Below are 137,841 nucleotides of genomic sequence, written 5' to 3' on the forward strand. Positions count from 1 at the left end.
TATATATACTGGATATGAGTCCTCTGTCAGATAAAGGGTTGGTGAAGATTCTTTCCCAATCTGTAGGTGGTCACTTTGTTTTGATGACGGTGTCCTTTGCTTTACAGAAGCTTTTCAGTTTCATGAGGTCCCATTTATTGGTTGTTGCTCTTAGAGCCTGTGCTGTTGGTGTTCTGTTCAGGAAGTTTTCCCCTGTACCAATGAGTTCTAGGGTATTTCCCACTTTTTTTCAAGCCGATTTAATGTGTCTGGTTTTATGTTGAGGTCTTTGATCCACTTGGACTTCAGTTTTGTGCAGGGTGATAAGTATGGATCTATTTTCATTTTTCTACATGTAGACATCCAGTTAGACCAGCACCATTTGTTGAAGATGCTATCTTTTTTCATTGTATGGTTTTGGCGTCTTTGTCAAAGATCAGGTGTCCATAAGTGTGTGGGTTTATTTCTGGGTCCTCTGTTCGGTTCCATTGATCCACCATTCTGTTTCTATGCCAGTACCATGCAGTTTTTAAAACTGTTGCTCTATAGTACAACTTAAGATCAGGGATGGAGATACCTCCGTAAGATCTTTTATTGTAGAGGATTGTTTTAGCAATTCTGGGTTTCTTGTTATTCCATATGAAGTTGAGAATTTTTCTTTCCAGGTCTGTAAAGAATTGTGTTGGTAATTTGATGGGCATTGCATTGAATCTGTAGATTGCTTTTGGTAAGATGGCCATTTTTACTATGTTAATCCTACCAAGCCATGAGCATGGGAGATCTTTCCATCTTCTCATATCTTCTTCTAATTCTTTCTTCAGAGATTTGAAATTTTTTCCATACAAGTGTTTGACTTCCTTGGTTAGGGTTACTCCAAGGTACCTTATGTCATTTGTGGCTATTGTGAAGGGTGTTGTTTCCTTAATTTCTTTCTCAGCCCTTTTGTCCTTTGTATATAGGAGGGCTACTAATTTTTTTGAGTTAATTTTGTATCCTGCCACTTTGCTGAAGGTGTTTATCAGCTGTAGGAGTTCCCTGGTAGAGTTTTTGGGGTCACTCACGTATACTATCATATCATCTGCAAATAGTGATAATTTGACTTCTTCCTTTCCAATTTGTATCCCCTTGATCTCCTTCAACTGTCTTATTGCTCTAGCAAGGACTTCCAGCACTATGTTGAAGAGATATGGAGAGAGTGGGCAGCCTTGTCTTGTCCCTGATTTCAGGGGGATTGCTTTAAGTTTCTCTCCGTTCAGTTTGATGTTGGCTATAGGCTTGCTGTATATCGCCTTTACTATGTTTAGATATGTGCCTTGTATCCCTGATCTCTCCAATACTTTGAACATGAATGGATGTTGGATTTTGTCGAAGGCTTTTTCAGCATCTAGGAAGATTATCATGTGGTTTTTTTTCTTTCAGTTTGTTAATATGGTGGATCACATTGATGGATTTCCGTATATTGAACCACCCCTGCATACCTGGGATGAAGCCTACTTGGTCATAGTGGATAATATCTTTGATGTTTTCTTGGATTCAGTTTGCAAGTATTTTATTAAGTATTTTTGCATCAATGTTTATAAGGGAGATTGGCCGGAAATTCTCTTTCTTTGTTGAGTCTTTGTGAGGTTTAGGTACCAAGGTGACTGTGGCTTCATAGAATGAATTTGGTAATATTCCTTCTGTTTCTATTTTGTGGAATAGTTTGAAGAGAATTGGTGTTAGCTCTTCTTTGAAGGTCTGGTAGAATTCTGCGCTGAAGCCATCTGGTCCTGGGCTTTTTTTGGATGGGAGACTTTTGATGACCGCTTCTATTTCTTTGGGGGATATAGGTCTATTTAGTTGATTTACCTGGTCCTGGTTCAGCTTTGGTAAGTCAAATCGATCAAGAAAATTGTCCATTTCATTTAGATTTTCAAATTTTGTGGCATATAGACTTTTGAAGTAAGTCCTAATGATTGTTTGGATTTCCTCAGTGTCTGTAGTTATATCCCCCTTTTCATTTCTGATTTTGTTGATTTGGGTTGTGTCTCTCTGCCTTTTAGTTAGCCTGGCTAAGGGTTTGTCGATCTTGTTGATTTTCTCAAAGAACCAGCTCTTGGTTTCATTGATTCTTTGAATTGTTTTATTTGTTTCCAATTGATTGATTTCAGCCCTGAGTTTGATTATTTCCAGCCGTCTACTCCTTCTTGGTGTGTCTGCTTCTTCTTTTTCTAGGGTTTCTAAGTGAGCCATTAGGGTGCTTGAATGAGCTGTCTCAAATTTCTTCTTGAAGGCACTTAGTGCTATGAACTTTCCTCTTAGCACTGCTTTCATTGTATCCCACAAGTTCAGGTATGTTGTTTCTTCATTTTCATTGATTTCTAGAAAGACTTTAATTTCTTTCTTTATTTCTTCCCTGACCCAGCTGTCATTTAGTAACAAGTTGTTCAGTTTCCATGTGTGTGTAGGCTTTTTGTTATTTCTGTTATTGTTGAGGTCCAGCTTTATTCCATGGTGATCAGACAAGATACATGGGATTATTTCAATCTTCTTGTATCTGTTGAGGCTTGCTTTGTGACCCACTATGTGGTCTATTTTGGAGAAGGTTCCATGAGGTGCTGAGAAGAAGGTAAATTCTTTTGTGTTTGGGTGTAAAGTTCTGTAAATGTCTGTTAGGTCCATTTGATTCATGACCTCTGTCAGAGACATTGTTTCTTTGTTTAATTTCTGTTTAGTTGACCTGTCCTTTGTTGAGAGTGGGGTGTTGAAGTCTCCCACTATTAATGTGTGTGGATCTATATGTGCTTTAAATTTTATCAATGTTTCTTTCACAAATGTGGGTGCCCTTGTATTTGGGGCATAGATGTTCAGGATTGTGATGTCTTCCTGGTGGAATTTTCCCTTGATGAGTATGAAGTGTCCTTCCCCATCTCTTTTGATTAATTTTGGTTGAAAGTCTATTTTATCAGATATTAGAATGGCTACTCCTGCTTGCTTCTTGGGTCCGTTTGCTTGGAAAGTCGTCTTCCAACCCTTTACCCTCAGGTAATGTCTATCTTTGTGTCTTAGGTGTGTTTCTTGTATGCAACAGATTGCTGGGTTTTGTTTATGTATCCATTCTGTTAATCTGTGTCTTTTTATTGGAGAGTTGAGTCCATTGATGTTGAGAGAGATTAATGACCAGTGGCTGTTAGATCTCTTGATTTTGATGTTGGCTGTGGTCATCAGGTTGTGTGCTTGGTTGCTTTTTGTTTTACTGAAGTGAGGTTATTTATTTCCTGTGTTTTCTTGAATGTAGCTAGCTTTCTTGGGTTGTATTTTCCCTTCCAGTGTCTTCTGTAATGCTGGATTTGTTTGTAGATATTGTTGAAATTTGTTTTTGTCATTGAATATCTTGTTTTCTCCATTTATGAGGACTGAGAGTTTTGCTGGGTATAGTAGCCTGGGCTGACATCTGTGTTCTCTTAGGGTCTGCATGATATCAGTCCAGGCCCTTCTGGCTTTCATAGTCTCTGTTGAAAAGTCAGGTGTGATTCTAATGGGTTTGCCATTATATGTTACTTGGCCTTTTTCCCTTGCAGCTTTTAGTATTTTTTCTTTGTTCTGTATACTTATGGTTTTGATTATTATGTGGCGGGAGGATTTTCTTTTCTGGTCAAATTTGTTGGGTGTTCTGTAGGCCTCATGTATTCTAATTGGCCTCTCCTTTAGCTTGGGGAAATTTTCTTCAATGATTTTGTTGAAAATATTTTCTGGGCCTTGGAGAAGTGAGTCTTCTTTTTCCTCTATACCTATTATTCTTAGGTTTTGTCTTTTCATATTGTCTTGCATTTCTTGGACGGTCTGTGTCAGGAATTTTTTTCGGATTTAACATTTTCTTTGACAGATACATCGATTTCTTCCATTGTATCTTCTACACCTGAGATTCTTTCTTCCATCTCTTGTAGTCTGTTGGTTATGCTTACCTCTGTAGTTCCTGTTTTCTTCCCTAGATTCTTCCTTTCCTTATTTCTTCCATTTGTGTTTTCTTTAATTTTTCCAATTCTATCTTCAGGTCTTGAGTTGTTTTGTTTACTTCCTTCACCTGTCTGATTGTACTTTCCTGTTTTTCTTTTAGTTCCTTCAACTCTGTTTCTATCATTTCATTCAGTGTTTTAAGCATTTCCTTTCTAAAGGCCATAAACTGTTTGGCTGCAGCTTCCTCTATTTCTTTACGGATGGCAATATTCTGTTTGAGTTTATCTTCCTCTATGTCTTTACGAATCTTATTTGTTTCCTCTGTTATCATTTTCATGAGCATACTTGTTAGGTCATCTTCTTGGATTTCAGTTATGGTGGGGTGTCCAGGGCTACTTGCCCCTGGGTAACTGGGTTCTGGAGATGCCATATTGCTCTGTCTTTTGTTGCTTGAGCTTTTATGCTGGCTTCTACCCATTGTGTTATCTTAGGTGTTTGGGGTTATTTTCTGGTGGTTCCTGGGGATCCTGTGGTGGAGAGAATCCCCTTTGCAGAAAGCTGGTTTTTCCTGAAGGATGTCTTCTCAGCTTTTTGGGTATAGTCCCTGGATGGCTGGTGCTTTTTCAGGAGTTGCTCACCTCAGGGATATAGACCTGAGTGGTAACTGTGGTCTTTGTTAGTCAAGAGGGTTCTCCTCTTACCCAGGGAAGTCCTGAGGGCAGCTGCCCTGTTTCTGGGTTTCTTGTTGCAAATTTAATGATCAGCTGCTGTGACCCAGTTGGACATCAGGCACGCCTCAACTGTTTGTGCTTATGTCTGGAGCACAGCTGAGTGCTGGCGCCTCGGCCCCACTAGACTGCTAGACTTTTTCTAGGGAAGGATTGGGTGATTTAGATCAGTACAGTTTCCTTCCTTCCCCGTGGATTCTCTGGAGACACGGACTCCTAGTGTCTTTTTTTGCGCTGGTGCACACTGCTCAGTGTCCGCCAGCTGGCTGGCCGCAGAAATTGCCTGTGCCTGGAGCACAGCTGTGTGATGGCGGCTCAGTCTCTGCCAGCTGTCTGGTGTGCAAAAACTGCCTGTGTCTGCCTTTGCGGCTTTTGGGAACCTGAGTGGCTCCCTAAGCTGGGTAATTTTTCGGGGACCTTTTCAGGTTGGGGGTGAGCTGAGTGCTCTGAGATCAGACCCGCCATTTCTATCTCCGGCAGCGAATCAGGCGCGCAGGCAGGCAGGGCTCTGTGCTGGAACCTGGGTTCCCGGCTCTGGCTCCGGGCTGGCTCCTGGGGTGCCCGTGGAACCCGCCCGCCCGAGTCTTTTCCAGGGGATGTCTGGGTGACCTAAGGCTGGTCCCAATCGTTTCCTGTACCCTGGGGTTATCTCTCGACTGAAAATTCCAGTCTCTGATAGTGTGGTGCCCAGGGTTCAGTCTGGGACTGTGACCAGAGACACTGGCTTGTGGCTCTGGGATGGGGCTGGCGCTGGCGGCCAGCAGCCAAGCATCTGGCGGAACCGGGATCTCTTCCGCGGTTTAGCCAGGTGAGTTAAAAGCTGATTGAATCCCCCACCATGGGGTATCCTCTCACCTGGGAAACACAATGACTGTGTTTTATGGCTGAGAGTTCTGATTGCTGGTCACTGTGCTGATCCTGCTGTGCTGCTGCTCAGAATGAGAGTCCTCCCGGCTCTGCCATCTTGCTCCTCGAGCGCTAACTTGTTCTTAACAGGAAAAATTTTCCAAAGAAAGAACATAAACACAAAGCACTACTTTGTAAACTAAATCACGTGTGTGTCACTCGCTCAATTAGGAATACAGGAAAACTGAAAAGTGATATATCGCACTGTACTGCACCGAAACAAGTTTCCATCGAAAGAACAGAAAGGCAAAGCATAACTTTGTAAAATAATTCACATATTTGTTGCCCGTTCAATTATTATAACAGGAAAACTGAAAAGTGATATATCGTACTGTACAGCACAGAAACAAGTTTCCATCGAAAGAACAGAAACTCAAAACACAACTTTGTAAACTAATTCACATACGTGTCGCCTGTTCTATTATTATAACAGGTGAACTGCAAAGTGATATTACCCTAACCCTAACCCTAACCCTAACCCTAACCCTAAAATTACCCTAACCCTAACCCTAACCCTAACCCTAACTCTGACCCTAACTTGTTCCTAACAGGAAAAAGTTTCCAATGAAAGAACATAAAAATAAAGCACTACTTTGTAAACTAAATCACATGTGTGGTGCTCGCTCAATTAGGAATAAAGGAAAACTGAAAAGTGATATATCGCACTGTACAGCACAGGAACAAGTTTCCATCGAAAGAACAGAAACTCAAAACACAACTTTGTAAACTAATTCACATACGTGTCGCCTGTTCTATTATTATAACAGGTGAACTGCAAAGTGATATTACCCTAACCCTAACCCTAACCCTAAACCTACTCTAACCCTAACCCTAACCCTAACCCTAACCCTAACCCTAACCCTAACCCTAACTTGTTCCTAACAGGAAAAAGTTTCCAACGAAAGAACATAAACATAAAGCACTACTTTGTAAACTAAATCACATGTGTGTTGCTCGCTCAATTAGGAATAAAGGAAAACTGAAAAGTGATATATCGCACTGTACAGCACAGGAACAAGTTTCCAACGAAAGAACAGAAAAGCAAAGCACTACTTTGTAAACTAATTCACATACGTGTCGCCTGTTCAATTATTATAACAAGAAAACTGAAAAGTGATATAACCCTAACCCTAACTCTACCCTAACCCTAACCCTAACCCAAAACCCTAACCCTAACCCTAACCCTAACCCTACCCTATCCCTAACCAAACACTAACCCTTACCCTAACCCTAAATTGTTCCTACCCAAAACAAGTTTCCCACAAAAGAACAGAAACGCAAAGCACAACTTTGTAAACTAATGAACATACGTGTCGCCTTTTTAAATATTATAACAGGAAAACTGAAAAGTGATATAATCCTAACCCTAACCCTAACCCTAACCCTACCCTAACCCTAACCCTAACCCTAACCCTAACTTGATCCTAACAGGAAAAAGTTTCCAATGAAAGAACATAAACGCAAAGCACTACATTGTACACTAAATCACATGTGTGTCCCTCGCTCAATTAGGAATACAGGAAAACTGAAATGTGATATATCGCACTGTACTGCACAGGAACAAGTTTTGAACGAAAGAACAGAAAAGCAAAGCACTACTTTGTAAATTAATTCACATACATGTCGCCTGTTCAATTATTATAACAGGAAAACTGAAAAGTGATATAACCCTAACCCTAACCCTAACACTAACCCTACCCTAATCTTAACCGTAACCCTAACCCTAACCCTAACCCTAACTTGTTCCTAACAGGAACAAGTGTCCAACGAAAGAACAGAAAAGCAAAGCACTACTTTTAAACGGAATCACATGTGTGTTGCTCGCTCAATTAGGATTACAGGAAAACTGAAAAGTGTTATCTCCCACTGTAGGTCACAGAAACAAGTTTTCATCGAAAGAACAGAAACGCCGTAGCCAAGATGGCGACTAGTACACACATTTTCTGAGTGGTGGGATACCTGATCTTCTGATTTGGAGAATGGAAGGACCCCCAACCCAGGAAAACCACAGCGAGACTTTCTGAACACCAGGGAACATCGCAGGAGGTGAAAACTTTGGCCTCTGGTCACCCGGAGACTTGCTTGGGGAAGAAGAGAAACAATCCTTTGTTCTTGCGGCACTCCCTTCCCCCAGACCTCCTTCCTCCTCGGCAGAGTGGCACAGCAGACTCATCTTTCTCAGCGCAGACCTAACTGCCTGGGTATACAGCTGCTGAGACGGAGCCCCAAGCACTTTAGCGGCAGACAAAAGCCAGCAGTACGTGCCCTGGAGTCCCAGATTCGTGCAGCGGCTGCACCATCCTCCCAGGGCGCGAATCTGCTAGACACCATACTAGCTCTGCAGGATTGCCATCACTGACGGTACGGCCCGCCCAATCCCACAGTGACAGAGAATACACTATATACTCACCAAAACCAGGCAGAAACGTCATACAACCTGGACACACCAGGCACTGGGCCTCCCAAGCTTGGAGAGCACAACGAAGAGATCCCAGAACTTCTCAGAAAGCATTGGGACTAGCAACCCAGTCTCGAGTTACAGCGGGACGTGGAGGCTGAGCAGCACTGAACTGGTGGGGCACCACAGCCCTCCAGTTTAAGACTAACCAGGGCCAAACCAGAGAACAGAGAGCCTGGTTACCCCATCCCTGCTGAAATGACCACCCTGAAATCTCCAGCTGCAGCAAGACATCAGAACCTGGCAGTGACAGCAGCACAGAACTGGCGGAACACATCAAAGAAGCAGGGCCAAACCAGAGAGCAGAGAGCCCAGGATACCACGATCTCTGCCAAGAGACCTGCCTGTAAGACCACCCTTGAGAATCTGCAGTTCCCCAGATCCTGGGTCCTTCTAAATCAGAAGCCAGGCATCGAACCCCCCCTCCCACCCACATACCCACTTTGGGAAACAGAGGGGCACTAGGGACATTGAAGTTCCTGCCCTGTGGGCCTGACTGAGGAGTTAAGACAATTAATGCCAGAAATTGCACTGCGATCATCATTAGTGCCTGCGACATATACAGTGCAGAGCCCCTCCCACACACTCAAGGGTTCAACATTAGCCATCACTCAGTCCCTCGAGAAACTCATCCACCCACACTTACACACACAGACACACACACGCGTGCGCACACACGCTTGCATTTGCCCCGTTTGCGCCTGCGTACTTTCCTCCCACAGGTACAGCTAGTCCTCAGCACACGCTGAGAGTGCTCAGCTTCCTGAAGAACTCTCCAGACACCAGAGAGAGACAGCACCAGTCTGATCTTCAGAATCCAAAAACAAACAGGGAAGGTTTCAGATAAGCCAATGGCCAGGGGTAGGCGAAAGAACACTTCCAACATAAATCAGGACATCATGACTTCACCAGCAAACCCCAAAATCGATGGATACTCCAATTCAGCAGAAGCACAGGAAAATGATTTTAAAGCCATGCTTGCCCAATTATTTGAGGCTCATAAGGAGGAAATGAACAAGTCTTTCAAAGAGATGACCAATCAATTGGAGGCAAAGAAAGAAGAAATAGACAATATCCTTAAAGAAACACAGGCAAACATAGCCAAACAAATAGATACACAAGTAGAGGAAAAATTAGTGGCATATAAGAAGGAAATGAAAAAAGAAATAGAGGCCATCGTAGAGAGTCAGGAATCCAAATTCAAACACATGAAAGAAATGGTGCAAGGCATAAAAACAGAATTAGAATCAATAAAGAAAACACAAAATGAGAAAACCCTTGAGCTGGAGAACTTGGAGAAAAGATCAGGAACCACAAAAGTAAGCATCACCAACAGAATACAAGAGATGGAAGAGAGAATCTCTGGAGCTGAAGACACACTTGCAGAAATGGATACTTCTCTCAAAGAAAAAGTAAAATCAGAAAAGTTCCAATCACAAAATATCCAAGAAATCAAGGATGCTATGAAAAGACAAAATCTAAGAATAATAGGAATTCACGAAAAAGAAGACTCCAGACTCCAAGGACCAGAAAATATTTTCAAGAAAATCATAGAAGAAAATTTTCCCAACTTAAAGAAAGAGATGTCCATAAATATACAAGAGGCCTACAGAACTCCAAATAGACTAGACCAGAAAAGAAACACACCACGTCACATCATAGTCAAAACACTAAATCTAGAGAACAAAGAAAAGATATTAAAAGCAGCAAGGGAAAAAGGCCAAGTAACATATGAAAGTAGACCTATCAGAATCACACCGGACTTCTCATCAGAAACTATGAAAGCCAGAAGGGCCTGGGCAAGTATCATGGAGACTCTAAGAGATCACAAATGTCAACCCAGACTATTATACCCTACAAAGCTTTCAATCAACATAGATGGAGAAAACAAAATATTCCATGACAAAACTAAATTTACACAATATCTACACAGCAAACCATCCCTACAGAAGATACTAGAAGGAAAACTCCAATCCAATGAAAACAAATTCACCCAAGAAAACAGGGCATACAGATTATGTCCCAACAAAAATGAAAAGAAAACAAGCAATGAAACAGGGTTAGATCATCGACTCCATTACAAAAGGAACTAACATGCATTGGTCACTATTATCTATCAATATCAATGGACTCAACTCACCAATAAAAAGACACAGGCTAACAGAATGGTTAAGGAAACAGGATCCAACATTCTGTTGCATCCAAGAAACACACCTATGCAACAAAGACAAACACTACCTCAGAGTAAAGGGCTGGAAAACTGTTTTTCAAGCAAATGGTTCCAGAAAACAAGCTGGAGTAGCCATCCTAATATCTACTAAAATAGACTTTCAACCCAAGTTAATCAAAAAAGATAAGGAGGGCCACTATATTCTCATCAAAGGAAAAATCCACCAAGAGGACATCACAATCTTGAATATCTATGCCCCAAATACAAGAGCACCGACATTCATAAATGAAACATTATTAAAGCTTAAATCATACATTGATCCTAATACCTTAATAGTGGGAGACTTCAACACTCCACTCTCACCAAGGGACAGATCAACTAGACAGACACCAAATAGGGAAATAAAAGCACTCACAGAATCCCTAAATCAAATGGACCTAATAGACGTCTACAGATCGTTTCACCCAAACTCAAAAGAGTACACCTTCTTTTCAGCACCGCATGGAACCTTTTCCAAAATAGACCATATAGTGGGTCACAAAGCAAGCCTCAACAGATACAAAAGGATCGAAATAATCCCTTGTATACTATCTGACCACCAAGGACTAAAGCTAGACATCAACAACAACAGAAACAACAAAAAGCCGACATGCACATGGAAACTGAACAACTTACTACTCAATGACAGCTGGATTAAGGAAGAAATAAAGAAAGAAATTAAAGACTTCCTAGAATTCAATAAAAAGGAAGGCACAACATACCCAAATTTATGGGACACATTGAAAGCAGTGCTCAGAGGAAAATTTATAGCACTAAGTGCCTGCAAGAAGAAATTCGTAACATCACATACAAAAAATTTAATGGCCCAACTGAAAACCCTGGAAAAAAAAGAAGCAGATACACCCAAGAGGAGCAGACGGCTGGAAATAATCAAACTAAGGGCTGAAATCAATCAACTAGAAACAAATAAAACTATCCAAAGAATCAATGAAACAAAAAGCTGGTTCTTTGAGAAAATCAACAAGATAGACAAACCCTTAGCCAAACTAACTAAAAAGCAGAAAGAAACTATCCAGATCAGCAAAATCAGAAATGAAAAGGGGGACATAACCACAGACATTGAGGAAATCCAAACAATTATTAGGTCATACTACAAAAGCCTATATGCCACAAAATTTGAGAATCTAAATGAAATGGATAATTTTCTTGATAGATTCCATCTACCAAAACTAAGTCAAGATCAGGTAGAAAGACTGAATAGCCCTATATCTCCCAAGGAAATCGAAGCAGTCATTAAGAGTCTCCCCTCCAAAGAAAGCCCTGGACCAGATGCCTTCAGCGCAGAATTCTACAAGACTTTCAAAGAAGTGCTAACTCCAATTCTCCTCAAGCTATTCCACAAAATAGAAACAGAAGGAACACTACCAAACTCATTCTATGAAGCCACAGTCACCTTAATACCTAAACCACACAAAGACCCAACAAAAAAAGAGAACTTCAGGCCTATCTCTCTTATGAACATTGACGCAAAAATACTCAATAAAATACTTGCAAACCGAATCCAAGAACACATCAAAGATATCATCCACCATGATCAAGTAGGCTTCATCCCAGGCATGCAAGGGTGGTTCAACATACGGAAATCCATCAATGTAATCCACTACATAAACAAACTGAAGGAGAAAAACCACATGATCATCTCCTTAGATGCCGAAAAAGCATTTGACAAAGTCCAACACCCATTCATGTTTAAAGTCTTGGAGAGATCAGGGATACAAGCACATACCTAAACATAGTAAAGGCAATATATAGCAAGCCTATAGCTAACATCAAACTCAATGGAGAGAAACTTAAATCAATCCCACTGAAATCAGGGACAAGACAAGGCTGTCCATTGTCTCCATATCTCTTCAACATAGTACTTGAAGTCCTAGCCAGAGCAATAAGACAACTAAAGGAGATCAAGGGGATACAAATCAGAAAGGAAGAGGTCAAAGTGTCACTATTTGCAGATGATATGATAGTATACATGAGCGACCCCAAAAATTCAACCAGAGAACTCCTTCAGCTGATAAACACCTTTAGCAAAGTGGCAGGATACAAAATCAACTCAAAAAATCAAAAGCCCTCCTATATACCAAAGACAAAAAGGCTGAGAAAGAAATTAGGGAAACAACACCCTTCACAATAGCCACTAATAACATAAAGTACCTTGGTGTGACTCTAACCAAGCAAGTGAAAGACCTGTTTGAGAAAAACTTCAAGTCTCTGAAGAAAGAAATCGAAGAAGATATCAGAAGATGGAAAGATCTCCCGTGCTCATGGATTGGTAGGATTAACATTGTGAAAATGGCCATACTGCCAAAAGCAATCTACAGATTCAATGCAATTCCCATCAAAATACCAATTCAATTCTTTACAGACCTCGAAAAAAAGATTCTCAGCTTCATATGGAGAAACAAAAAACCCAGAATCTCCAAAACGATCCTGTACAACAACAGATCATCTGGAGGTATCTCCATTCCTGATCTCAAGCTGTACTACAGGGCAACAGTAATAAAAACTGCATGGTATTGGCATAGAAACAGAAAGGAGGATCAATGGAACCACATAGAAGACCCAGAAATAAATCCACACACCTATGAATACTCGATATTTGACAAAGAAGCCAAATCCATTCAATGGAAAAAAGACAGCATCTTCAACAAATGGTGCTGGACCAACTAGATGTCTACATGCAGAAAAATGAAAATAGATCCATATTTATCACCCTGCACAAAACTAAAGTCAAAGTGGATCAAGGACCTCAACATAAAACCAGATACCCTCAGTCAATTGGAAAAAAAAGTGGGGAACAGCCTAGAACTCATTGGCACAGGAGACAACTTCCTGAACAGAACACCAACAGCACAGGCTCTAAGAGCAACAATCAATAAATGGGACCTCATGAAACTGAAAAGTTTCTGTAAAGCAAAGGATACCGTCATCAAAACAAAACGACTGCCTACAGATTGGGAAAGAATCTTCACTAACCCTTTATCTGACAGAGGACTAATATCCAGTATATACAAAGAACTAAAGAAGCTGAAAAGCAGCAATCCAAGTAATCCAATTAAAAAATGGGGAACAGAGCTAAACAGAGAATTCTCCACAGAGGAATATCGAATGGCAGAAAAACACTTAAAGAAATGCTCATCCTCATTAGCCATCAGGGAAATGCAAATCAAAATGACCCTGAGATATCACCTTACACCCATCAGAATGGCCAAGATTAAAAACTCAAGCGATAACACATGCTGGAGAGGTTGTGGAGAAAGGGGAACCCTCCTCCACTGCTGGTGGGAATGTAAACTTGTACAACCACTCTGGAAAGCTATCTGGCGCTTTCTAAGACAAATAGGAATAGTGCTTCCTCCAGACCCAGCTATACCACTGCTAGGTATATACCCAAAGTTTGTTCAAGTACACAAAAAGGACACTTGCTCAACCATGTTTATAGCAGCTCTATTTGTAACAGCCAGAACCTGGAAACAACCCAGATGTCCATCAACGGTGGAATGAGTACAGAAATTGTGGTATTTTTATACAATGGAATACTACTCAGCAATCAAAAAGGAGGAAATCATGAAATTTGCAGGCAAATGGTAGGATCTAGAAAAGATCATTCTGAGTGAAATATCCCAGAAGGAGAAAGACAAACATGGGATATACTCACATATATAGACCTATAAGATATGATAAACATAATGAAATCTATACACCTAAAAAAGATAATCAATTGAGCGGACATGGGATAAGATGATCAATCCTCGTTTAGAAAGACAGATGGGATGTGCATTGAACGTATGACAGGAGTCTACTGAGCGCATCTGAAAGACTCTAACTAGCAGTGTTTTCAAAGCAAAGACTCATGACCAAACTTTTGGCAGAGTACAGGGAATCATAAGAAAGAAGGGGAGTTAGTCTGATGGGGAAAGGATAGGAGCTCCACAAGGACCAAATATATCTGGGCACAGGGTCTTTTCTGAGACTGACATTCAACCAAGGACCATGTATGGATATAACCTAGAACCTCCGCTCAGATGTAGCCTGTGGTAGCTCAGTAACCAATTGGTTTCCCAAAGTGAGGGGAACAGGGAATATTTCTAACAGGAACTCAATGACTGGCTCTTTGGTCTCCCCACCCCCAAAGGGAGGAGCAGTCCTGTTAGGCCACAGAGGAGGGCTTTGCAGCCAGTCCTGAAGATACCTGATAAAACAGGATCAGGGGAGGAGGTCCCCCCTATCAGTGGACTTGGAAAGGGGCATGGTGGAGATGAGGGAGGGAGGGAGGGACTGGAAGGGAATGAGGGATCGGGACACGGCTGGGATACAGAGTTAATAAAATGTAACTGATAAAAAAAATTAAAAAAAAATAAAAAAAATTAAAAAAAGAAATATAACTTGCAAGAAATGAGTAAAGAAAGCGAATATGTGGGCATACTCATCATTTTCCACAGCACCAGTGCCTTTGGTTTTCTTAGATGGGCTAGCTTGACCTTCTCACTCAGCCTTCTCATGCTAGCAAGTTCTAAAAATATTTTCTTGTTGAAGAAAACATTTCAGCATTCCCTGCCAAAGTACCCTATTCCTGCCTTCCTTTGTAAGTAACTTCCCACAGTCCCCAAATGCCCAGTTTCCTTTCCTCCTTCACCATACATTCCCTCAGCACCTCATAAAGCAGTTGCCATTGAAGTATGTGCTTCAATATCTGCTGATGATTTATGTTTGAAATTGCAGTTAAAAATGCGGCTGTTGGTATCAGACAGAACTGAATTCAAATCATAGTTAATTAGTTATCAGAATTTTTGACTTCTATAAACAGTTTGGCTTCTCCCTATGAGAAAACATGCTGATTGCTACCTCAGGAATTATTCCAAAAACAGACCTCATCATTGGCACAAGGCCTGTCCAGCATGAACATGTATGTTCTTAACTAGACCACAGTTATCATTCCAGGAGTCTTTGGGTCTGACTGCCAAGAGATGAGAGTGGTTTTATCAGAAAGAAACAATATCTTTGAGTCCACTCTAGGTACAAGGATAGACCTCTTGGAGTGAGTCTAAGTGTTCCTGGTTAGATAAGTCCTCCGCCATTGTATAGCCTTGTGTCTGTTCATCAAGAAAAAAAGTTTGTTTTTTTTTTGTTTTTTGTTTTTTTTTTTTGGTGGGGAAGAATAGACCATTACATGGACCTCATAAATAAAGACTAATGTATATATATTTTTTTCTTTTTACTTTTTCCCAAACAGGGTTTTTCTGTGTATCGTTGGCTGTCCTGGACTCTTTGTAGACCAGGCTGGGCTTGATCGCCTAGAGATCCACCTGCTTCTGTCTCCCTGAGTGCTGGGATTATAGGCGTGCACCACCAACTAATGTGCTTTCTAAGATCATGGTGGTGAAAACCAGAAGTACCCAAAAGATCCATTCCATTTTACAACAGAGTCAAGACTTCTCAAATGTAGGAACCCCACCAGCCCCACATGAGAGTTGGCAGAAATGTAGTATTGGCTTCACTCCATGCTCATGACTGAGAATATCTGGCACTGGCCTATGTCTCACCAAAGCCCTATGCTGGCCTCCAACATTTGAAAATGTGCTTCTCAGATAGTCTTTAAACCCCGAGAATCCATGAATTACCATACTGCTCTGGGGCATCCTGACACACCCTGGATGATGTCTGTGGCTGTGTATTTCCATACTACTTGGCCTGACTTGGAAGTTCAGGACATGATAACCTCAGACTGGAGATGTGGCTTTATGGCTGGCACCATGGCATCAATGGGATCAGTTTCATTAGAATTACTCCTCCCCGTGATTCCACTTATTTCAACATGACTTACTAGCTGAGCATTTAGTGATTGTCCTTTTGAGTGTAAATTATCATAATTAATAAGAACTGCCTTCATCCTATTTTTCTGTTTTTGTTGGGTAAGAAACAGAGAAAAGAACATTCAAGACTTCTTTGAAAAATCAGGCAGATTTAGAATAATTATCTTGTTTGTTTATGTTTATGTATTTAGTTGTGTTCTATTTTCTATATTGCAAGAGCTATAAGACTAGGGGCCTACTGAGGACATTTCCTGGCACAGAATGAGCATTTTGGTTGCCATATTTATTGGTTGAGTGCCATATTAGAAGACTCTGGTGTGTTTCTATATGACAAGTGGTATGAAATTCTTTTTCTTTTTTTCAGCCCTTTTTGGGGGAAATTAAAACTGGAAAAATGAAGCCTTGTGATGTAGGACTCCACAGTGTCCATCTAAGCACCTTTCTTGTCTTAACTTCTAGATGTGACATTTCTTCTTCACAGCTGATCTTACCTGCTCTTCACTCAAACAGCTATAAGATTATCTTGCAAGGGATTAGTGAAGAATCATGGAATTCAAATTTAAATTTGGCTTTCTTCTCTCTCTCATAGAGGAAGCCTGCAGAAAGCACAGGTGTGCATTCATGATCGTCCCAAACATAAAGCCTTTTTAGAAACTGTAAGGGGTAATGTTCTTTTCTTTTGATTTTCCCCCTCATTTACCTTTGAGTATTTATTTTAAAATCATGACTACCCTAAGAGAAAAGTGGATCAAGAATAAAATTAGAAAAGCCAAAATAAATGAATGAACTTACAAAAATAAAAATAATAAGAAGAAATGCAAATAGCCAGAGAACAAGAATGACTATTCAACGCCTTTAGCAATCAAGGAATTTCAGATTAAAATAATGTTTTGAATATTAGTTTGGAAAAAAGACAATCTGAGAAGAAAAGACATAATTGCCCTAAGTGTAAATTGTTCCTCCCTGGACCAGTGTGGCAATATTAATCAGCCTTAAAATTATAGCTGGGTCTAGTGGCTCAGATCCCTAACCTCAGCACTTGAGAGGTAGCAGCAGGCAATCTCTGTGAGTTCCAGGCTAGCCAGGAATACACAGTGAGACCTTGTTTCAACAGAACAAAACAAAGTAAGAAACAAAAAACTTATTTCTGGAAATATGCTTTTTTAAAATGTCTTTTGTTTTAATGCTAGCTGTTGAACCCAACTTCTCCTAGCCCTTGCTCTACCAGCAAGCTATACTTCTGCCCCTGAAAATTTACTTTAATAAAATATAATTAAATTTAAATGAAATTTAGCTGTACAAAGAAGTGAAACACTGGGGTAGGGCAGCAGACTGTCAGCTGTCAGCTGAGTGACCAATAAGAATAAAGCCATGACACATGGTCTGATACAATCGTATAATTTTACAGAAGGTTTTACATATGGAAGACACCAGAGATGAGCCAAGCAAAACAATATAGCAATGAAAAAGATGTTTATTAATCACGGTATAAAAATATCTACATGTTTGGAGAAAAGGAGCTAGATGAGAGATAAGAGCACATAGATAAAGTTTAAAGGCAGTTAATTGTGGGTTAGTAGACTGTGGTTGTCCTTAAATTTTTTTATTTATTCATGGTCTCTGACTTTCCTATGTTGAATATACATACTTTTATGCTAAAAGTTTATGTGCTTTGTTTAAAATATAAAGGTTTGGAGTTGGATATGACAGCTCAAACCTGTAATCTCAGCATTCAGGACAAGTTTAACCAGCTTGGGTTATACTTGTGGAACTGTGTCTCAAGGCACAGAGAAACAAAACAATGCCAAAAAAGAAAAGAAACATTATCTTGCTTTGAGGTTTCTCTAGGCAAGACCACTGGAGTGAGTGAAAAGGAAATAAGTTAGCACTCTCCACAAGAAGAGTCTAGGCTGGCTAGGTGCATATGGGCAGATATTTGCATGTAGGGTAGATGAAATGAAGACACAGCATTCAGCAAACTGCTTTGAACTCCTCAGGGATCATAGAAAGCAGAGGTGATCCGAGAAAGAGGGGGAAATAGAATTCAGCCTGAGGCTAGACCAGCCAGCCTATCCCAGGGAGTCTGGAGAGCATGAGGTGGGTTTTCCTGCACCATTCTGCTCCCAGCAATAAGGAATCTTCCTGCAGTGCTGAGGTACCAGTTTCATCATTGGAGATAAGCAAATTGGGTTTTTCTGTGTAGCCCAACATGCCCATAACAGTACACAGCACCCATGCTGATCTCTATTGACTCCATGGGGAGTCTAATGGGATGACAGGGAATAGCTACATACCATAAGGAAATAGATACCTACTCTGTAAGGGAATCACTACATACTGTATGAGGGAATAGACGCATACTATAAGGGAATAGATAACATATTGTGTAAGGAGTGACCATAGGACAGAGCCCAAAGTGGTCAGGTGATGACAGCCGAGTGAGATTAATGCAACGCTCTGGAGTACTAAGATAAGTTTTAGAAATGTCCTTCTTTGGCATGGGGGTGCCTCAGTGTAGTATGTGCTTAGTGTGTGTTTGATCTCTATCACCATCACTGCTCATGGAAAGCCTTCACTCTACTGCAGTTCCTTTAGTGACATCGCCTGACTGGCAGAATATTTTGCTTCTAAAAATTGTCCCTGTGTGTGTATGGGGGAGGCGGGGGATGGCTGTCAAAAAAGTGGGAAGTAGGAAGGTGAACAGAAAAAAAGACCTAATAATCAAATCAGATAAAGACATGGTTCACATAGATTTACTCTTAATAAAAAGACGTGAGTAAATTTTTTTTCAGCCGTAGAATTCTGTAAGCAGAAATATGTAGCTTGTCACATTGCAAAATAGGCAAATTCAAAACTTTACCATTGACAAATAATGTGTCATCGAGGGACTCTTACTTTAGTGTACAATCATGTGTGCGTGCATGGGTGCATATGTATGTGTGTGGCGTGTGAGTGTTTTGAGCCAGGGTCTCATGTACTGGCCAAGGCTGGTCTCTGTTACAAGGATGACCCGGAACTCTAGATCCTCTTGTCTTTACCTCCCAAGTGCAGGGATTAGAGGCCTGTGCCTCTCCTCTTGGCTACCACCCTGCTAAGCCCTTTTTCTCTTTCACTGTCATAGCTGACTACAAGGAGAGCTTCAACACCATTGGAAACATTGAAGAGATCGCGTACAATGCTGTTTCCTTTACCTGGGATGTGAATGAAGAGGCAAAGGTTAGTGAAACCTACCATGACTCTTAATGAATGAAGACTCTTGTTCAAAACCCTGTGTAGTGTTTTCCTAGAAACTTGAGTCAAAAAGAAGAAAATGAGCGTGGTCCCTTTCTTATTTTATTTATTTATTTAGTTATTTGTTTATCTATCATCTCTGTATCTATCTATGTATCTGTATGCATGTATGTATCTGTCTGTCTATTTTGGTTTTTAAAGACTGAGTTTCTTTGTGTAACAGCCTTGGTTCTCCTGGAACTCTCTTTGTAGACCAGGCCAGCCTTGAATTCACAAAGATTCAACTGCCTCTTCCTCCCAAGCACTGGGGCGCTGCTATATTCCCTTTTAGAGGATTCATGCCTTTCTCCTTTTGTTGTGGGGTGTGAGCTTCTGCTCTGAAAAAATGTGATGAGCCGCCATGTTGCCCCTCCTCAGTTCTTCAGGCCACATGTTCCAGTCTAGAACTTGCATCTAACACTTGGATTCTTGTAAGCCCCCCAGCTTCTCTATGCCACCATCAGGAAGCTTGTATCTTCACAGTGAGCGACATACAGCTTCAGTAGGTGAAGGAGCAGAGCTCCAGAAGTAGGGCTTCCAATCACCTTCACCACGATGACTTTGAAACACTTCTTTGTTGACTGACCCTCTTCTGTTTCTTTGGGTGTAAGTGTAGCTGAGACGTGCAGGGGTAAGTAATGTCTCTGACAAACAGGCATCAAGGACAGATGCCTGCCCTACCTTGGTTTGGATAAGGAAGTGTTTCCACAGATAGCCCTGTTTGCTCACAGGTCTGTTTTGAAGGCCCCAAAGCTCATTCTGGGTCTCAGTGTCTTATTCTTCAGCCTCATTTTGCACTTAAAGGATGTTTCAGATAAAACCTAAGCTTGTTTTCTGCTTCAGTTGTGTACCTGTGTACCGGCTGGAGAGTGTTAGAAGACTTTGTCTTTCATCTCAGGAGGAGGTCAATGTAAACAAGGCTGTCAATGCTTCATTGTCCTCAGCGGGAAGGCTGGGTGAGAGAGGAAACTGGCTGGGAGTTTGCAAGCAGGCTTTCCAGAAGAAAATGAATTGCTCAGTGTCTCATTCCACTCATGTATAAAACAATGTAGGTGAAACTGGCTTTAGGCCCAAGAAAGCTGACCCAAATGGGCATTCAGTGACAAGTCAGCAGTGCAGCCTGGAGAATGTTCCAGAGAAGGGAACAGGCCCTACTACAAGATGCTTCACACAGAACTTCAGGCAAAATGTGTCTCTAGCATGCCTGCACACAGCATGTGCTCTTGGTTGCCTGAGACCTCTCCAACTCTCTCCTCACTCCTGAGACTGTCACAGCTTACTGAGGTTGTCTGCGCCATTCCACGGCTCCTGCCGCCTATCTTTCTTTAGCCTGTGCTGGCCCCTGCTCTTTCTGTTTCTCTTTGGGGCTAGACTATTGCACAAAGGGGGTTTGTGTTAGGGCACAGTACTGGGATGTGCTGGAATCTCTGGCAGTCAAAACAAATGTCTCTACAGGCATCTTACTAGGCTTTGGGGGATATTGATCCAGCAAGGGATCCAGTAACCAATCAGCAGTGTGACCAGGGGGAGGCCATATCCACTTCATGGTTACTGAGAAGAAAAATGGGATTTTGCCACAGAAGATGTCCTAGAGTGTTAAAGCTAGCTCTAAACATGCACCACAGTCCTCTCTGTATTTTCAGTATTACAGTCTGCTATAATGGATGGTAGAGACAAGTGAGTTAAGGGCTGTTTCAGTAGGGACCTTTGAAAGAGAAGTGGACATCCCAAGAGACAGGTTCCATGGAAGCTGATGGAATAGTTGATTTGGGGCTACACTAGCTGATCTTGCAGCCAGTTCATTCTACACCACTCACTTGCCATATACAAGTGCTCACTTTATGTATGCATGGATGGATACATGTATGTCTGTGTGCATGAGTGTGCACATGTGTGCCTGTCTGTATGTGAGTTTGCACATATGTGCACAGGTATACTTCTAGGCACACATACTGGTTTTCTGTACACATTGGCAAATGGTCTTGGGCAATATTTTATGATACTTCCTGCAGCAGTGTTTGTTTTATTTCCTTAATACCTATTTTTAGTGAATGTCTTTTGTTTTAAGTGATAAGTAAGCTTTTTAATGTTACAAATGGTTATTACTGATTTTATAGTAAGTAGACTGCAAAAGAAACACTAGGATAGCAGTTGTGGGAAAGACTGTCAGCTAAACAGGGAGGATTGGTGATATCATACAGAAAATGTTTTCTTTTCGGGGGTTGCTGTTACGTTTATACCCAACAGATATCTGCAGGCTTCAGGAGGGGGTCTCAGCAGCTCAGTCTATATCACAGGATGTTTGGGATTTTTTTTTTGGTGGCCAGAAAACACAGACCAATGGTCCACAAAGCACATGTGTTAATATTGTGCATTTATGAATTATTCTAAATTTTAACATTTTCACCCATGTTTAAAAATAAAGAGTTTTTAGTTTGTTTGTAGCATTTTTTTTGGAGATAGGGTCTCCCTGTGCTGCCTTCTGGGGTGTGGGATTATAGGCCTAAACTATAATACCAGGCTTCATCATTATCATCATCATCACTATTGTTGTTGTTATCACTATTGTTGTTGTTATTATTATTATTATTATTATTATTATTATTATTAGATGCAGGTTTTTTAATTATTTTGATAATTAAGAATTCTAGAGGCACTGGGCCTAAGTTTTCAAGGTTGTAAGTGGCTTTCATGATCAGTGACATTATCCTAGTGCTACTCTGTTCTGGAACTTTCTCTGCCCAGCCCTGGGTATACATTTGAATTTTTATGCACTATGGCATCCACCCGAGGTTCAGGTCTTTGCTAGCTTCCACTGTTGGGAGGTAGCAACACAATGAGATTTAAAATGTTTCTCATGTGTACGTGCCAAGTACTTTACCCACTGGGCCTTCTCCTTAGCCCCTCTTCTAATGTTGTGTTTATTGTTTGTGTGTGCGCACACTCCTGTGTGGTCCTTAAAATTGACCCCAGGACTTCCCATGTGCTAGGCAAGTGCTCTGCTTCTGAGGACCTTACGCAGCCCTGCCTCTTAGCCCTGCATCTGTCTTTCCTCTGGAGCAAGCAGGAGAAAGGAGAGGACACCAACACTGAGTCATTTAGCTTCCTTTAGTAATGGGAACAACATTTGGCCAGGAATGTGCTCAAGTTCTGTGGTGGTCCCAGGCTCTGGCCATGGTCCCAAGCTGGCTGCCTGCTTCAGGCCTAGTGGCTGCAAGGTTCCACCTCTCAGAGCCGGTTTTTCTGGTTGTGCCACAGTGGCTTTCTGGTAGGTGACTCAAGCAGGCTAAACAGTCTTGGACAGGACCTGTTCCCTTCGGGGTCTGTGCAGTCTGGAGGACCATGCACTGTGCATTGTCTCAGGTTCTTGGTGTGTAGATGGTGGAGTTCTGAGTGTCCCCACTGTCCCCACAGGTGGGCATGGGTCCTGGCCAGTGCAGCAGAAGGCACCTGCAGTGAGGTACAGCTGTGGCCTAGACCTGGCACCAGAGTTTCCAGCATTTGTGTTTATTTTTTCTGGGGACAGGGGTGGTTTTTAAGCCAAGCTGTGTGGCCCAGACTGGCTCAGAACTCACAGCAATCCTCTTGTCTCAGCCTTCCAAATGCTGGTATTACAGGCATTGCCGGCTTCCAGCATCTCATGTCCCCTTCCTCAGTTTTATTTGCCGAGCTGTGGAATGGTGGGGAGTCAGGGTAAACACTCCACAGATGCCTGAGGTCCCACCCAGAGGGTTATGATGGGACAGCTTCTGAGCCTTACTTTCTCACATGACTCTCACCTGCAGGGCATTCCGATTTTAAGTTTTAAGTCAAACACTGGTACTAGAAAGCAGGTTTGCCAAGCACAAATCTCCAAGATGGTGATTTTTCACACAAGACTGTTGAGTCATTCAAGAGTAGTGAGCTTGGAGTACTGGTTCAGAGCATCTCTGCGACGGTGACATCACCCACACGGTGCAGCCCTAACTGCAGCTCTTTCTCAGGTTTCCAGGGAGAGTTCAAATGCCCCCTGCCTCTTCAGTGTTGCTCTCTCTTCCATACTGATTCCAAGGTTAACCTAGTCCCTGAGTGCTAGGATGTCTGTCATGGAGACCATACAGGAGACCAGCGTGAGCGTTAGAGTGCTGCAGAATTCCTTGCACTCTTTGCCTTGTTACCATATTAGGAGACCAGCACACTACACCCTTTGTTTTGTGTTTGCGCCTTCCTACTCTAGCAAATGCTAGGATGAGGGAGGTCACCCCTTCCCCAGTCTTTAAAAAAAAATCCCTCTGCAGCCAATATTTTGGAAGAATCTTAATTCAGTAAAAATATTTCTCAATAGGGATCGAGCATAGCAAAAGTCCTCCCTCTTGATTAGTTTCTTTAGGTGTACAGATTTTAGTAGGTTTATCCTATATTATATGTCTATATGAGTGCAATCCCTATCCAGAAAAGCAAAGAGGATGAACATCAGAAGAAGGAGAAAAAGAGACCTCTGAAAGGCTCTGCCCTGTACACTATCAAAGCAGATACTGAGACTTATTGCCAACCTTTGGGCAGAGTGCAGGGAATCTTATGAAGGAAGTGGGAGACAGTAAGATCTGGAGAGGACAGGAGCTCCACAAGGAGAGCAACATAACCAAAAAATCTGAGCACAGAGGTCTTTCCTGAGATATACTCCAACCAAGGACCATGCATGGAGATAACCTAAGACCCCTACACAGATAATACCCCATGGCAGTTCAGTGTCCAAGTGGGGTTCCATAGTAATAGGAACAGGGACTGTCTCTGACATGAACTGATTGGCCTGCTCTTTGATCATCTCCTCCTGAGTGGGGAGCAGCCTTACCAGGCCACAGAAGAAGACAATGCAGTCACTCCTGATGAGACCTAATAGAATAGGATCAGAAGGAAGGAAAAGAAGACCTCCCCTAAGAGTGGACTTGGGGAGGGGCATGCATGCAGAGGGGGGAGGAAGGGAGGGATTGGGACGGGAGGAGGGAGGGAACCACAGGAAGGATACAAAATAAATAAAGTGTAATTAATAAAGAATTAAAAAATATTTCTCCTTCACCACCACTAAAGACGAGTCTATTACATCTTTCTTTAGAAAAATTTTTGTTTACTGTCTATTATTATTATTAATGTGTCTCTCTGTGTGAGCCTGGGTGCACAGGAGTGAGGACATGCATGTAGAGCTTAGAGGACACTTTCCCAGAGTTGTATCTCTCTTTGTACCTTGTTCTGAGTCAGGGTCTCTTGTCTCTGTCACCCTCCACAGTCCAGGCAGGAGGACATAAACTTCCTGTCTCTGCATCCCATCTCTCAGGAGGACTGTGGGATTACAGACACACCAGCATCCCTAACTCCCTATCTAGGTTGTGGGAACAGGTCTCAGATTGCCAAGCTTGTGTGGCAAGTAGTTTTGCCCACTAAGACATCTTGTTGGCCTTTCTTTTGACAAGTTTTAAAGAAAAACCTGCCAGGCTGTGGTGGTACATGCCTTTAATCCCAGTACTGGGGAGGTAGAGGCAGACTGATGTATTTATGAGTTTGAGGACATCCTGGTTTACAGAGCTAGTTCCAGGAGAGCCAGGGCTAAATGGTGAAACCCCATCTTGAAACAAACAAACAAAAGCAACCTAAAATAATTCAGTAATATTAAGCTGGCATAGTAGGGTATTCTTTGCTGCCTTTGGATTTAGCGTCTCTGCCTGTCAGGGTAGAACAAGGCTTCCTGTTTGATGCTGTCTGTCCTGTTTGCCTGAATACCTTCCACTAGCTGCACTTAAGGACTTGATGTGTCCCACTCATCCCTTTATTATTAGATTACCAGTGAATGTTCTTCCAGTCTCAGGAAGAGAGTTTCAGAAACACGTCTGTATCAACAGATGTTTAGGATGCAACTGGATGTACAGGGCTAAGAGATGTCATGGAGGACATTTCTTTGCATCTCAACTTCCAATTTGCATCCCAGTCCTGCAAGATTAGGTAGATGGAAGGGTGGATGCTACCCTCAGGCTCCTGTCCTACCCATCTTCATGGAAGCAAATCATCCATTACAATGAGACCAAAAAAAAGTGCTATAATTTTCCTTTTCCAATAATTGCAGAGTGCAACTTACATGGGCCCAGGAGGGAAGATGGGCATCAGCTTCACCTCCTCAGCAAAGCGGATTAAATGACTCTTCCTGCTTGGCCACAGGCCCCATGTTTAACATCCTCAGCCCCACAGCAGCCGGCCCCCAGAAAAGCTGGTGTGCTGTTTTAACACTTCAGAGCCCAGAGCTTTCCTTATCCTTATGCCCTGGAGCATTACTTGTTTGTATCATAAAAACCATTGTTAATCCCATCACTCAGGAGGCAGAGGCCAGGTGGATCTCTGTGGTTTGAGTCCAGCCTGGTCCACATAGTGAGTTTCAGGATAGCCAGGACTACACAGAGAAACCCTGTCTTGAAAAACCAAAAAGAACTACCACCACCAACAATAACAAAAGCCCAAACCATTGACCAGAATGGACGTAGCTACTACTTCAGATATTTTGCTCTCTTCAGCTGAGTGCTTGTATGTGTGTAGACTAACTTGACATCAACAATCTCTGCTGAATGTGTGTGTATGTGCCCACTCACACATGCGTGCTCTGAATAGCCTAACATTAGTGGGTCTTTCTACTCTGTACATACTAAAGAGCAGCATTTCCCAAGACTGCAGTTCTGAGGTATTTAACTGGGTTCTTTCTACCTTTACACATTTATTCTCTATCTACTCACCTCTCTAGTTCTTTCTCTGGTATCCTGAAATTTATTTTCACATTTATGGGCTTGTGTTTTTCTTTTATACTTTTTTCCTGTCATGAATAGTAGAGACTTTTTGTTCTTTTCCTTTTGTTCAAAACCATGCAAGAGGCCCAGCATCTAACACACAAACAAAACTAAGATGGAGATTATTTTCAGAGAAGATGAAGGTATGTGCAACTTAAGCAATCAAATAAGCAAACACACTGCAAGTTGTTCTGACCTTCACACACACCCCACAGGAGAGAGAGGAGGAGGAGGAATGGAGAGAGAGAGAGAGGATTTAGAATAAAAAGTTGTCTGTAAGCTTGTACCTGTAGAAACCCATCAGGTGATTGTGGCCATGGCGTGCTGACATTTCCCCTGAGCCCTGCTTCCTTACTAGTCTACTTCTAATTAATGTTAAGTATCTGAGTTTGCTCTAATATTTAAAAGATGTCATCTAAAGCTGAGGCTGTTTTTTGAGGAGTGGTTGTTGAGATGGCTGGCTGATGACAACTGAAGATAAGAGGTCTCCATCCATCTGTAAATCTGTCTCTGAGGAAGACAAAAGCCAATGGGAAGCAGTGCCTAGCAGCACCTGTACTATAGGGCAAGTAGGCAGAGTCAGTGTGTAGAGATCTGAGGACCTGTGTCCTGTAGAGCAACTTCCCTTGTCTCTCCTCCTGTGTGTTGGTTTCTTCCTTCAGGTGCTCCTCTCTCAAGGTGCAGCTAGTGGTGAGCAAGCCCCACCCAGTCCCTGCATGTGAGCCAGGAGTGGACAGTACAGTCCCTCTGAGTTTAAGAGACAACTTGTTAACAGAGCAGGTCTGTGATGGCAGTGACATTTCACTACAAGAAAGCAGTGAAATGGGGAGAACAGAATTTTTTAATCTTGTACAACTTTATAGTTACTTTAGGTGAGTGAGATTATGCTAATTAAAAGCTATCCTTAAACTCAGTACCTATCATGTCTCAGGTTTGCTATTTCTTTTCTTCCTCCTCCTCTTTCATTTTTTCATTTTAATTTTTATTTGGGTGTGTGTGTGTTTGTATGCATTTCCCGTAGAGGCCAAAAGAGGCTGTCAGATTCCCCTTGAACTGGAGTTATAGGCAGTTGTAAACTTCCAAATGAAAGACTCCCAGGAGCCTATCTAGACGGGGAGACCCCGCTTCCCAAGGAACAGCGAGACCAGCCTTCGGATGCAAGCCGCAAGAGGTTTATTTTGATACACGGGTACCCGGGGTGACCAAGCCTATCGGAGGACTTGCGCGCCTCTCGGTTGGGGTGACGGGTTTTTATAGGGCTCGGGAGCAGGAGGCGCGGTTACAGAAGCGAGAAGCATAGTTACAGGGGTCTGATTGGGTGGTTTGAACAAAGCCGTAGTTAAGTCACGTACCCAGAACAGGGAAGGCGGGAAGGCAGATTGTGAGCCGAGTCACGTACCCACCCGGAACCGGGAAGGTGGGAAAGAATGCAGCGAGGTAGCTCTTCCCTCAGGGAACTTACTGCTATACCGCACCTACTCTACATAGTGTTAACAATCGCTGCTCATCTTTTGGTCTCTCATTTCCCCCTTTCCTACGATCATTTGAAGACCCAATCTTGGGTCTTCCAGATATGACCCCTTGTATCTTATAGATTATTTTTTATAATGGGATCTGGGGTCCCTTCAGGGTGGATATAGGGGTAGTAAGCCAAGGAGAACTATTACAGGATCTCTCTAGGCTTTTAGCCCAGTTGCTGCAATATTAGTGTCCATTTCAGCTAAGCAGATGTCCAAGACAATAGCTAATGCCAGGGAGCCCCTTTTGACTTAGCATTTCAGCCTGCTAGGGGGAATTTGGGCGTAGATCCGTCTTCTGGAGCTTCTTCGAGCTGACCGTTGGACCGTAGGCATCAGGGGCTAGGAAGGCTGAAATGCCAGTCAAAGGCTGGGCAATGGGGAAGTCCCAAGCATCTGGTTCATTGATCCACCCGAAGAGGCAGGGAGCAATCATGTCAGTTTCCAGGAAGTCCAGATCTCAGCTTGCAGTCCACAGCTGATCCCGGACAGAGTTAAACAGGTGAAGATCTGCTGAGACAAATTCAGACTGGAGAGAGAAGTTAAAATTTGTCTATTAAATGGGAAAGATCAGGGAAAATCTCATCTGCGATCCTTTTGAGCTATGCCAGATCCAGGTCACATCCTGAAACTCACATGAAATTTTAGTACACAAAAGGAAATATACATAATTTTAAATACTCAGAAAAGTAACATCTCAGCAAATCAAACATTTTGAGAGTAACAGGTAAAACTGCATCCCACTGAATGAGTATCAGTTAGCTGTTTGTTTTATAACCTTTATACACAACCTAAGTGTGTCCACAGTAACATTTTTTTTGTGGGCATAGCTGTTTGTAATTAGTCACGAATGAAGCTTGGCCATTCTTATACACTCAGCATATACTTTTAGTTTTCACTTTTACTTTTATGTTTACACTGGAAAGTTAGGCAGAAATACATTACTGGCTTTTAGTGCTAAACCCTGGATGCTTGGACTTTCCTTAACAAAGCAACTAGAAGGAATAGGTTTAGGATATTTCTGTGTCAAAATCTACCCCAGAAATGGCAGATATTAAGAATACCATACTAAAAGCTATGACTTTTGGGTCAGATACACACATTAAACAGATGTTTTTAAAATAACAAGAAGCACCTTTAGTCTATCTTCAGAAGCCAACAAAGGAAATTAAAATCTTAACCTGGTGACTGAATAATAAGCAGTTATTGCTCCATCAACTTATCAGAACTCTATTGATCAATGTCAACACTCTGAACTTTTAAAATTTTATAACATAAGCACAACAGTAGCAAAGGGGGGAGAAATTTAAAATATTTCCCATTTTTAATCTGCTTTAATTATATCTTAAAAAAAACTACTTAGACTCTCCAATCTTTTGAATTTATCAACCCTGAAACATTTTTTTAAACTAAATAATAACACTCTAGATTTTTACAACCTAAACTCCTATATTCTCAGACTCTATATAAGCTCCACTTATTTATCATAAGACATGAGTCCTGTGAGCAAGGCAAACCTGTCTTTTTTTCTAAATAAGGTATCTAGTACTCTGTGGTTCTAGCTAATGAGTTGATCAATGAGCTAACAGTCGATCTAATTGTCTTTTCTCTAGCTGCAAAGCTACCGTAAGCTTAGCATAGCCGTCAAGGTGTTCAGAGACCTGAGAAGGATAAATTATAAGCTAAATAAATACCAATCCACGTGCCAATCAAAATGACAGGGATGACTAGTTAGCCCATTACCTAGGCAGTGTCCCTGGCTCCTGTGTTTCAGCATCCTGAACAGACGCAGTTCTGCCAGGCACATAAGATGAGAGACTGTTTCTGTGGAGAAAGAAACGAGAGAATGGCCTCACCTCGCCCTTAGCAATGTGAAACATTGACTCCAGGTGTCCACAGTTTTGGCTGGGCCCTAACAGTAGGCCAGTTGAGGCAGTATTGCCCAGTGGTTAGCATACCACAATCCAGAGTAGCATTCATCTGTCGTTGTGCCCAAATCTTCTCAGAGACCTTGGGGGACCTACTGCCAGGATTGCGGGACTTCCTGTCACAATAAGCTTACACATGTTAAAATGCCTAATTCAGATTTCTGACAAGCTTGAGGGCCAGCATATCCGAGTTACTCTGTTTTTATCATCTGCTCTAAACTGTGTCCTATAAAACAGAATGCTATGATCTCAAATTCTAGCATATTTTCGAGATGCATGTCCTAGAAGTATATATTTTAAGACAAATAGACAAGAGACTAGGTAAGGCTCAACTGCAGTATTTAGCATGACTTTAAATCTGTTCTTTCTGAACTAAAATCAAAGCAAACCTTTTAATCGGATACAGTTTATAGAGAGGCTAGCTAATCTTGATGCTCCTACCACTTGCATTAAAATTGAACATTAAAAAGCTTTGCATTTAGCACTAATGACTAAACATATCTCCGGACCAGCATGGCGGCTGGCCACGTGTAACCGAACTGAGCTGGAATCCTTAAACAAACATGGCAGCCAAACTACAGCTTTACGAGCTCTCCATTGCTGAACCATCATGGCGGCTGGCCATGTGCTAGCATTAGCACAGGCTGTGACTGACAATACCAAACATGGCCATTAGGTGCTGATGATACAGCAAACACTTCGGAGCTTCCATAATCCCCCACAATCAAAAGTTCCCAGTAATCGAACAAGCTTTAGAACCAACTACATAACAGAACAATTTTAAACTGTAATTATTTTAGCCATACCAAACCTATCAGCTAAAATTTTTTCCTTAAAAGAGCATAAAAAAACATTTTGTAATGAGGAATCACCAGCCTTTTAAATGAAGTATAACATTTTAAAATACAGTTTTTCTTTAAATCATATTAACTCTCTGGCTTTTTATAACACATCCACTAACCTTCTGCAACATGCTATATACATTTAGATTTCTAGCTTTTCTTTTCTGGCTTAACCAGACATGCTTACTTTTTTGCTCTCTTTCTTGCTTTTTAGACAACATAAAAACTCTCACTAAAATCCTTTCCATTCTGACATGATCCTGCCGAAGCCCAGAGTCTACGTACGATTTGCTTTTTATAGGCAAAGCAAAAGCAAGTTACATTACTATAAAGAGGAGTTCTGAAACTGCCAAATTTTTTTTTAAAATAACTTTCCTGCATCTGATAACATAAAGGTAACAACCAAACTCTAAGGAACTTAGAACAAGCTTTAAGGAACTTGGTGAAACTTCCCCTTTTCTTTGTCTCAAGATAAAGAACAGGGTGTAAACATGTTTTTTTTATAAACAAAGCAGCTTATCAAACAAACAGCTCTCCATAAGATACATTTCAAAAACTGCAATTTTCTCAGTCATAGTCATACCCAAATGTCTGATAAACTTTAAACAATTTTTTAAAACCCGTTTTTGCAATATTAAAACAAAGTGCCCCTTTTGTAGAAGTCACAAGGCATAAACATAATCTTTAAAATTAAAACCAGATTTTAAAACCAGAATTTACCAGTGCAAGCAATTTAATTTTTAAAACCAATACCAATTTAAAATAAGCTATCCTTTTAACCTAGAAGGAAATGAGAATTATTTGACCAAGGTTTTTCTTTTTTTTTTTTTTTTTATCCATACCAAGATGGTGGTTACATTATAAAATCACATGGTGAAGTCAAGATGGCGGCGAGACACTGAGACACTTTAGACCACGTGGCAGCCTATACAATATGCGCTTATGGATCTAATAAGGTGCATAGGCACACATTTTAAACAAATTTCGTGAGGCCTTTCAGAACAGAAAACAAAAGGTAGACAGACAAACAACACTCACTACACTTATGACAAAAATCAGGCAGACAGAAGACAACACAAACCGCGCGGTACGAGATCGGTGCCAAAGCGAACACAAAAATTCAGATGGAGACCTTGTCGGAGGTCCGGTTCCTCCGTCTCCCAGATGAAGCACGTAGCCTTCTCTCAGGGGCGTCGCCCCAAAGAGTCCCACTCGGCTCGTGTTTCCAGACAGGAGGGAACCCAAGAAGGGTTACCTTTCAGACGGGGAAGCAAATGATTCCCCTACCAGGCACTCCTGAGACGTCTCCCAGGAGGCACGGAAAAGAAGTCCAAGCCCGTCGGCTCCTTCTAGTTTCCGTCTGATACAGATGACCTGGCCAAGTCCAGACCACAGGGGGACTCGAACCCCCTGGAAATGAACTCACACAAAGACAGACCGTTCTGTGAGACACAAGACTCACAGAACAAGAAGCCGGCAGGTCTTACCTCCCGACGCTGGGTCGGTGGTCCCTGGGCGGGGGTCTCAGATCTTGGTGGGACCTCCAAATGAAAGACTCCCAGGAGCCTATCTAGACGGGGAGACCCCGCTTCCCAAGGAACAGCGAGACCAGCCTTCGGATGCAAGCCGCAAGAGGTTTATTTTGATACACGGGTACCCGGGGTGACCAAGCCTATCGGAGGACTTGCGCGCCTCTCGGTTGGGGTGACGGGTTTTTATAGGGCTCGGGAGCATGAGGCGCGGTTACAGAAGCGAGAAGCATAGTTACAGGGGTCTGATTGGGTGGTTTGAACAAAGCCGTAGTTAAGTCACGTACCCAGAACAGGGAAGGCGGGAAGGTAGATTGTGAGTCGAGTCACGTACCCGGAACAGGGAAGGCGGGAAGGCAGATTGTGAGTCGAGTCACGTACCCAGAACAGGGAAGGCGGGAAGGCAGATTGTGAGCCGAGTCACGTACCCACCCGGAACCGGGAAGGCGGGAAAGAATGCAGCGAGGTAGCTCTTCCCTCAGGGAACTTACTGCTATACCGCGCCTACTCTACATAGTGTTAACAATCGCTGCTTATCTTTTGGTCTCTCACAAACATGGGTGCTAGGAACCAAGTTTGGATCCTCTGGAAGAGCACTGAATGCACTTAATTGCTGAATCATTTTTCCAGCCTCATCTAGCTGTCTCTTTTCCAGTATTTCTTTTTTCATCTGAGATGTCTAACAGGTGCTGTTGTTGAGTCAAGCTTTCATGTAGCAGAGGCTGGCTGTGATCTCTTGATAATCCTGCCACCATTGCCCAGTGCTGGAATTACAGGCTTGTGCAATCACACCCTGCTTTATTGGTGCTCTGTGCCAAGTACAGGGCTCTTAGAAAGCTAAACTTCTGAGTCTGGAGATGACTTAGTGGTTAAGAGCACTAGTCTTGTAGAGGACCCAAGTTCTATTTCCAGCACTCACATGGTGGCTCACAACCATCTGTGACTCCAGCTTTGAAGGGTCTGATGCTTCTAAACTCATAGAGCCTGGGCCATGCAAATGGTATACATACATACATACATACATACACACACACACCACGCACACACACGCAAAACACTTCTGTTCATAGAATAAAATGCATAAATCTGAAAAGTAATTTACAAAAATCTAAATTTGGTAGTCATGGTGTACCTTCCTAGGGCATGCTTCTAAATGGACTCTCCCTTGAACTCTTCCTTGAACTCCTGGACACCAGAGGAGGGGACAAGATGTGCAAACATTGGTTTTCAGAATGCACAGAGAGAAAGAATGGACTGCCTAAAGGATGCCATAGTTCCGGGTGAGCAAGGTTCATAACTTTGCTGGTTCCCTACCCCACAGCATCAACAGGAAGTTGATGCCTTTTCTTAGGGAGCTTCTATGGCAGTTAAAAGATAAAGCCGTTTGTGCAGAAGTTACCATTCACTTAGACTAAGTTAGTATTTTGCTTAACTTAGGCCGATTTTAAGCAGGTTATCTGATAGAGAATATTATAGGGCATCCCATGGTCTCAAAAGTAAAGAGAGCACTGGGAGAGGCTCCTGGGAGAGGTCTCAGAAGGATTGAGTTACACACAGCCGAGCAGGGCAAATGGCGTTTTTATGGGTTTGCTGGGGCGTGGTGTGGGCGGAGGGAGCTTTAAAAGGGAAAGACAAACATTTGCTGGAATCTGTGGTATTGAACTTAAACAAAGCCTTGCCTTCGTTCCTCTTTTATAAGGTAAGGGCTGACAGGAAAACTGGAGCTAATGCTTGTGAACAAGGAGTAATCTTTGGATGGCATCTCACCGAAGATATCAGTTGATCTTTTGTTAGTGTGGAGCAGCCATGGTCTCTGCCCTGCATTCTACTTACAGCTCTGAACTTCACAGCTATAAACTATTGTGTTGTGCAGAGAATTGGATTACACACTTGGATTTCATGACATAATGGTGTGTGCCTGTGTGCACAATGACTAATATTTGTTCAGCAATTACTATATATCAGGCACCCTGCTAGGCCTTTATACGTATTATCCAATTATTCGTGATTCTAACCAGGTGACAGCTTTCATCTGAGGAGTGAGTTGAAGTTAGTAGCTTACCTCAGTAACACAGCAAATTCACAACAGAGCCAAGCAAGTCTAGGCTGAGCACAGTCCTTCCATAGTGCTGGTCTATGTTGGGAGGACTGTGAAGGGACATCTCCACTCTCATGGCCAGGGAGACAAGGGTGTATTTGAGGCAGCAGATGAGATACCAGTTTTGAGAGATGGGATTCCTGGCCAGGCACAGGTCCTGCTCTCAGAGAAGCTAAGACAGGCCTGGAACTAAGGTGAACTTCCAAGACTCTTGCCTCCACCTCCCAGCACTGGTATCACAGGCAGGAACCACTGAGGCATGGCTTTTTCTTCTCCACTTTCAGCTGGAGAAAACAACTTAAGCAGCAAATTTATGTTCCTGTGTACAGTTGTATACAAAAACCACACAGACATTCACACTGGCATTGGTTATAAACTAAAAGCTGGAAACAGCCTAATTGGGGGGGGGATTTCTCATGCTATATGTAAGCATTTTTAAAGAGACACAGCTATCAGATTTCATCATTATGTGGGAAAAGTGAGAATTGGGAATATGTGTTCTCTTCTGCCCTTTGAGAATAGGACAGAACTCACATTTGCATAGTACACTGAGGTACTTGACTGGGGAGCAAGGGCGGGAGAGTGTTTGCAGTTTTGCTTTTGGTGCCTTTTGAGTTTTGTATTGGATTGGAGCATTACAAAGTTTTTAGATCTGGGGATGTGGCTAAGTTGCTAGGTTGCTCACCTGGTATGTGCAAAGCCCAGGTTTTGATCACCAGCCACACACATACCAGGGATATATGAGGCCCTATCCAGAGAGGGTGTGATAGAGAGAAAGAGAGGACAAGAAAGCAAAACCACCAAAAAGTTGACTGAATTTACACTTAAATTCCCACAACAGGGAGCTTGTCAATGTGTGAAGCAGTCACTGTTAGGCAGTGTCCAAGGCCCTCCTCATCCTAGTATGCTGCTGTGTAAGATCCAATGGGGTGGCAGAGCTGAACAGTGAAAATTGGAGATGAATGGAGTCTCTGGCCTAGACATCCCTCCTGCTAAGTTCTGTGGAGAAGTAGACTTAATGATTTTTTTTTGAGACAGGGTTTCTCTGTGTTGTTCTGGCTGTCTTGGAATTCACTATTTAGACTGGGATGTCCTTGAACTAAAAATCCCACCTTCCTCTGCGTCCCAGTGCTGGGATTAAAGGCATGCACCACCAGTCAGCCGATTTGATATTTTAAAAATAAATTTACCTTGATTTAATGTTTGTTTAATCATTGAGGCTTAGAAACTGGAGTCATCTGAGGTTGGCTTTACAAACTCCCTGAGGAAAAATCTGGCCAGGATAGGGTAGTGTCCCCCTGAAAGAGCAGGGTTGGGGGCCCCTGTGGTGCAGTAGAGCTACCTGAGCAGTGCACAGGGGTGGTCTGCTTGACTGCTCTGGCTCTGAGGAAGAACAGTTACAAAGATGAGCATCATGGAGGTTGGCTGTGGGCTGTGTGGTGGGTGGCGAGGTTGGGGAAGCTCCTTACTTTTGCTTGCATGGTTCCTTTCCGGTTGAAAAGTATGGCCTCATTTAAATACCATAGCACCAAAGTGGGGATTATTAGAGCTTCTCAAAAGACAGGGTCTGCAAGAAGGAGGGCTGGCTGAAGGAGCTTCCTTCTGCTCCTTCCTTCCTTCCTTCCTTCCTTCCTTCCTTCCTTCCTTCCCTCCCTCTCCCCTTCTCTTTCTTTCTTTTTTCATTCTTTCGTTCTCTCTCTCTCTCTGTTTTTGTTCAAGACTTTCACCCTGCTCTCAGCTGTAGAGAAAGCTGGCATCTTCTAACCCCCTCACTGCAGGTGACACCACTTACCACTTGCTTTGGAGGCTGTAGCCGAAGCCTCTGGCTCCCTGGGGAGCCCTGTGCCCTTTCACTACCAGCCTGCCTGGCCCAGGTTTGTCTTACATTTTTAATGTTTCACCTACTCTGGAAGGGTGTGAACCCTGCCACTCCGGAGCCCCACTGCTTTTCTCAGGTCTCACTGGGCCTCTTACTGGGTACTGTGGCCCACACCTACTTGTCCCACTTGACCCATGACACACGGGCCCCAGGGCAGCTTCGGCGCTGATTCCAGGGATCTCCGCATCCTGCAGCCTTTGTTCTCACCCCTGATTCCTACAGGGAGCCTTCCCAGTTAAGCTCTTTACTTCTTTGCAAGTTCTCATAGCAAGTATGGTTTGTATTGTTCAACTAATTATGCTTGTTCCACAACACTGACTAGAACTGGGCATGAGCAGTGCTCTTGTCCCGGGAGCAGGGCCTGCTGTTAGAGAGCCTCTGTGCTTCTCATCTGTAGCCCTTCCAAGGGTGTGAGCATGTGTGGATAGGGAGGTGGTTTGCTGGACGGACAGACAGACAATCATGCTGACTATGTTGTTGGTCTTATCGTAGCTATACTGCTACCTCAGTCACTAGGTAGGTAAATGGGCACGCAGACGCGCTGTCAGGTAGCTTCAGAGGGTATATCCGGTCAGCAGTGACCCACTGTGTGGTCTTGACAACTTCAGCTACTCTGTCAGTCTCAGCTTCTAGGTACTATTATGAAAGCACGATTGTGCATAAAGGAAAAATGCATATTTGGAAAAAAAATTATGTTTCTTAACTCATTGAGTAAATACTTGATGAGGAACCTAAGCCTGGCAGAATGAAGCTGACCTGAGACAGAGAAATGGCCTTTTGGGCTTTTGCCCTCATGGAACAGGTAACTAAACACATTAAATTCAAATACTTCTTCAGTGTATGAAGAAAACAGAAAAGAGAAATGCAGTCAAGTATGCCTCTGGATGGGAAGGAGAGAAAAGTAACTCTGGCTTGTGTGTCTGAAGAGTTAGTATTGAACTGAAGTCTCAAAGGGGGCGGGGTAGTCGTCCAGTCGTCCAGTGTGGATCTGCAGAGACAGCAGACCAAAGTGCCCTGAAATGGACCAGATTTGACGTGCTCTGAAAACAACAACAGAAAACACACTGGTGGTGGAAAAACAGAAAAACCATGGCAGGGTAGAATGTGAGAGCAACTCAAATGTTCATCTGTGTATTCAGACGCACTTGTAGCATGTGTAAAAAATAAAATACATTGTAAGAATGAAAGATAAAACAAACAAAAAAAAGAAATACAGTAATCATATCTACAAGTGCTGTATAATCGGAGGCTTCAGGAAATCCTGAACAAAACAGCAAAGGGGCCTGAGAGCAGGTGTGGGGGCTGGTCTTGCCTTGCTATCCTCACCTCTGAGCACACTGCCAGCACAGGAGGATGCTTGTCACTGCTGGGTGAGTCACAGCGTGAAGTGAGCGATAGCTCACATTTTATTATGTTCTTGCTTGGCTAGAGTTTACTCTTACTTTTTTGCCTGTTTCATTTGTCATTCCATCTGCACTCATGTGGAAGAAAAATGACAAAATGTAAGGAAACTATCTAAAGGTCTTTAATAAGAACCAAGAACTAATCCCAGCACCTGGGAGGCAGAGGCAGAGGCAGAGGAAGAGGCAGGAGGATCTCTGAGTTCAGGACAGAGAACTATCTATCTAGTGTGTTCCAGGACAGCTAGAGCCACATAGTGAGATCCTGCCTAAGGAAGGAGAAGGGGAGAGAAGAAGGAGGAGGGGTGGGAGAAGGAGAGAGGGAAAAAGGGAAAGAAGGAGGGGGAGGAGAGGGAGAAAGAAGAAAAAAGAGGAGAGAAATTGGCACCAACACACTTACTTATTTATATAATATTCATGAAGGGAGAATGGGTTCTAGTGTTAAACTTATTTCTGGGTGCACACCCTACCTGTGGTTATTGCAATAAACCTGTGTGATTCTTTAGATGAGTTCTTTAGGATCCTGAGTATTAGGAAATACATTAATATATAAATAGCCTTTAGCCAGAAAGATAGTACAAGTACAAAATTCAATTTGTATGAAGTCAAATAAATCCATGACACTGAATCATGGTTGTGAGGATTTAGTTTTAAATCTTAAATTGCTTTCTAAATTAAATCAATTAAAGATAGGGTTGACTGTTTCTATTGGAAAGCCCAAGAAACAGTGGAAATTAATAATGAGATCATGGGATCAATGGAACCGAACAGAGGACCCAGAAATAAACCCACACACTTATGGACACCTGATCTTTGACAAAGACGCCAAAACCATACAATGGAAAAAAGATAGCATCTTCAACAAATGGTGCTGGTCTAACTGGATGTCTACATGTAGAAAAATGAAAATAGATCCATACTTGTCACCCTGCACAAAACTGAAGTCCAAGTGGATCAAAGACCTCAACATAAAACCAGACACATTAAATCAGCTTGAAAAAAAAGTGGGAAATACCCTAGAACTCATTGGTACAGGGGAAAACTTCCTGAACAGAACACCAACAGCACAGGCTCTAAGAGCAACAACCAATAAATGGGACCTCATGAAACTGAAAATCTTCTGTAAAGCAAAGGACACCGTCATCAAAACAAAGCGACCACCTACAGATTGGGAAAGAATCTTCACCAACCCTTTATCTGACAGAGGACTCATATCCAGTATATATAAAGAACTAAAGAAGCTGAAAAGCAGCAAACCAAGTAATCCACTTAAAAAATGGGGAACAGAGCTAAACAGAGAATTCTCTGTAGAGGAATACCGAATGGCAGAGAAGCACTTAAAGAAATGCTCAACCTCATTAGCCATTAGGGAAATGCAAATCAAAACAACCCTGAGATTTCACCTTACACCCATGAGAATGGCCAAGATCAAAAACTCAAGTGACAACACATGCTGGAGAGGTTGTGGAGAAAGGGGAACCCTTCTCCACTGCTGGTGGGAATGTAAACTTGTACAACCACTCTGGAAATCAATCTGGCGCTTTCTCAGACAAGTAGGAATAGCGCTTCCTCAAGATCCAGCCATACCACTACTGGGCATATATCCAAAAGAGGCTCAAGTACACAAAAAGGACATTTGCTCAACCATGTTTGTAGCAGCTTTATTTGTAATAGCCAGAAGCTGGAAACAACCCAGATGCCCCTCAACTGAAGAATGGATGCAGAAATTGTGGTACATCTACACAATGGAATATTACTCAGCAATGAAAAATAAGGAAATTATGAAATTTGCAGGTAAATGGTGGGATCTGGAAAGGATCATCCTGAGTGAGTTGTCTCAGAAGCAAAAAGACACACATGGTATATACTCACTCATATAGACATACAACATAGGACAAACCCACTAAAACCTGTGCATCTAAAGAAACTAAGCAAGAGAGAGGACCCTAACTAAAACGTCCAAACCCCATCCAGAAAGGCAAAGAGGATGGACATCAGAAGAAGAAGAAAACAGGAAACAACCTAGGAACCTACCACAGAGGGCCTCTGAAAACCTCTGCCCTTCGGACTATCAAAGCAGATGCTGAGCCTGATGGGCAACTGTTGAGCAGAGTGAACGGAATTTTAGGTAAGAACTGGGAAATAGTAAGAGCTGGAGAGGACAGGGTCTCCACAAGGAGAGCAACAGAACAAGAAAATTTGAACATAGGGAACTTCCCAGAGACTCATACTCCAACCAAGGACTATTCATGGAGATAACCTAGAACCCCTGCACAGATGTAGCCCAGGGCAGTTCAGAGTCCAATTGGGTTACATAGTAATGTGAAGAGGGACTGCCTCTGACATAATCTGATTGGCCTGCTCTTTGATCACCTCCCTCTGGGGGGGGAGCAGCCTTACCAGGCCACAGTAGAGGACAATACAGCCACTTTTGATGTGAACTGACAGACTAAGATCAGAAAGGAAAGGAGAACCTCCCCTATTAGTGGACTTGGGGAGTGGCATGCAAGCAGAGGGAGGAGGGAGGGTGGGATTGGGATGGGAGGAGGGAGGGGCTTATGGGGGGATGCAGAATGAATAAAGTGTAATTGATGAAAAATTTAAGAAAAAAGGGAAAAAATAATTTAAGAACCTTAAATGACTTTCAAAATTGGAGGAAAACATGGAGTTAGTCAATTGGCATGGAGCACATCTCGCCCCTGGGGGCAATGGTCTCCTGAACCTACTCAGACCTCAGACACCACCACTGCTAGTTGTAGAACTGACACAGGATGTTCCAACGAGGGGTTAAGGCTTCTCATAATATTTCCTATAAGCCCACACCTGTTTGTCTATATCCCCCATTTTTATTCATTATTAGCCAGATAGAGCCAAGTAATTGTGGTAATCATACTTGCTTTTTTGCCCAATGCTGGAATGCTAGGAAAGTTAGGTATGCCCTGGTTACTCGCATGCCTCACTGGGTGCCTATGCCCATTGATGCCCCTCACGCTATGACTCTCTTCAGACAGAAAAGGGATCTTGGAACTACAGCCACCATTGTTACTACCATCTCATTGGCGGCTGTTGGAGCTACCACCAGGGCATTAGCCATGAGTCATACTGGGCAGACTGCTCAGACCCTGAATAATCATTTAGCCAATGTAGCTCATGCCTTAGTTGTACATAAAGGAATTAATGCTAAACTAAAAGGAAGCTTGATGGTGTTCAATCAGAGGATTGACCTCTTGCAGGAGCAAATTGATACCCTATGGCAAATTGCTCAACCTGGCTGTCAATGAAAGTATGCTGGACTTTGTGTCACTAGCATACAACATGAGAATTTTTCCTGCGCTGCAAATCTGTCTAAACAATTGTCGAGCTATATTTTAGGTAATTGGACTGGAGAATTCGATACTACGATGGAGCAGCTGAGAGTGGCCATTGTCACAGTAAATTCTACCGGAGTGGACGCAGGACTAGCCACAGGATTATCAACATGGATTGCTGCAGCCATGAATCATCTGAAGGAATGGGCGGGCATGGGAGTGTTAGCAGGCCTTCTGGTGTTGGTCTCCTTGGTTTGCCTGTGGTATATATGCAAGATTAGAGTCTCACAACAGTGTGATGCAGCCATGATCATTCAGGCCTTTACAGCCATTGAAGCAGGACATTCTCCCCAAGCATGGTTGGATACCATAAAAAGCTAAAATGATACGCTCAGGATGCGAGGCTAAGCACTGCACTCAGGGTCAGCCGCTTCGGACCCAGAGAAGAGCATGTCTGATTGCATGCGGGTTGATGCCCCAGGTCCCGCCTCTGAGAAAAAGGTATCGGACGGTCTGATGCTCTTTGGGTGGATGACACCTAAATGAACATCTGTACAAAGTCCCAATTTATTTCTAATATCAGAGATCAGACCTCTACTCTTGCCTGATGCGTCTAAAACAAAAAGGGGGAACTGTAGAGAGCTTCGGAATGCTATGCCTTAAAGATGGAGCTGGTTTCCGCCTTCCACCTTCCCGATGGTGAGTGCTCTCTGTCACGAACAACTCCACATTTGGCTAAGGCCGAGGATCTGGCTTGCTTCCATGTATGTGGACCTATCTGCATTGCCCCCGTGGCACGCCTGGGTTGGCTACCCAGAGGCTATTTAAGCTGTGGGCTGGCTTTCCCCGGGGTCCGAGGATTGTTCAATGTTCCTGAATAAACTGCATTGAAAAAAAAAAAATAATGAGATCATGGGTTGGCTCTGAAGCTCCCTGCTGTGTTTATTTTAATAAACTGTCTTATTTGCCTGGTGTGTAGCTGGGGTTGAGACCTCAGCAAAGTCACTTTTATGTTCGAAGCCACAAAAGGGGAATTGTCACTCACATGTAACAAATGATTTTATTTTTAAAAAAGTCACATGCTTTAGACTGCTTTTTCTGGGGAAGGTGTCTAAAAAATTATCTGCTTCACTCTGAACATGTGAGGAAATTGAAATGGTGTCTATTATTTGCCTGACTGCACAAGATTTAATTAGTCTTCCTGAAGAAGGAAAAGTGTGCTTCTAGAATTAGAGGAATCCACCTGAGGTTTGGGAAGGATGTAAGCAGAGGCCGCACAATTGTGTGTAACTCAGGGACAGGTCAGCTATGTACCGGGTCCATCTGCTCTTTGCATAGCCTGAGCTCCTGTTGAAGCTAGAAATAACTTTCTGTGCTTGACATTTAGATGAACATTCAGGGGGTGAAATCATGCTTTGTCTTCAGCTCTGCAACACATTTACATTGGGTTCTTTGTAGGTCAACTTAGGGGAAAGTTGCTCTTGTGTTTGCCTGCTGCTGGTGGAGCTGTGGGACATGGTTGGGTTTGCCAAAAGAAGCAAATGCTTATCAGCTCCTCCGCCAAGGTTTCAGTTAACAGCCTTCTGTGCAGCCCCACCCCCACTTCCGTTAAAGTTCAACCATTTGGATTTTGAGTGTGGCACAGCCAGGCTGTGATTGATGCCATCAGACCCTGAAACTGCTTTCCAGGAGGTGGCCAGGAGAAGGAAGCGCTGCTGAGCCCAGCACAGCACCCTGCATGCTGGGCTGACCCGAGAGATGCCAGCACAGAAGGCAGGCTCCTGAGGTTTACCTTTTATGGGATCAGGCTGCCTTGAGTCTGAGCCACTCTGGGCCTTCTGTGGAGACCTTTCTCTTTTAAGAGCATTAAATCTAAATATCTCCCTGTTGAACTCTATTGGCTCTTAAGGACCTTGTGTAAAGGGTGATTGACTTTTATGGCTTCTCCAAGGATGACTGAGTCTATTTATTGCCAGTGAGCATCCGTTATCTCATTGGCTCTAGATGACTAGGCTACTTAAGTGGTCCTTGTAAATAGTCATGATCTGTTGCTCTAGCTCTCTTAGGTCAGACTTGGAGATGACAGACCATAATTAGTTTTTCTTCCTAGCTATCATTGACCCTCAGTGAATGACATGCAAATTAGCAAGCCAGTCATGTAGGAAATATCCACCAGAACATTGTCTTCTCTTCTACTAGGCAGACCTATAGATGGAGTCTGGAGTGATGGTGGATTACATCAGGGAGATCTTTGTGAAATGCAGGGCCAGAATTAGGGACAACCACTAATTCAGCAGAGTGAGCATTTTGTTTGCTGATACAAAACTGCATTCTGGCCTAGATCATCCCATTGGCAGCAATAGAACAAGTCAAGTGTGCCTAGAAAAGGATGCCTCCTTCCTGACCATCACATCAGTGGTCACGTTGCTACTGTAATCTTTAAGACACCAGCACGTATCTCTCACCCCATCTCACCCCTGCCTTCTGTGGTTGCAGGGCACAGAGCTTGCATATTTGTGTTGCTGCAGCCTCAGGAAACTTAAGATATTTGAAAACATTTGCTGCTTAAGTGAATGTTAAATAAAATTTCTCTGTCATTTAGGGACTCTCCAAGGTAGCATTTTCTGTTACTGTGACTGTTATGGACAGAATATTTCTACCCTGGAAGTTTGGAAGATGCATCCTGCCTGCCATAGTCTTCATTACTCAGGCATTTGCATCTTCAGTGGATCTCACCCCCCTGCCCCCAGGCTTCTTTAGATTCTGTGAGGCCCCTGCTCAAATCTAGAGTATCTGTGGCTTATGTTTCACTAGTTTCCTCCAGGCTGAGGACTTTGTTCTGCGGGACCTCTGCTCACACCTCTCTTGTACTCGACCACTGTATGATGGTCATTGCTGAGCACTGGTTGCATTCTCCTCGAATTGTTAGCTTCTGTCTCTTTCTAAGATCCTACACCATTTAATGCATTGTGTGCTTCACTGTGTGCTTCCATGGATACTTATAGACTGAATAAATGAATGAAAAGAATGAATGAGTGAAATGAATGTATATATTTAAAAGTATCTTTTCTTTATTTTTATAATATATAACATGATATTACAGGGTATATAAAGAGCAAAGTAGGGAAATTAAACTATGTATTATACAGTTATTCTTTCCCTTCCTGTGCGCACGCACCTATGCCTGTGTCTGTGTACAAAGCCGCTAAAATTTATTGTACACCATGCCTGTAATTCCAGCTCTAGAGAGCCTTCATCAGGAGGATCACCACAAGTTTAATACTAGCCTGGGCTAAAGAGGGAGCTTCAAGTTTCAGGTGACCTTGAGCTGCCAAGGGGACCCTGTCTCAAAGACAAACAGATGGGAAAACATTTCTTTAACACAAATCCAATGTCTCTCAGAGTACCCACACATTAGATCTCTAGACGTACAGTGAGACAGAGTACCTTTAGTATTTGTTTTCGGGTTTTGGCTAGAAAGGTGGGAGCTAGTGGCACAGCTGGCAAAGTTGTTGTAATTAGCACATCATTGAAACTTGTCAAATGTCCTTAGACACCCCTGATGGGCATAAGGAGGAGCTCACAGGTAAAAGGATGTGTGAAGAGGTGAAGCACTGACAATTAGATGCCTGGTGGTGTAAATTACTAAAAGTCTACAGGGTATCAAACAGATCAGCCCGGTACCTAGGAAGAACTCTGTGGCCTTCATTTTCCTTCAGGGCAACTCTAGGCACTTTCACAGAGGCACAAAGGTTTTGACATCCATCAAAAGCCCACTTTTGATGGGATAACACTTTTGAAACTTTGTGTTACACATAATAATATATGTCCCGGTCCACCCCTGTCCCTGCTACCCTTCCTCCTAGTTCTTGTCAGTGTTCTTTGCTCATTCCAATAAAAATCGCTATTACATAGTGTCTATATTAGTTTGTGTCACAATGACCAGAGCACCTGTTAGAAACAGCTTAGTGGAAGAAAGGTGTTTTGTTTTTCTTTCTTTTCCCAGAGTTTCAGAAGGTCCCAGTGCATTGTGGGTGGGAGGCATCATGGTAGGAGTGTGTGGCAGAGGCTGTTCAGATCAAGGTGGACCAGAAGGCAGAGAGCATGCCAAGAGCCAGGGGCTGGCTATATAACATAGGACCCAGAGACAGAGTTCCCAGCCAGGCCACTTCCTAAAGCTTTCATAGCCTCTAACAGTACTCATCTCTAGGGGAATTGTAGATGCAAACTATGAAAATGCCATCTTTTGGCTGTGACCCACCATTATGTAGAACAGGGTCATTTTTAGCTCATTTACACTCATCCTCTGTCTTTACCAATCCTTTACAGTGAAACTTGTTTTTTATTCTGTTAATCAAATAGAACTCTCAAAAACTGATTAGAGTTTCTGTCCTGTTGGCATCATGTCATTTCTATTGTATATTTTTTGTTTGTTTGTTTGTTTGTTTTTTAGCTTGAAGGTTTTAAAAGTTTTTCTATTGCATTTCCTGATGCCACATGTTATAAGATGAGGATTTAGTTTGTTCAGAATCTTGCTATAATTCCGAGGTTGCACTGGTCCTCATGATCCTCCTGACTCAGCTCCCTGACTGCTGGATTACAGGTGTGTGCCACCACTTCCTGTTAACAGGAGGAGGTTTATGCTGTTATTTAATCCCTCCTGTTTCGTTTCTTGCCTTTGCCAGCTCCTCTTCTTCACTAACGTGGAGTAGGTTAGCATTTAGATTTTCTTTTTCAGGGAGAGGGCTTGCAGGCACTTTAATGGGACCATTGAACATGGCAAGTATTGAGTGACATGTATGAGGCCCCTTAGCTGGTTAATGCTACCAGAGGCTGAAGTCGGGGCTTTTGCCTTGCAATCTAGTGGGATTCCTGTAAATTCAGTTATCTAATGCTTAGTGAGTTCTTTTCTAGGCATTGTATTAGGTGCCAGGTCATATTAAATAATAAGAAATTATTCCAGACAGACCTCACGCTCCACAGTCAAGGAAGGAAGTTTTACAAAACATAACTGGGTTTCAATGCTATTCTATTAAAAAAGAATAGTTATCTCATTATTATTATTTTTTATCCTGCAGGTCAGAGGTTAGGGAAAGTTATAACTAGAAGTGTCAACTTCTTAGATTAATTGACTAATTTAGTATGTGGCTGTGCCTGAGTGTATGTATGTGTGCCACGTGCATCCAGGAGCATAGAGAAGCCAGAAGATGGTGTCAGATCCCCTGGAACTGGAGTTACAACAGTTGTGCACCACCGTGTGGGTCCTGGAAATCAAACCCTAGTCCTCTGCAAGAGTAGCAAGTGCTCTTAACTGCTGACACATTTCTGTAGCCCCAGAAGTGGCGATTTTAATATACCAAGAAAATAACATAGTTAACTCATTTATAGTGATGTTCTTTCTAGACAGTCATTTAAATTGTCTATTTCAAGTTCAAATATCAAAGCAAATTGTTTAGAAGTTTACAGCCATATAATGTTTTGTGCATCTGGCAGGATTCTATGGGAGAGTATTGAACAGTTATCAGTTGTCCTTATAGGTTTGTGTAGGATTTTCACTTCACATGCCTGCCTGCCTCCCTCTTTGAAGGTCCTCTGCATGGCAGTTTGTGAACTTTCTTCTTTTGCTGCCTCCTTCAGCTTTTCATCACAGTGAATTGCTTGAGTACAGATTTCTCCTCCCAGAAGGGCGTGAAAGGACTTCCTTTGATGATTCAGATTGACACATACAGTTACAATAACCGCAGCAATAAACCCGTCCACAGAGTGTACCGCCAGATCAAGGTCTTCTGTGACAAGGTGAGTAAAGACAAATTTGTCAGAAAGGTTCTGTTATGGCTAGATGTTCTTTTTAATGACATTTCTCCCTTGTCGCTGTTCTCGGCCAACCACAGAGACATGGCAGTCTTTTATTCTCAAGTCCTGTTAGATATTTAGGGAGTCACCAATCCATCCACTGTACTTTGTCTTGGCTCTTGCTGTTTTCAGTATTTTTACCATTAATTTAATGACTGGCATTGCCCTGGGGCTTAGTTCTTTCAGGCTGATAAAACAAAATACCTGAGGCTAGGTGGTGTGAGCAATAGAAATGTACTCTCTACGGAAACCTCAGCGCTATGAGTTCTGTCCCTGTGAGCGACTTCCTGGCTGCCGGTAGGCATGTTCTTTCCTTGTGCTCACATGGAAGAAAAAGAGAAGAGCTCTCCTGTGTCTTTTCACGGGACACTGTCACATCAGGGATCAGCCTCATCACCTCACCAGCGTTAAGGGCTTCGCTTCAGCACATGGCGGGTGAAGTGTGGGAACCTTCAGTTTGTAGCATACTGTGCTTTGGTCCGAGCGTGCAGCTGAGATGACAGATCTGGAATATCCGCTGGGTGTAGACACTACTGTAGAACACACATTGCAATCTTGGCCATTTGTTGAGTTGCATGGGGCCTCACCTAGAACTTTCAGGACTAGAAACCTTGCCTACAAAATAAGTTCATCATTTTTACACAGCACACAGTGCTTTCGTCTCCATGATTGCTACTATAAACTTTAACAGAATAGTTAGAATAAGAAAGCTTCAACCCTGAAGGTCAGGTACAAGAGATGGTCACAGGTGTGAGCACGTGTCCTGATCATTTGACAGCCTGTGTGAGGTCAGCCTCTGTGAGGGCAAGTAACGGAGCCTAAGGCACTCATTGGAAAGCACCAAGGGGCCTTCTGAGGACAGGGTGTGAGGTGGGCTGGGGGAAAAAATTCTAAAGACCCTAGCTGGCTGGTGTGTGCAAAGGGACTGACATTGCTATGTTGTTTTTCATGAGAAGTTACAATGTAAAGCCCTGATCTAGGGGGAAAACCCTGTTCTGGGCAAAACTGGTAAGAGTAAAATCAGCTGCTGGAATGGGCAAACAGGTGGCCAGGAAAGAAAAGCACAAAAGAAAATTAAGATAGGAAGGGACACTCTCCTGGTTAGTTTTTGCCACACAGCTGGAGAGTTTTCTCGTAAGAGAAGGGCCACCGAGAAAATTCCTCTAGCAGATTGGCATGTGTGTAAGTCTATGGAGCATTTTCTTGATTGATGGGTGATGTGGAAGGGCTTATCTTACTAAGGGCTTAGCTTGCTAGCCCTGGGCAGGAGATCCTGGGTATATAAGAAAGCAAACTGAGCAAATCTTGAAGAGCAAGCCAGTACGAGACATTTCTTCATGGTCTCTGATTCTGTTCCTGCCTCCAGGTTCCTGCCTTGAGTTTTTCTCCCTCAGTGATGGCCTGCACCTGTAAGAAGAAGTAAGCCCTTTGCTCTCCAGGTTGCTTTTGCCGTGGTCTTTATTGTAACAATAGAAAGCACACAGAAATATCTTTATTTTCTCCTGATATAGTATTACTGTTGAAATTTTTGATGATAAAAATATCCCTATTCACTTCTAATTATTTATTTTCCTTTAATTAAATGCCCAAAGAATAGTTTTCATCTTTTCAAAGTCTATACTCTGTATTTATATACAGAGTAGGCCATCTTATAAAACAAAAGACTAGGGGCTGGCTCAGTCCTAAAGAACACTTGCTGCTCTTGAAAAGGACTCGGATTCAGTTTCCAGTAACTGACAGCTTTACAGCCATTGGCAACTCCAGTTCCAAGGGATCTGGTACCCTCTTCTGGCCTCTGTGGGCACCAGGCACTCATGTGGTGCATGTACACACATGCAAACAAAACACTCCCCAAAATAAAATGAATACACCTTAAAGCAACAATAACAGTGCGCTTCTTTGTATTACTGTGTGAACATTTAAGAAGAGGGATTGTAGGTTACAAGCCTCAGGGGAGAACTGTCCTGGCTTCTCATGTTGCCCAACGTGACTCAGAAAATAGCCCCCCCCAAAAAAAAACTGCATTTCATTAAAAACAAGATTAAGGTCAGACCAACTTCCTTATGAACAGTGAATGAACATCATGAAGCTACTACCACCCAGCAGATGAAAAATAGCCCAATATCTCAAAGTGAGTAACAGGAAGCTTGAAAACCATGTATATGAAGAATAGACCTATGCTTGAGCTCAGGCAAGAACTTGCAATAGAAGCAGAAGTATTCCATAATGTACGAGAAGCAGCTAGCAGCTAGGCCAGTCATAAGGAGGTGCAGGTGGGAAAACAGCGCAGAATAGAAGGAAATTATGAAAGAGAGGAGTGAACATACCACAGACAAGAGCTAGAGATGGCCGAATATTTGTAGAACAGTGGTCATTGAGAAGAACAAACCAAGAAAAAAAAAACAACAAACTCCCAAGCAACAGAATACAACAAATGCAAAAATGGTACATCAGAACCATGGGAGAGTGTTTATACCGTGCTGGGGGAACTGGCTCAGGAAAACAATATGAAGCAACAGCTATCAGATGGGCAGAGTGGCACACACCTTTTAACCCAGCACTAGGGAGGCAGAGGCAGGTGTGTGTCTGTAAGTTTGACCAGCCGTGTCTATGTAGTGTGTTCCAAGACAGCCAGTGAGACTCTGTCTCAGGGGGTTAAAAAAAGAAAGCATAGCTATCAGACTTTGAAAAGATGAAAACTATTCTTTGGGCATTTAATTAAAGGAAAATACATAATTAGAAGTGAATAGGGATATTTTTATCATCAAAAATTTCAACAGTAATACTATATCAGGAGAAAATAGTTATCTGAATAGAATAAAGTAAACCAAGGACTTTTTTTCGACCCAATTAACTCCAATGTAAAGAATATAGAAAAACAGAAACTTCAAATAAAACCTAAACTACAATATAACATCCCAATTCTGGTGAATATTGCTTCTCCGTAAATCTAGTAGAGAATAAACTCTAGACATGGAATGTGAAAGCACAGGTGATATGCTGATGGAGGGCACACAGTTATCTGTAAATTGGTGAGTGATGGGGGAGAGTGCAGACATGTAGCCATCAGTGTGGCCATAGGATGACTACTGAAAAGCTCAATAAACTGCAGGGAAATGGCTCAGTGGATAAGAGTACTTTTCATGTAAGCACAAGGCCCTAAATTTGAATCCTTACCACTAGTATAAAAATCTGGGTGTATTGCATGTTCCTGTAACATTGGGATTGTTTCTGAGGCATGTGGGTGTCCAGCCACTCACTGTAGCTTAAATGGCAAACTTTACGTTCAATGAGAGACCTGTCTCAAGGCAATAAGTCAGGGCATAATAGAGGAGGACATTCCAAATGCTTCTCTGGCCTCAGAACACACTGAAGGACACTTGCACACAACACACATACATACAAGTGAGGTAACAAAGACGGTGTAATCTCACTGGCTGCTTATAGGTATGCACTGGTGACTACTTCAGATTAGATGATGGAGAAGAGAAATGAAAAGAGGCCCGTAGCTAATTCCATGCTACCCTTCATTCTTAAAGCTACACCAGTCTGTTTTAAATTGCCTGTTATAGCAATGAAATAGCACAGGGAGGAATGCGTCCCTGTGAGCCGAGAGAAGTGACAGCAGAGAGGAAATGGTTAAGAGAAGATAATAAAAGCCACTGGAATTGCACTGTAGGCACAGCTGTATAGCCCTTATAGAACCGAGGGACAGTTAGGTAGCCTCCAGAGCCCAGAGGCCATTTGACGCAACACTCAGTGAGTACATACACATGGGTCAAAGGCACTTGGCTGGACTCACGCAGCAGAGGAGCTGGGTCCAGACATAGATCTGTCTCAGTTCAGACTCCTTGAATCAATAACTAACTTTATACACTGAATGTGAGAGTGACTACTGATCATTCAAAAAACCCAAAACTAAACAAACACACACACAAAACCCCAAACTTGTAGGGAGGAGAGTATTGCACTGTGGCTGTGAGCCTATGTCCTAGAGGAAAAGAGGCTTTAAGGGATAAAATGGGCTCATTATACCAGTTGTTTGCCAATTGAAAAAAAAAACAAACCTATTTTCATTCAGTTATTTTTCCTTTCAGTGAGAAAGGATGAGAAGGGGAATGTGTACGTTCCCTACCTGCCCCAAAGCTTTGTTGTTGAAGTCACATGGCGGGGCCTTAGGCTAGGAAAAGGTGGTTGGAAAAACCATTTACTTGTATGGCTATGATTTTAAACATTGAAAACCCAGAATGGATCACTCTCGTGTACGCTTTGCCAATAAGAAAGGTCACATTCCTAATAGTTCCTGTTTTAAATGCCCTAATGAAGCATGATGGATTGGCATTTTTTTCAAGCAGTGAGTGATGACATAGGTTTCTGTATATTGCAGTGTTAAGGAGTGGGGAATGTCAAGAAACTCACATGAAGAAGAGTCTTAGGACCTTGCGGATGGGTTAACTGTAATTGCATCAGCTGCATCAAATTTGCCCTCTTAAATGAAATGGACTTCTTCCCTAAGTGTAGAAGTAATGTTTTCTGGAAGTTTTGGCGACAAGTACTCCTAGGAAATAAAGTGATGCAAGATCTTGGTGGAGGCAGATCTGTCTGTACTGAATGTGTAGTGCTTTTTTGGGTCTTACTGAAATCACAGCTTTATTTAGAAATGAGAATGACAGTTCCCCAAGAGTGTATAATGTGTTTCTAGTTCCTGAAAACTATACTGCACATATATAATTTTTTTCCAAAAATACGCTTAATTCATTTTATGATCTTGTATAAAACCCCATATGTGGTAGCCACAGCTGGAGCCTAGGTCCTCTGAACTCTGGTGAGGGTTTTCTCAAGGTGGTCCATGAATTCCTGATGAGGTTATTTGATGAACACAGTCTTTCCCAGAGGTTCCAGGATCAAGAAGCTGTAGGACTTGGAGATGGCATGAAAGGTGGCCTTGATGGAGTTGCCCAGGGTGGCAGTGCAGCCCTGTCTGATGTTGGCGGTCATTAATACTGGCCATACTTAGCAGCTTTCTGGACACAGGAGCAGAGATGATGCTAGTGCCTCTCGGTTGGGGGGGACTCAGCAGTGTGGAACCACAGCTTCCTGTCACTCTGCATGGAACAATGTGGGGCTTGCCAATCTTGTTCCCCAACTAGCCTTTCCATACAGAAAGAGTGGAAAGCTTGTCCAAGATGATAGCCCCTCGGGTTTTGATTGGCTATATCCTTGGACCACTTAATACCAGGGCCAACATAACTATTCTAGTCCCCAATAGCAACTAAAGCCTTGAACTGGGTCCTCATTGCAGCATCTACCCTGGCACGATCTTCAGAATCTCATCTTTTGGGGATGCTCTCAGGAAAAAGCTGATGGTCTAGGATTCCTTAATGGGTGGGGAATTGTCTCCAGGAACTCGATTTTCAAGTCCTTGACCAGGTGGCCCAGCTTGGTGACAGGGATCCACTCCTTGTCTTTGGCTTTACCTCCAGAAGCCTCACAGCATCTATTATAACCTCAGTCCCCAAGGCTACTGCCAAGTCCTCTGCAGAAGCTGTTGTGGCCTTCCAAGCCTGGACCAGAGGTATTCTGCACCATCCGCTGTTTGCTGTTTTCCTGAAGAGGAGGATGATATAGATAATTCTTAAACAATTCTTTCTTGGCTATTCTCAGAAATAGCACAAATAAAACCATTCTTTAAAAGTAAAATTTCTTGGGCTGTACCCATTTTTATTGGTTACTTTTCTCGTGCTAAGATAAAATGCCATATGGGTCCAGAGGGTTGAGTTTATCATGGCAGGTGAGGCATAGCAGTGTGAAAGTGAGCATGAAAGTAGGAGCAAGAAGATGAGATGCAGGCATAGTGCAGAGAGAGAAAGTGGAGTAAGGTTTTAAACTCTCTTAAGCCCTCCCCCAGTGATGCACTTTCTCCAATGAGCCTGCCACCTTCCCAGGCATCACCACCAACTGGGGACCAAGTGTTTGCATACCAGGCTCTGGAGAATGTTCTCATTCAGGTCATTGCACTATCTGTCTGAGTTAGCCGTCTAGCACTGGGATAAAGCCCATGACCAAAAGCAGCAGGTGGGAGAGTGGGCTTGTTTCGTCTTATTCTTCCAGGGCACATCACAGAGTGAAGGCAGGGAAGGAGCTCACAGCAGGAACCTGGAGGCAGGAACTGAGGCAGTGGTTATGGAGGAGAGCTGCTTACTGACTTGCCCTGCTCCTGCACACCCCCTCTCCCCGGCTTGCTCAGCTTGCTTTCTTAGATCCAGGAGCCTGTGCCACGGCCAACACCACTGCCAGCAGGCTGGGCCTTTTCTCATCCATCAAGAAAATGCTCCACAGGCATTTTCTCAGTTGAGATTCTCTCCTATGACCTTAGCTTGTGTCAAGTTGATCAACAAACAAATAAAACAAAACAAAAACACAACAAACTAACCAGGGCAATATTCAGCATGATGAGTGTTTTTCACATGACACTAATACTTAAAAAGAACACAAAATTTGACAATGAAAAAATAATTTGTATAATTTGGGATGTGTCTTGAGTGAACTATAATTTATAGGGGTAGATAATACATATTTGTATGGAATACTGAATTACACATAGCTTCCAACACATGGCAAAGTGCTCTGTATGCATCTAAGAAAAAATGTTGCCATTTCCCACTCCAAACTTGAAGTTGGTTTGAGCAAGGTGTTATTGGGGGCATTTAGAATTGATTTCTCTTTGTTTAAACACAAAGGCTCTACAAAAATCTGGGTTTTTGATGAGTTTTTTTGTAGCCGGTGTATCTATATTTCTCTATGTTGTCCCTCTTGCTGTGGATTTCCATGACCTGTAAGTATCAATGACACCTCAAAATTTAATGTAAAATAGCATAAGAACTGCTAGTTCTTTGGTAGTTTTTGGTATGAAAGGTGCATTGTGATTGTCTGAGTCTCATCTATGGAAAACAGCAGTGGCCCATCCTTCAAGAACTCCCTCCAAAGCCATGGTGCTCTTGCTGAACCCAAGTCCCCACTGTATCCTAGTCTTGTCTGGCTTTCTGCTCTGAGTCAGTAAGACCAGTAAGAGTCAGTGTGACCAAAAGTGTATTTGGTTTGTCTGAAGGGTGCAGGTTACTGGGTGCTTTATGTGGTGTGTGTCACTGTTTCCTAAACAGACTGTTAACATGGACCTAGGAAGCAGGTTTGGCTTGGTGTCCTGTGAATGCCACCTGTGTAGGGCATTGTGAATTCATGGTCTACTTGAATTCTGCTGAAGCCAGAATGGAGGAAGCTGTGCTGGATGCCTTTCTGGGATCAGGAGAGGAAAATAGGTTAAGAAATGGCCCAAAAGAAATATGAACAGCAAATGATGCTGACACCAGGGGCAGCTGATCAGGTAGTGGAGCAGGAGAAGGCCTTGAATTTGGCTAATAAGAAGTCAAATTACAAAGAACAGGAGCACAGAAGTGAGTGAATGCATGTTTCTCCTACGTGGTAGAGTGAGCACCATCTCCAAGCATACAGGGAAATACGATAATTTCATGTGCAGAGTGATCCCACATCTTTGTGTGGCTACAAAAACGCCCCCTTTATTTCTTCCTGTGATGATTTTTTGAAAAAATTCATAACCATAGGCAGAGGAAAACTTGCCCTGGGAAGTGGCACTTGCCTGAAAGCTGTCTGTGCCTAGGAGCGGACGCCATGGGCCAGTGCTTAGGCTGTTCTATTAATAGCACTGAGCTACCCAGCAGGTGACACTGGGCCAGAGAACTCAGCCTGTTCTTTCCCCATGGATTCAAAAGCCAAGTTCATGGAGTAGGCATGAGACAGGAAGAGGCAGCAATCCGATGAGCTGGCCTTACAGGTCAGAATGTAGCATGAAGATCTGTGAGTGTTCTCATTTCGCTGAGGCAGGAGGCTTCCTGGCTTCCTCTTCCCATCTTCACGCTGTGTGTGAGAGAGAGAAAGAAAATGAGAATATTCTTTTATGCTCTGAAAACATACCTTGCTTGGTCTCTGTTTTCCCCATCAGGGAGCAGAAAGAAAAATCCGAGATGAAGAGAGAAAGCAGAATAGGAAGAAAGGGAAGGGCCAGGCCTCCCAAACCCAGTGCAACAACTGTAAGTCAACCCCTCCCCAATGCTGATGGTAGCCAGCAGGGTCCTTTGAAGAGACAGAAGAAGCTGGCTACAGGGGAAGGTACGAAGGCTCCAGGTGTGGCCTGCTTTGCCCCTACAGTGCAGACAGGGGCAGCGTTGATATGGAAAGCAAACAGAAGTCCTCCGCGGTACACACAGGACAGCTGGAAGTGGAGGAGCCTTCCACCCTCATTGTACTTCCCAGAATCCCATGCTCTTTTTGTTTATTTGGGCCTGGGGAAGGGCATTTGAAGCATAATCTAGGCTGCTGGGAAAGCTTTGGGGGAGGATCATGGACTTGGCTGACAGTGTTCATGTGTGCATAGCCCTGTTCTGTGGTTGTTGTGGTTTCGTGCAGCCTCTGACGGGAAGCTGGCTGCCATACCTTTACAGAAGAAAAGTGACATCACGTACTTCAAAACCATGCCTGACCTGCACTCGCAGCCCGTGCTCTTCATACCAGATGTTCACTTTGCCAACCTGCAGAGGACTGGACAGGTACTACTTTTGCTCACAGCCTCCTACTGCCCTCCTCAGGGTGTGCTGGTGTGTACGCAGAACAGGCCACAAAAATAAACTCAAGCAGCAGGGGAATGGCAACACAAAAAGTAGGTTTTTACAGAAAACATTGTCTTGGGAGGAAAGACTGGCATGCTAAGGCAAAGAAAGGTGTGAGCTGTTATTAGAACATTGTTGACAACAGGACAGGAGAAAGCTCCTCATCTGCCTGTTCAAGTTGTGGTGTCTGTGAAGCAGACTCCGTCAGTGCACATATCGCCACCTAGTGGTGAGAGGTAAAACTGTTTCATACATTTCATACATACATTTGCCCAGAGGAGAGAAATTAAGATCTTGTCAACAATTTTTTCCTTAGCAAATTAGTAGTTCTCATTGAGTGGATAAATCATTAGTCATCTGAAGGAAAAAGAGTGTTAGATCTTCCTTCAAAAACACAATAGCCAAGTCCTATGGTTATATCTACAAATGAAATGAAGGATTGGAAATCAAATAAATATTCAATAATTAAATCATTATGACAGCTTAGTTTTGTGGAAGATTATGCAGACACTGAAATTTCATGATGAAAACTATGCATCCACAGGAGAATTAATTATGATTTTGTTCAATAAAAACTAAAAGTAGGGTACTGGTGTGCTGGGTCTAGCACTCCAGTGCTGACGGAGCTGAACTGGACCTTGCTCACGGTTTTTCCTGTGCTAACTGAAGACCGGTCCTCTATAAGGGAAGGTTTCCAGAGTTCTCGGGTGATGCTGATGTTATTTCCTTTACTCTTTAAGGTTACTTCTCCCAAGGGAGAAATGAAAACTGGAGAAGAAAGAGAAGATGTTTCTTAGCATCAGCCCGAGTTTGTTTTGGCCATACTAATTGGGACTTTAATTTTGCCTCGTTTTGTTTTCTTTTGAATCCAGAATCCTTAGCTGAAAGGATTGTTTTGAGAAATAGGAGCATTATGACAAACTCAAGTCCCCTCGCATTCTAAGTGCTGGGACTTGACATCAGCCTGATTTCTCAATCTTGCAGCTTCTCCTTTTTCTGGAGAATGTTTTATATAGTGACAAGGCAGCTGTACAACCAGAGGATCATGGTGTGTGGGGGGGGTTGCATGTGTGCATATGCATGAGTGTGTGTGTTTATTTGTTTCTCGGTTCATGATATAATATGATAATAAATATATTCATACTTTTTGCATGGAGTACATTTCTACTAAAATTCATTTTAACATTTCTATCTTGTCTTATTACATAGGAACCAATATATAAGAGGAAAGAATATGAATATTGTATCTTGTCCAGAAAAGACAGCCAGCAAGGCTGTGTGTGTGAGAGAGAGATGGTTGCCTGCATGTGCCACCACTGTCTGGCACTGTCTGCAGGATGCTTCAGTTTCTCTAATTCTGATTGTGCTTGCCACTGCTCGTTCCTAATGACACTTGTCCTTGGAGAGCTTCCTTTTGCCACATGACCTTTAGAGCATGAAGAGAGTTAATGAATGAAAAACTGAAATAAAAAGAGGAGGATGTGGCTACCCTTAAAGTGTGGAGATTTTTATTGTATATGTAAAGGACAAAGCAGGCAGAGGGAGGAGTCCAGGCTGAACACGGCCAGCTGACTAAACGGGTGAGGAGAGAGAAGTAAGAGAGAAGCCAAGAGCTGCCACCAGGTTCAAGAGGCAAAGAAAGCCAAAATGGCTGAGTTACATGCTGTTGGAACAGGAAGTCCAGCCAAGAGAGGAGTGTAGAGGAGGGGTTGGGGTGAGGTATGCTGAGAGGAGCCACAAGTCCTGAGGGATGCTGGCCCTATTTGATATGTGAAATAGGCATCCCAGTTAAATATTTGTCCACCAGTTTCTTTGCTGACAGTTTACCCTTACATTTCTGTGGTGATGGGAAACCAGGGTAAGCCCGCTTTGATGAACAAACACGCGGGAGCCAGCACAGCCTTTCTAAAGAATGTGTTTAGATCTTACCAACAGATTTTCTTATTGTCAGGAGCAGCATTTGGCAGAGAGCCAGAGTAACCTGATCAGATCAGACCAGCTTAAGCTAGAAATAGTCACATTTCTGAATTTACTTTATAAAATCTAACACACACACCATTGCTAATCAAATGTATCTTTTTTCCTCTTCACAGATAGTTTGTACAGTCAGACAACTCATTCAGATTTCTGTTTTATGCTGTCTGACATGAGCCTCTTGTTTTCCCCACAGGTGTATTACAACACAGATGACGAACGAGAAGGGTAAGAGCAGTCCTTCATTCTAAGCACATAATGTTTGTTTGTGGGGTGGCAATGCACCTTCCCAGCCTGGGCCGCCCTGGGCAGGAGATGGGACCTTCCCGTGTGCTGTGACCTAGAATGGAGAGAGGGGCAACAGGTGGTCACCTTTTCCTGCAAGCCCATCTTCTGTACCTTCCCTTTCTCCCTGTGATCTGCCTTTGACTAAATGGTAATTTTGCAAATGTGGCCCATCCCTTCTAGTGCACTGTTTGTTGAAATCTTTCTGATAGCTCTTGCTTCCCATCGTTTCATCTCAGCACAAGATCTGGTTGAGAGTGTAAAAGCCTTTCCTGCTTTCAAAACTGCCCGAGACACAAACAGCTCCTGAAGCCTTACTCAAGGTGTTGAATGGGGCCTGAGTAGGTTGAGAACCTGTTCACTGCCCTGTGGGTTTGGGGTAGGAAGTTGTCTTCTGTATCTTCCAGATGTGTCTCTCTGGCCCCATCTTTGCAGAGAATATATGCCCACCTATAAATGTTTAGGGGCAGCTAACTCTTCAGTGTAGTTTCTTTCCTTAACTCATTTTATATACTCAGAAGCTTGCAGGTATGAAAGGGCTGTTTTAAGGTCACGAGATGACTCTTCTAGGACACAGTGACGTTGGTAGCACATTCTCACAGGGTAGGTGTTGAGCTAGCTGCCTTCTATTTGAATATTGCCAGTGACGAATGCTCTCTGCATATGAGGAAGCTCATTATATTATTTCTAAGAGCTGGGTGGTTTCAGCTTTTAGAGTTTAAAGGAGGAAAACTGTACTTTGGCTTATTCTTTTGGAACAACATAGGGCAGAGGCAGGGGCAGACGCCAGAGCTGTTCCTCTGTGGCCTCTGCCAGTTAGAGAATGTCATTTAGGCTTCCAGTCTCTTGAATGACACTGCCTATGTTTAGTATGATCTTCTCTGGTTAATTAATTCTTTTTGGAAACATCCTGACAAACATACCCAAGAGTGTGTTTTACAAATCTTCTTAGGGTCTCTCATTTCATATTGGTTAACAGTTGAGATTATCATAGCACGTTCTCTCTGATAACAGTGTTCAACTTCTGTCCATTCACTCCTGCTCTGCTCTCTGGATAAGCCTTTTCCACCCTCAACATTCAAACTTCTGTTCTTTCCTGAAACTGTTCTTAGTTACAATATAATTTTATCTTTTAATATCTTAATTTCTCTCATGGGAGACTACTAAATTTATACAACAACAGCAAAAAAAAGAGCATTTTGCCTCTGTGTGGGTTTGTGTACCAGTTACATGCCTATTGCCCATGAAGGCCAGAAAATGGCATTGAATCCCTGGAACTGGAGTTACAGGTGATTATGAACTGTGCTATGGATGCTGGGAATTAAACCCAGGTCCTCTGGAAGAGCAGCCAGTGCTTTTAACCTCATAGTTCTCCAGCCTGACCACTAAGTTGGTTTTGTTTTGTTTTTATTTGCTTTTGTTTTCTGAATACATGTGTTTAGAACCTCCTGAATTGCAGATTATGTTGGGAACTCTCTTATAAGCTCAATGCTATATTTTTCTCTTAAAGCAGGCTAAAACCACATTCATTCCTTAATACGTATTTTATGCTTATTGTTTGCATTAGTTGTGTATACCTAACATCCCAAGATAAATTTCCTACAAACCATAGTCAAACTTTTCCATTCCTATGTAAGACACTTCATAATTGGTGAAGGAAGTATAGCTGATATTGCTGGCTTTATTCCTGAAGCAGAAGTTTTCAAGTGACAGACCAAGGGCCAGATCTTCTTTTGGTGGTGGTGGGGGTGGGCAGGGTCTCAGTCTGTAGCCCTAGCTGCCTGGAACACAGCATGTAGGCCAGGCTGGCCTTGAGCTCACAGAGATCTTCCTCCTGAGTGCTGGGATTAAAGGTGTGTACGCCACACAGCCTCAATCACCCATTTTGAATGGTCTACAGACTAAGATAGTTTCAATAGTTTAAAAACCTCCAGTGAAGACTGGCATTACATTATCGGTGATATGAAGTACACCTGAGCCTCTGCAAGGAATGTTTTTCTTGGAACACAGCTGTATTAGTTCCTTCATGTGTTCTCTATGGTTTCTTTGGTGATACAGCAGCAGAATTGAGTGTTACAGTAAGAATCTGAAAAACCTTTGCTGCTGGGCCCTTTTCAGACAAACTTTGCCACCTTCTGTCTCAGAGGAAGACACTCTCAAAGGAATTAAATTAAATAACCCTCAGGCTGCTTAGGACTGGAACTTGTCCAGGACCAAATCTCTAAAATCAGTTGTAAATCCTTTAAGTATTGATTAGAAAGACAAGCATAGTGGCTCATGTCTTTAGTCCCAGAAATCAGGGATCTGAGGCAGGAGAATCAAACGTTTTGGCTAGCCCAGTCTGTCTAGAAAATAAAAACTCCCATTTCAAAAACAGAAATGGGTAGTTTGTTCTTTTTATCCTGGGACAGAAATAATCAGATTTCAGTTGGTTGGAACAAACAAGTGATTAGATCTATGAATTCTAATCTTTAAATCACATATTTTATAAAGAGACAGCATGGCGTCATGAAAAGAATGTTGGCTTGAGCTCAGGAAGCCAAGTCCACCCTCTGGACTGTTGTTTATCCACATGAAGCCTCATCCAGCCTTCCTGTCCCTAACCTCCATGTCCTCAGGTCTATACTGAGGGTGCTGTAGAAGGCTCTCTCTCTTACATCCCCAGCATTTGGCATTTTGCTTAGTGGTATTCCTGAGATAAAGTTCACAGGGAGTGTTATAAAGGGGAACTTTAGGAGAGTGTGAAGTGATTGTGCAGACCCATCAGCCTGTCTTTTGCAAGCTAAGTGGCCAGTGACCTACCTGTAACTCCACTGGTCTCTCCATAAGAATTGCCTGTGTTGTTGCGTAGTCATCCATTCCAAGGACAGCCATGTCCTGTACTTCCATACATCTCTGATTGAGCAATGTGGACAGGTTAGTGCCTCTGTGTTAATGCATGCTGGGTCCTTGGCTATTGCTATATGTTAAAGTAATAGCACTCCCTGGATACCTTGGCTAGGTTCTGAATGCTTTTATGTGTATTCTTTTCATAATAGGAAATCTGGGAGATTTCCTGTTATCTCCCAGATTTCCTATTATCTGCCATTAACAGTGAGGAAAAAGGCCTTGAGAAATTTGGAAACTTCTTCAAAGTTGTCTAGCTGGTACATGATAGAAGCACAGGTTGAGCCAGTGCTTACCCATAATTCCCAGCACTCACCAATGTGCCTCCATTGCCCTGTTTCCTCAATTCTAGACCCATGGCTGAGGGGAAGGCACAGGGGTGGGGGCTGGGCATATCCTATTGTGTAAGCTTTCTGGTCTTTACCAAGGCCTAACCTTGTTTCATCTCATGAGCTCTCCTGGCAGGGCAGACAGATCTCTGAGCTCTGAGGACACCGTGTGTGCTCATCTAGCCCTGAGGAGGTACTGACTTCAGTGGCATTGTCACAGCAGCCATCAGGACGATGGATCAGGCCAAGCTTGTGATTTTGAGTTAGCTTCACTGTTTGCGGTAGTTAAAGAGGCTGGAGAATACCCCGCAGAGCGTGTCTGTGCCTTGTGCTCTCCAGAAGTTTCACCACAAGTCCTGGTAGCTTTGTAGCTCTTGCATCAGACCTAAAATTTCTCAGGATTTTTTGGATGAATCTTAATATTGTTTGTTGCTTCCAAGGGTCTTGTTTTCCTTGTGATTAACCCCACAAGCCTATGGCTGAGTGTGCTGCTGGCCCTGGGTTTTTCTAACTGATGGCCTCGTGATGGAGATGATGTCAGGGAAAGCTCTGCTCTGTTGCTCTCTGATCCTTTGCAAATGATTATATAGTGTCACTGAGCTGGGCACAAGAAGGCCTTCAGCCTGCATTCTTCTCATTAGAATGCGGGCAAGTCATAGCTGCCTTGTTTGGTTTTGCTTTGAAAAATAAATGAAACTACTGGATTCATAACATAGAAAACTTACTGACTCCTACTGGGTTTATAGATTTGAAAGTGTTTGGCCTCCCAAGAGAAATGTGGTTTATCTGAGATACTATTTTAATGACAAAGCCTGCTGTGGCTTGGATTAAGTTGTTCTCAAAAGTCAACTGAACTGGAAAAATATAAATGAATCTTGCTTTGTGAAGCAGCTTGACTCACACAGCACGAGAAGGTATCTGATAACATTTCAGGCAATTTACCAGTTATTAACCTAATGGTGCCTGGCTGCTATGTGTATGGATTTTTTTTTAATCTTCTAGTTCTAAGTTCATGGTCACTAGTTCATGGTCACTACTATTACAGTTCTAAGTTCTTGGTCAGTTCCAAGAGGAGACAGTATCATGCCTGCTTTTATGACAAAGCAGCAAGGGCAAGGCAGAGGCAGCAGTGTCCTAAAAGTTCTTTACTGCCTTCAGGTGAGACCTGAGTCATAGTTTTTTCCTTAGCTGTTTCTACTGTTTGACATAGAGGAAATAAAATAAGATGGCTCTTGATAGGCTATCCTCAAAAGCATCTCAGATGCTTCTTGGGTAGCTCTTTCATGAGATGGTTCCCTTGAAGGTGGCACATGCGAATAGCCTTTTTTTCCTATTAGCTGGATCACAGTGTGGAAGGCTGATAACACATTTGAGCATTCTGTCATTGTGGACACAAGGGCTAAGATTGCCTCAGAGTGCTCGGGACGTAAGTGAGCAAGGCGGAGATGTGTGTTAAGAAACTCAGTTGGCTGATGCTCCCTTTGGAGGTAAATTAAGTACCATTGGTTTTAGTGATATACGCTTCCAACATGGATAGGAATGTTTTCAGACTGTCCCAGGTAGTGTGCATGTGCTTTTATAAGCTGGGTCCCTACCAACCCGACTTGAGAAGTGTTGAATGGCTCTCTGGTGGCAGGAAGCTCACTCAGGCAGGAGTCACAGTTTTGTGTTACCCGCAGGACTGGGGTTAATTACTGTGTCCATCTCCTATGTGAGACCAGGAGGTAGTGAGCTGTTTGCTCTGGGTGGAAAATCTAGTCTTCTCTGTTCTTGCCCTCAGCCTGTGATCATCGGCATCTTCATTGTCTTCATCTAGCAGTTTGGTGGTGCTTCCCCTCAGTCCCCGACACTCATGGAATTCTCCTGGGAGCCTCCTGTAGAGAGCCTCCTGTAAATTTAGCATTTTTATTATTTTTTAAACCATGTGTGCATTGCATGTGGGTATGTACACACATGTGCAGGTGTTAGTGGAGGTCAGATGCATTGGATCCCTCGGAGCTGGAGGACAGAAAGCTTAGGCCCCTGCCATGGTGCTAGGAACCTAACTCTGGTCCTCTGCAAGAGCAGTGTACAGCCTTTATTGCTGAACCGCCTCCCCAGCCTCCTTTTAAATTGTATTAAAGTAATTAATTTTTATTTGCACATAATATTTGTACTTATTTATCTGGTGTGGTACGATCACTTGACAGTGTAAATAGTGTATACTGATCAATTTGGTGTAATTAATACTTCTAGTTCCTCAAATATTATCATTTCTAAGTCAACAGCCTCCTTTTAGGAGACTGAGGAGCAGGGAAGTTGAGCAACATGCCAAATTTGTACAGTAATAAACTACAAAGCAGGGATTTAAAATCCATCGAGGTGGTCTGACTGCTGAAGTCCTGTCCTAACCATTCTGCTAAGTGATTGCTAGACACTGCCTCATGGGCTAGTCTCCAGAGAAATGATCATTTTCTACAAGTCTGCATCTACGCCTGAGACTAAAGAATTGAAAATCTCCACTTTTCTGATTTCTCTTCTAATTCCCTTAGTCTGTCTGAAAAGCATAAGAACTTTGAAAGCAAACGCAGAACTGACTCCAGAGAGAATGTTCTGGTCTCAGTGGAGTGGGTTGAACCTTCACTGTGGCAACCAGGAAAGGGAGAACTGTAGGAAGCCAGGACAGTCTTCAAGAGAGGTCTGTTGAAGTGGCCTGTGTTGTCTCCTGTCGGGAGCTCACCGTGGATGTGAGAGGCTGCTGCAACTTGGGTGCCATCAGCTTTTCCGTGGCCCTGACCTTCTGAACAGAAAAGGAGAGGCAGGCTCAGCAACCTCCCTTTTGTGGCTCCATCTTTCTCCCTCAGTGGGGATGGTGGTGTAGAGCCTGCAGGGGAGGACAGGTCAGTACCCTCTGATGTATTTAACCATTTCTGCCTGTCTTCTCCAGCAGCAGCGTCCTTGTTAAACGGATGTTCAGGCCCATGGAAGAGGAGTTTGGTCCGACACCGTCTAAGCAGATTAAAGAAGAAAACGTAAAGCGAGGTATCTCTCCTTCCTGTGTGCCACTGGTGTGAAGGTTAGGGAGTGTCTTGTCAAGAACTCACTCCCTGAGACTGAACCATTCCCAATCCTGGTGGGGTTTCCCTCATATGGGAGGTTACAGGCTTTTCCATTACAGGCCTTGGAGGAACGGTTATGTGGCTCCCAACTCCTCCAGCAGGGAAATACATAGTTCAGAGGACATTGGCTCTGTGAGTGCGTCTCATGAACCAGTGATTCAGAGATATTCAATAGATGAAACAATTAACAACAACAGGTTGGGCACGCCCATATGAGATGGTGGCTCCCAGTTCACCATCACTTGTTTTCACCTCCATTCCTTGGTGTCTTTTCCTCCCTGACTTTACTTAGGAATAGGGCAGAGTCATAGGGAAACCAGGAGTCACACTGGTGTGTGGAATTATATTTACAGCCTGGTAGCTGGTCCAATAAACTATTTTTCAAAGCTTGTGAAACTGCCACCAAAATTGCCACTACAAATTGTATTGGCCTATAAGTAAAAGTTAAGGTATGGCTTCTGAAACTTTGAATTCAGACACAGAGGGCGCTGTAACCTACCAGCGGTAAGAACCACCTCCCCGCTACCTCCAAGAGCTTCTCTTTGGAGAAGGATGGAGACATCACTGGGCCCCTTGCTCTGAGCAGGTGCTTGGCTCGGGTATTGAGGGTTAGTGGCAGCTCCTACTTGTCAGAAGTCGCTCAAGAAGAATGGTGACAGTTAACAGCAAAGCCATCGTTACAGGTTGTTTTTCCTTTGCAGCCACTTGTCAGGGTAACTGGGTCAGAGTCATTTTGGGGCTCCACAAGAGGCTGCCTGCCTTTGGCTGTGTGATGTCTGGGATGTTCAGTGCTGGTTCCTGTTGTGGTTGGCAGGATTGTTGCCATTGGTACACCCCAGAATAAATCTAATGAAAACTGGCTCTGTGGGCAAGCCCTCTAACGGTCTGGAGCCCAGTATGGCCTCTAGGCTAGCTGTCAGCAAGCCTGACAGGGGAAGGCTGAGACTGCCCCACCTGCTCAACAAAACAGAACAAAATGAAGCACCTGAGTTCTTACCAGCCACCCCTGAGCAACAGGAAAAGCAATGGTTTAAGCTGAGGCTATTTATTAGTAGTGCTAATTTTAATAGAATGTAAGCTCTCTAGGGTCATCCTGATGGAAGTTGCTCTTTCCCTCTCTTTCTGTTGTTGAGAGCTTCAAGAAGTTACAGAATTTCCATCAAGTAATAGCTGCCAGTATGTCTTCCTCTTGGGTTTACTCTTCCTTATCTGGATGTAGCCAGGGTCCGCATTCTAAGTATTTTTCTCACACTGTTCACATTGCCTCCTTTTCTGATAGCCTTTGGGTTCTAGGCAGCTTAACTGACATGGAAGTGATGCAGGATTGCTTCAAGGGACTAAAGTTGTAAACTTGTAGGAAATGCAGTCAGTCTGCATATTTACTCGGCACTTCTGTTTTGATGTTTGATAAAGAAGGTACCAGTGCCCAAGTCTGCCTCTCTCCTTCCTCTGCCTCTCCTCCCGTTACCACAGTCACCACAATCTACCTGAACATTCACAGGCCACAGAAGGGAGTTTGGGCAGAACCCCTGTCAATGTGGCCTTTATATGCACAGCTTTAAGAAAGCCTTTGGGATGGAGGGGGAGGGGAGACATGGAGTTTGGATTTGGCTGATTTCATTTCCCAGTCCTGCCTTTGTTTTTCTGCTGATGGTGATGGTAGCTAGGTGGATTTAAGATGATAGTTGAGATGTAGGCTCACCAGTGTTTTGCTGTTATTGTTTTTGCCTGGGGCAGTTTTCCCTAGTGTGGACAGATGAGGGGTTTCAGCTTTTTCTTCCCTTGGGTGAGAAGTTACGCTGCTGCCAGAGGATAAAAAGAGTAGCCCTCTGGGATGCTGGACTGCACCTGAATGACAGTGGCCAGTTTTTTGTTTGTTTGTTTGTTTGTTTGTTTGTTTTGTTTGTTTTTGTTTTCTGGGAGCTGACCTTTCAGCATGATTGCTGGAGTGGTGGGCACAGGAGGAGGACTCAGTGGTCAGGGGAAGCAGAAGCAAGGGTGACCATGTTTGTGGGACCCCACAGGTGCATCTTAGCCTCCCGAGGTCCATTTACATTGCTGAGATCGGCAGTGCCTGCCCATCTTAGCCTGCACACTCCCCAGTTCAGAGCTCTTACAGAGAAGTGAAAGGAAAAGCTATGCCCTCGCTGGAGGGCACAGGGACCACACCTACTTCCTGGTTGCTTCTGTAGGTTGAAGACTGAGCCTCTCTGTGTGCTGGGCCTAGATGAAGCCTACCACAAGGACCTTATTTCCCAGAACTGGCAGCAGGCACCTATGTGCTGGATGCTAGTGTCCTACTTCACAGATTATCCAGACAGGGAAAGATTAAGTCATTAGGGTCACAGCAGGGGCTGAGCTGGACTTGCACCCAAATCTGTGATTCTCTGCATCCTAAGTTCTTCCTGGACTGTCCTAGGTGCTACCCTGGTACCCTTCCAAGCCTGTGCAGGAGAATGTCTGCCTGACCTGCTCTTCTCCTGGTGTCATTCCTTTCTAGATTTGGTGCTTCTATGCTCTTCACAACTCAGAGATACTTGAGTATCTTAGCCTTCTCCCTCACCTCACCATGGTAGGAGCTGTCTGGAAAGCATCCTCTTTTTGGCTCTTTCTTTATGACTCTCACAATGGTGTCTAGGTCATCTGGTACCTGCCTGTCTCTCCTAATGGACCATAAACTCCCTAAAGACAGAGAATGGGGTCTATTAGCTCTCTGCCTCAACCTCAGCTCTTGGTATATACAGCCTATGGCACCCAGGAGCCTTCAGTGGTATTCACTGAATGAGCACAGGGAACAGTAGTCATGAGGAGACTGTGTGCCTTTCTTGAGAAACTAAAGTGTGGATCTAGGTGTCAGAGCTGGTACATCCCAGTAGTCATTGGCCTGTTGGCAGAGCAGGTGGTGTCAGCTTGAGACTCCCATGTGACAGGAGTCACGCTGGCTGTCCCCTTCTCTTGCAGTGCTTTTGTACGTGCGGAAGGAGAGTGATGACGTGTTCGACGCCCTGATGCTGAGATCGCCCACAGTGAAGGGCCTGATGGAAGCGGTAAGCCACAGCCCCCTCAGCCTCCAGAGTCCCTGCCCTGCCACCTGGGCAGAACTTAGGTGGCTCCATGGTGCCTTGTTGGCTTGGCTAGCGTATTCCAAAGTGGAGAGAGGACATGTTGGTTATGGGGAAAGATCTGCTGCAGAACTGCAGTGGTTTGAGATGATTCTCCCCTTCTCTCCACTGCCCTAGGCCAGGGTTAGCAGCACGACCTAGGGAAAGCTGTGTTTTATTCACACGCTGTTCACCCAGCTTTGACTGTGCCTCAGTATGAGCAGTTTCAGAGACAGCTGTGCAGTAGGGGATAGGCTGTGACAGTGATGGGGACCAGCGCTGCCTCTCACCTCTCCTGGGGGCTGCTGGTCTGAGAAATGCATCGGATGGGATATTTGGGCTTATGGCTGAACACTGCAGTACGTGAGGAAGTTCCTATGTGTAGACCACACAACGCAGTGGCCTGAGATCACTTTCATTTGTACTTTTCCCTGGTGTGTGTCCATGCTAGAACATGCTACAAACCAGCGCTTCCTTCTCTTTACTGGCAGAGTAATCATTCACTGTATGAACACAACATACTTCATTTTTTTTTTCATTCATTCAGCTAACAGGTCCATGTGCTTTTCCTTCTTGGGGTGCTCCTGAGAATGCCCTGCTGTGAATGCTCACGGGCTACTTTCTGTTTGGACATCTGTTTCCAATTCTTTAGGAGTATATACAGAGTAAAACTGGCAGGAAGACACAAAATGTCCTCTATTACACGATTCAATTTATCAGTAATGTCCAGAATCAATGACTTCTGGGAGAGAGAAAGCAGGCAAGTTTGCCATGGGTTGGGGAGCAGAAGGAAGATCTACACTAGTGCATTTCCTGTGGAAGTGATGAGAAAGTTTTGGAACTTGAGAGAACAGCTGTGTGATATTGTGAATGTATTGTGAGTGTCTATCTACAGTTCTGAGTAGTAATCAGAAAAAAATTAGAAGAATGTGGCCACGGTGGGTTTCATACTGCTCCCACTCTGGCATTTCATGACCCTGGTCATTCTGAGCAGAGCAGCACTGTCACTCTCCAGAAAGCGCAGGAGGAGGCTTGGCAGCTTTTTGTTTGTCGTGACTTGTGGGGACTATTGATTTCTATTCTACTCAGAGCAGAAACAAATCCAGAAGCAAATGCAAGAAAGACTATGGAACTTCTAATGAACTATGATTTTTGTTGTTGTTTGTTTTGTTTTGAGACAGGGTCTTACTGTGTAGCCCCAGCTGACCTGCAATTCACTGACTGTATAAGCAAGGCTGGCCTATATAATTCAGAGATCCACCTGCTTCTGCCCCGGTAGTGCCAGGACTAAAGGCTGTGTCACCACCATCATGGGCTCTGAATTTTAAACTGATTAGAAAGAACAGATACTGCAAAAGGCCTAGAAGGGATGAACCAAGATTTTTTTTAATGACCTTGAAATTGCTGAAGGATGGATAAATGGTCTACAAAATAATGTAAAATAGTCAGATTTCTCTGAACATCATTGTCCACTTCCATACCTTAGTCTGGTTTTTAAGAGCAGATAAAATAAGTGTTTATAGGAGTATCTAGAGGTTATTTCAATGCACATTCTTAGTCCTTCCTGCTGAAGAGGCAATGTTGCTGAAGATTCAGGCTGACCTGGATTCTTGCCTCACCTTTCTGAGCACAGGGATTATGGGACTGTAAGCATATACCATGAGGCCTTGTAGGAATCCATATTTAACCAACTCCTAGAACAGCCTGAGGGATGGATGCCACAGATCTAGAACAGGTTTGAACTGCTGTGCTATTCTGGGATCCTGCTTTGGTCCTTGATGTCTTTTTTTCCTTCTGTAACCTCTGTCTACTTTCATAAGTACCCTGAAGATGTGTTCATACTGGACCACTGTGGAACAAAAGGTCACTTCACCTACTCAACAGCAACTTTTCTAACTTTTCAGCCTCCCTTCAACTCCTGTGTTGTTTTGGTAGATGGTAAATGGGGGTGAGGCAGGGGAATGGGTAGAGAGAGCTGCAAGCCTTGGAAACTTCAGGTTCCCTCCATGGCTTTAGTCATAGTTTTCAGGCAATTCTGGCTTCATCTTCCTTTCAACTCTGGAACAAAAAGTTTCCTTAACGTTTAACACAAACTACCTGCTTGCTTCTGGAGTGTTACAAGTGGGAAAGGTGGTCAAGAAGAGCCTTTTCAGGGTCCACAAGTGGGCTGGTAGTGATCTACAAACCAAGTTCATTGACCTTAGGGGTGTCAAGACCACAGGCTCTGTCGAAGGGGACCATCAGCGTGTGATGGAGATGGTGTCTTTTGAAGAACACTAGAGCTTACTGATGTAGTTCTCTTTTTAAAAATGATTTATTTGTTTTATGTGAATTGGTGTTTTGCCTGCATATATGTCTGTGTAAGTGTGTCAAGTCACTTGGAGCTGGATTACAGTCAGTTGTAAACTGCCATGTGGGTGTTGGGAATTGAACTCAGGTCCTCTGGAAGAACAGGCAGTGCTCTTAACCACTGAGCCATTTCTCCAGCTAATGTAATTCTATCCTGAGTTGATTTGTGTCTCTGTGTGAGGTAGGAAAACACTGACCGGAATGTGGATCCGCCGAGAACCAGGATATTTTATTATACTCACATTTACCAGTACATGTTTGTATGTTATAATAAATATGTACATGGGTATATAATATGCATGTGTAATGTATGTGTATTCCTATATATTGTAATATGTATGCATAAAATTAATACATAAATTTATACATCATCTCTCCATATCTAGAATTTGTTTCACAACTTTCCATAATACTAAACTTCATGAGTACTCAAGTCCATGTGTTTTATATAAAATAGCATATTCCTATGCAACTTCGGCAATCCTCCATCTGCTTTAAACCATCCCTAGTTACACTACCTGATGAATGTAAAAGCTATGTAAATAGCATTGTTTAAGAAGTAATGGCAAAAAATGTCTATACATATTCAGCACAAGCACAACTTTTATAAAATACTTTTGATCTTTAGTCACTTAACCCTGTGGGTGATGCCTGCAGTTATCGAGGGCAGACTGTATAGATGTCCGTATTGTTAGTGGCATAAATATGGGTGATATGTGCTTGTGTGAAATGAATCCACATATGTAAACGTGTCAAGAGTACAGTGGAGTGGTCAGTATTCCTGTCTTCAGCCATGACTCTGTTACTTGGATATATGTTCCCTCTTACTTATTTTATTGCAGTTTTGTCATTAGCATACAAGACATTAGATTAAAACATTTTTGAACGAAGTGAGTTTTAGTACACTCTCCTCCCTCAGTCTTCCCACCTCTTGTCCCCAACCTCTGGCAACCTCCTTCAGTCTCTTTTCTTCTTTCATGTCATACGTGCCCTCGTTTTTTCTGGTTTTGTTTTTAAAGTAGTCTTTTACTTTTTAAAAAAAGAAAATAATTATTGACAGTGATGAAATGTGACTCTGTCACCTAAAAAAAATACAACTGTGTTCCCACCCTTCCTTCAGGTGTGAACTGGTATTTGAATCAGAAGGTACCATATCAGACAGATTCATGAACAGTTCCGAGGTGGTGACTTTCTGTAGCCCACATGGATGTCCTACAGCCTGTGAGCCAGGCCACACGATGGGTGCAGTAGCTCGGTTAGCTAGAAGGTGGTATGCTCACTTTAAAAAAACTGGTGTTTGTGTGTATGTGTGTGCACATGTATTTTCATCAGTGAGCATGGGCTGTGTCATGTGTGGAGGTCAGAGGACAACACTGAGGTCACTTCAGCTTCCCCCTGATTGAGACAGGCTCAGTCTCTGCTGTAGCACCTGCTGCAAGTCCATGGGAGCTCGGCCATCACAGGTGTGCACTGCAGCATCTGGCTAAACGTGCAGTTTGGACATCCAGACTCAGGTCCCCATGCTGTGTGGCAGGCACTTTAACCACTTAACCACTGATGTGTGTGGGCTTGCTATTTCTTGAGACTGTTTCAGAGCTTGCCTGGCTCTTACCACAAGCATACACAGCAGCAAGCAAAAGATCATACCTCCTAACTGTGCTACTTCCTGTGGGCCAAGCATTCACACACACTAGTCTAGGGGGGCCGTTCCTGAAACCACCACACAGTAACCTTACGAAGAGTGAACTTTGACCATGGAACCTGGGAGCTTGTTCTGGAGGTCAGTGAAGCCACTCAGACCTCAGGGCTCTTGCACATGCTGTCCCCTCTGACAGGATGCTCTTCTTTCATATCACGATGTTGGGGCTGCTCACCCCCAGCTCGTGGGGCCTGTCAGACCACTCACATAAATAACACCTCTTCTCTGTGTGCCTCCACCTGCTTTATTTTATTTCAACCTGGTGTCTTGATCAGTTTTTATTGTCAACTTGACATGACCTAGAGTCACCTAGGACAAGGGACCCTCAGTTGAAGAATTGCCTGAGACAGACTGGCTTTTGGCCATTTCTGTGAAAAATTGTCTTGACTGATGAATGATATGGGAAGACCCAGCCTGCTGAGTCATCACTGTCTCTAGACGGCTGAGCAAGAGCCAGTCAGAAAACCAGTAAGCAGCTTTCCTTTCTGCCTTTCTGCTTTACTTCCTGCTTGAGTTTTTTAGCTTCTCAGTAACAGACTGGTATTTGAGGTATAAGAGGAAATAAACTTTGTCCTCAAGTTGCTGATGGTCAGAATGTTTTGCTACTGCAAGAGGAAAGAAGCCAGACCCCCTGGCATACCTAATATTGGTTGGGTGTTCCTTCCTTCTTTTCTCCAGTAGAATATGCAGTCCCGAGGGGTTTGTCTCTTGCTGTCAGTTGCATATCCTCAGGCCTTGGGCACAATGTTTGTTGCAAATGTTTGCTATTCGCAGAGTATGTCCCACCATGCTGAGTGCTACAGGCTCCTTTTAATTATTGTCATACTCCTATGAACATGGCATGGAAATAGCATCATCACCATTTTACAGATAGGGAAAATGAGGCTGGAAGACATAGGTGCCTCTTTTACCTAGCTCTACCCCAAATGGTGGCACCACCCTAAGCTCTCCATCAACTCAAGTCTAGGTAGGCAGATGTCCATATGTTTACATAAAAGAAGAATAAACAATGCCAGTCACACAAAGAGTAAAGGGAAAGCAAGAATCGATAATAAGCATCCGGGAAAGAGGCGGGATAGACAGTTGATTGATCAGCCCTTTGCCGAGTACATGCTTTGGAGAGTGGAGAGCCTAATTACTGAAAAGAGGAGCCAGGAATGGATTCCTTTTTCTTTTAGAAAAGGGCAAATGAACAGACATGAGACTACTGCTGTTGAGTAAGCAAACTTTTTCACTTGAAAATTAAAAAGAAATTGCAAGTGACACTAACCAAAGCCAAATCTTAGAAGGCAACTGAGTGAGAATAATTAGGTGAAAATACTGGGGACTCCATCCTCCCCCTCCCCCTCCCCCTACCCCCAGCACATGTACACATGCAGCAAGCACTATGCACAGAAAGGAATGCTATCCAGGGCTTCCTACTTTTTTGTGCCATGGGTGCCTTTTGCAATTTCAAATCCATTGACTCTTTGAGAGTGCTTTTAAGTATCTAAAATAAAACAGAATTACAAAGAAAAGAAATGGCATTATGAAAGGCAGTCACCAAGATGGTAGAAAGTGTCTGTGATGTAGGATAGTGCATCAGATATGATGTAGGGATAAGATGAGTAGCACCCAGTGGGGTGGGTGAGTGCAGCCCATACTGTGAAATGCATACGGAAATTTTTAAAGATTCATTATTTTGTGTGTATGTCTGTGCACATCTGTCCCTACTGATGAGGAAGTAGTGAACATCCTTGTGGAAATAGAACCCGAGTCCTTTGCAAGAAGAACAAGTGCTCTTGGCCGCTGAGCCAGCTTTCCACCCTGCAGGCCGAATGCTAATGCACCACAAAATATCCGTGATCCCCACCACCAAAAAACAAGCTAGTTGCTGTGTGGGAAAGGCATAGAAAGGTTCTGGTTTGAGGCTAATTTAAGTATGGGTGTATGTATGTTGTCCTATCCGAGTTCTGTGCATCGTCTTGCTGTGGCTCTGGCCAGCTATGCTGAGGAAGTAATCAGGAAATAATGTGGAAGCAGGCTGCTCTCAAGGAGTTTCTGAGAACTAGTTCTGTTCACTGAGTGGTTCTAGATCCCCAGGGAATGAGTAAGGAAGTGAGGTCACTCTTGAGAGCCTTGCCATTTCAGCAAGAACTGAATTCAGTTCAGAGCTCAAAAGACAGAGCTAGTTCACCATACTGGGTTCCTCTCTCTCTCCCTCCTCCCTCTCCCTTCTTCCATCTCTTTCTGGGTCTCATGTGTCCCAGGCTGCCTTCAAAACTTGCTATGCAGGGGAGGTTGACCTTGAACATATGCTCCACCTGCAGTGCTGAGATTGTACAGATACCCTTCACACCCAGTTTATGTGGTCTTGGGGCTCAAACCTAGCCTTGTGTATACTAGGAAAGCACTCTTATCAATCTGTCTAAAATGGAAGTGGCTTCCTTTTATTTGCATATGCAAATAGGACACCAAGGGGCTTGCCAAATAGTGTAGGGGCCTCAATGGGAGGAAGAGAGAAGAGAGTAGAGGCAATGTAAAGTATTCCTGAGAGGCTTAACATTTTTTATTAACTTCTCAACTTTTTATTTCTCATTTTATTGAATTATGGTTCAATTGTCTTTGTTACACATTATATGACAGAGTATCTTTGGGAAATTCAGTATGTATGTGTATATGCATTTACTATTTTATAAACTAGATCAACCGTGTCATTGTAATTTATCTGCTAAATTTCTCCAATTCTGAATTAAGTCTTCCACCATGCGTGTGTGTTTTTGAGACTTCCTGTGTCCATTCATTTCCCTTAGCTTTTGCCTCTCCAGCTGCTACTCATCTGCTTCTCATTTTATCTGCCTATTTGTTTGTTTACATTTTCTGCAAACAGGCCCTTCTAACACAAGGCCTGTTTTCTTTGCTGCCTCCAGGCTCTTGTGAGAAATGTTGCCTTTTCTATTTATTTGCACATTCATTTGGAAGTCAGTAAACAACTTGCAAGTGTCAAGGTTCTTGCCTTCCACCTTGTGTTTCTGGAGTTGAACTCACCTGGCCAGCCTTGGTGGTGAGGGCCTTTACCCACTGAGCCATCCCACTGGCCAACAAGTGTGTTGTTTTGTTTTGTTTTGTTAACTTTTGTTCATTGGGCCTTATTGTGGCTGTGGGGAAACCTCATCAGGACCACCAGTGATGTGCCCCACGCAGGCAAGAGGATACTTGTCTAGTCTGTCTTTATCACCCTGCCTCTCTGTCTTGCTTCTGAGTGTACATATGGTGAAGAGGTCTTTCTGCCCTGTGGTAGGGATGGAAAGGCAGGAACCTAGGGTTCTCTGGAACAAACTTTTCTCAGGATCTCAGCTCTCCCCTAGGGTTCTGCAGCCCTTTTCTAGCCTGTGCTGCACTTCCTAAGTCTGGGTCCCAACCTTACCTGTGAGCCACTAGCGAGGGCATGGCACATATTTGGAGTAGATCTTTCTCGAATACATCTTGCCACTTTGTACTTACAAAAATGACACAATCATAAAAATAAGCACTGTGGAATTATACAAAGTAAAAGGGAGCTTGAATCTGACCATTTATCAATGTAGCTATCATTAATAGATTGCTATGTCATTTACATATTTTATATACATTTAAATATATGTAAACGTGAAAAATTCAGACAAGATTATATTATATTGACAAATTTTCACTTATTTTCCCCTCTAATATGCTAGCAATTTTTAAAGTGTAAGTGAAGAAAATGTCAAGATATTTAATGCATATTTGTTATGACTTTCCTCTGTTATGAACAGGTATGTTCCAAACATGTTTGAGCATGAGAGTATTTCTGTATGTCCGATTACTAGACATGATGTCAATGGCTCATATTCACTTTTAAAAACTATGCTTCTGTCAAACTTCTTTTCCAGGAGGCTGAGGGGTCACTATTCCTTATATAGAATCTGAACACTGCTGTTTCCTCATGCTCTGACCAACATTAGATTATGACTTCAGTTTTGTTTTGTTTTAGATTTTTTAGATTTATTTTTAATGTGTCATTTGTCTGCCGTGTATGCAGGTACATATGGAGGCCAAAAGAGGGCATCAGATCCATCAGAGCTGTAAACCAAAAGCAGAAAATGTTTAAACCTGCTGGATCTCTCATTCCCCTTCTTCCCCCCCCCCCCCACCCTGCTTGGTTTTCCAAGACAGGATTTCTGTCCTGGACTCACTTTGTAGACCAGGCTGGCCTCCAACTCACAGATCCACCTGCCTCTGCCTTCCAGAGTGCTGGGATTATAGGGGTGTGTCATGGCACCTGGCTCATTTGCATTTTTGATAGTTAAATTAAAAGTACTATCCTATCATTATTTTCATTTGAAATTTTTAAATAAAAGTTCAGTGCAGTTTTCATATGCTTATTGCCTGATTATATTCTTCTTGTATATAATTTTTCTGTTTTTTTCTTTCTTCTCTGCCCTGTTCCCCATCGAGTTCTTTTTAACAAAGCAGTTTGCTCTGTATATATTGTTTGTATTTTAAAATGCTTCCCAGTACATTATTTTTCTTTGTGGTATGTTTGAGCTACTGATATTTCAGAATTCCACAGTTATTACTATTCAGGCCTGTTTTGCAGGTGTCATGTCTCCCAGAAAAACTGTACTTAGGATGATGGCTATCTGAAGAATGAACTCATGTTTATCTTTTCCTGTGCTTTCATGGTCTCAGTGGTCTCATCTTTCATATATAAATCTTTTATCCACCTGAACTTTTTCTCTCACTACCTCTTGAGGTTGGTCTGGAGAGCATTCCATCGCTCATGCTGACCTCAGGGCTGGGCTCACAGGGGTGAGCCACTGCAAGTGGCTCAGTTGAAATGTGTTTTGATGCATGGCTACCTATTTAATCCAACATTGTGAGTAGATGTTTTTTTTTTTCCAAGGGATCAGAAATGCCACTTTTATCAAGATTGTTTTGCTGACTGATTTAAGATCTATCCAAAGGGAGAATCAAAATTGGGATGGCACTAGACATGGGCTCTGACACACTGCGAAGCATGAGCTGCATTTCTCTTCCTTCTAAGGGCAGAGGAAATAATGACTTGGTGAAACTAGTCAGGGCCATAGTTAGTGAGCTGTGACTCTGTGGCTGCTAACGTGGATTGGGGCTCCATTCACTTCTCTACGCCTCATTTTGCTAATCTATAAAGCCAGTGGCTTGGGCTGAATGGTCTCAGCAGTTAGTGCAGGGAAAGTGTTCATCATGAGATTTCCTGACGTGTCTCATTAGGGGACTGTGCTGTGCTCAGATGTGAGGTCTGAGCTGGAATGTTGTGCTTCCCAGTGTGTCCCTGCTCTCTGCTGACCACTTTCCTGTTATTCATGTTTCAGCTGTCTGAGAAGTAAGGGCTGCCAGTGGAGAAAATCACAAAGCTTTATAAGAAGAGCAAAAAGGGGTAAGAAAAAAGCTAACTCAGCTAGCTGCCCTGTCTGCAAGGTACATTTTTAATATAGCTTTACCTGTTGTCACATCCGTGGCCCACGATGCTAGCAGTTCAGGCAGGGAGACCCACGGTGCATTTCTAACATGTCACCCGAGGTGCTTTCATCTACTGACAGCCTCACAAGGGCGGGAGTGGTCTAGAGGTGGTAGGACATCAGGGAAAATGACGTTGCAGAACTACATGTAGCTCTTCACATTGGCTTCTGAGTGACACAGTACGGACAAAAATTAGCTGAGGCTAAAGGAAATTATTTCAAGGTAATCATTAATGAAATCTCAAATGGGCGTCAGGCTGCTCGCCCACATGGTAAGGAACAGTGAACAGTTAGTCCTTCCTGGTTGGGTGGTGAGGAGCCTCTGGGTTCCCTGATCCATTTCCTCCTCACAGGCTCACTGAGGAGGAATGAAGCCCAGGGCCTGCTTAAGTATTTGCCCCAGGTCTCACTTTCAGTAAACAGAAAGCATAGTCAATGCCTGCAGGGAGGTGGGCCGCTTCAATGGCCTCAAGGAGCAAGTGCTTCCCTCTCCTCTGCCCCTCTTAAGACCTTTCTAAGGCTTCCTCTTTGGGAGTAGGTACCATAAAACTCTTCTGGACCCTTTTCATAAAGAAAATGTGACCTGGGTTCTCAGGCTTTCTGATTTTGGAGTCTTTGGCTGACTGAGCATCAAACTTGAACTCCTGTTAGACACTCAGTGAATGTGTGCTGCAGTTCTTTCCAAGATCAGTGCAGTAGGCTGGGGATACCACTTTGAGTGAAGCCTCAAGTCTTGCTGGCTAGAGAGCTTCAGTGTGGACAAACACACTGCTGATAGCACTGCCTTTCAGCACTGGGCCTGTGAAGGCCTATGCATAAGGCTTTTATCCCAACATCAGCCCACTAAGCGTGGGTGCCTTTTAATTCTGTAAAAGAACAAACTGAAGGTATGGCAGCATCCCTGATGACACCACTATAAAGTGATTCAGGGAGTCATTCTTTCTCAAATGGAAATCTCTTTGGCTAACAAGAGTGAGACAGGCTCAGGCACTTCTCAGTCACAGATAGAGGTGCTGGAGGGACACTTTACCGGTTAAGAGCGTGTGTGGCTCTTCCACAGGACCCTGGTTTCATTCTCAGCACCTACATGGCATCTCACAACTACCTGCAATTCTAGTCCAGGGGATTAAATTGGTCTTCAGAACTCTGAGGGTACCATGCACACATACCATACACAGAGATGCATTCAGGCAAAACACTCAAATATAAGACAAAAACAAAATTTATATTAAAAAAAATCACAGATATAGACTCTGGAAGTTAGTTTTCTTGAAACCAAACCGCCATGGAGTAGGCAGCCAGGAAGAGGTGAAGTAGCTTGGGGTGAGGCAAAGCCAGCTTTAGACCCAGCTCAGGCGTTCATTGGCTGGAGAGCCATTGACCTTACTGAGTTGTTTCTTACTTGCAAAACGCTGCTGATAAAACTTACCTTTATAGTTGCTGTAGAGTCATATGTAACTTTTACTGTACATGTGTGTTCAGCCAAGGGCAGTTGAGGTTTGTAATGAAAATACAGAGGGGCCTAAGAATGTGATTAGTCAGTAGCTTGAAAGCTGCTCTTGCATAAAGCCCTCTGTTCACTGGCTTTGTTTCTTACCCCACCCCATCTCACCCAATTTTGGCAGCATCCTGGTGAACATGGATGACAACATCATTGAACACTATTCAGATGAGGACACCTTCATCCTCAACATGGAGAGCATGGTGGAAGGCTTCAAGATCACACTTATGGAGATCTGAGCGCTGGGCCCAAGTCCCCTTGACAGGAGCTTCCGGTGCACTCCTTCCTGGGAGAGGTGGGCTCGCTTCCCTACAACCTGGAGACCCATCTCACCCATCTCAAGTGACTGTTACAAGACTGCTTGGAAGGGGGCAGGGCCCAAGGCCCACCAACAGACCAACAGTCAACTCTTCTACTTGCTTGGAGCTGAAGCCTGTATCCCTCGGCTAAGTTCTTTAAGCCTGTCAGGCCCTTATTTATTGTCCATTTTTTCCCCAAGAGCCTGGAGTCCAGGCCCTCCAGGACTCTACAAGTTACTGATAGCTCCACCTGAGACCTCCAGAGTTCCCCCTTCAAGGGAAACACAGCTAGTCCATTCATCTCGAAGAGCCTGGGGAACTGGGATGCCTTTTTTCTTACCTCTCCACATTTCTTGAGTGGATAGACAAGATGAGCTGCTTCTTGGCACAGTCGTCATGGGTGGGGTAAAGAGGACACCCATTTTCTGGCCTGGAACCTTCAGGTTGCTCTGAGGAAGGTCATTTTGCTTAAATACCTCCAGGGAATCTCAGCAAATAGCCACTGGGCCTTGTTCAGGAAGACATTCCGCTACCATGTCAGTAATAAGGAGCACAAAGTATGACTGACAGCCATGTACATAATTTGTACATAATATTGCAATAATATATTTTACCTGTGGTGTGTGGGCATGTTTACTGCCGTTGCCCTGGAGGGGACATACCTGGAGACTCAGAGCATTCTGCTCTATCTGAGAGGAGGCTAGGAAAGAGGCCTTTAAGGTATCATGTGACTGGTGAATGCCAAGATGGACTCTCCACTGAGCCATGCTGAGGACTTGTTTCCCCAAATGGAGCCCTCTCCCCTCAGACATGACTCTCCCTTGAGGCCATCACATTTTGTCTCATGGTGATCTGTTGTCTAAGAGTGTCCTTTGAGCTGTTCAGGAAAGATCATGCTGTCAGCGCCTTCTTTAGCACTGGAGTGAGACACCTTGAAGCTTATGCAAAGTTTCCGCAAGGGTTTGCACTGGGGTCCTATCCCTGGGGCCTGCTGCAGAACTGCTTGGCTTACATGGGGATGGACACAGTAGTGCCTCATAGTTTACAAGCATGTCCTTCATCTCAAGTGGCCCCTTTGCAAACCCAGCTGCAGCTTTTCGAAGCGAGCCAGCAGCTCGGCTGGGCTGTGACCAGCAGACATTGCTTCCTCTGGCTTCTGAAGATGGGAAGAGGTGAGGCTGTCCACCCTGGCTGTGGAAAGCGTGGGATTTCTGGCACTTCTGAGACTGGCTTTGAGAGGCACACTGGAGAGCTAAGGCTGTTTCCTCCTCTCCTGGCCCTTGGGAGGGCAAGAGAAAACGGCTTTCCTGAACAGCATGCCCCATGGTGGGCCTCAGTTCTCTTTGAGAGGACAGGTTGGTAGCTTGGGGATTTTTTTGTTACACTGTGGGCTGAGCACTAGTTGGGATAGTCAGGCACATCCCACCCCAAAGCCTGGATAATGGGGCAGCTTCCATGGAAAGGTCCAAATTTGTCTATGAAGCACTTTGATGTCTTACCTGGAGGCTCTGTTCTCCAGCTCCTGCCTTCTTGCCCCACCTTCCCCTGAGAGCCCGGGCAGCCAAGGCTGACTCTAGCCTAGCTACCCAAAGCTGCAGAGGAATGGGCTGGAGAGTAGGTGCTATGACCAAGAGGATCCAAAGAATAGCAGGGGCACCTTTCTGAGAGCCCACTGGGCTCCGAATCCCTCGGTGTTGCCAAAGGTTTGTATCCTGGGCTCGGCTCTGCTTAGTCCTCTGCTCCACCCCACATCACTTGCTGAACCAGCAGCTTGGGGACCCTCTAGGGTACTAGCAGGGCTCTGATCTAAGGCAGACAAACTCAGTGTTGGAAATATATGCTCTATGCGCTTCCCATGCTACAGCACTTGGGGTTAGCTCCAAACATGAATGGCAGACCTTAGGGTGGCTCAGGATTCCAGGGAGACAGATCTGTAGTGATCTGACAGGCTCCCAGCTCTTCTCTCCGGTTTCTGGAAAACTGCCCATCTCCCCCGAGGCAGAGGACCAGCTGGAGATGGCTTTGCCTTTGTCCTGAGTCACTACAGTCCTTGTGGTAGCCAGAACAAGGGACATGAAGCCAGGACCACAAATAGGGGTACAGCGGCAGGTCCAGGAGTGTCTGTTGGTGGACTTCTCTGCATCCGTCCCTTGCTGCATTAGCAGAGCTTTGCTGCGCACCCAAACTTTTTTTTTTTGTAATCCATGAAAGGTTGGGGAACACATGAAGCAGGTGTTTTCATTCTATGACCCCACTGAAACTTCCTCAGTGTTTAGAAATTGGAACCAACAACAACAAAAATACACAATGGGCTGCCATCTTGAAATCAGTTCCTAAAAGACTAAGGCATGTCCCAAAGCAGAAACCTGGGAAGCATGAAATGAGTTAAAACATTTATTTTTCATGCAACAGGAAAAGAGGGTTTGTGCCAAATTCTAAGAATGGCCCTTTCTGAAAGACAAACAAGGGGAGACTGATTTGTATACAATCTACTCCCACGTAAAAAAAGAGTAAATGTAACTTAATAGTTTTGTAAATGGGAGAGGGGAATCTATAAACTATAAATATGTTATTTTATTTTTTGTACATTTTTAAGAAGAAAAAAAATAAATATTCACAATATGAGTCAAATAGCTGTGTCTGCTGCTTTCTGGGCAGTGGCTGCTGGTGTGGGGAAGAGTCACCAGCCTGGGGTCTTGGCTGTCCCTGCCCCTTCAGTCCTTCATACGGTGGAGACTTGCCTACCAGTGCTCTCCCTCCTCCTTACGCCAGGCTTGCAAAAGAAGAGGGCCAAAGGGCAACAAGAGGCCTCCAGGGTGGCTGCCAGCACAGCTGCCCTTGACTGGCCTCTCAGGTGGGTTCTTTCCACTCCCTTCTCTCTGGCACTTTGTGGTTATTTCTGCTTCATTAGATCTGTGCCAACCGCTACGGAGAGGCTGAAACCGCACGGCTCCTACTTCAGTTCCGTCTCCACACGCTCTGACCCTTGAAATCCCATACTGGGGCTCCTGTGCTAGCCACCTCATTATGCAGCATTCACACTGCTCCAGCTGGTATCGTCAATGATCTCCAGGAGCAGCCATTCCAAGAGGCAGAATGCTAGCATTTTCTACAGCACCCTTCTCTAAGGCACAGTACTAAAATCTTGCCTCAAAAAAGCCTTCCCTGGCCTCACCCCCAATGGGATCCCTGTCCTTTGTGCTCAGATCAGTGCTAGGGAAAAACAGGCCTGGGGTGGATGGAGAGTGTTTATTATGGAAAGTTCTGGAAAGATCATGTAATTAGAAATGGGCCATGGTCTTTTTTTATTGCTACCCATGTCCTTCCTCATCTTTGGGTCTGATTGTTCTTCATACCTGCCTGAATGGGTCGTTTGGGAGGATGTGAGTGTTATCACGTCTTCCTTTCCCTGTGGACATCAGTGAACTGTGCTTATCCCCTCCTCCCCCCTCCCCAAGCTCCCCAAACTGGGGGAGATTTCTGGTGACATATTCCATCTATTCCAAAGGGTTCTTCAGCTCTGTGCTCCTAAGCAACTCTAAATGGGTCCATGGTTAATACTGGGAAGTCAAGAATTTGAGGAAAGACGGTGGGGGCCTCTGATGAGCCAGAGGCAGAGAAGAGAAATGTGAAAAGACACCAAGGGTGAGCACCACCCATGTTCATTGGGCATCAGTATCCATCACGTGGTACTTGGGAAAGAACATTTCCCATTCGCCATGAAGTGTTTGTAGTGGTATTTGATCCTGAGTTAGGTATTCCCCTCCGGCCACCTCCTTTGCTAACAAGGCCTCTCTAGCTCACACATACACTTCCAAGCCTGCCACACTTATGCTGACTGGCAGCCCCATCAAACACTCAGTATGAGTCCAGCCAAATGATGAGATGTTGCTATTGAGGTTCAGCGAGAGGTCTGACTGGCCATTTGCCTGTCTTCCTGGGGGTGGTGTGTACTGGTGAGGATTTTTATTAGCATATACTAATTTAGATATTTACACACATGTCTGATTTGGTCATTTTCATACCTCATTACTCTGGTTTGTTCCCCTTCCACTCTTGTTGATCCCTTCATTTTTCCTAACCAGGCTCCTTTCACATGTATCCCACATTTCCATGTGCACCGTGTGTGTGTGTGTGTGTGTGTGTGTGTGTGTGTGTGTGTGTGTGTAGACTCAATGAGTTTAGAGTTGCTTATGTGAGCATGGGGAGAAAGTTATTTAGAGCATGGGCATGGGCAACTTAGTATCACTGTTACACCAAGTTACACCGCTAAGGAAAATGTCTCCCCTTCCTCCTCAGGGAGGGGTGGAGTCTCTTCCCTGTCCCTACCCCCTACCCCAAACCCCACCCGTGTTAGAATGTCCATGGGCCCAATCTTGGGCATAGGAGGGAATATTTAACTAAGTGGGGTTGGCAAGTCCAGCTGCATTGTACCTTAGAGTGTTTTTACTGTTTGTCACAGAGAAATACTAAAATATCAAATATTCCCTGGAAATTCATAGAGCTAAGCCTTCCCATGGCCTGGGTGTTCCAAGCTACCCCCTAGTTAGCTCCTGATGGTCACTATCTCTGCACCCGAGGAAGGTCTGGAACTATGCACCCGACGTTAACACTCAGTACAGAAAGTCCTAGGCAACAGGCATATTGATGCTACAAAAGTGGGGAAATGGTTGAGTTGTTGGTATACAGGCTCCTCAGGGCTCTGGCCACATTCCCATCATCACCTCATCATCACGTGTTGTGTTTCAGATATTGCTTACACACAGAGACTAACTGTGGAGGAGGAAAAGAGTCTCCTCCACATCTGCACCCCAAAGGTCTAGCTGGCCTGTGAGGAGCCTATTGTACCTCCTAATCTAGGGAGCAAGTTAGTAGCTCTTGTTCATACAGCATTAGCCTTTGGGGCTGTAGTCAAGGCCAGTGATAGGAACAAGACGAGAAAAGCTTGATGTGATGGCTTTGGGGGAACATTTAGTTATCTCTCCCACTAAATCTCCAACAGAGTGGGAAGGGAAAGGATTATATTGCTGTTGTATTTTTAGTTTGGTTGGTTTTTGAGACAGGATTTCTTTGTGTACCCTTGGGTGTTCTAGAACTCACTACATAGACCAGCCTGGCCTTGAACTTACAGATCTGCCTGCTTTGCTTCCTGAGTGCTTCCCTGATCCTACTGAGGAGTTTTTCTGAGTTTTGCTTTGGTGCTTCATGTTTGGAGAAGCACAAAGTGGGAGGGAGTGAAGGCCAAGCTGAGAAGGAAGTAAGGAAGCCACACATGGACCAGAACTGCTTTCAAACTCTTCCACCCTCAAACCTGGAAGACACAAGCTTCCACACTGTCACACACACTGACACACTGACACACACTGTCAGCTGAGGCAGCTTAGTAAGAAAAAAATCTCATGGTCCAGACAATGATATTAAATAATAAACATGCTTTAATGCCAGGCAAGAGCTATACAATCAACTGAGAATGGGACCACTTCACATAATATGACATATATATATAATTAAATCCATTTCCAGAAAGTCCCCCTGGGGAGTACCACACCGCCCCTTCTCCATCCTGAGCGAGGTATGAACAGTCAAGCACTCTGAAATGTCCTCCAGTCCTGTGGACAGCACAGACTTCCTTTACTTGGAACAAAACAGGCTCTACCTCCACCAGAGGCCCCTGAACACAGCACAAACACTGCCTGGCCACAGGAGTGACAGATGTCTTCAGACACTCAGCCCTCCTGATGCTGTGACGTTCGTTGGTCAAACATGCATGCATAAAATGACACCCAATGCCTTCCTGGGAGAGGTGGAGAAGAGGAGGAAACATACAGATAGGTCTGTTATGTCTGTGTGTCTAGCTGGTCTGGAGCTCTCCAGGCCTTCTGGGGACCACAGGGTTCATAACCTGTGCATCTGGCTCTTGAATTCTGAAGAGCTGGAGGCCACCTCTGGTTTCCATCCCAACTTGGGTTAATTTTGCTTTCCAAAAACAGACTTTATCATTTGGCTCACAGGATTTGCAAGCCTTGCTACAAAAGGTAAGGAAATGACACTAGGAAAAATTAAGATTACAAAATCTAGGTCACAAAATTTCAACCTATGGAGACACCATTAAAGTTTGAACTTCTGCCAGTTAAGAGTATCGCCATGGGTGTGGGGGGACCTTCAGCCAGCAAAAATTGCCTGGGCATCATTTCTTATAGCTGTGTTTAACTTTTTGCGGGTTTGTTCTACAGGAAGTGGCTACAGGCAGCAGAGACCTTCCTGACTCCTCTTAGGCAGGCTCTGCCACCAACATCCTTGAGTGTCTGGGCCTTGTTGATGCCACTGTGTGTGAGGCTTTGGTTGCCTGTAGCCAGAAGTTTTTGCTTCCAACCCTTATTTCAAAGTAGTGTATATGAGGTGACCAGCCCAAGCAACAACTCAGCTTTGCTAGATTCAAATAACACGGTGAAAGGGAGTGCTGTTGGGACCCACGGTGGCCTCAGACACTGCAGGCTCCCTAGCCGGCACCTACAGTGGGTGGGTGAACTGCCTGGCTGGCCCACACCTCACTACATGAAAGATACCCGGGGGCAGAAAAAGAAGATTCTAGGCGTGGCTCCCCCACTGAGGATATAGGTTTACACTGTTAGGACCAATCTGCTTTTCCAAGTCTAAGGAACATTCTTCTGCTTAGAAAGACAGCACACCTGCACCTGCCAGTGTGCTGCTGGACCTTGGCCCCTTCTCAGAGCTGCTGGTGGACAAGACGCTTGGAAACTGCCTTCCTCTGGCCACCTTGACTCTGTAAAACCATTCGAAATCAAAGCTGGGCCTGAGAAATGGGACCATCCCAAATTAGAAAGAAAAACAACTGGACCTTGAATAAGGGCCAGCTAAAAAGAAAGAGCAAGTCAGGCAATTTAGGGGAGGACTGTCCTTGAAGCTATGAGTTCCCCGCTACAGCTGCCAACCGCATAACTGCTATCTTTTCTGCTAACTAATCAATGTAAAGGCCTGAAATAAAAACTCTGTGCTTTGTATGCTCGGGGTCGTCTCCTGCTTTGAAGGGACGACCCCCATAGCGATCGGAATAAACTGCCTCTTGCTTTTGCATGGAACCGCGGTCTGTGAGTCACTTTGGGGGAGGGAGCGGTACGGACCCTGCACCGGGAGTGCAGGTTTTGCAGGCCCTTGTCATCATTCTTTTGTAATTTTATGGAGTATATAAAATACACTTGTTGACTGGTACATTTGTGCAAAGACAGGACTTTAAAACAAGACACTGACATTCGTTGTAGTTGGCTTCACAATAAACTGCTAAAACAAGTCTTCTGTAGTAAGATTGCATTAGCGCTCACTAAACATGCATTTATAAGGCAAAACACTTAATTTGGTCTGCAATACCCAATATTTTATATACAGCAGTCTTTTTATGAATCACAAGTAGGTAGCAAGATGGGTCTGGTTTTAGAATGTTACCATCTGTGTTTGATTTTTCAAAGGACCTCATATTAGCTCACCTCTGTAAACCTGTGGGGTGGGAAAACCGCTGAGTCATCTTTCCCCATCTCTGTTAATTTACCTTGTAATGTTCACAGCTTGGAAACTACAGCCTGCTGGGGTGGAGGGGAATGTCCCAGCTGGCTTTAATAGCTTTACCCCAGGGGGTAACCTGCTGTTAGAAAACCTAGCCTCCGGGTGCCTGCCATAGCCCTGAGGGCATGCGTGACAACACACCCAGATTAGGAGTTTTGTCTTTCAAACAAAACCCCTCAAAGCTTGCTGAAGGATCTCAGGGGCAGAATGGAATTCTTTTCTCTGGCCCCACCAGTCTTGGGTTTTAAGACAGATACATTAGAATCAAAGGGGAAAAAGTAATGATGATTAAAAAGTCATCCAACAGGGAACACCACGAAGTCTGTTCATGCTCTCCACAAGCGCTCTGGGCATTCACGTCCACGACGAAAGAAGCAAGGGGCAAGGGTGTCACAGCAGAGCGCGTCTGACTGAAGAGGGGACAGCTTCACCATCAATATTGTTTGGCAAAAAAATACAAATAAAATAAGTTTAAAAGCCAACTGGGAGAGACCCAGGCAGCTGTAGCGTCCTTAGGGTGCGGGGCTCAGAACTGGCCGGCGCTGCTGGGGTCACACTGCAGGAGACGCACTATGGATGGATCTCTTTTGGCCCCTTGGATGAATTCTTCCAGGGAGAGTTTTCCTAGAAGGCAAGAGGACCAGTGAGTGACGGCCTGTGGTCCTTTGCACTGCACACGGGGCACAGCAGAAGCCCACAGCTTCACCCACCAGAAGCCAGGAGACCATGAGGCAGAGACCCCAATTCTCTGTTTACCATGGCATTCCCCCACCTCGCTCAGTGCACAGGGCCATTTAACAAGACCTCCAGGACAGGACCCAGGGCCTGGGGAGGGTACTGGCTTACCCTGACCTGAATCTTTGCCCTAGTGGCTCTTCTGCCTCTACCTATACCGGGGCCTCACCCCACTCCTCGAGCCCCTGTGCTCATGCTCAGCTTCTGAGGACTGAGTAGCCCTAGCTCATTTGCGTGTGCCAGGCTCAGGCCCTTCAGCCCCTGTGTACTGCTGTATTCCGGTTTGCAGAAGACTCCTCCCCCCACCCCGCTCCCAGTGGGCAGAGCAGGAGTGTAGGTTCTTTTTAACAACTTTTGAGGATAGCACCACCGTCATCCAAAGTCGGGAGGATAAAGGAGTGTGTTCTAGACAGAAGGTGATACACTTCTGTCAACCCAGGCGGCTTGAGAAGGAAGCCAAAAACCTGGATCTCTCACCAGATGGCTTTCTTTCTTCTTTTTTGATATGGACTCTACTGTGTAGCCCAAGCTTCCTTTTTTTACCTCAGGCTCCTCAATTTCCTGGATCTTCAGTATCCTTCCTCCTCAACTCTCTGCCAGTAAAGGTCTCTGTCACTATCACTTTGGAGAAATGGGGGTGGGGGTGGCTTTCCTCATTCCTGGCACTTCCATGGTGACCATTTGATTGAAGTGACTCATTGACTGATAGTTGGAAATAGAACTGTTGGGAGCCGTTACCTAACTACCTAACTTTGCCCTCTCACCTTCCCTGCAGACTTAGCCCCATCTGTTTTTCCAAAGACAGATACGAGGCTGCCAGGCTCCTCCAGGCCTGTGCACTTCAGTACCTCCTTAGCTGCTCTTCCATGCTACCTGCTCAGCCCCTGCAGGATGAGAATGAGGGGATGGGATTGGAAGCAGCATCTTCTAAACACTTTAAAGCTGCAGGCACAAGCACAGGCATCGGGCACCACAAGCTGTAGAGCATTTGGTACCCCATATGAACTCTGCCTCTTGCACAGACTCCCAGATTGACTTGCTTGTAGGTGCAGACTTTCCATGGCAGAGGCCAGCAGTGGGATGCAAAGACCCTTATCTAAGGAGACTCTGGTGGCAGCAGGCTTCACACCACGCCGGCTCTGCTCCAAGTGAGGAGGGACAGGAGGCTCATGCCCGAAGCACTGAAGCCAAGCCCTGAGCTGAAGCAGTGTGTTTTTCGGGTGCTCAGCAGTCCCTGCCCTCCTGCCCTCACTGCCTCCATCCCCATAGCTTTCCTTGTTTAAACAAATCTTTCCTTCTCAAAGCCCAGGGCAGTAGTACTCGGCTGTGCATTGGGCAAGGGCCCAGGCAGAGCTCTTTGATCCCATAGAAACAGTCCCAGTGGAGAGGCTCTGCCATTGCCTTGAGCCAGATATCCAGAAGTGTCTTTCCCCCCATCATTTAGTCCTCCTCTAAGGAAGAGGCTGGGTCTTAAAGCCATCATGTTCCCCAGATGACCAAAACCTGTGGTTCAATATCATAAAAACAATCCCATGTTTGTTTAAACTTGTGAAACAAACTATGTGCTGTGAATCAGGGCACATGAGGGAAAACAGCTCTCAGAGGATGTCAGGCAGCTTCATGGAGGCAACTTCTAGCAGTGAACAAGCTGGCTGTGCCACCAAACCAAGATTCTCAGGGAGCTGGCGCCCCACGTATGGGGGGAAAAGGAGGCTTATTCTATGCAGAACATGCTATCATACACACCACGAAGGACCTGGTATATTTGTACACAGCTCACTAGAATTATTAAACATCAGGTGTGAGGGTCTGGGGCTAGTGAGCTGTCTCAGTGAATAGAAGTATGTGATAGGTAAACCTGATGACCTGAATTTGATTCCTGGAAACTATGTAAAGGAAAGTGGGGGGAAACGAACTTCATAAACATGTCTTCTGCATGTGTGCACCATGGCACACTCATACATGTCATGTAATAATACTTGCAAAATTCTACACTGTAATATTAAAATGAGTTTTATGTTTTAAAAATGAGTTGGCTGGAGAGATGGCTCTGCAGTCAAGAGCAGAGGACCAGTTTGATTTCCAGCATTCATGTTGAGTAGATCACAACCACCTGCAGCTCCAGTTCCAGGGAACTGTATATCCTCTTATGCTCTCTGCAGATTTCTGCATGCGTGTGATGCATATAAACTCACACATGTGTGCAGGTACAAACATACATGCATGTAAATAATAAAGAAATACATGTTTGTTTAAAGAGCTGTGAAGCTTTTGGCAGCATTGGGTCATCAATGGTAGGCCTTGACTTAGCACTGTAAACTCAGGAACTATTTCTGAATAGCATTTCAAGATTTGGCAATAAAAATAATGATTCTAAAATAACTTTAAATTTCAGTTGAATAATGATCAATTACTTAGCATACGTATGCCCCAAATATTGCACAGAGAGAGATGCTATAAAGAAGTCATTATTTTTCAATTGCCTGGGGATCCTGTATCTTACTTGGTAGCCCAACATGCAGAAACCATATCTATTTATTTGATTTTGCAGATAGCTTCAGACTTGTGGTCCTCCTGTGTCACCAAGCGCTCTTTGGTTTGTGCACCTGCTGGCTGCATCCAGGCAGCACCCTCACCCAGTGGAACCAGCAGACCACTCCAACCTGCTTCCCACTACCTGAGCTTTCACTTGGACGCAGCATTGTAGAGTCTGCTCATAAGATCACTCAGGCAGGCTGGGATAAAAGCTGTTGGGGTCTTTAAGAAACAGCAGGCACATCCCCATACTCTGGCCTATTGGCCACAAGGATCCAGACTTCTAGAAAAGGCCCATCCTACCTCAGTGGCTTCTTGGGTCCTTTTATTTCTGCTCCACAGGACCCATTCTATTCTGGGGAAGGCTAACTTAGGAGAAAGCTAGAAGGGCCTAGAAAATAAGGCCTTTGCTCTAGACTGGGACCAGCTCCAGGGTCTACCCACTTCTATTCCTCCCCACCCAGCATAGGTGGTTGTCACATATCACTGTGCATAAGGTCCCTGTGGTTGACATTTGGTCCTTTTATAAAGCCACCCTGCCCGGACTCCACCAGAAGCTTGACCCAAGCAAAGTCCTTTAGCCTCTTACCATCTCTATTGGTGTCCATCTGGCAGAAGATCTTCTCTGTCCTTTTTTCTGGGGTTGATTCATCTTCAGGCATTTTCATGACAGAGGAAACCATTTTGTAGATAGCCTAGGGAAAGAAGCAGCCGGGTTGTGATATGGAAACAGTTCAAGCCAACAGTAGCTCTATCAAGAGTCAGATGCTGGAGTAAGGGGAAGGGCCCTTTGCTCTGCTGGAGTGCCGTCTGTCCCTGAGCCTTTTACAGGACAGAATGTGAAGTCTGTGGTAGAAGCCAGGCCCTCAAACTTGCTCTCCACCAACGACACCCTCGGTAGTGCCAACTGGCAGAAAAGCCCATCCTGCTGCCTCTGATGTGTTATACGTGTAAAGGAGCTCTCAGCAGTTGTGTCTCAGAGTCATTATTACAGGAACTGGGGTGAGGGTGGCCATGTGTATGTCATTATCTTTCCCCTGGCAGACCCTATCAGTCCTCTCAACCTGTGCAGCACTGTTTTCTCCACAGTGCGTGGCTATGGGCTCACTCATTCTCTGAAGATCCAAGTAGCTCTGAGAGGGAAGGCAGGTGCTGTTAGAGTTTTGGATTATAATAACTTTGCAATCTCAGGCTGAGATAGACTTCTGTGAAATATGATAGAAGAAAAAGAGATTTGACTGAAGGACTGAGTAAGTGGAAGTGAAGATGCACAGGAAAGGTTCGAGGGCCTCACTCATCAAAGGTACTTTGTATTTAGGAAGAGCAAGATGAAGTCATTGTTTAGATCATGACATTGTTAATCAATTTTACTTTGGGCACTTCAGCATGGTAAAAACGTTTAAAAAAATAGATTTTGTCAGAAAGTTCTGGAACTTTCTGGAGTTCTAGGTACATCAGTGTAACTGGGAAAAACAGGGAAATAAAGACAACTAAAGAGAAGAGGAAATGCCAGGCGAAGGTGATAGTAAGGGTTAAATTTCCCTGCTTTACATTCTTGTTTAGGATCAATCCTATCAGAAATACCTAAAATATTGTAGACATGTTCTAATCCCAGCCAACAAAATAAGAATGAAGGTAGATTCACCCAGTAGAGGTCCCCTTGGGCAGATACCATCCCTCAGAGACCCCTGCGGCAGACTTCCACGTCCCTTGCTGAACTCCAGGGACACCCCATGGTCAGTCACTCTAGGCCAGCACCGTGGCCCAGTTTAGAGTGATGGCCAACACTGGATAAACTCAGCCACATCCAGCTTTCCTGAAAAGTGCTTGCTAAAGAGTTCCTACAGGCAAGAATAGGGCTGTAATTAGTTCTTGTCCCAGACCCTGTCGGCTGTTCTCGGCTGTTCTCGCAAGCCTCCATCTGTGTCTCCACCTGTGCTATGGGTTTAGAACCACAGGCCAACCTGTTGGCCATAGAGGTAGTGCTCTTTTTAAAAGTGGGAAAGCTTTCCTGCTAACTCCAGAACAAGGCAAGATGGGACCAGGCAACACACACACACACACACACACACACTTCGAGCTTCTTTGTGTTCTGTGAGTTCATAATCTCAGGGATCTCAGAACAGCAACAGCAGTGCAGTGTCTGGACCCCACCGGTTCACCCCAGCACAGCCTCTGTCCAGGGCAAGCACTGCTCCGTCAGCATGCGTAGAGGTGTCAGCTGAGGAATATTTACAGACAACAGAGGCATTTATTTTTTGCCTCAAGACTTCAGCATACTGTGATTGTCTTTCCCCAATCTCTTTTGGACCCAGTTGTTTCTCTCCTGAGTCTTTTTGCCTCTTGGGGGCTCCTTCCTGGTTTGTGTTTGTGACTGTCTTGCAGTCAGGTGCTCTCCTGTTTTCCTAGATGAGTGGCTTCACTCGCACTCATTTCTTATCTGAGTGTTCACCTGCTCACCCCCAAGCCTGGCCCATGTACTAAGGATAAAAGAAAACGGGACCCTACCACAGGAAGCCACCTATGCCTTCCCTTCCTTCCTCTTCAGCATGCACTCTCCCTTCCTCTGCACAAACAAATGGCTCTATTGCAACGTCTCTGGGAGCATTTCATTCCACTTACCCTCAATTATAGTTGGCCAGGACACCCTCCTTTTGTGACGGGCGATCATGCCTGGCTACTCATCAGGCTACTGGCAGTGGCTACTGCAAGGTCTTGTATAGCACCAGTGTAAAGAATTTGTTCCAGAGTGAGAGCCCCACCTCACTTGTCTTCTTTCATATATACATTTTTAAGATTTATTTATTTGTGTATTTTATGTATATGAGTACACCAGAAGAGGGTTCAGACAGGTGAAAGCTGCCATGTGGGTGCTGAGAACTGAACTCAGAACCTTTGGAAGAGCAGAGAGAATCTTTGCCACTGAGCCATCTCTCCAACCCAGCTCTCATATTCTTCCTCTCTTCTCCTTTACTCTGCTTCTCTATATAAGGTTCACTCTTTGTCTCACAGTTTTTGTTTCCCACCCTTTGTTTCCCACGTCTCTCTCCCTCTGTAAATGTGTATTTATACATAAAATCTAATTCTTGTAAGCTCCCTACACTCTCGGAGTCTGCCAACAGCTGCAGCTTCCCCCTTTGGCGCAAATGTTTGTGGATACATATCTATCACTGCAGACAACTATGCAGACCTGCGGATTTAGGAGCATATCCACCAACACCCCAACCCTGTAAGCCTCTGCTCCTGACTATCCCCTCCACAGGTCTCAGTTACCATTCATTTTCCCAACCCACTCATTCACCTGTCATTTTCTGTCTTGAGTCTGACACACCAGGATACTGCGCCCAGCCCTGCCTTTGTCCTGAGGGGTTTACCAGGAAGCAGGCAGAAGGATGAGATGCCCACTGTGGGATGGGCAAAGGGACTGTGTGGCATGATGACAAGAGGTGTGGGACTCTGGGTCTGAAAGGAGGCTAGGGCAGGCCGCCCTGAAGGCTGACTATGAAGCAAGACATGAAAAGAGCACAGACCTTCCAAAGAAAAGCAGTTGGCGGGGTTTGTCCTCTCACATCTCATCTGCCCTTTAGAAAGAGCTTGGATGCTACCACACTGAGAAAAGTATCCCACTTTCCAGAGACCACCGTTTAGATGGGCTTAGGCACACCGGCAACGCCTTAGTAGTTGTCATGAAAGCCTTCACTTCCGTTCTTCTCAGTCCCTAGTGCTCCCTTAGAAACCCACTGACCCTTTAAGAACCCTGGCCTGGAAGGCTAGGGCTAAATGGAATCCTCCTTCTGGGACTTTGATGACAACGAGCAGTAGCAGTATGGAGGTCAGTCCTTTAACACTTCTGCTAGAGTGGAGGCGTGAAAGCTGACACAAACACAGGGCGTAAGAGGAGACTACCTCTACAGCCAACAGGTTGGCCTGTGGTTCTAAACCACAGCACAGGTGATGACACAGATGGAGGCTTGTGAGAACAGCTGAGAACAGCCGACAGGGTCCTGAACTGTTACAAAGGAATAGAACTGGCTCAGAGAAATGAGGGCTCTACAAACAGCTCCCTCGCCACATCACCAGCCCACAAAGAACAGAGTCACTGAATCCTCCACAAGACGATGCATTAGTAGCAGTTGCAAACTGGGCACCTGGATGTCTGGATGGTTAGGTTTCCTTTAAGAGGCTGGTCTTTGGCCAAGCATAATGGCTTTGTTATGGCAATTAGATTAGATTTGTTCTTTGTGCATCAATTAGCCAATAGGATGAATGCAGTGATCCCCAAACCAAGTTTGTAATGTGGTTGGCCCCAGGGCAGAGCAGACAGGGGTGGCTTCAGGCCCCAGGGCAGTGCACAGACAGTGGTGTGGGGGGACTTCAGGCCCCAGGACAGAGAAGATAGGGCAGGTGGGGCTTCAGGCCCCAGTGGTGTCAGTCTCACAAGCTTAGCTTGGAGGGATGATGGCTTCCTTCTGTTCCCCAGAGCAGGAACAACCAAAACTGACTACTGTTGAGCTTCAGTCTAGGGCTCTAGAGCCTCAAGAGAAAAGACACAGTCCCAACCAGTGCTCTGAGGCAAACCATGTCTTTTATTATCACCATTTCCCCCAAACTTAATGGGATTAAGCCATAGAGAAACCAAGCTGCTTCCGCATGTTAGTTTTAGCAATGTCAGTGAAGACCTGGCAGAGGTAGCCTATTTTTAAGTCCTGTTAGAAGGACGCTGTCCCTGGGTATATGTGTACCTTTGGGACACTCAGAAGCCCAGTAAGGTTGTTCCCTGTTAGGCTCACTATGGCCTTCCTCTTTGTGGTCTTTCCTCACTCCTCCTTACTTTCCCTCCTTCCTCCCTCCCTCCATTCCTTCCATCCTGAAAGAACAAACTCTTAGAAACAGTCACATCTGGATTGACAGGGCTGTGGATCGACCAAGGCCAGGCACAATTTTAAGAATCAAGGCGTTTTCTCTGAAAGACACCAAAGCGACTCTTTTCACCAGAGAATTTAGACTCTTCCTATAAAGCACCAGACATTCAGTGCTCTCTGATGGCAGCGGAGGTTAGCTGAGCAGTGCTGTCTGTGGATTGCAGATAAGGAAAAGCATCCTACTTAGAAAGATTTCTACACCAGGATAAGAGACCCTGAAAACCTTTTCTGGTAATAATTTTAAACTGCAGTCGGTGTCTACATGCTGGAATGATATGTCATTCAGCTGGAAAGGTAAACTACATCAATGTCCATCACCATGTCCTGCTGAGGTATTTGAGTACCATTTCTGACAAGAGAACAGCATTCCCATCTCCTCTTTTATTTTATTATTTGAAACATTTTTTATTTATGTGCATGAGTGTTTGCCTGGTGACCACGAAGGCCAGAAGAGGGCATCAGATCCATTGGAAGTAGAGTTAGAGAATGCTGTGAGCTGCCATGTGGGCTGGGACTCCATCTCTACCCTCTGAAGAGCAGTGATCTTAACCAGTCAGTCATTTCTTCAGCCCCTCTTGCTCCCTCTCCATAAATGACATCTCATTCTTATACTACATTTCATGAAGGTTTTTACTTAGGAAAAAATAAACTATCAGTTTTTCCTGTTCAAAATAGGGTCTGTCCACTTTGCATATTTTTCCCCATACAAGCCTGAGAACTTTGAAGATCTTAAGTACAGATTTATAAACTGACTCTTCCTTCCTACACAACAGATTACTATTTAAAAGGCCAGCACGATGCCTTTTTATCATTTAAAGGTGATAGACATTAGATAATCTATAGAACCAAGTGTGTGGAAATTAAAGCTATACACACATAAGCGGGACAAACTCTGCGATACAGTGCTTTCACTAAAGTTTTTTGTTTTGTTTTGTTTTGTTTTTTCTTCTCTCCCAAGATTGTATTTCTCTGTGGAGCCCTAGCTGTCCTGGAATCCTCTCTGTAAATCAGGCTGGCCTCAGACTCTGAGTTCTGCTTGCCTCTTCCCTCCAAGCCCTGGGATTAAGGTGTGAGCCAGTGCCAACGTGCCCCTACAGCTCTTTTTAAGAAATGTGTCTTTCAAGATGCCCTAAGACCACCATCACCCAAACAAGGTGAGAAACACTGGTTTATGCTGACTGAAATGTATTAGGACAGAGAGAATTAACTGGAAAATTACTGAGTGCTGGTGGTCCCTAGCACCACCCCAGGGGCTTCTGTGCCAGCACCCTTCGATGCACTGTGTGCTAGTTTTGACTGAGTCCGTAGCTCATATTTATCTTGAAATACTTCAATTCTACCTATCTGTAGCTTTTCAAATATAATAGCAGACAACACTGACTTTTAGTTCATGTAGAAAGTAGAGTACTTAGGGGCTCAAGTGCAGAGATAGGCTACCTTTCCACTTCTGATTACAGAGATTGAACAATGTATATTTCTTATACTTTAAATAAAATCAAGTTTTAATAGAAGAATAATGAGAAAGTCTCTGACTTGACCAGAGTCAATTTTTTTGTAAAATTAATATATTATAAAATGTGAACAAATGAATGAAATAGAAATGAAGAGAGATCTGTGAAAATGAAGCTTACAAGTATTAAAGAAGGGTAAGAATACCACAGCGCAAATGTTAAAAAGGCCCTTAGAATCTCTGCACTGAAGATGCCCACTAAGTTGAATCCAGCACTTCCCAAACTGGTTTGACCAATCCTTTTGTTACAAAGCATTGGTAAAATCAGCACCCCAAGGAGAGTCTCTCTGAGCCAAGACCAAGTCTGATGCTAACACCTTCTCCTGGAATCCTCTGTTCTTTTCCCTCTTCTTCTTGGCAGAACTAATGATCCAAGACCCATGATGCTTCTCCATGAGTTTTCTCTTCCCAGTGGAATCTACATTGCTTCATAGGATGTTTATTCATCTGTGTATGTTTTGTGGCTTAGTATTTGCTTTGGTTGATGAATGCATGCTGGCTTTGTGATAAGCACAGGGACCGTACAATATCTTTCAGATTTAGAAAAGGAAAGCATGGTCCAGGTCAAGAAACTCACAGGGGGCAGAGAGACAGGCATTCAGACTGAATGTGAAAATGGAAACAGAGAAGGTTACTTCCAACCAGGATTCTCAGGGACTGGACTACCCTCCCAGTTAAAGCCATCACCAACAGAAACCAAACATGTTCCATAGATGGCACTGGTTAAAGCCAACGGGTCACAAAGCAAAAAAACCATGAAAATAGGAAAACAACTTACATGGGGGGAGGGTAGGTATGAGGACAGGAAGGAGGTAATAGAGATCGAGGTGTGAGTAATCAGAATGGATCATCTACACACAAGAAATGGTTGAAGAATATTTTGATTTGACAAAGACGAAATACATCGAACCTGATGTATAAGCTTATAAGATCTGTAAATTAGGCAGCCAATGACAGTGATTCCTGAGAAACTAGAACCAGAAGAAGTAAGCCCTGGACATCTCCACTGTGATGCTGTGACAGTGACTGACTCACCCCTATGGAAGGAGCTTTATAGACTCACTGGCGGGTGGACAGACCAAGGTGTTTAGTCATTCAAAGACAGTGTAAAGGAGAAAACCACACAGGCAGGAGTCCAGAGCACTGTTGAGGCTCCCCATGTGTGTCTGGCTGAGTTCCTGTGCAGAAGAATGAGAACTAGCAAAAAACAGGGTTGAAAGAATCAAATGGGAAGATGGATGAGGAGAGCCTGACCGTCAGCTGTGGTCAGGAAGAATGTCACCATCCATGGAAAACCTCCTGATTTGTGGGGTCTGTCTACTGGGAAATAGTTAGTCCCAGTGATCCCTGCTCAAATTTTAAAACCAAGATCTGGAAAGTTCGAGCCATTTCCTAGAAACTTAACTACTTCTCCGAACAAAGCATAAGGACATTAAAAAGCTGGACAGAATTTATATTTACAAAATATACCTCTCAACGGGTAAAATTCACAATGTCTTGTGCCCTCCCACCCAAAGCTATCAGTCTCCTAAGGAAGCAGTATCATCCACACAGAAGGAGGAGTAACTCCATCCAGTGGCCCAGAACTGCCACAGATGTTATAATTAGCAGAAAGCCATTTAAACCCATACAAAAATGTGCTCCATCTTTCCCCAAAAGAGATGGGAGAAGACATTACAAAGAACCCAACTTGAATTTTTAGCAATGAATTCTACAATGTTTGAGGTGGAAAATGCACAGAGTGAGATTGATGGCAAATCAGATCTACTAGTAAAACAAGTACTCATGTAGACATGAGGCTAAGTTACCCAAGATCAAAGGGAGAACAGTTAGCATCTGCAATGCTGGTGGATTGTGTGTGGGCTTCAGGCTGTACAGTATGTCCATAATTAAAGACTGAAGGAGGGAAGAAAGAGAGCCAAAAGCATAATTACTAAAAACATTCCAAATCTGATAAAAACCATAAGTCTACAGATCAAAACTTTGATAGACAAAAACATAGCATCCAGAAGGAACTAGATGGTTTGTGCATTCCACTAGTCAAGAAAGTAGACTCATGGTTAAATTTCTTCTTAAGGGACCTGCAAGGAGCACATAATAGATGCAAAAGGAGGATAGGGGAACCTGAAGTTTTAAAAAGAAGGGGACATTGGCCTGCTTTCCTCAAGATGCCTAGCCATCATCTTTACTTTGGGTAAAGGTGGCTGTTGCCTGCACTTGTTTGTTGCTCACGTTGAGTTATGAGGCTGACGCCTGTCCCTGTAACCAATGACAGTCCTGCCGTCACATCGGCCTTGCTCAGTGACTACTTGCAAACAGACGGGAGGCAAGCGTCACTCCATCTCTTACACTGGATGCTGTATTCCCATCCCAGCTTCTGTCTCTGACAGCTCCAGGAAGTTCTAGGCCACAGGAGAACTGGTGATGTCTTTCAGGTATCACTTGGCCCTTTCCATAGACTCAGCCTGTGCCATGGCGGGTGTGTGGGCATTTAGACTGCCCCCAAGCAGGGCAGGGAGCTGGAACTATGAGAGGAAGAAAGGAATTTCCTTCCTCATAAAGTGACAGGCAGCTGTTCCCATGGAGAGCAGAGAATCCAGAGTATGGTGGGGAAAGGTCCCCGTTTCAGCCTGCTTTAAGCTGCAGGAAGTGCTTCTGTACAATACTAAAAACCAGCCTAAATCAGGATCCTAAATTTGTAACTAACAGGAAATCAGACACATAACTGTAAAAAAGAAGTGTTCATTTAAGGTTCTAAACCAAATTCACAGATGTTTTAATTTATTCATCCAGATGATGGTACATCAAAAAATAGTGAAAATAAATAGTTTTCTTTAAAAAGAGCCACAACTGTCCTCCAGCATATGTGGTAGACTGAGTAATGAACCCCCCCCCACCCCCTGTGGATGTCTGTGTCCTGACGCTTGAAGCCTGGAGCTGTCTTACCTTACATAGCAAAGAGACTTCTCAAAACTGGATGAATCAATCACAGATCTGGAGATGGGAGGGTACACCTGGATTCCACACATGGCCCCGGAAAACACAGGAACCAATGATTAACATTCATAACTACACAAATGCATGCATGAACGGAAGAGACGATCAGGGTTGCAGTCCCAGGGAGCCAGCATCTGTGCAGCTGTATTTGAAGGTGAATGAGCAGGCCTGGGAATGTAAACTTCTTCTAAGAACTGGGGCAGATGAGAAATCTTTTCTCCAAATAGCTCCAGAAGGGGACACAACCATAAGCACACTTTAATTTTAGTCCAGTGAAACTGAGGTCAGACTTTCAGAACTATAAGATAATATATTTGTGGGCTTGTAAGCCATGAGCTTTGGGGCTCCTTGCTGTAGCAGCCATAAAGACTAATTCAGCTGGCTTCAGCACAGAATTCATGGTAGTGTGGTAAATTCTAGTCTTTCATACCAATATCCGGAAATGAATTCTAGCCTTTTTGTCACTAATGCTATTCCAAAACTAAGTCGAGGGAAAGATCTAAGTACAACAAATGGATGATTTCTGAACAGCGTACATCCCTCCATCTCTATGCAAAGCCTAATTAAAGACTCACTTTCATCCTGGTCTACGCCCTGACCCTGTCAGCATTTGTAGGTAAATGATCATAAATTTTCCTCCCCTCATTCCCCATTAAATGGCTTGAATTGCTGAGTCTTGAAGGGATGGTGATTCAGCTAGGAAGTTGCTTTCAGAGATTGTTATTAAGCTACAAGTGTTCCTTCAACAATGAGACCCTCAGTCCGCTTATGGTGCTCCCTAGCATAGCTGGCCCCGCCTCCCTGCTTCCAAACAGCTGTTTGCCCAGCTTACCACAGACACTCAGCAGACAGTGACTGCTTTGAAGTAAATCAATGTTTTCCTAAGTGGTGCAGACCAGCTAGGACAAAGACAAGAATATCCCCACAAATAGCTTCCTGTGACAGGGCTTAGAGAGTGTAGGCTTTCAAAAAGGGAAGGAATAAAAGATTAAAAAACAAAAAACAGAAACAAAAACAAAACCAGACCGTGGAGCTCAGTGAGGTACACTGAATTCCAGTTCATCCCAAATAACTGATGATAGGGATCAGCCTAAGAATGTGATGGACTGTGTGGACTGTCAGCTTGCAAAATAGCCCTGGGTATGAAAATGGTTTGAGATTTAATTTAATCTCTTCGATGATCTAAAGTCACTTCAGGTGCTTGTGGTGTTCGCAGCCATGAGTATTAACCATCAAAGGCATGGGGGTGTCCAACGGTTGAAGAATTTGAGTCTTCTATTGACAGGCTTCTTAAGAACCTCAGCCTTACACACACATGTCTGAAGTTCAGGTCTGGACACTTATGAGGGCCTGGGAGTGGCCTAGGGCACTTTACAGTGAGGGGCAGGCCTCCATCAGGTTGAGCACACCTTCATGTTTCTCACCAGGCTTGAACATGGTGGAAGACCCTTCAGGGTCTGGGGTCTGCTGTCGTGTTCTGCATGTCCCAGCGTTCTCCTACCTGCTCTTCCAAGCCACATTCCAAAGCACGGGGCAATGTGACCTTCCTGAACACTGTTCCCCTTGCCAGGGCCTTTGCTGAGCTATGGATAGCAGATGAGTGCATAGCTGCATCTCCATTCTCGTAAGCTCCTTACAGTCTTGCTATCTACAGGTTCATCAACAATGGCTGCAAAAACCTCCAGGAAAATTGGGCAAAACCAAACCAAAACAAAAAACAAAACATTAGAAGATAACACCATGGCTCTTGGGCATTTCTGTTTCAGATTCCAGTTAGGAAGAAGTTTTGTCCAAAATGAGAATAGCCCTTTCCACTCTTCCAAGGGCAGAGCCCAGCGCTCTGAGATAGAAAGGCCTGGAATGCAGCAAAGTCCGTGCTGGGGTGTGTGGGAGTTTGCCTAGTACTCATGAAGCCCCTGGTTCTGTTCCCAGTACCAAATAGTAAAACAACACATAATAGCAAAAAAGCCTAGTTAGGATGAAAGCTACAACTGAATGTCATGTGTTCCCGAAGCTCTGCGCCTGAAGGTCTGGCCCTGCTGAGAAGTGGTAGACTCTCTAAGAGGGGGCCTGCTGGGCTCATCTTCAGGTAGTCCGAGTGAGTCTTCAAAGGAGACTGCAGCACCTCAGTCTTTTTCTCTTTCACTGCTTGCTGGCCGTGAAGTGAATGGTTTTTCTCTGCTTCACACTCCCGACCCTGATGTAATGTTTTGCCACAGGCCCAGACTCACAGAGGGGACGAAATCTACAAAACTGTAAGTCAAAACAAACCTCCTTGTAAGTCGATTGTTTCAGGCATTCATTATAGTTACAGAAATCAAACCTTGGAATTTTAATTTTTGTTTAACTATCAAAAAATAAGGGAAATCTAAGGTGCAAAATGATAAGCAGTTGTCCTACCTCCACTTGTGGGGGCATTAGAAAAACTACTTTGATAAGATGTATCAAGAGATCTTAGAAATATTGACCCAGCTTTTGGGATTCCATCCTAAGAATGGAAAGAAAAACTTTATATAGAAAAACTTTATATAGAAAGATTGACTTTTTTTTTAAGACATGATTTCTCTGTGTAGCCTTGGCTGTCCTGGACTCACTTTGTAGATCAGACTGGCCTGAAATGATCACAGGTATGCACCACTGTACCTGGCAGATTTACTTTATTTTTAAAGGATAAATCATTTATAATGAAAACTGGAGGTAACCTAAATATCCAACAGTAGAAAATTAAGTAATTTTAATATACTGTAGGATTATTATGCATTTTATTAAATATTTTTATAAGACATCATTATAAACACAGAAATACTTGTGTTACTCTGCAAGATGAAAATGGCAAGGTAGAAAATAACATATACCTTACAGAAGTAACTGAATATTTTTAATGCATGGTAAGAGGACCAGGAAATATATAATTTAAAAATCATCATATTAAAAATTATCAAGAAATATATCATTTAAGAAACTGTCCTACCCACAAAAAATTTTTAAAAATAAAAAAAAATTGAGGGTAGGATGGAATAATGAATACTTTTCTCTTAATATTCTGCTTTATTGTACAATATGGGTGCTTTGGGTGCATGTATGTCTTGTGCTTGCAGTACCTGTGGACGCTAGAGGAGGACAGTGTATCTCCTGAGCCTGGGGTGACAGACTGTTGGGAACCACCATGCTGGGAATTGAACCCTGGTCCTCTGGAAGAGCAGTCAGTGGTCTTAGCCACTAAACTATCTCTCAAGCCCACCCCTTTATCTGTCCATCTTTTACATTAGCTGTCCCCCTCTGCAGAGGAGGGGAAATGCTTAAGATCTATATCACTGAGTGATTATTTTGGTATGGCCTGTTACCCTCTGGTGGAAGGAGAGCCACTGGTGGCCATTCAGAAGAGAGAAGTGCTTGGAGAGCGATTCCTGGGTGAGGCAGTGTCACCAGAAACCCTCATCTTGCATCTTCCTAACGTTTGTGCTGTAACTGCCCATGCAGGCTCCACCTGAACATGACTACTGTTCAGTCACAGCTCTATTGTAGTCTTTTCAGCTCTGTCCAGCTTGTCATGGTCCCTTGTCATGGTCCCCAACATTCTCCGCAAGCTAGCCATCCTTTATCCTAACCCCATTCCTACAGCAGCTGACTTCTTTCATCTCCTTGTTCCATCCCTTCCTACCCAACGCTACCATTTTCCCAGGGCAGCAGCTCTATCTCAATAGGACATTTGCCCAGAAGCCCTGCAATGAATGTGACCTCTGAGCTGAGCCCTCCAAGAATCCAAAACCCACGCCCTTGACCCACCTCCACCACGTGGTTCTCTACCGAGTTTCCCTCACCTACCTAGAGGTGAACGGCAGCCAGCTCCCGTGGTCTCTGTCATCATCTAGTTCTTAGTAATGGCGGTAGCAGAAGCTCTCCAAGTCTCTCCTGAGCCCTCAGTGAATCTCCTTAGCTTTGTCCCCAGACCCCACCCACTGCTCAGCAAGCTGCCATTACCACGAGCCTACCAGCACCACCTTCTCCTGTTTGCTTCAGTGAATTTACTCAAACTGAGTGGTTTGGGGAGGCCAAACTCAGCGTTTCTTAGTAAAATGAAGAAGCTCTCTGTATTTGCATCCTGGATAGGATAAAGAGTCCAGACCCTACAAAGCTGTAAATTAAGAACAGTGATCTTGACTATGTGTTTGGTCCTGGGCATTTGTGGTGGTTTGAATAAGAATGGCACCCATAGGTTCATATGTTTGAAATCTTGGTCCACAGTGGAACTGTTTAGAGAGGTTTAAGAGGTGTGGTCTTGTTGGGCTCTGAGGGTACAAAAGCCCACACCAGGTCCAGTCTCTCTCTCCCTGATGCCTATGGATCAGGATGCAAAGCTCTCAGCTACTGCTCTAGCGCCATGCCTGTCTGCTTGCTTCCTACTTTGATGATCACGGACTAACCTTCCAGAACTGTAAGCAAGTCCCCAATTAAATGCTTTCTTTTATGAGAGTTGTCTTGGTCACAGTATCTCTTCACAACAGAACGGTAACTAAGACAGCATTTCACATGGGGAGGTAAATCTAAACTTAAACGAGCCCCATGACAGGCAGTCCCACTTCACAGGTGAAGACACTGCTTGCGTTGACTGCTGATCAAAGCCACAGAGGTGGTCCCTGAAAAACGCAGGTGGGGACCCAAGCCAGGGCTTTGTTACTCACGCAACTTCAGAAGACGTGACCGTAAACTCTATGACTGAGCAGGACGTTATATTGACCAATGGGAAGACTATAACAAGGGTAGCCACCAGGGAGAGCCCTGGCTCTCTGCAGTGTGGGAGTCACCCCAAAGCCCAGGTGACTGCTGACAGGAGAGCATGTGCAGGCAGCAGAGTTGAGCTCCTGGGTTTGCAGGAAATTCTGACCAGTGGAGATTTTTATGCCATTTTTGGGCATGCAAATTCAAACTTTTCAAAAGTTAACTGCCTCAGAAACACACCAGATTACACACTCAGTCCCAATTCTCCCGGTGCCTCTTGAGTCTTTCTTGTGACACATGCTTCTCCCTCTAACATACCAGGGCCCCTCCCTGCACGATCTCCAGCATTTCTGCCTTGCTGATGTAGCCGTTACCGTCCAGGTCGTACATGCTGAAGGCCCACTTCAGCTTCTGTTCCAGCTTGCCCCTCAGGTCACACTCAGGGCTATGATGAACTCTCTAAAGTCTATTGTCCCGTCTCCATTTGCATCAAAGGTACGAAAGACATGCTCTGCAAATTTGGAAGCATCCCCATAAGGGAAAAAGTTCCCATATATTTTCTTAAACTCTTCCATTGATAAGTGTCCACTGGGGCAGTCTCTCAAGAAGCCTTTGTACCACTCCTGGATCTCATGCTCCAGGAAGTCCGTGATCTCCAGTAAGTCCTGCATGACTTCAGGGCACATCTTGCTGTTCTGCTTCCCCATTCTGGCCACGAAAATTCAACTGCAGAGAGAAAAGAAAATACACATCATAGTTTGTAGAGCTGTCCTACGTGATTATCAGGTGTTGTTCCTTGGGAAGAGTAAAAAGAGCATTTTCATGCAGCCTTCCCTGACTGTGTGCGGTGGGGCTGCATGTGTGTGTGTGTGTGTGTGTGTGTGTGTATGGCAGCATGTGTGTGTGAGGCAGCATGTGTGTGTGTGTGTGTGTGTATGTATGGCAGCATGTGTGTGTGAGGCAGCATGTGTGTGTGTGTGTGTGTGTGCGTGGCAGCATGTGTGTGTGTGTGTCTGTGTCTGTGTGTGTGCGGTGTGTGGCAGCCTGTGTGGTGCAAAGTGCGCACATGGCACCTCCGGAGCCAATGCTACAGTGGATTCCCATGACGCAACTCAAGCAAGCTTCACCAGGAACATCTCAGATTCACTATGTGTTTGATTTTGAGTTAATTGAAAACTATTTTTAGATTTACTTGTTTATGTGCTTGAGAGTTTAGTCTGCATAATGTGTTTGATTTCATCCTCCTGTGGTTAGTGCCTGAGGTTAGAAGAGGGATCCCCTAGAAGTGGAATTATGGATAGTTGTGAGCAGACTATCCAGGGAACTGAACTAGGGTCCTCTGGAAGAGCAGCAAGTACTCTTAAGCCCTGAGCCACCTCTCCAGACCTGGAATTAATATTGCCAATTGCTCACATCCTCCATATTCCCTGGTGGGATCTTCTGTGGAGTCCTGACCTACAGCAGAGAGCTTTGCCCTACAGTGGCCCGGGAGGCCGGGATGCTGGGCAGGTGAGATGTATTTGATGCATTTTCCACACAAATCACAGTCTCACAGCATGCATGGGTTTAGCAGGATTTATCTCCACTGTACATTAAGGAGTGTTTGTATTTTTAAATATTTTTTCATAGAAAAAGGTTTATTCACTTATGTGTACGTATATGTTTGAATATACGGAGGCCAAATGAGGGTATCACATGGTCTTTGCTGCTACCCTTCACCTATTTCTTTAAGAAAGGGTGGGGGCAGGTTTTTTTTTAGGCTAGGCTGGAAACCAGCCAGCAAGTTCCAGCTGAACTGGAACCCATCTCCGCCTCTCCCAGAGATGGGGTTACAGATCTGTACTGTATGTCCACTGATTGCGTGGTGCTTGGATCTGAGCTGGGAACCTCATGGGTATACAGCAAGGGCTTAACTGCTGAGCTGCCTCCATAGCACCATGTTTCCATTTGTAAAGTAAAAGTATACACTCCCGTGTTACTCGTTCTTGGCACGGTGTGGGGGAGGAAGTGCCTTCCATGGGGGTGGAGGTGTCGCTCTCAGTACTGGCTTCCACTCACATATCCAGTTAGTGTTCATTCAGCCTTTCTCAGACTTCCAGAGATGTGGATGCCAAGAGTGAGATGTGACCTTTCCCTTAGGACACTCAGCCATTGGTACACAGGGGGTGGTGGTGGCAGTGAGGGGACCCATGGAGGCAGAAGACTGGGTCCGGTGCGGTGGTACATGGAAGAGGGACACTCTGGGGGAGGCTAGAAAGGGGCAGAGGTGCCATCACAGGACATTGCTCAGAGGGGGTAATGCCTGACTTGAGTCACGAGCTTTCGGACTGTTGTGTAGTGTTCTAGTTTCCTTTCTGTGAATGATAAAATTCTCTAACGAAAATCAGCTTAGTGGAAGAAGGGTTTGTTTCAGCTTGCAGGCCACACTCCTCCACTGAGGGAAGCCAGGGAAGGAACATAAGCAGGAACTTGAGGCAGGGACCGTGACAGACTGCTGCTTGCTGGCTTCCTTGAAGGCTCAAACCATCTTAGAGAATGGTGCTGCCCACAGTGGTGTAAGGCCTTCTATATCAATTAGCAATCAAGACAATTCTCCAAAAATATACCCATAAGCCAGTCTGCTCTAGGCAATTCCTCTCCCAATTGCCTCTAGGATGCTTGGGTGACAGGCAGTGCTCAGTAGGACTTGTAGTCTGTATATACCCCTTCACACAGAAGCGGCTCTGCCCTTTCACTTCAGACGACCTGAAGGACAACAACCTGACCTCTGATTTTTCGTTTTGGGATACTTGTCATTTGTATATGTCTCTCCTGCTGCTGTCTACTCTGCAGGCAGATCTTAATGGCTGTTAGGCTTTGCCTCGCCAAGGTCCATCACAAAACACACTGTGAACTAAAGGCACACAAACAAACAAACAAACAAACAAACAAACAAAAAACAAAACTAAAGAACAAGTAGGAAAAGCATCATGGGTAATCAGAAGGATGACTAATTACTAGATGGACACAGATGCTAGACTTGGAAGACTTGTCTCCCGGAAGCAGGCTGGCTTTCTGGTGCTATTCATCGTGCTGGAAAGCACCAGGTGCTTGGAGTTACACCTTGGTCTCAGGGCCTCTGATACCAAACTGTTTCTGAGGCCCTCATTCACGAAATTCCTACCGGGCAGCATTTGTGTGGCTCACAGGGCTCAAATTTCGTTTGTAAAATCCATAGATCAGGAAATAGGGATTGTTATCAATCACCTGACTGGTTAGTTTTGACTTTAGGTACTTGTAACTGATACATAAAATTGAACATATGTGGCTTCCAATGTGAAGTTTTTATAGAGACATGCCTAATGTGATGATTAAATTGGGCATACGCATATTCAGCCTCGCAAACACTCACCATGTCATTGTGATGAGAGCATTCATCTTCCTTCCTAGCTATTTGAAAACACAATACATTAATGATACCCCCTACTTTGCAGAACACCGGAGCCTAAGCCCCCCATCGAGCTGTGGCACACCCTATCTCACTCCTTTCTAGGATCTGAGTTCTGCATTGAGGTGGGAACCTGACTCAGCTCACATACAGGCTACCTCTGAGGGGTAGGTTGAAGAGGGTGTTCCTTCAACCTACAACAGCTGCAAGGAGACCTCATCCAGGTCCCTACATTTATACAGAGACAAATTAACTTACAGATGAAGCCCAGATTGAATAACAATCCAATAATGTTCACTTTCCTCCTCTGGAAGTGAAAATCCTCCCAAATGAAGAGGGAGTGGTTTATGAGAATTTAAAAACCCTCATTTGGTTGTGACATTGGCAATTTGCCTGAGGCCAGAATTCAGAAACAAAAGTTGATACATAATGCATAGGTTTGAAGGGAACCAAAACACTTAATGAAATTTACAAGTGATTTCAAGTTCTTTCAGGATCTCTGTAGACCTCCCCTCTTGGTGGATGCCATGGCTTCCAATCAGATTGCCACTATCCAGTTTTGTTATATGCAAATCATCCGGTACCTGAGTTAGGAGGGGATTGCTATTTTAATATTTCAATCTACCTATTTAAATAAATCATTTCTTTTCCTGTAGAAACAAAGTTCTATTTCTTAAAAACCAACTTAATGTCCTTTTCCAACCTTTACAGAGTACTTCTCACTTATTAGCTGCTTTATACAAGGAACAAATTGCCTCAACATTTTGGCTAAGTCTCTCACAAGACTAATCTGTGTGCAGCTATTTTTCAGTAAACACTAATTAAAGCACATTAACAAACTCATTAACACAGAAAGACCGTAACACAAAGAAAAGAGCATAGCTTGGCTGTTTGGGAAGCAGGTGTTTGCAGCTTAGTCCAGTCTTCATCTCTGTAGTTGTCAACAAATACTTGACTGAGGACTGGTGTCTCAACCTGAGGAAGCCATCTACCCTTGCTTAGTCGGACACATGACAAAAGCCTGAGAGACCCATGACAGGCTTTCGTTCACTGGGTAGAGAGGCCTGAAGGTTGTTTGCTTGTGGGAAACAGGACTGTGTGCCTATTTGAATCCAAAGAAGGGCACAGAGAATACTGTCAGGGAAATACTACATTAAATAACAGTCGGGGAAAAAAACTGCAGAAGCAACAGTTTCACTTGGGTCAAATCCTCTTCATCTCTGCACACAGTCATTAACTGATTTTGAGCATAATGGGACAACTGCTCAGGACATAGAAGTGAAGTGCTTGTGTTCAGGGACTGGAGAGAGTTCATTAGGAAGAAGCACTCCCCTTTCAGAGGACGTGAGTTCCATTCCCACCACCCACAGTCCACATTAGGAAGCTCACAATTGCCTGTACCTCCATTCCTAGGATATCTGCCATGAACAACGGCACACACATGCACATATATAGACATAAACAAAATAAGATTCTTTTAAAAAGAAAACATTTAGGTTCAAAGGCTAGTTCTGTTGTTTAATGGTTGAACAAACCATTTAATTTGGGGGTGCATCTCAGTGAAATGAATTCAATACTGCAATTTCACTGACTTGATATGAGAATTCAACGAGGAGGTCACACATATAAAGTTATAGTATTGAATTAGGAATGGTTTTCATCATAACCATAAAGACTGGTGTGTTGCGAGTTTGGTCCCCAGTGGTACTGAAATGAAAGAGCTGTTAAAAGTGAGGTCCAGTAGAAGGTAGGTAGGTAATGGTATTCCTCCATCACAAATGATGTAATGCTCCTTTGAAGGAGAGAGGGTGAATCCCATGGATTACTTCCTGAGACAATGGGTTATTACAAAAGAGCTGGCCTGGCCTCTTTCCCAGATCCCGGTTTCTCACCTTGCCATGTGACCTCCCTCTCTGTCATATGTGTTTCTACCATGTTGTGATATGATCTGAAGGCTCTAACCAGAGGTCAAACAGACAGAATCTGAGAATCTGCCCAGGTGAAGTCCTCAACTCTAGACTTATAAAAGTCTCTGTGTCAATATTTACCATCTAATCGTAGTCTTCCAACCTCTAAAACTATGAAGTAAATGTCCTTTCTGTGTGAATACAGCCCCAGATATTTGTTTTTGCAAAATAAGAGACTAAGACAATGGTCCCTCACACATTACTCTGTAGCATCTTAGCCACCTGTGATAGGCAGGGCAGGCTTTCTCCATTTTATAGGCAAAGAGATCAAAACTCAGAAAAACTAATTGACATGACCTAGGTCAAACAGCTTGTGGAGAAGCCATGAGCCTAGACTGCTGTCCATTGGCTTTCACTCTGCCCTATATCCTATATGAACATGCAGAAATTACAACAGTTTAATAAAAAGTTAGAAGGAAGCAGATGAAAAGGAGCAGACAGTCTCCTGTTGTAACCCCTTTACACCACAAATAGGTACTGAGTATCTGTCGGGAGAGACACAAGACAGGGGACAGGTAGGCAAAGAGCCTTTTATGGAGTTTATAGTTGGCGGCAAGAGACATACAGAAAGAAAAAAACAGTAAGAGAAGTGTTGGGTGTACATGTGCAGTGGAGAAGGTAAAGAGTAGAGGGGGGAGTACCCGGAGGGTTAGAATTTCAAATGAGAAGTCAGAGAAGACCTCACTGAGAATGTGCCATGGCCAGAGCAGAGCAGTGAGAAGGTCACGTGGGTAGTGAGAGCAGCTAGCTAAATTGTTCTGAACAGGGTCTTAGCATGACCCAGAATGTGGCAGAGTGGAAACATGAGAATTGAGAACAGTGGGGCCATTGGGCCAGTGCTGTGGACATTGTGCTGAGACAGACTAAAAAGAGAAAAACCGAGGGGGGCCAGTGAGGAAGGCCCTGTGTTGGAGTAACCTTCCTTCACATTGTGTGAGGAAACGTCTCTGGACTGTTCTGACAGAGAACTCAGTGCTGGCAGGATACTGCTATTGTCAATTCTGTGTCCCACCACTGGGTGTTCTAGTTTGTGAATGTTTGACTTTCCTCATTTACCTAGAGGCACTCTAAAAGATGTTCAAGTGTTCTCTTACTGCTGTTTGGTTATAATAAAGAGCTAATGACCAATTTCTGGAGCAGGAAGTAGAGGACAGAGCTTCGAGAGAGAGAGAGAGGAAGTCTGGGATAAGAAGGCAAATATGAAGGTTTTGGAACAGACACAGAAGAGAGCAGAAGGGCAGAGCGGAGCAGAGGTCATAGGCAAGAATAGTTGGGTCAAGTCTAGATGGTAGATGAGAATCTGCCCAGGTAAAGTCCTCAACTTTAGACTTATAAAAGTCTCTGTGTCATTATTTACCGCTGGTGGGTTGGAGGAAGTCCTATAGCCCTTCAGTGACCTAGACACAGGCTGTGCTGGCTGGAAGGGTGGTTACAGCAGGAGAAGGGACATGTAGCTGGATTCCAGGCAGCGGCCTTGGGTTGTAAGGTAGAGAACAATAGCAACAAACAGAACTTCAGCTGGATGCTGAGTGTCTGGCCTCAGTAGCTCCAAGGATTGACACAAAGTTGGGGAAAATACAGAAACAGGGCTTTTCAGTGAGTCAGGGCACATGGTAATCCCTAGATGTCTACTAAAAGTGCAGCTGCAGAAGACGAGCTGCTGAGAGCCCAGAAGTCTGGAGTCAGGAGTCCATGGAGCCAGCAGCAGACAGAGCTTACAACACTCAGTCTCGGAAGCCAATTCTCCTGAAGACTGGGTCCTTATCACTGTGACATTCGGACCTTAAACAATGGGATGGAACTGGCAAAGGAGAGTGAGGAGGCAGAGCTAGTGGGAACATACAAAGAGTCTGAGTCCTACCCCTCAGTGGGCATGCTTCACACCCAGTTCTGCCCATCAACCCTAGTTCAAGGCTGCCCTGAAAGCTCCTGGCTTCCTACTGAATCTTGTCAGCTTTCCCAGATTCCCATCTGCTCCATCTCAGTAAAGGCCTCCCCCCTGCCTCCAGTTGCTCACCCCAGGACTCAAGGATCGCCTGTGACTTTCACTTTAATTCCATTGGCATGGGACATTGATTTTCTAATCAAAATTTCAAATCCACCTTGCCTACCATCTTCATCACCACCCCAGTGAAGACGACAGTGGTCCTCATTGGTCCTCTAAGACCTTCCTTGCCTGAGCTCTTTTCATCTAATTTCCTTTCTTCTTATCCCAGTTCTCATCTATTTTCCACTCAGCGCCTACGATGACTTTCTAAAAACACAAGCCATACTATGTCATACCACTGCTACGTTCTCTCTCTTGCTTGCTTTGGATTTCAAGATAGGGTGTAGGAGCAGAAGTTGGCTTCAAATTTGAAATGTTCTCTGTGCCACATGCCTGTCTTCTCAAAATCCTACAGGGCTCCCCATTACCCTCAGATTGTGTGGTCTGTACTCCCTCTGCTTGCCCACAAGCTGTGCAGATCCTGAGTAGACTCCTGCAGTCTTTCCACTGCAGACGCCTGGCTCACTTAATGATCTTTGTTTCAGTTCCGCTTTTCCCCAGGTGGGTCCATGTCCCGCAGGTGCTTCATTAAACACTGACATCCTATTTTCAATAGTTTCCTCCAAGAAGGGTAGTGTGGAATTTCTTAACTTATTTTGGGCTACACCCAATCTTCCAGGGGGAAGAGAAAGAGATGAAGAAAGAAAGAAGGAAGGAAGGAAGGAGGGAGGGAGGGAGGAAGGAAGGGAGGGAAGGAAGAAGAAGAAAGAAAAAAGTGTAGAGTTTGGTCAGAGATGGAAAAGAAAAACATGTGAAGCCAGTTTTTCCATCAAAGAAGAAAAGAAATCACAACCCCAAACAAAATAAACAAAAACCCCACCCCTCCTCCACTAAAGGCAATGGTGACTAGCCGATGTTCTTTCAAGGGCAAGACCTCCCTTCTTCCCTTCTGCATCTGTGCAGGGAAGGAGGAAGCCTTGCACTTCTGTGATTCCCCAAAAGGTTTTGAAAACTCTGTAGCTTCATTCCTCAGCTCCCAGAATTAGATTTTCCAGGGAAAAGCCCATAACTTACCCTAGACAGCCTGGCTAACTTTGGAGGGGAAGTCTCAATGTAAGCTGCACTGTGGTCTCCTAAAATGGTATTTGTAAGGTGCTAGTGGCTGAAGTCAAGTCTGCTGCATCCAAAACAAAGAATCCCCAGAAAAGAGCAAGGTGATTAAAAATGTCTGTCCCCCGTGGAAGCTTCATCCTGTCCACTAAGCATGGTTTTGACTCTTCTGTTTCAACTACAAAAACACAACTAGAAAAATGTCAGGAAAATTATAAACGCTATGGATGAATGGAGAGGTGTGCTGTTTTTCATGACTTGTTTTAGATGCCATCTGACTGATGGTTAAAATCCTCAAATTCATTTCTAGGCTGTCTGTCTATGGTTCTCAGTGGAGAAAAGCATGACTGGGCAAGAAGCCGAGGGACCTCTGTTCCCTCAGAACTTCCCTTCAATAAACTCAGCGGAGTGTGACAGGAGGCCACCCAAACCAACACAAGGACACAGGCAGATTAGGAAATTAAACAGTGATGCCTCAAGGAAGAGGTGAGGTATGAAAGGAGGACTGGGGAGCTGTGTGATAGCCCTCGACCACATTTTTCTCCTCCAGCCTGTGGTATGGGCATAGGACTTGCAGCTTGCTGAAGAGGTTGGCGAGATGGCACCACAGTTAAATGAGCTTGCTGCTCTTGCAGAGGACCATTTCAGTTTTCACTGAAAAGTGGACCATTCAGTTTCCACACCCAAATGGCGGCTCACAGCTACAGTTTTAGGGGACCTCTTCTGGCCTCTTTGGACCCGTGCACACAGGTGATACACATAAATTCACACAGGCTGGCACACAAAAATGATAAAGAAAAAGAAAACTTATGTGGCTTGCTGAAGTCATTTGAACAAATGTACAAAGCCACTGCTTACAGTGAAGTCTCTTTCCCAGGAGAATGGCCCGTATGTCTTGAGTGATGTCACACGCCTGCGCCCACTTTCCCTGCAAAAGGACATCAGCTGAACTGGCACAGAAAATGCTCTTGCCCTGGAGGCTTGATTGATAGTTTTTTTTATGTCCCCTGAGGCATGAGATGAGGCCCAGGTTTGCTCTGGGTGAGCTCAGGGGTAACAGTTTCTAAGGCATTGGAGACCTTGCATTTTAGGCTAGGCAAGGATTGGCCTTTGGCTCTTTCCAAAGTTTTCTTTTTTACATTAATGTCAATAAAACATGTATTTTGATAAAAAAATCTAAATAAAGCATTGTCTAACAATATTCTAACCTCCTCTTAAAATATAGAAACATTACTTTTAACTAAGCTCATCACCAAAGACTGCATCATTTTGGTAGTTTCTTGCTATCTGCATGGGATACATTCTGAGATCCTGTGTGGATGCCTAAATCCAAAGAGAGTACCAATCCTATTCATAGCTATGCTGGTTTTCATATACATATATATCAATGATAAAGTTTAATTTATAAGTTGGAAACAAGAGATTAATAAAAACTTACAAGAAAATAAGGCAATTGTACTGCAATAAAGACCATTGAATTGTTTGTTGCTAGAGTTTTCCATGAAGCAGTTTTGGATGTAGGTGGACATAGGTAACAGACACTGCCAGCAGGTGAGGTGGAGGAACAATGTGACTGGCTGTAAAACATTTCACAACCTGTGCTTGGTGGCTCACGCCTTAACCAGCACTCAGGAGGTGTGTGTGGGGGGGAGAGGGCTCTGCAAGCTCAGACCAGCTTGGTCTACTAGTGCATTCTCGGCCAGCTGGAGTCATATGGTGAATAACTTTCTTTGAAAAAAAAATCTAAGGAATAAGAGGCTGTAAAAAATGAGAAACCAACTAGCCTGAAAGCACATTAGAGAAAACAGCCAGCTTCTCAGGCATCCCTTCTGCCGTCAGCTGGTCATCCAGCTCATGTCTGGTTCTACCCTTCCTGCATAATCCATGGTCAGCATTTGGAGGCTCATTTACCCCGTCCGTGTAAATGAGCCATGAGTTAGTGGACAGGCCCCATGAGATGGTCACTGTCCAGGCCTATTCGTACTATACAGCTGACCCAGCACAGAGACCGTGTGAGTGTCAGAAGTCAAGAGCTTTGGAGAAAGTCCCTATGTCCATGGCCACTTGACTGCTGTGGCAGACTTGACTACAGCCACATTATGGGGTAAGGCTGGGGGTACACTGTGGCCTCAATAGTCTCTCAGGGTTGCCGCAGTCCAACCAGATGGAGTTGCTTAGAATTCTGATCTCAAGCAATGTCTGCTCAGCTTAAGGCACTAAATATTCTTATTTTTAATCACAAACTATGGCTTAACAGTAATCACTGTGACAGCAGACAGGGCACGGAGCTTCCTAGACCAGGGGAGCAAACAGTTCAGTTTCAGCCATCCAGGCCAATTTGCTTACCAGCAGCTGGAGAACCAGAGGCTCATGTCCCCAATTTTAGACTTCCTCTGGGGGCCACAAATGCATTTAGTAAATGGCTCCAGGCCCCATAGAGTCCAAGAATAGTTCATAATTTTTAAAATTTATTTGGCATATGGCTTCCGGGCTTAGAAGGGATAGTTCTATAAAAATACTCCTACATGGGGTAAGGAAGTAGCAAGAGTCTGTGGTTTGGGACATAGTTCATAGAAGTTTTATTAATATTTTTCTTTGAAAGTCTGTGATTTCACTCCAAGGATGAGAGTTATGAAGCAATGAACAGCCGTGACATGCAGCTGTGGTCCCAGGGGAGGGTGACCTATCTGCTCCCACCTCCACCCCTGCTGTTTCCCCTGGCTGGGAGGTTTCTGTTGTTTGAATGGCTGATTATGCTAAAATGTATTCTGGGATTCCTCATCCTGACTAGCATGGCAGGATATACTATCTATCTACAAAACACATACAACAGTTGTGTTTTGGATGTAGAGCACGAGACACCCATTGACCAGATAGGAGAAGTTATGGAGTGCCTTATGTGATGCTCCTGCAGGGTAGGTGACAACTAAATCAGAGTCACTATTGTAGCAGTGTATCATGTGGCCCTGGGGACACGTCTCCTCCTCTTAGTTACTATACAGTAATTAGGCACAATTGACACCTATGTCCTCATGCTGTCCAGAGGACTGAATGAGAGAAAGAGAACCTCCTGCTGCTGAGCAATGGAAAAAAAAATCAACATCATGCCTGGCTCCAGCAGATGTTCAATAAACACCATTAACCTAAGTAAGATAAGGGTACTGTCCCATTGGCATACTTATAGAAACAAGTGCTCCAAGGGTGTGAAGGAATTCTCCCTCTTGCCCAGTGTCCAGGAAGGTGATGCACAAAGAAAAAGAGCAGGAGCCATTTCTCTCTAGCCTGACTCCCATTTGGGTCATTACCTAGCTATGAAAAATCTTTGTGGGTCTGTAGTCCAGGAGGCTAGCCCCTAGGTCAATGTTTTCCATGTGGTGGTCATTATGACAACCAGAAATGAAGCGCACAGGTCCCCTGGGAGTTGTAGCTGATGAGAAGGGCTCTGGATTTCATCCTGCCTTCCTCTCTGGTTCTGGGGAGGCTATGGCTCTGTAGCAAGATACCATGGATGCTTGATGAGCGCCACAAAACAATGACTTTAGCCATGTGACTCTGGAGTTACAGAGCAAAAGTGGTGCTGAATACCTTCTGCAGGCAGAGCCTTTAGCTCCCTGACACCAGTGGTGCCCCCCACTGGCTTTCCTGGATGCTCCTGTTCCATCAGATCTCCTTTATATATGGTAGCCATGTTCTGTACCCCAAAAGGCTGCTCTTTCTACCTAGTCGCCTCCATTTTCTAAATGCCCACTGACCCAACTCACACATACTCAACCCAAATAGAACAGCTCTTTCTCCAGAGACCTCTGGTCATCCAGAGGGCTTCCTTTACACACTGCAGTCACATCTTGCATTTAGCTACATCTGGAATTAGTTATTTACATTTTGTTCCAGATCAGCTTCTCCAGCCAGATGTTAAACCAATTGCAGGAGAGTCTGTCTTGTTTTGTGTTTTCTTTCTCATACTGTGAGAGGAAGTAGTGAGGCAGGCATGATGAGCAGGAGGGAAGGGGTGTCATGTAGATAGGTCCTTTTTGTTGTTCAGTACATCCTGACTAGGCGGGCAGAGAATAACACACAAGGTAATCAGGGAAACTACTGTCTCCTGGTAGGTAAAATACTGCTTTGTGGCTTGACATCTTGAGGTGAAGTAGTTTTGTGCCACCATCTTAGAAATGGAAAGGATAGGGCACTTTCTTGTGGCCCACATAGGCCCACCAGAGAAGATCCCAACAACCAAGGGAGGAAAAGCCACAGTGAGCAACATCTTAGCTCCAGAGCATGCTGAGTGCAATGGGGTGAAATGAAGGTGGTACCCAAGAGGAAGAACTAAGCACTGATGTCAAAGGAGGTAGGGGCCTATAAGAAACTTCTTAAATGTCCACACTGGAGAACTCACTTGTGTAATTTGCTTTGCTTAAACCATGTGTCTCTCAGCTGAAGTCTTTCTTTGAAGAGACAAGAAGATGATGCCTGCTTAGGAGGTATCTGCTGTCACTGACAAGCTGATGACTGTTGTCATGGACAGGCATTTCTTCTGCTGTGGCTCCCTTATTCCACTCAAGGTTGGGCTCTTTGCCCACCTGGACAAAGGCATACAGTACTCTGTTCTTACATAGCTACGGAAAAAGAGATGCATTCCTTGAAGAACCCAGTCCACACTAACAAGGAACCAACACTGTACAGGCAGGACCACACCACAGCTCTTCTACTCACATGACAAGAAAAATACATAGTGTTTCTAATCTTATCCTTTATGGTCTTCTCCGAGAAGACTCAATATTGGCTACATGTCCCATCGTGAGTTTGCTCTCAGTTCAAAGCAGCTAGAAGAGAACCCATCTTCACTACCCATGCCTCGCCTCTTTCACGATAACCCCAATATCACCTTTCCAGCGGTGTTTCTCCTCAGATCCCTAGTTAAAATCGTAACGACAGGTCTTCCTTGAGTACTTTACTGTCTGCCTTAGTACTTTCAACCTCCAGCACACTAACAGCTTTATTATGTTTATTGCTTAGCTTTCTCTACTAAAATGGAGGCTTCATGAAGTCACAGATTTGGTTTTGTTTTGTTCACAGTCCCCACAATCCCAATACTGAGGGACAAGATTCAGAACAAACTAGTTACTCAATAAAAACCTATTGATTGACTTATAACTCAGTTTGCTCAGTTTTCATTTGATTTGTTCTTTCTTGCTTCTCAGCCTTCTGTTCAGCTTATAAAAATTCTTAGTAAAACAGAGAATACTACTTTTACAATCAAACCAGCTGATGGTTTTTTTTTTTTTTTTTTCAATGCAGTTTATTCAGGAACATTGAACAATCCTCGGACCCCGGGGAAAGCCAGCCCACAGCTTAAATAGCCTCTGGGTAGCCAACCCAGGCATGCCACGGGGGCAATGCAGATAGGTCCACATACATGGAAGCAAGCCAGATCCTCGGCCTTAGCCAAATGTGGAGTTGTTCCTGACAGAGAGCACTCACCATCGGGAAGGTGGAAGGCGGAAACCAGCTCCATCTTTAAGGCATAGCATTCCACAGCTCTCTACAGTTCCCCCTTTTTGTTTTAGACGCATCAGGCAAGAGTAGAGGTCTGATCTCTGATATTAGAAATAAATTGGGACTTTGTACAGATGTTCATTTAGGTGTCATCCACCCAAAGAGCATCGGACCCGTCCGATACCTTTTTCTCAGAGGCGGGACCTGGGGCATCAACCCACATGCAATCAGACATGCTCTTCTCTGGGTCCAAAGCGGCTGATCCTGAGTGCAGTGCTTAGCCTCGCATCCTGAGCGTATCATTTTAGCTTTTTATGGTATCCAACCATGCTTGGGGAGAATGTCCTGCTTCAATGGCTGTAAAGGCCTGAATGATCATGGCTGCATCACACTGTTGTGAGACTCTAATCTTGCATATATACCACAGGCAAACCAAGGAGACCAACACCAGAAGGCCTGCTAACACTCCCATGCCCGCCCATTCCTTCAGATGATTCATGGCTGCAGCAATCCATGTTGATAATCCTGTGGCTAGTCCTGCGTCCACTCTGGTAGAATTTACTGTGACAATGGCCACTCTCAGCTGCTCCATCGTAGTATCGAATTCTCCAGTCCAATTACCTAAAATATAGCTCGACAATTGTTTAGACAGATTTGCAGTGCAGGAAAAATTCTCATGTTGTATGCTAGTGACACAAAGTCCAGCATACTTTCATTGACAGCCAGGTTGAGCGATTTGCCATAGGGTATCAATTTGCTCCTGCAAGAGGTCAATCCTCTGATTGAACACCATCAAGCTTCCTTTTAGTTGAGCATTAATTCCTTTATGTACAACTAAGGCATGAGCTACATTGGCTAAATGATTATTCAGGGTCTGAGCAGTCTGCCCAGTATGACTCATGGCTAATGCCCTGGTGGTAGCTCCAACAGCCGTCAATGAGATGGTAGTAACAATGGTGGCTGTAGTTCCAAGATCCCTTTTCTGTCTGAAGAGAGTCATAGCGTGAGGGGCATCAATGGGCATAGGCACCCAGTGAGGCATGCGAGTAACCAGGGCATACCTAACTTTACTAGCATTGGGGTTTAAAAAAAAGCGAGTATCATTACCACAATTACTTGGTTCTATCTGGCTAATAATGAATAAAAATGGGGGATATAGACAAACAGGTGTGGGCTTATAGGAAATATTATGAGAAGCCTTAACCCCTCGTTGGAACATCCTGCGTCAGTTCTAGAACTAGCAGTGGTGGTGTCCGAGGTCTGAGTAGGTTCAGGAGACCATTGCCCCCAGGGGCGAGACGTGCTCCATGCCAATTGACTAACTCCATGTTTTCCTCCAATTTTGAAAGTCATTTAAGGTTCTTAAATTATTTTTTTCCCTTTTTTTCTTAAATTTTTCATCAATTACACTTTATTCATTCTGCATCCCCCTATAAGCCCCTCCCTCCTCCCATCCCAATCCCACCCTTCCTCCTCCCTCTGCTTGCATGCCACTCCCCAAGTCCACTAATAGGGGAGGTTCTCCTCTCCTTTCTGATCTTAGTCTGTCAGTTCACATCAAAAGTGGCTGTATTGTCCTCTACTGTGGCCTGGTAAGGCTGCACCCCCCCCCCCAGAGGGAGGTGATCAAAGAGCAGGCCAAACAGATTATGTCAGAGGCAGTCCCTCTTCACATTACTATGTAACCCAATTGGACTCTGAACTGCCATGGGCTACGTCTGTGCAGGGGTTCTAGGTTATCTCCATGAATAGTCCTTGGTTGGAGTATGAGTCACTGGGAAGTTCCCTATGTTCAAATTTTCTTGTTCTGTTGCTCTCCTTGTGGAGACCCTGTCCTCTCCAGCTCTTACTATTTCCCAGTTCTTACCTAAAATTCCGTTCACTCTGCCCAACACTTGCCCATCAGGCTTAGCATCTGCTTTGATAGTCTGAAGGGCAGAGGCTTTCATAGGCCCTCTGTGGTAGGTTCCTAGGTTGTTTCCTGTTTTCTTCTTCTTCTGATGTCCATCCTCTTTGCCTTTCTGGATGGGGATTGGACGTTTTAGTTAGGGTCCTCTCTCTTGCTTAGTTTCTTTAGATGCACAGGTTTTAGTGGGTTTGTCCTATGTTGTATGTCTATATGAGTGAGTATATACCATGTGTGTCTTTTTTGCTTCTGAGACAACTCACTCAGAATGATCCTTTCCAGATCGCACCATTTACCTGCAAATTTCATGATTTCCTTATTTTTCATTGCTGAGTAATATTCCATTGTGTAGATGTACCACAATTTCTGCATCCATTCTTCAGTTGAGGGGCATCTGGGTTGTTTCCAGCTTCTGGCTATTACAAATAAAGCTGCTACAAACATGGTTGAGCAAATGTCCTTTTTGTGTACTTGAGCCTCTTTTGGATATATGCCCAGTAGTGGTATGGCTGTATCTTGAGGAAGCGCTATTCCTACTTGTCTGAGAAAGCGCCAGATTGATTTCCAGAGTGGTTGTACAAGTTTACATTCCCACCAGCAGTGGAGAAGGGTTCCCCTTTCTCCACAACCTCTCCAGCATGTGTTGTCACTTGAGTTTTTGATCTTGGCCATTCTCATGGGTGTAAGGTGAAATCTCAGGGTTGTTTTGATTTGCATTTCCCTAATGGCTAATGAGGTTGAGCATTTCTTTAAGTGCTTCTCTGCCATTCGGTATTCCTCTACAGAGAATTCTCTGTTTAGCTCTGTTCCCCATTTTTTAAGTGGATTACTTGGTTTGCTGCTTTTCTGCTTCTTTAGTTCTTTATATATACTGGATATGAGTCCTCTGTCAGATAAAGGGTTGGTGAAGATTCTTTCCCAATCTGTAGGTGGTCGCTTTGTTTTGATGACGGTGTCCTTTGCTTTACAGAAGCTTTTCAGTTTCATGAGGTCCCATTTATTGGTTGTTGCTCTTAGAGTCTGTGCTGTTGGTGTTCTGTTCAGGAAGTTTCCCCCTGTACCAATGAGTTCTAGGGTATTTCCCACTTTTTTTTCAAGCCGATTTAATGTGTCTGGTTTTATGTTGAGGTCTTTGATCCACTTGGACTTCAGTTTTGTGCAGGGTGACAAGTATGGATCTATTTTCATTTTTCTACATGTAGACATCCAGTTAGACCAGCACCATTTGTTGAAGATGCTATCTTTTTTCCATTGTATGGTTTTGGCGTCTTTGTCAAAGATCAGGTGTCCATAAGTGTGTGGATTTATTTCTGGGTCCTCTGTTCGGTTCCATTGATCCACCATTCTGTTTCTATGCCAGTACCATGCAGTTTTTAAAACTGTTGCTCTATAGTACAACTTAAGATCAGGGATGGAGATACCTCCAGAAGATCTTTTATTGTAGAGGATTGTTTTAGCAATTCTGGGTTTCTTGTTATTCCATATGAAGTTGAGAATTTTCCTTTCCATGTCTGTAAAGAATTGTGTTGGTAATTTGATGGGCATTGCATTGAATCTGTAGATTGCTTTTGGTAAGATGGCCATTTTTACTATGTTAATCCTACCAAGCCATGAGCATGGGAGATCTTTCCATCTTCTCATATCTTCTTCTAATTCTTTCTTCAGAGATTTGAAATTTTTTTCATACAAGTCTTTGACTTCCTTGGTTAGGGTTACTCCGAGGTACCTTATGTCATTTGTGGCTATTGTGAAGGGTGTTGTTTCCTTAATTTCTTTCTCAGCCCTTTTGTCTTTTGTATACAGGAGGGCTACTGATTTTTTTGAGTTAATTTTGTATCCTGCCACTTTGCTGAAGGTGTTTATCAGCTGTAGGAGTTCCCTGGTAGAGTTTTTGGGGTCACTCACGTATACTATCATATCATCTGCAAATAGTGATAATTTGACTTCTTCCTTTCCAATTTCTATCCCCTTGATCTCCTTCAACTGTCTTATTGCTCTAGCAAGGACTTCCAACACTATGTTGAAGAGATATGGAGAGAGTGGGCAGCCTTGTCTTGTCCCTGATTTCAGTGGGATTGCTTTAAGTTTCTCTCCATTCAGTTTGATGTTGGCTATAGGCTTGCTGTATATCGCCTTTACTATGTTTAGATATGTGCCTTGTATCCCTGATCTCTCCAATACTTTGAACATGAATGGATGTTGGATTTTGTCAAAGGCTTTTTCAGCATCTAGGGAGATTATCATGTGGTTTTTTTCTTTCAGTTTGTTAATATGGTGGATCACATTGATGGATTTCCGTATATTGAACCACCCCTGCATACCTGGGATGAAGCCTACTTGGTCATAGTGGATAATATCTTTGATGTGTTCTTGGATTCGGTTTGCAAGTATTTTATTAAGTATTTTTGCATCAATGTTCATAAGGGAGATTGGCCGGAAATTCTCTTTCTTTGTTGAGTCTTTGTGAGGTTTAGGTACCAAGGTGACTGTGGCTTCATAGAATGAATTTGGTAATATTCCTTCTGTTTCTATTTTGTGGAATAGTTTGAAGAGAATTGGTGTTAGCTCTTCTTTGAAGGTCTGGTAGAATTCTGCGCTGAAGCCATCTGGTCCTGGGCTTTTTTTGGATGGGAGACTTTTGATGACTGCTTCTATTTCTTTGGGGGATATAGGTCTATTTAGTTGATTTACCTGGTCCTGGTTCAGCTTTGGTAAGTCAAATCGATCAAGAAAATTGTCCATTTCATTTAGATTTTCAAATTTTGTGGCATATAGACTTTTGAAGTAAGTCCTAATGATTGTTTGGATTTCCTCAGTGTCTGTAGTTATATCCCCCTTTTCATTTCTGATTTTGTTGATTTGGGTGGTGTCTCTCTGCCTTTTAGTTAGCCTGGCTAAGGGTTTGTCGATCTTGTTGATTTTCTCAAAGAACCAGCTCTTGGTTTCATTGATTCTTTGAATTGTTTTATTTGTTTCCAATTGATTGATTTCAGCCCTGAGTTTGATTATTTCCAGCCGTCTACTCCTTCTTGGTGTGTCTGCTTCTTCTTTTTCTAGGGTTTTTAATTGAGCCATTAGGGTGCTTGAATGAGCTGTCTCGAATTTCTTTTTGAAGGCACTTAGTGCTATGAACTTTCCTCTTAGTACTGCTTTCATTGTGTCCCATAAGTTCAGGTATGTTGTGTCTTCATTTTCATTGATTTCTAGAAAGACTTTAATTTCTTTCTTTATTTCTTCCCTGACCCAGCTGTCATTTAGTAACAAGTTGTTCAGTTTCCATGTGTGTGTAGGCTTTTTGTTATTTCTGTTATTGTTGAGGTCCAGCTTTATTCCATGGTGATCAGACAAGACACATGGGATTATTTCAATCTTCTTGTATTTGTTGAGGCTTGCTTTGTGACCCACTATGTGGTCTATTTTGGAGAAGGTTCCATGAGGTGCTGAGAAGAAGGTAAATTCTTTTTTGTTTGGGTGTAAAGTTCTGTAAATGTCTGTTAGGTCCATTTGATTCATGACCTCTGTCAGAGACATTGTTTCTTTGTTTAATTTCTGTTTGGTTGACCTGTCCTTTGTTGAGAGTGGGGTGTTGAAGTCTCCCACTATTAATGTGTGTGGATCTATATGTGCTTTAAATTTTATCAATGTTTCTTTCACAAATGTGGGTGCCCTTGTATTTGGGGCATAGATGTTCAGGATTGTGATGTCTTCCTGGTGGAATTTTCCCTTGATGAGTATGAAATGTCCTTCCCCATCTCTTTTGATTAATTTTGGTTGAAAGTCTATTTTATCAGATATTAGAATGGCTACTCCTGCTTGCTTCTTGGGTCCGTTTGCTTGGAAAGTCGTCTTCCAACCCTTTACCCTCAGGTAATGTCTATCTTTGTGTCTTAGGTGTGTTTCTTGTATGCAACAGATTGCTGGGTTTTGTTTACGTATCCATTCTGTTAATCTGTGTCTTTTTATTGGAGAGTTGAGTCCATTGATGTTGAGAGAGATTAATGACCAGTGGCTGTTAGATCTCTTGATTTTGATGTTGGCTGTGGTCATCAGGTTGTGTGTTTGGTTGCTTTTTGTTTTATTGAAGTGAGGTTATTTATTTCCTGTGTTTTCTTGAATGTAGCTAGCTTTCTTGGGTTGTATTTTCCCTTCCAGTGTCTTCTGTAATGCTGGATTTGTTTGTAGGTATTGTTGAAATTTGTTTTTGTCATTGAATATCTTGTTTTCTCCATCTATGAGGACTGAGAGTTTTGCTGGGTATAGTAGCCTGGGCTGACATCTGTGTTCTCTTAGGGTCTGCATGATATCTGTCCAGGCCCTTCTGGCTTTCATAGTCTCTGTTGAAAAGTCAGGTGTGATTCTAATGGGTTTGCCATTATATGTTACTTGGCCTTTTTCCCTTGCAGCTTTTAGTATTTTTTCTTTGTTCTGTATACTTACTGTTTTGATTATTATGTGGCGGGAGGATTTTCTTTTCTGGTCAAATTTGCTGGGTGTTCTGTAGGCCTCATGTATTCTAATTGGCCTCTCCTTTAGCTTGGGGAAATTTTCTTCAATGATTTTGTTGAAAATATTTTCTGGGCCTTGGAGAAGGGAGTCTTCTTTTTCCTCTATACCTATTATTCTTAGGTTTTGTCTTTTCATATTGTCTTGCATTTCTTGGACGGTCTGTGTCAGGAATTTTTCAGATTTAACATTTTCTTTGACAGATACATCGATTTCTTCCATTGTATCTTCTACACCTGAGATTCTTTCTTCCATCTCTTGTAGTCTGTTGGTTATGCTTACCTCTGTAGTTCCTGTTTTCTTCCCTAGATTCTTCCTTTCCATTATTTCTTCCATTTGTGTTTTCTTTAATTTTTCCAATTCTATCTTCAGGTCTTGAGTTGTTTTGTTTACTTCCTTCACCTGTCTGATTGTACTTTCCTGTTTTTCTTTTAGTTCCTTCAACTCTGTTTCTTTCATTTCATTCAGTGTTTTAAGCATTTCCTTTCTAAAGGCCATAAACTGTTTGGCTGCAGCTTCCTCTATTTCTTTACGGATGGCAATATTCTGTTTGAGTTTATCTTCCTCTATGTCTTTACGAATCTTATTTGTTTCCTCTGTTATCATCTTCATGAGCATACTTGTTAGGTCATCTTCTTGGATTTCAGTTATGGTGGGGTGTCCAGGGCTACTTGCCCCTGGGTAACTGGGTTCTGGAGATGCCATATTGCTCTGTCTTTTGTTGCTTGAGCTTTTACGCTGGCCTCTACCCATTGTGTTATCTTAGGAGTTTGGGGTTATTTTCTGGTGGTTCCTGGGGATCCTGTGGGGGAGAGAATCCCCTTTGCAGAAAGCTGGATTTTCCTGAAGGATGTCTTCTCAGCTTTTTGGGTATAGTCCCTGGATGGCTGGTGTTTTTTCAGGAGTTACTCACCTCAGGGATATAGACCTGAGTGGTAACTGTGGTCTTTGTTAGTCGAGAGGGTTCTCCTCTCACCCAGGGAAGTCCTGAGGGCAGCTGCCCTGTTTCTGGGTTTCTTGTTGCAAATTTAATGATCAGCTGCTGTGACCCAGTTGGACATCAGGCGTGCCTCAACTGTTTGTGCTTGTGTCTGGAGCACAGCTGAGTGCTGGCGCCTCGGCCCCACTAGACTGCTAGACTTTTTCTAGGGAAGGATTGGGTGATTTAGATCAGTACAGTTTCCTTCCTTCCCCGTGGATTCTCTGGAGACACGGACTCCTAGTGTCTTTTTTTGCCCTGGCGCACACTGCTCAGTGTCCGCCAGCTGGCTGGCCACAGAAATTTGCCTGTGCCTGGAGCAGAGCTGTGTGATGGTGGCTCAGTCTCTGCCAGCTGTCTGGTGCGCAGAAACTGCCTGTGTCTGCCTTTGTGGCTTTTGGGAGTCTGAGTGGCTCCCTAAGGTGGGTAATTTTCCGGGAACCTTTTCCGGTTGGGGGTGAGCTGAGTGCTCTGAGATCAGACCAGCCGTTTCTATCTCTGGCGGCGAATCAGGCGCGCAGGCAGGCAGGGCTCTGTGCTGGAACCTGGGTCCCCGGCTCTGGCTCCGGGCTGGCTCCTGGGGTGCCCGTGGAACCCGCCCGAGTCTTTTCCAGGGGATGTCTGGGTGACCTAAGGCCGGTCCCAATCGTTTCCTGTACCCTGGGGTTATCTCTCGACTGAAAATTCCAGTCTCTGATAGTGTGGTGCCCAAGGTTCAGTCTGGGACCGGGACCAGAGACACTGGCTTGTGGCTCTGGGCTGGGGCTGGGGCTGGCGGCCGGCAGCCAAGCCTCTGGCGGAACCGGGATCTCTTCCGCGGTTTAGCCGGGTGAGTTAAAAGCTGATTGAATCCCCCACCGTGGGGTATCCTCTCACCTGGGAAACACAATGACTGTGTTTTATGGCCGAGAGTTCTGATTGCTGTTCACTGTGCTGATCCTGCTGTGCTGCTGCTCAGAATGAGAGTCCTCCCGGCGCCGCCATCTTGCCCCTCCAGACCAGCTGATGTTTTAAATACACTCATTCTTACACCAACATTGACTGACTCAGAGCACATGCCTATCAGTGCCCTGCGTAACAAACTCAAGTGAAATATAGTACCTTCTTGTATAAATTTACAGAATGTTCACACTATTTTTTCAGTAGATCACTGAAATATTGTGTGAAAGAGAATCTCCATATTAAAGAATCAGAGTAAAGATTTAAGTATTAGCCTAAGGTTAGGTAGCCGAGGGTCAGTGGCAGAGGCAGAATGCTTTGCACTCTCCTTTGTCAGCACAGGGACTGGAAGAAATCAGAGTAGAGGCTTAGGGAGGATGGTGTGTGTGCGCGCGTGTGTGTGTGTGTGTGTGTGTGTGTGTGTGTGTGTGTGAACATTTTTTAAAGGACATTAACTTGAATGGTAGTGGGAACGGAATCTGGGAAGAGTTGGGAGTAAATATGATCAAACCTTAAATAACTGTTTTCAAAGAAAACCAAAGCTTCACATCAGGTAATTCAAAGTTCACTTGGGAATAACCGCAACATAACCAAGAAGTCTCTCTCCCCAGCTAACAGGCAGTTAGACTAGGCAGAACTTTCAGTGGATTTTCCTTCTCCCTGACTTTGTTTTTGGGTGCTGGGACTGAGCCCTGGGCTTAGGCATGCTTAGCCCAAGATCAGCCACATTCTATGGGTTGGCCCCTGCCCACAGGGTCTCGTCCTCAGCCCTGGTGCGTGGTTTAAAGCTTCTGCTGCTGAAGCTTGAGAACATCTTTCCATTCGGAACTTTGGGTAGGCCGGGCATCCTGATTTGATGTTAGTTTATCTGCCATGTGTCTTCACTGTCAAGGTCAAACTCAATCAGGAAACAGCCTATGAGAATGTCCGCTAACTTGTATCCCCACCGTGGGAGCAGGAAACAATCAGACTCACCCGGCATCCACAGCTAGGCCTCCTGCCTTTTTTATAGAGAGGAAAGGGGCTCTGTTTATGCAGTACCCTGCGGTAAGTGGAGGGGGTCGGGAGGGGCTTGAGAAAGCCAGGCCTTCCTGGCTGCCCAGGGAAACGGAGGGACACAGCTCACTCCCAGCTCACTAGGAGTCCTCACCAACACGATGAGAAGACCTGACTAGAAGCAGCAAAAGAGGAAACAGCTCAGCAGTTGGTAGTGAGCAAACACCGCTCCTCGGAAGGACCCTCCTTTCCGAGCACCCAGATTGGGTGGATCATAACCCCATGTGACTAAGATCCAGGGGGTAATGACACCTGTGAGTCCCAGGGGACACCTGCACTCATGTGCACACACACTGTCACAGGCACATAATAAAAAATAAGAAAAATAAATCTGAAGAGGAGAAAATTTAGTAATTAAAAGAGGAGAAAATACCTCAAATTTATTATTCACGCTCCTCCATCAATTCAGAATAGTTTATGTTTTCTCTTTTGCATAAAGATGCACTTCACTATTTCAACCTGTCACCTTGGCCGTCCATGAGACCACATCTGGAATCAGCTCTGTGAGGGACATTCCTGAGGGATCATTTGAGGTGGGACTGCCGACCTAGGTCACACCTTCTGGTGACAGCCCACGTAAAGGACATGGAAAAAAGAAAGCTTTGCTTGTTTGCATGCTCATCCTACCCTCTGTGACGAGTTCATCTGCCTGTTGCTGAGGCAGGCACTCCTCCACTGTGTGAGAACCTAGCTCATCTGGGTTCCAGCAGAGACTGAAGACCCGCAACTCCTTAGGAATACTTGTAGGACTCCTCTAGGACTCCAGCACCAGACTGGACAAACAGCCTTGGGGACTGAACAACCCCTGTATTCTCAGCCTTCCTGTCAGGAGACAGCCATTATGGAACTAGCTGGGTCTTAGAGTTTAAGACACTCTAAGAAATTATATATATTAAAATGACCATATTCATTAAATATTAAGTTGAAATCATTTGTTAAATACTAAAATGAAAATACACATGTATATTCATTTTATCTCTACACACACATACACACATTTATTTTATTAGTTCTACTCCTTTAGAGAACCCTAATACACATCTCTTGCTTAAAATATACATAAGCCTTGACTGAAAAGGGCCCAGGCAGTTTCTGACGGTGTGGAAATGGGTACTGAAACGCAGCTGAGACTCAAGTGAGGAGAATCAGCCAACACTTTCTTTCCAACACAGTTTATACAAACTCTGCAAAGATTTTTTTAATACAAAATTAGGATTTGGGGAGATGGTCCCATCAGCCTTACAAGCTTGAGGACCAGAGTTCAATCCCCAGAACCTACACTAAAAAAAGCCAGGCACCATCAACTGCCCATCACAGATGTGGGGCGCTCACGAGGCCCCACTGCTCCCTGAATGGTTTTCTGAAGTTAATGGTTGCTGAAGGAGGGACAGTGATGTCTTCAGTGATGCAGACAGTGGTAAGTGCTCATAATCTAGTAAATAACCTTCACACGCCTATAAATAATCCCAAGAAGCTCAAGTGGGTCACAAACAAGAAGAGGACTGGTGTGCTGGGAGTATTGATGTGGAGGAAGGGGCTCCCCTTTTTTGAAGGGAAGGGAGAGGGGAAAGGGAAAGGAGGGAAGGTGGGGCTGGGAGGAGAGGAGGGATGGGCACCCTTGGGATGTAAATATACTGAAACCAAAAAAAAAAGAAGAAGAAAGAAAGAGAGAGAGAGAAAGCAGAAGAAGACGTTTTGGGAGAAAGGGTCCACAGGAGTGGGAGGGGGATGAGGGCAGTGGGGAGTGGTACAGCCTATTCTTTCTTGGCTACCTGCCCTTACCAGCATGACCTGCTGTGCAATGCATCTCTATGACCCCAAGCCTAAGAGTCACTCTCGCTTCGTCACCTTTCAACGTCCTGGCAAATGCTAAATGTTTTCTGTACACTGTGTCATTTAATCTCCATGACAACCCTGCGGGGAAAGAATAGCACACCTCACTACACAGAAAGGGTACCAAGGCTTAGGGAAATGAGATAATTTCTTCAAGACTGGACAGAGTATGAGCTGAGGGCAGAGTTGAATTCCAGTCACAGGGAACTTGAAGTTCCTGCTTTGTTCACTATGGCACACCATGCCACATATAAGTGAAATGAATGGAACTCGAGAATCTTTGTAATCCTGTGCAATTTATCAAGAATCCCCACACCCACCTTTTAGCTAACCTCCCTGAGTCTGTGACCTACTTATCTCATGTTACAGCAAAGACACTGATGCTCAGAGAGGGAACATCATTGAGGAGGATTTTGGTTTCTGGTGAAAACACAGAATTCAGAAATACTAAGAGTCAAGAAGGGTGGTTGGTGGTGAGCAAAAGATATGGGTTTTGAGGTTAAAGGTGTAAGTTTTAATTCTTGTTCTTTATTTTTTTCTAATTAAATGTATTCATTTATTGTGTATATACAAGCCTGTGGAGGTCAGAGACAATTTGTGGGAGCTGTTTCTCTCCCGTCATGTGAATCCTGGGGGTCAAGCTCAGGTCATCAGGTGTAGTGGTCCCTCTTCTGTCATATACTCACTTGATCCCCTGAGCATGTCATTTAGCTGGTTGGGCCACAAATTCACGTATGTAAAACAATACCTTATGCAGTATGGGTCAGATGAGGTGTGTGGTGAGGCTGAAAACTACCCCAAACACGATCAAGCAACAGCACTGACAATGACAGTTATGGTCCAAGGATCTGTGTCTTTATTTCACGTCCACTTCAGACCTCACAGGGTGCAAGCCACAGAGGCAGGCACAGAGCAGCTCATGCTGACTCAGTCTGGTGATGAGATTAGAGTTTCAAGTCTCTCAGTGCAAAGCAAACTGCTTTCCCTCACTTTTGCTGGCTGGACTTCTGAGTTATTTTTCCTTCTACTCACCTATGTCACCCACATGGTTACCACATACCTCTTAAACATAGTTTCTGGCATATAATGATATAACTTTTAATTGACTAAATCCTTGAAGAACATGACTTTGTAGCTAGCTAAAGACTCACTTTTCTTGTAAAACTCTACCAGGAAGACTCCATGACAGCTAAATGGTGTGCGATCTAGATGATCCTCTTCATTTCCGGTGCTAGGAGAAAGCTGACTGAAGACAACATGAACAGCTGAGGAACCGACAGGCGTTCTCTCAATAGGTCTAGTACTGACACTACACCCCAGAGATTGAACTGTACCCTGTTCAGTCACAGTGACTCGACCAGGAAACCCAGTCCAAATACCCACTGCCTCTGAAAGTCAACGCAGCACACACCAAATGCACACCCAACAGCGATTTCCCTGTTCACACTGACATCCGCAGAACTCTGACATCATCTTGTTGTCTTCTCTCATGATGCAGAGAAGTTGTAATGGGGATCAGCCAGTGCTGAGGACTGTGTCTCCCTTGCCAGGAACTGGGGTGGGGAAGGTAGGAGCCCCAGTCTGGGCAGTAAATCACAAAAAGAAGACTACAAGAAGCCAAGAGAGATGTTCTCATTGCTAATCAAAACAGGCAACAAAGGATTGTATTTAAGAGCTATGCAGGAGACCTGTGAATTTGCCACAGCCAGTGTGGGATGCAGAGCTCACTTCCAGCATGACATCTTAGTAAGACCCTGACTCCCCCTGGTCCCCAAAAGGTCTGGATGTGTAGCTCGGTGGTAAGGTGGTGACCTAATGCGTGGGAGTCCCTGCATTTAATCCCCGGTAGTAGGGAAAAAAAAGAGACCAAATAAATAAAAATGAGAAATAATGAAAGAGAAACAAAAGAATGAAGGAAATAAAGATACATTCATATTTTTTCAGTCTTTATATTTCTTCTCAAAAATCATCCAAGGATCTTTGTTTCCAACAGAGTCCTTTCATTTAATCTCATTTTTCTCAATAAAATGGTATTCTGACACTTCTTTTTGTCATACTTAAATTTTTAAAAGATAAGAAATACTTGGTGCATCCTAGACCTTTTATTCATAAACTACTAAATTGAATTTTTCAAGTTCCCAGTAATTTTCAGATTTTCATCCAAGAAAAGCAGACAATGCTCACAAACAGAGATGATCTGGTGGCCACAGGTCTGGTTTGCATTGCCACTGAGCACATGACAAGAGAGACAGGAGGGAGCCAGAGAGATGGCTGAGTGGTTAAGGGTGTTTGTTGCTCTTCCAGAGGACCTGGGTTCGATTCCCAGCACTCACATAGCTACTCACAACTGTCAATAACTTTAGTTCCAGAGGATCTGGAGCCCTCATACAGACATACATGCATGCAAAACATCACTGCACATAAAAGTAAATCTTTAAAGAGAGAGAGAGAGACAGGAGAACGGCTGCTGACATTAAGGTGCCCGCAGGTTCCTCCCACAGCTTCAGTGGTGTGAAAGAACTCAATGGTGCAGGCCAGGGGTGCAGTTTTTGAGGCTTGTGCTTGAAAACATTCCAACAAGGGAATCATGGCAACTGCCATGGTTCCCCAGCCATGCAGCCCATCCCTCCCCTCAGCTTACCAGAGTTGCTCTTCTGTGCAGAGCCCTGGAGAATGACAGTTCCATGTGCGGAGAGTGCCTCTCTGAGCCACTTGCCACCACCCACTCACCCCTTCCCGCCATGACTACACAAGCTTTGCTTACTTTAGAAAACATCCCAAAGGCTTGAGCTCAAGGGGAGCCTGGCTACCACATTGTTGGCTTATTTTTAAAAAAGTGAAAAAAAGTCAGATGTATAAAAATTATAAGTATGGGGAGCCAAGATGGCAGCGCCGGGAGAGCACCGCGTTTGAGAAGCAGGACAGCACTCACCATGCAGAGACCAGGAGACTGAACTCTGGGCCCTGAAACTGCATCAATCCTGTTTCCCAGGTGAGGGGAGGCTCCCACGGTGTGGGAATCGGTCGGGTCCACTCACGGCTACCCAGCCAGAACCTGGAAGAAATCCCGGGTAACACAGGCTTTGTGTCTCCGGGCTGGAGCTGCAAGTGTCCCTGCCGCAATCACTTTCTCAGGCTGATCTGTGAGCACAAGGGTGCCTGAGGCTGGGAGTCCCAGCCTCAGGGGGACCCCACTGGGAAGCAATCTTGCCAGACTGATCACGGGTCACCCAGTCTATCCCCGGAAGGTCGCTAGGACGGCGGGTACCCACCGCCAACACAACTGAGCTCCTGCCTCGCAGAGAGCTGCACGCTCAGCTCAGCAGTACAGACAAGCTGCGCGCCCCAGTACAACAGGGACTGGGAACCCCTGTCCAGAGAGGACCCCACAGGGAAGGAAGAAACCGTGCTGCTGGGGTCACCTAGGGAAAGTCTAGCAGCCTGCAGATCGCAGACAGGTGAGTACTCCCAGCCATCACAGATCTGGGCCCAAACAGGGAGCACAGAGTGATCAGAAACTCAGCTTCCACAGACTAGCAGGCAGGCGCACACTCCACCAGCCCAGAGGCCTGCATTGTACCAAATACACCTTACAGGCAGAACTGTGCACCCCAAGACACCAGAGCAGTACTCACCCGCCACAGATTACCTCTTGGGTTCTGGGGCACAGAACCCCAACCTCAGACCTACAAAAGACTGGGAACCCTGAGATCAACCCCCCAGATACTGCTCCAAGGGGCAACCAGTTATCCCTAACAAAACCGACCAAACCACGGGACACACAGGTTACAGCAGTTGATCACTCAATTTACAGCAAGAAACCCAGAAGGAGGGCAACTGTCTCCAGGACTTCTCCCAGTGAGAGGAGAGCCCGCTCAACTAATCAGGACCACAGTTACTACCCAGGTCTCTAGGCCTGAGGTGAGCTGTAGCAACTCCTGAAAAACACCAGACATCCAGTGACTATACCCAAAAAGTTGGAAAGGCTTCCTTCAGGAAAAACCATCTTCCTGCCAAAGGGATTCTCTCTACTACAAGAGTCCAGGAACAACCAGAAACTAAATTCAAACAACTAAGATAGCCCAATGGGTAGAGGACAGCGTAAAAGTCCAACCAACAAAAGCCAGAGCAATATGGCATCTCCAGAACCCAGTTATCCAGGGGCAAATAGCCCTAGACACCCCAGCATAAATGAAATTCAAGGAGATGACCTAACATCTATGCTCATGAAGAAGATAACAGAGGAAACAAATAAAATACGAAAAGAATTAGAGGAAGATAAAAACAAACAGATCATGGCTATCCGTAAAGAAATGGAGGAAATTAAAGACAAGGAGATTATGGCCATCCGTGAAGAAATACGGGAAGCTGCAGCCAAACAGTCTGTGGCCTTTAGAGAGGAAATGCTTAAATCACTGAATGAAATAAAAGAAACAGTGGATTGTTCAAACAAACAGCCGAAGGAATTGACGGAAAAACATGAAAATGCAGTCAGACAGGGGAAGGAAACCAACTCAAGACCTGAAGATAGAATTGGAAAAATTAAAAAAAACACAAATGGAAGAAATTGTGGAGAGAAAGAACTTAGGGAAGTAAGCAGGAACTACAGAGGTTAGCATAACCAATAGGATACAAGAAATGGAAGAAAGAATCTCAGGTGTGGAAGATATAATGGAAGAAATAGATGTATCTGTCAAAGAAAATGTTAAATCTAAAAAATTCCTGACACAGACCATCCAAGAAATTCAAGACAACATAAAAAGACAAAACCTAAGAAGAATAGGAATAGAAGAAAAAGAAGATTCCCTGCACCAAGGCCCAGAAAAGATTTTCAACAAAATCATTGAAGAAAATTTCCCCAACTTAAAGGAGAGACCAATAAGAATACAAGAGGCCTATAGAACACCCAATAAATTACACCAGAAAAGAAAATCCTCCCGCCACATAATAATCAAAACCGTAAGTATACAGAACAAAGAAAAAATACTAAAAGCTGCAAGAGAAAAAGGCCAAGTAACATATAATGGCAAACCCATTAGAATCACACCTGACTTTTCAACAGAGACTATGAAAGCCAGAAGGGCCTGGACTGATATCATGCAGACCCTAAGAGAACACAGATGTCAGCCCAGGCTACTATACCCTGCAAAACTCTCAGTCCTCATAGACGGAGAAAACAAGATATTCAATGACAAAAACAAATTTCAACAATACCTACAAACAAATCCAGCATTACAGAAGACACTGGAAGGGAAAATACAACCCAAGAAAGCTAGCTACATTCAAGAAAACACAGAAAATAAATAACCCCACTACAGTAAAACAAAAAGCAACCAAGCACACAACCGTATGACCACAGCCAACGTCAAACTCAAAGGATCTAACAGCCACTGGTCATTAATCTCTCTCAATATCAATGGACTTAATTCTCCAATAAAAAGACACAGACTAACAGAATGGATGTGTAAACAAAACCCAGCAATCTGTTGTATACAAGAAACACACCTAAGATAGACATTACCTGAGGGTAAAGGGATGGAAGACGGCTTTTCAAGCAAATGGACACAAGAAGCAAGCAGGAGTAGCCATTCTAATATCTGATAAAATAGTCTTTCAACCAAAATTAATCAAAAGAGATGGGGAAGGACACTTCATACTCATCAAGGAAAAATTCCACCAAGAAGACATCACAATCCTGAACATCTATGCCCCAAATACAAGGGCACCCACATTTGTGAAAGAAACATTGATAAAATTTAAACCACACATAGATCCCCACACACTAATAGTGGGAGACTTCAACACCCCACTCTCAACAAAGGACACGTCAACTAAACAGAAATTAAACAAAGAAACAATATCTCTAACAGAGGTCATGAATCAAATGGACCTAACAGACATTTACAGAACCTTACACCCAAACACAAAAGAATTTACCTTCTTCTCAGCACCTCATGGAACCTTCTCCAAAATAGACCACATAGTTGGTCACAAAGCAAGCCTCAACAGATACAAGAAGATTGAAATAATCCCTTGTATCCTGTCTGATCACCATGGAATAAAGCTGGACCTCAGTAACAACAAAAATAGCAAAAAGCCTACACATACATGGAAACTGAACAACTTGCTACTAAAAGATAGCTGGGTCAGGGAAGAAATAAGGAAAGAAATTAAAATCTTCCTAGAACTCAATGAAAATGAAGACACAACATACCCAAACTTGTGGGACACAATGAAAGCAGTGCTAAGAGGAAAGTTCATAGCACTAAGTGCCTTCAAGAAGAAATTTGAGGCAGCGCATTCAAGCAACTTAATGGCTCACTTAAAAACCCTAGAAAAAGAAGAAGCAGACACACCAAGAAGGAGCAGACGGCTGGAAATAATCAAACTCAGGGCTGAAATCAATCAATTAGAAAGAAATAAAACAATTCAAAGAATCAATGAAACCAAGAGCTGGTTCTTTGAGAAAATCAACAAGATATACAAACCCTTAGCCAAGCTAACTAAAAGGCAGTGAGACACCATCCAAATCAACAAAATCAGAAATGAAAAGGGGGACATAACTACAGACACTGAGGAAATCCAAGCAATTATTAGGACTTACTTCAAAAGTCTATATGCAACAAAATTTGAAAATTTAAATGAAATGGACAATTTTCTTGATCGATTCCACTTACCAAAGCTAAATCAGGACCAGGTAAATCAATTAAATAGTCCTAAGGAAATAGAAGCAGTCATCGAAAGTCTCCCATCCAAAAAAAGCCCAGGACCTGATGGTTTCAGCCCAGAATTCTACCAAACATTCAAAAAAGAGCTAACTCAGTTCTCTTCAAACTATTCCACAAAATCGAAACAGAAGCAACATTACCAAACTCATTCTATGAAGCCACAGTCACCTTGGTACCTAAACCTCACAAAGACCCAACCAAAAAAGAGAACTTCAGGCCAATCTCCCTTATGAACATTGATGCAAAAATACTCAACAAAATACTCGCAAACCGAATCCAAGAACACATCAAAGATATCATCCACCATGACCAAGTAGGCTTCATCCCAGGTATGCAGGGGTGGTTCAATATATGGAAATCCATGAATGTGATCCACCATATTAACAAACTGAAAGAAAAAAACCACATGATAATCTCCCTAGATGCTGAAAAAGCATTTGACAAAATTCAACATCCATTCATGTTTAAAGTATTGGAGAGATCAGGGATACAAGGCACATATCTAAACATAGTAAAGGTGATATACAGCAAACCTATAGCCAACATCAAACTGAATGGAGAGAAACTTAAAGCAATCCCACTGAAATCAGGGACAAGACAAGGTTGCCCACTCTCTCCATATCTCTTCAACATAGTGCTGGAAGTCCTTGCTAGAGCAATAAGACAGTTGAAGGAGATCAAGGGGATACAAATTGAAAAGGAAGAAGTCAAATTATCACTATTTGCAGATGATATGATAGTATAAGTGAGTGACCCCAAAAACTGTACCAGGGAACTCCTACAGGTGATAAACACCTTCAGCAAAGTGGCCGGATACAAAATTAACTCAAAAAAATCAGTAGCCCTCCTATATACAAAAGACAAAAGGGCTGAGAAAGAAATTAAGGAAACAACACCCTTCACAATAGCCACAAATGACATAAGGTACCTCGGAGTAACCCTAACCAAGGAAGTCAAAGACTTGTATGAAAAATATTTCAAGTCTCTGAAGAAAGAATTAGAAGAAGATAAGAGAAGATGGAAAGATCTCCCATGTTCATGGCTTGGTAGGATTAACATAGTAAAAATGGCCATTTTACCAAAAGCAATCTACAGATTCAATGCAATTCCCATCAAATTACCAACACAATTCTTTACAGACCAGGAAAGAAAAATTCTCAACTTCATCTGGAATAACAAGAAACCCAGAATTGCTAAAACAATCCTCTACAATAAAAGATCTTCTGGAGGTATCTCCATCCCTGATCTTAAGTTGTACTATAGAGCAACAGTTTTAAAAACTGCATGGTACTGGCATAATAACAAAATAGTGGATCAATGGAACCGAACAGAGGACCCAGAAATAAACCCACACACTTATGGACACCTGATCTTTGACAAAGGCGCCAAAACCATACAATGGAAAAAGGATAGCATCTTCAACAAATGGTGCTGGTCCAACTGGATGTCTACATGTAGAAAAATCAAAATAGATCCATACTTATCACCCTGCACAAAACTGAAGTCCAAGTGGATCAAAGACCTCAACATAAAACCTGACACATTAAATCAGCTTGAAAAAAAAAGTGGGGAATACCCTAGAACTCATTGGTACAGGAGAAAACTTCCTGAACAGAACATCAACAGCACAGGCTCTAAGAGCAACAATCAATAAATGGGACCTCATGAAACTGAAAAGCTTCTGCAAAGCAAAGGAGACCATCACCAAAACAAAGTGACTGCCTACAGATTGGGAAAGAATCTTCACCAACCCTTTATCTGACAGAGGACTCATATCCAGTATATATAAAGAACTAAAGAAGCTGAAAAGCAGCAAACCAAGTAATCCACTTAAAAAATGGGGAACAGAGCTAAACAGAGAATTCTCTATAGAGGAATACTGAATGGCAGAGAAGCACTTAAAGAAATGCTCAACCTCACTAGCCATTAGGGAAATGCAAATCAAAACAACCCTGAGATTTCACCTTACACCCATGAGAATGGCCAAGATCAAAAACTCAAGTGACAACACATGCTGGAGAGGTTGTGGAGAAAGGGAAACCCTTCTCCACTGCTGGTGGGAATGTAAACTTGTACAACCACTCTGGAAATCAATCTGGCGCTTTCTCAGACAACTAGGAATAGTGCTTCCCCGTGATCCAGCCATACCACTCCTAGGCATATATCCAAAAGAGGCTCAAGTACACAAAAAGGACATTTGCTCAACCATGTTTGTAGCAGCTTTATTTGTAATAGCCAGAAGCTGGAAACAACCCAGATGCCCCTCAACTGAAGAATGGATGCAGAAATTGTGGTACAACTACACAATGGAATATTACTCAGCAATGAAAAATAAGGAAATCATGAAATTTGCAGGTAAATGGTGGGATCTGGAAAGGATCATCCTGAGTGAGTTGTCCCAGAAGCAAAAAGACACACATGGTATATACTCACTCATATAGACATACAACGTAGGACAAACCCACTATAACCTGTGCATCTAAAGAAACTAAGCAAGAGAGAGGACCCTAACTAAAATGTCCAATCCCCATCCGGAAAGGCAAAGAGGATGGACATCAGAAGAAGAAGAAAACAGGAAACAACCTAGGAACCTACCACAGAGGGCCTCTGAAACCCTCTGCCCTACAGACTATCAAAGCAGATGCTGAGCCTGATGGGCAACTGTTGGGCAGAGTGAATGGAATTTTATGTAAGAACTGGGAAATAGTAAGAGCTAGAGAGGACAGGGTCTCCACAAGGA

At 43.9% G+C, this 137,841-nt stretch overlaps 2 pseudogenes; one reads left to right on the top strand and one right to left on the bottom strand.

Moving 5' to 3' along the window:
• The first annotated feature begins 18,713 nt into the window (after positions 1–18,713).
• Positions 18,714–78,114, top strand: LOC132650925 (grainyhead-like protein 2 homolog; annotated as a pseudogene).
• Positions 78,115–84,913: 6,799 nt separating this feature from the next.
• On the bottom strand, positions 84,914–103,890 carry LOC132650861 (neurocalcin-delta-like; annotated as a pseudogene).
• Positions 103,891–137,841: the final 33,951 nt, after the last annotated feature.

The sequence above is a fragment of the Meriones unguiculatus genome, assembly GCF_030254825.1.
Source record: "Meriones unguiculatus strain TT.TT164.6M chromosome 13 unlocalized genomic scaffold, Bangor_MerUng_6.1 Chr13_unordered_Scaffold_34, whole genome shotgun sequence".
NCBI classification, from domain to species: domain Eukaryota; kingdom Metazoa; phylum Chordata; class Mammalia; order Rodentia; family Muridae; genus Meriones; species Meriones unguiculatus.